General features: G+C 44.4%; 3 protein-coding genes, 1 long non-coding RNA gene and 1 pseudogene across 7 annotated transcripts; 3 read left to right on the plus strand and 2 right to left on the minus strand.

Moving 5' to 3' along the window:
- Positions 1–14,228: 14,228 nt before the first annotated feature.
- Positions 14,229–52,404, plus strand: EDDM13 (epididymal protein 13). Its single transcript, XM_025369111.1, has 15 exons — positions 14,229–14,379; positions 17,766–17,783; positions 23,717–23,722; positions 24,521–24,529; positions 26,571–26,579; positions 27,285–27,311; positions 31,006–31,059; positions 31,485–31,502; positions 32,334–32,339; positions 37,402–37,410; positions 37,778–37,804; positions 38,901–38,927; positions 44,009–44,136; positions 46,894–46,931; positions 51,689–52,404. The coding sequence occupies exons 1-15, from the start codon at positions 14,295–14,297 to the stop codon at positions 51,711–51,713; spliced, it is 486 nt and encodes a 161-aa protein (XP_025224896.1). The 5' UTR covers positions 14,229–14,294; the 3' UTR covers positions 51,714–52,404.
- A 4,074-nt stretch (positions 52,405–56,478) lies between these two features.
- Positions 56,479–58,449, plus strand: LOC112613521. The gene is made up of 2 exons (XR_003116957.1): positions 56,479–57,338; positions 57,423–58,449. It is a non-coding gene; the product is annotated as an uncharacterized LOC112613521 (long non-coding RNA).
- A 383-nt stretch (positions 58,450–58,832) lies between these two features.
- LOC112611950 (vomeronasal type-2 receptor 26-like) lies at positions 58,833–59,533 on the minus strand. Its single transcript, XM_025365906.1, is given in 2 exon segments — positions 58,833–59,335; positions 59,338–59,533. Coding segments are annotated over 2 exon segments (699 nt in total).
- A 1,838-nt stretch (positions 59,534–61,371) lies between these two features.
- Positions 61,372–63,820, minus strand: LOC112611951 (annotated as a pseudogene).
- Positions 63,821–92,863: 29,043 nt separating this feature from the next.
- On the plus strand, positions 92,864–103,090 carry LOC112613373 (zinc finger protein OZF-like). 4 transcript variants are annotated; one of them, XM_025368816.1, is made up of 6 exons: positions 92,864–93,179; positions 93,576–93,646; positions 98,061–98,187; positions 98,450–98,542; positions 99,608–99,676; positions 101,774–103,090. In XM_025368816.1, exons 2-6 carry the CDS (start codon positions 93,638–93,640, stop codon positions 102,871–102,873), a joined length of 1,398 nt encoding a protein of 465 aa, XP_025224601.1. In that variant the 5' UTR covers positions 92,864–93,179; positions 93,576–93,637; the 3' UTR covers positions 102,874–103,090. The 4 variants fall into 4 exon arrangements, with proteins under 4 accessions (XP_025224601.1, XP_025224603.1, XP_025224602.1 ...); XM_025368817.1 differs by having other exon boundaries at positions 92,870–92,943; positions 101,774–103,084; XM_025368818.1 differs by lacking the exon at positions 99,608–99,676 and having other exon boundaries at positions 101,774–103,084.
- The last annotated feature ends 803 nt before the right edge of the window (positions 103,091–103,893 follow it).

The following is a 103,893-nucleotide window of genomic DNA, read 5'->3' on the forward strand; positions in this document are numbered from 1 at the left end:
ATGCCTTCCAGTGTGGGGGTGACACGTGTTCCAGTGTGGGGGTGACAGACAGGCCTTCCAGTGTGGGGGTGACACGTGTTCCAGTGTGGGAGTGACAGACAGGCCTTCCAGTGTGGGGGTGACACACACAAACACACTTGCTGTGGTTTCTGAAGACGATCACAACAGTCTCCCACCTGATCTGTTCAAACGTGTCACGTCCTCATCAAGAGGTGGAGTTGGATTTCCGTCCCCTTGCATCTGGGCAGGGCTGTGACTCGCTTGTCTCCAACAGAAAGTGGCAGAAGGGACACTGCGTGACTCCTGAGGCTACATCAGAAAAGAAGATACAACCCACCCCTTATGTGCACGAAGGCCTCAGTTCCCCTCAGCTGTCCCATTGTCCAGAGGCGCCATGTTGTGAGGGTGCCCCACCTAGCCCACGACACATGCAGAGGGCCTGAGACAGCATGAAAAGAGAGAGGTGGCGGGTGGGCTCCAGCTGCTTCAGTCACCTGGAGGTCCAGCTCTAGTCAGCACAGAAGAGACCCTGAGCCGTAACCACCCAGCTGAGCCCACCACCAATTTCCTGACCCACAGAGATACTAAAAGCACTACTGTTGTTCTGAGTTTCTGACTCACTGAGTATTGTTGTGATGTGTTATACAGCCACAAATAACAGGAACAGCATTGTGTCTTCCCACTCTATACTTATTAGTGTTTTTTTAAATAGAGATGAGGTCTTACCATGTTGTCCAGGCTGGTCTGAGCAACACGGTAGAACCGTGAACTTCTGAGCTCAAGCAATCCACCAGCCTCGGCCTCCCAAAGTGCTGGGATTATCGGTGTGAGCCACCGCACCTGGCCCCACCCTGTAATTCTGATCCTACCCTCTTCCTACCTGGACCCTCGTACGATTTCCCTGGGATCTCAGTCTCTAGAATTCAATCAGCCTTTTCTTTGGGATTTGGTTCCTCTTCATGCCTCTGGTTTGCCCTTTCTGTCCTCTCTGCCCCTTTGGTTTGTGAGAGGCATTTGTGAAATCTACGGAGGTATGCTTGTGGTATGTGTACTCAAACTTCCAGTGGCAGAACATTCATGTGTTTGAGTAACTAAAAATGGATTTTAAGGGAGGATTTATGTGCATGCCAAGCAGCTTATCTGAATGTAAATGAAAAAGTTGGCCAGGCACGGTGGCCCACGCCTGTCATCCCAGCACTTTGGGAGGCCAAGGCAGGTGAACTGCTTGAGCTCGGGAGTTTAAGACTAGCCTGGGCAATGTAACAAAATCCCATCTCTACAAAAAATATAAAAATTAGCCGGGCATGGTGGTACATGACTGTGGTCCCAGCCACTCAGGAGGCTGAGGTGGAAGGCTAGCTGAAGCCAGGGAAGTCAAGGCTGCAAGTGAGCTGCGATCGTACCCTTGCTCGCCAGCCTGGGTGACAGAGCGAGACCTTGTTTTAAAAAAATAAAAATTAAAAAATTGTTAAATGCTGTAAAAGATGTTTTTGAAAAGAAAAAAGTTAATAACAATAACAATGAAACAATATTGACAAGGAGAGCACCACTAACTTCAGGTTTGAGCCTCAGCTCTCAATTAGCAAAACTTTTCTAAGTTCTGTAATATCCACCAACCACGGACATATTAGAGATAATTTTAGGCAATATATGTATTTTGTTTTAGTAATTACATATATTTTTAAATCTTTGGAATTTCTTCTTTTTTTTCCCTCTGGTGTTGAAACTAATATTATTACACATTTTAATGTGCAGTAAAATATCAGTAGGACAAAAATCTGCAATTTTATTGTATGTAGGTATTGCTTAGGATAAAGCTACAGTGATCATCCAAGTAAACAAGTTAATATGTTTGAGGAAAATCAGTCAATAAAAAGTAATACTAATAATACACATGGAATTGACAAAAAATTATGAGGTGGTACTTTCTTGAGAGAAGCTTGGGAAGCCCTGAGCTAGGAGATATTTTTCTTTTAATTTATAAACATTTGGAGAGCACTCTTTTTTTGTAAAAATTACCTCACTTAAACTCCACAACCAACTGCAAGAAACTGTTACACTCATTTTATAGAAATGGAAAATGTGGCCGGGTGTGGTGGCTCACGTCTGTAATCCCAGCACTTTGAGAGGCTGAGGTGGGTGGATCACCTGAGGTCAGGAGTTCAAGACCAGCCTGGCCAACATGGTGAAACCCCATCTCTACTAAAAATACAAAAATTAGCCAGCTGTGGTGGTGGGCACCTGTAGTCCCTGCTACTCAGGAGGCTGAGGCAGGAGAATTCCTTGAACTCGGGAGGCGGAGGTTGCAGTGAGCTGAGATTGTGCCACTGCACTCCAGCCTGGGTGACAGAACAAGACTCTGTCTCAAAAAAAAAAAAAAAAAAAAAAAAAGAGAAAATGTAGAGAGCTTAAGTGACAGAGACAGGAATGAAGTTCAAAGCCTGGCTGATGGCCAAGTCGATGTTGTCTACAGTAGACGGTACTGATCTCCCCCTGGTAGCTCAGGGGCTGTGACATTCCTAGAACAAGCGTCTAATCTGCCTCCATCAATCATGGAGGACTTCCTGAAGGAAGTGACATCAGAGCTGGGACCTTCCCTTAGCTCAGGCACATCCTTCTCCTAAGAATGGCCCCCACTGGTGAATGAAACCTAATTTTCTTTAGAGACAACCCTGTTATCTGTCCAGTATTCCCCAGAAGAGGCTGGATAAAGCACAGACAAGCTGTCTGACTTCAAAGTGTCTTTCAGGACTGGATCAGATCCACAAGCAAATTCAGAGAGAGAAAGAAACAGAGAGAGAGAGAATCAAAATAAAACTGAAAAGTGTCAGGGGAGAAAAAGAGATTATTTCTTCAGACTAATATCCTGTTTGGAAACACCAAAAACTGGTATTATTGAAAATTTCATATGTACAATAAAGAGCTTAAATAACAATTCAAGTCTTAAAGTTTGGCTATCACAATTTTTCTTTATTTTTGTTTGTTTATTGAGGTATAACTTACATATAATGAAGTGTACAATTCTTAAGGTTACAGTTTAATAAATTTTTACATATGGATAGACGGATAGATTCACATAACTATGACCCAGATAAGGTGACAGAATATTTCCAGTAACTCAGAAGTCTCCCTCTTGCCCCTCCAATCTGTGCCTACCTACAGGTAACCACATTTTTTTTTTTTTTTGAAATGGGAGTCTCACTCTGTTGCCCAGGCTGGAGTGCAATCTCAGCTCTCTGCAACCTGTGCCTCCCTCCCGGGTTCAAGTGATTCTCCTGACTCAGCCTCCTGAGTAGCTGGGGTTACCGGCGCCTGCCACCACACCCTGCTAATTTTTGGTATTTTTAGTAGAGACGGGGTTTCACTGTGTTGGTCAGGCTGGTCTTGAACTCCTGACCTCAAGTGATCCACCCGCCTCAGCCTCCCAAAGTGCTAGGATTACAGGCATAAGCCACCGTGCCTAGCCCACTTTTCTAACTTCTATCACCATAGATTAATTTTGCCTATTTTAGAGTTTCATAAAAGTGGTATGTTACAGTATGCAGTCTCGTTTCTAATTTTTTTTTCTTTTTTTTGAGACGGAGTTTTGCTCTTGTTGCCCAGGCTGGAGTGCAATGGCATGATCTTGGCTCACTGCAACCTCTGCCACCCGGGTTCAAGCAATTCTCCTGCCTCAGTCTGCCACCCTCTCAAGTAACTGGGATTACAGGCGCCCACCACCATGCCTGGCTAATTTTTTTTGTGTCTTTAGTAGAGACAGGGTTTCACCATTTTGGCCAGGCTGGTCTTGAACTCCTGACCTCAGGTAATCCACCCGCCTCAGCCTCCCGAAATGCTGAGATTACAGGCACGAGCCACTGCACCCGGCCCGATTTTCATTCAACATTATATTGATAAAAGTCATCCTTATTGTTGTATGTATGGATAGCTCATCCTTTTTATTGCTGTGCAATATCATTTATCCATTCCTTGATTTATTTATCCATTCGATTGTTGACGGACCCTTGGATTATTTCCAATGTTTATCTATATGCACAATTATGCTCTAAGTCTTTTTGCATATGTCTTTTGGTAGAAACAATATTTTTTTAAAAATAAATTTAGTAGATTATAAATTCCTTACTGATGGGCAAGGTAGGAGTATGTATTACTAAACACAGAGAAACTTGGTAGGGACTCCTCACATGCCCATCTGAATGATGCCTTGGGACTAGTCAGTGATCCTTTTCCCTTCTTAGGGCCAGGCATACCTCCAATGACTTGATAACAGCTTCAGTCCTTCTTCCAAGAAGAGTGCCCACACACTCAACATTTAGCATAGGGCCGCTGGAATGTGGTGACACCTAAGGCTGTTCCAGCTTTGGCCTTCATGAGACAGTGAGCTGGGTGAAGTGCATTTTAAGGGTAAGTGCTGAGCTCCTGCTTATGAGGGACAGCCCTTCAATGGGCCAGGAACATGTTACGTGCCCTCTGGAGCAAAGAATATTTCACTTTTCCGAAAGCCAGAGCTTTGGGATCCCAGATCTAGTAAGAATCATCTTATTCATCTTCCTTTCATCTCCAAGCCAGAAGGAGGCTCGCTGAATTCACAGGGATGGGGTTCCAAAGGGCACTATGGAATCCTGCATCTGTGCTCTCAGGACCTACCAGTCCCAAGTGGCTTTATTTGAGAGATAAAATGTTCTGAGAGCTTCCGCAGTGACTTAACCCAGAAAAATTGCAACTCTAGACCCTGGAAATTCTAAATAAGGCAACCAGAACATCTTCCCATGTTCTTTGGAAGAAACTCTTAACACTTTCCTCTTTCTACTTCTACCTAAAGCATCTGAAAGAAGGGAGGCGACAGAGAAATGCATTTAAACAAAGACCAGGAATAGCTAAAATCACCATTTTAAAATAAGTATAGATTTCACAAGAACCTCTGAGATGATAATGCATAAAATGTAATAATAATTATAATAGTACTATTACGCTTCTATGAGCCATATAAATATTATGTGCTACACACATTGCTAAGTGTTTTACAACCTTCACCTCATTTGTTTCCCCCTAAAAGCCTATGATTTTATGTAAGAGGAAAATGAAGCTCCATTTTCCTCTTACAAAAACTTTTTTTTTTTTTGGAGATGGAGTCTCATTCTGTCACCCACGCTGGAGTGCAACGGCACGATCTCGACTCACTGCAATCTCCGCCTCCCAGGTTCAAGCAGTTCTCCTGCCTCAGCCTTTTGAGTAGCTGGGATTGCAGGCACCTGACACCAGGTCCAGCTATTTTTTGTATTTTTAGTACAGAGGGGGTTTCACCACGTTGGCCAGGGTGGTCTCAAACTCCTGACCTCAAGTGATCCGCCTGCCTCGGCCTGCCAAAGTGCTGGGATTGCAGGCGAGAGACGCCATGCCTAGGCCAAGAAAGACTTTTTGGACAATATTTCAAGGCAAGTGAGTAGCAGGGTTGAGATTTAGACTTAGATCTGACTCTCAAGTTCACGCTCATTCCACTACAGAAAATGACTCGTTTGTTCAGGTCTTCCTATTAACTGAGATGTTCCACCTTCCAGGAATGATGCAGTACATTCCAAGAAAGACGTGTTATGGAAGTGACACCAGATCTGAATCCTGAAGTCAAAGTTTCATTTAGTAGAAAAACAAGGTAAGATGAGGACATGTTGGGAGACTGGACTAAAGAAGGACGAAGAGTCTGTAGCAGAGGTTGGCAAACCATAGTTCGCCATTTGTTTTTATGAATAAAGTTTTATTGCGACATAGCTAGCTCCCCTGGTTTATTTATTGTCTCTGGTAGCTTTCTCACTACAACGGCAAAGTTGAGTAACTGCAACAGGGACCATATGGCTAACAAAGACAAAAATAGTTACCATCTTGCTCTGGACAGTAAGTTTTCCTACCCTTGATCTAGGTCACACTAAAGCTTTTAGTTATAAATGCTATCCTAGGGCCGGGCGTGGTGGCTCATGCCTGTAGTCCCAGCACTTTGGGAGGCTGAGGCGGGCGGATCACTTGAGGTCAAGAGTTCAAGGCCAGCCTGGCCGACATGGTGAAACCCCATCTTTACTAAAAATATAAAAATTAGCCAGGTGTGGTGGTGGGCGCCTGTAATCCCAGCTACTCGGGAGGCTCAGGCAGGTGAATCACTTGAACCTGGGAGGCGGAGGTTGCAGTGAGCCGAGATCGCACCACTGCACTCCAGCCTGGGTGACAGAGTGAGACTCCATCTCAAAAATAAATAAATAAACTAAACAAATGCTTATCCTGTATGTGGTGTTGAGCCATGGAAGGATTAGGAGTAGGGGAGACATAGGGGTTTATTTCAGAATTACAAAAAAATCATTCTCAGATCCATCCTAGCAGAGGGCACTCCCACAATAAAGGCATCAACAACAAAATCCCAAACCATCTTCACTTCTCAATCTTTTACCTTGAATACCATTTCAACAGATATTAACTGAGCATCTAGTACGCATCTACACTCTATGTAAGTGGTTAAAGCAGTAAGCAAGCAGTAAGGCTTGAAACTTAAAGCTGGTGGAAAGTAAACTGAGGAAGCGAGCATTCTCTTTGAGAGATACAAAGCAAGGAAGACTATGTACAGAAGGACAGCAGCCAGAGGTTGCCTCAGAACACAAACGGAGCTGAACTTCTTGAATCAAGTGGGTTTTTTGGGGGGTTCCAGGGGCAGGAATGGACTTTGGCTAGCTTAAAAGAGAAATCACTGGAAGGAACTGGCAAAGGGGTGGAGTTCAGAGGATTCAAGTGAAGGCTGGAGAGTGGGTTTGGGACAGAGTGAAGCCTGGGAAACCAAGAGATTTCTGAATCATGAGCCACTCAACACTGTCACCTGAAAAGCATTTAATCTGCTTCTTCCACTCTTGCTTTCTTCAATTCAAGATTTAAAGTGCCAGGTAAGCAGTCTGATTAGGTTGGCTGAGGACACAAGTTGGTTGGCTTTAGTGTAAAAACAAGGATCTGGTGCAAGGAGCTTTGAGGGACCCTGCTTGCCTTTCGTTATAAGAAAATGGGCACGTGCATTAACTATCCCACCAGGACAATAGAGTAGAGGTAATTCTTCTTACCTCTACAATGGAGTAGAGGTAATTCTTCTTACCTCTACAATGGAGTAGAGGTAATTCTTCCAAAGGAAATCAGGATATAGAGACTTAGCAGCTAAACAAGTTCACAAATGTCAATCATACCTGTATAGATTCAAATCCTACCTCTTCCAATTATTGGCTTTGTTGACTTTGGGTGCAGTTATCTCACTTGCAAAGAGAAATTATAATACTACCCAACTCTTAAAATGATGAGTAATAGATATGAAGGGCTTAGGGCCGGGCGTGGTGGCTCAAGCCTGTAATCCCAGCACTTTGGGAGGCCAAGACGGGTGGATCACGAGGTCAGGAGATCGAGACCATCCTGGCTAACCCAGTGAAACCCTGTCTCTACTAAAAAATACAAAAAAAACCCCAAAAAAACAAAAAAACTAGCCAGGCGTGGTGGCGGGCGCCTGTAGTCCCAGCTACTCGGGAGGCTGAGGCAGGAGAATGGCATAAACCCAGGAGGCGGAGATTGCAGTGAGCTGAGATCCGGCCACTGCACTCCAGCCTGGGCGACAGAGCGAGACTCCGTCTCAAAAAAAAATTAAAAAAAAAAAAAAGATATGAAGAGCTTAGAACCATGTCTGGCACATCATAAGCACCTGATGAAGCTTACCTGCTGAGAGTATCATGATTATTACTGCCTGCTTGCTAAAAATAGCACCAAGTGGTAGAGCCATGGTGAGATCTAGGCCTTCATTCCAAAGCTCCCACTCTTTCTGCCAAGCCAAGCTGCCTTTGCAGACCCGACCTCAGTTAAATGAGATGATAATCTGTGTGAAGTTGTTGGGGCAGGTGCCCAAAGAGGATGCTCAATTCGTGTCAGGATTTTCTTCCTCTCTCCCCAAAGAAGTGAGTAGACTTTGCTTTCTGCTTGGGAGATGGCTTCTTTTTTTTTTTTTTTTTTTGAGACAGAGTCTCACTCTGTCACTGAGGCTGGAGAGCAGTGGCACGATCTTGGCTCATGGCAACCTCCGCCTCCCTGGTTCAAGCAATTCTCCTGCCTCAGCCTCCTGAGTAGCTGGGACTACAGGTGCCCGCCACCATGCCCGACTAATTTTTTGTAATTTTAGTAGAGATGGGGTTTTACCGTGTTAGCCAGGATGGTCTCGATCTCCTGACCTTGTGATCCGCCCACCTCGGCCTCCCAAAGTGCTGGGATTACAGGCATGAGCCACCGTGCCCGGCCGGAGATGCCCATATTTAATAGAGAACCAAGTGGGTGTAAGAGGGCCCAGGGAAAACAAAGAGGAATGTTCCTGGTTTGTGCTTACTACCACTCTCATGGCGGAGCTCTCTCAGGTTTGTTGACAGTCTGGCCCCTGCCCACCACTCCAACCTCTCCTCCCTCCACGTTCCCATGAGCTTACCCTGCTCCATCCACAATGACCTTCTGTCTGCCTGTCAAATTCCTTCTGCTTTCGTCTGCCTCAGGGTCTCTGCACAAGCTGTCCCCTCTGTCTAAGCTACTCTTACCCCAGATCCTCATTCAGATCTCAACTCAAGTGTGACCATCTCAGTGAGGTCTCTCCTGACAGCTCGAGCTATGGCAGCATCTCGACCCCACCACTCTCTAACACATGGTCCTATTTTAGTTTCTTTGCAGCAATGACCAGTACATAAAATTATATAGGTGTTTGTCAATATTGTTGCTTGTCTTCCTATACCAGACTATAAACCACACAGGGTCAGCTAAAGCGTTTCCCCAACACCAAGACTGCTTGGTTCATAGAGGGTGCTTTTACGTACACGGCTCTGTCAGAAGTGTCATGGCAACCCTGTTAGGTACATAGTCTGATAAGGCTGAGAGGGAGCTTAGTATCATGATTTAGAGCAGTGCTGTCCAGTATGGTAACCACCAGCCCATGCAGCTATGTCGATTTACATGCATTATAATTACATAAAATTAAAACTTCATTTCCTTAGTTGCATTCGCGTCACCTCAAGTGCTCAGCGCCACATGTGGCTAGTGGCTACCATTCTGGGTAGCCCGGATATAGTACATTCCTATCACTGCAGAAAGTTCTATTCGACAGGGCTGGTTTACAGCATGCACTGCAGATTCAAATACACAGCTTCGAATCCCAATCCTGCCAATTACTAGTGGTGTGATTTTGAGTTGACCTTATGCTTTTAGATCTCACTTTTTTCATCTATAAAATGAAGCTAGTAACAGTTGCCATCTCATAGTGTTGTAGGAGTTATTACAGGCAAAGGCCCTTAGAAGAGCACCTGGGATGTAGCCAATGCTAGGAAAAGTATCAGCTGTTGCTGTCACACCTCCATTTTTACTCCTTGAGAAATTAAAGTCCAAAGAAAAGAAATCCTTGTCCTAGTGCACAGAGCCCGGAGGTGGAGGGAGCTGAGCTTTGATCCCATACCTTTATGATTTCAGAGCCTGGCTAAATCTGATGACACTTTTCAGGTCCCTTCTGGGAAAATCCCTTACACTTCTGACCCATTGCTCCCTTATCTGTTCAGCGGGGGACAGAAGACTCCAAGGGGTCCTCTATCCAGGATAGACATGAAGGAGCTGACTGGAGAGCCAGCCAGAGCCCAGGACATGGGTTGTCTATTCTAGGGCCTAGCCAGTGGCTTGGGACTCCTTGGAGGTTGGGAAGCCAGGCTGCCTAGGACACAGAAGCATTGGCGTGGCTGAGCAGGTCATGCCAGCTGCAGCCGAGATCCCTTGTGTGGGCGCTACCTCGTGGGTGTAATGGCCACTGCGGCAGGGACAGAATGCTCATCCCTCCCACCTGATCGAGCTCTGGGATTGCCTCAGGAACTGCACAGAGGGGTTGAACTATTTCCATTAATTTCTTGGTAGAAGCCTCAGATGCTGCTGCTGCCGCTGGTTTAATTTTTAAATGTAGTTACTTTCAATATGCGCAGTCCCTATGCTTGTACTGTTTCGTTTTGTTTTGGTGACATGGGATTTTTTAAATTGCTATTTTTAGAGCTTTTAACACATTTTTCTACATTTAAAAATTTTTAAATTGAGGTAAAATTCCTATGATGTAAAATTAACCATTTCAAGTGTACAATTCAGGGGCCTTCAGTGCATTCTCAATGTTGTTCCACTGTCACCTATATCTAGTTCTAGAACATTTTCCTTACTCCTCACTCCATCTTAGTAAGCAGCCATTCCTCTTTCCCTCCCCATTCCTAGTCCCCGGCAACCACTATCTACTTTCTGTCTCTAAGGGTTTACCTGTTCTGGATATTACATATCAATGGAATCATAGACTAGGTGGTCTTTGTGTCTGGCTGCTTTTACTTAGCATAATGTTTTCAAGGTTCACCCATGTTCCAGCATGTATCAGTACTTGATTTCTTTTTACAGTTGAATAATATCCTATTATATGGCTATACCGCACTTCACCCATTAATCTGTTGATGGACATTCCAATCATTTCCATATTTTGACTCCAGTGGATAGCGTTGCTGTGAACATTCATGTGTAAACATTTGTTTAATTACCTGTTTTGAATCCTTTTGGGTACATTACCTAGGAGCGGACTTTCAGGGTTATACGGTAGCCTATACTTAACTTTTTGAGAAACTGCCAAACTATTTTCTACAGTGGCTATACCAATTTACATTTCTACTAGCGATGGATAAGAGCTCTAATTTCTCCACATCCTCTCAATATACTTTAAAAAATTCACAATGATACGGCATAATAATATAATCATTAACAAATGTTGCTGTCATTAATAGGAGGAGACCGAGGCTCAGGCATACAGTCCATTGAGCAAGTTCATGCATCTGTGTGGCGGGCAGAACAACTGTCCCTGAAGATACCCACATCTAACTTCTGGAACCTGGGAGTGTGTTACTCTCAGACGTGATAAAAATAAGATTGTTAATCAGCTGACCTTGTGGGGAGATGATCCTGGATTACTGGGGCAGGTCCAACGTAATCACAAAGGATCTTGTCAGTGAAAGAGGGAGGGAAATGGGTAACAGAGGGAGACAGAATGATGAAAGCGGGGAATCAGAGCAATGTACGGCGAGAAAGATTTGACCGACCATCGCTGGCCTGAAAATGGGAGAGGGCTGGACAGAGATTTGAAGATGCCGTGCTGTTGCTTTGGAAAACGAAAGAAGCGGACCAGGCGTCAGGAATGCGGGCAGCCTGTAGAAGCTGCAGAAGGCAGGGAAACAAATTCCTCCTAGAGCCTGCAGAAGGAACGTAGCTTTACCAACGCTTTGCGCTCGGTCCCCGCTTCAGACTTCTCAATGCCAGAGCTGTATGATAATAAATTTACGTCGTTTTAAGTCACAAAATTGATGGTAATTCATTATGGTAGCAAGAAGAAACTCACGCTGGCTACCGTGTGGTGGGGCAGGGATTGGCATCCACACTGGATTGACTCAGTGTCTGTGATTCCAACCGACTGACTGTCCGTGACTATAACGACCAGGTTTTTTGCCGTCTCCAGGTCCAGCACCACTTCCCACTCCACATAGACATAAGTGGATCTCACAGACATCACGTTGGGTTTAAAAAAAAAAAAAAAAAAAAAGACCCCAGCACTATGGGAGGCCGAAGTGGGCGGATCACGAGATCAGAAGTTCGAGACCAGCCTGGCCAACATGGTGAAACCCCGTCTCTACTAAAAATACAAAAATTAGCCGCGTGTGGTGGTGCGTGCCTGTAATCCCAGCTACTCGGGAGGCTGAGGCAGGAGAATCGTTTGAACCCGGGAGGTGGAGAGTTGTAGTGAGTTGAAATTGTGCCACTGCACTCCAGCCTGGGCAACAGGGCGAGACCCCTCTCAATACATAAATAAATAAATGGCAAGTTGTGCAAGAAAGATTCAGTGAAACACCAGTTAGAATGAACGTAAAAACACAAAAAATGGTATTACACAGGTGTATTGGAGCCAGCTTATCATGAGGGTCAATTGTTACGTTTTCAGTTTTCTACATTTAAAACATTTTTAGACTGAGGTAAAATTCCTCAGTTTAGCTGTTTGCCTAACATAGCCCAATACTCAAAACTAAATTGTATAAACTTGAACATAAATAAGTTATAATAAAAATAAAGTAAGGAGCACTAAAAGCTCATCACTTCCTACGTGTGGCTCCCAAAACATGGTGGTGGTGGTGGTTGGTGTGCGGTGGGTGGAGCAGGTGCTACTGTGTAATGGATAGGGACCAGAGATATTGCTAAATATCCCACAAAGTGTAAGACAGCCTCCACCACAGAAACGATCTGGTCCTATATGTCAGCTGTGCCAACATTGAGACATCCCGATCTTTCCTAAAGCATGAATTCCTCATGAGTGAGGCCAGTATCTGACTCATCTCTGTCCCCAAATCACAGTCTGGCAGAGAGGATATTGCTAAAGAACATTAATGATGCTCTGCATCCCAGGCATTTGTTGCACTTAAACCCTAGTGTTATGAGTTACGGACTATGATTATATTTGATAAAGGAAAGAAACAGCTGTGCTGGTAATGAGGCTGCTAAGGAAGGATGGAAAATCGAAACGTAGGACTAATCAGAAAAATCCAAATATGCTCCCCCAACCAATCATGATAGCCTCTAATTAGCCACTGCCAGCTTCCTTATGTCAACGGCCTCCAATCAGGCACTCCTGAAGCCTTCCCTTTCTTTCACTATAAGCTTTCCCACTACCCTGCCTGCCTTTGAGTCTGTGGCAAACACAAATGGTGTCAGTTGACTCCCTTATTATGGCAAGCTCTGAATTAACAGCCTTTGCTTGTTTTCATTGGGTGGTCTTTATTTCCACATAGCACAGGGTGTGAAAAGCCTTCTGCACGTTGCACGCCTTGTTTCTTCTCCTCGTTATAACAAATCCTGTGGTGTCACATTTTCCCAGTGATGAGTTGCCAGGACCATGCGCTCACAAAGGAGGGGAGCTGTGGAATATGGCAAATGGCCAACAAGAACTCTCCCCTGCAGCCTACTCTGAAGGATCGCTGAGGTGTCCCCTGATGTACATGAGATGGTCCAGCTCGTACTAGGGATTGAAACATAGATAGTACCAGAGATGGCAGCAGGACAGAGACCCCTGCAAGAGTGGACATCCCTCCACACCTGGAACTCTTTCCTTCCAGGAGACCACACACAATCCTCTGTTTCTATCAGGCTTGACGGAAGTACCATAGAAGCCTTCAGAGCTGAGACAGACCAGCAGTCTCTACACTCTACCTTTATCCCAGGAGTCCAGGGGGATTCTGGGTCAAGTTCACATCCCCGGCAACAGCCAAAGCTCTTGACCGTCCAAGCAATTTCTAAGAATTACCAGTGGAAACAGTTCCCTGTGGCTGCTACGAAAAATTATTACAAACTTAATGGCTACAACAATACAAATTTACTATCATACAGCCGTGATATGACAGTATCCCATGAGATTGGAAATACCATTATTCCAATTTTATAGATGAAGAAAATGAAGCACACAGTGGTTAAGTAACTTGCTTAGGGTACATAAGCTAGTAAGTACTAGAGATAAATATAAATGTAGACATCTTTGCAAAGGAATGTACACAAAAATGTAAAAACAATACTTAGGTCTGAGTAGAAATACGATAGATGTTGTTTGCTTGCCTTGTTGTTTTTCTGAAATTTACAGTGTGTCTAGGACTGCGGTCCACAAACCTTTTCTATAAAGGGCCAGACAGTAAATATTTTAGGCTTTTCGGCCCAGATGGTCTCTGTCACAACTACAAAACTCAGCCTTGTAGCCTGAAAGCAGCTGTAGACAATATATAGTGAAATGGCATGGTTGTGTTCCAATAACACTTTATTCGTGGACACTGGAATTCACATTCTATGTAATTTTCATGTCATGAAATATTTTCTTTCGTCTTTCCCCTCCAACCATTAAAAAATGTAACAATTACTCTTAGCTCATAGACCCTACAAAAACAGGAGGAAGGCAGATCTGGCCAGCAGATCATAGGATGACAAGCATCACACTCAGTACGAAACTGTTCTAAAATATTGCTTTAAGATGAAAAAGCAGATACAGTTCTTTGGTCAGCAGTTGGTGGCGTGGGCACAGGTCTGGAGACCTGCCAGCCTCCAGGCAGGCTAGAGGGCAGGTGTGGGCAGTTAGTTTTGTCCCTGGAGCCTGGGAAGACGGTGGGTGACCAGACAGTCCTGTCTATCCTGAGAGGAGAACATTCAGCTCAAATCCCAGCCCCACTATGCACAGATCAGAGCCATTTCTGAAAATGTCGCTGCTGATTCTGCTTTTCCTGGGATGGGCAGAAGCCTGTACTCCTCGTGAAGGTAATGCTTCCAGCCACGCCTTGTGTCCCCTGTGTACTTTCTTACAACTGGGGAGGTTCTCGTGGGCTGGATTCAGAGAGAAGCTCCTGAAGTCTAACGGACTTCTTGCTTCCCATTTAGACATTCACATTCCCCTTGATGGACACGGTGGGGTGACTGAGTCTAGGTTGCTAGCCCCTGCCCTTGGAGATACGCTTGTGTCTGCATCCTGGTTTCTATCACTGATTCTTTGTGCCTTTGGGGATACATTGCTTCTGCAAGCCTTGCTGTCCTCATCTGACCAACGGGGCTCACAAGAATCCCCAGTTCATGGGACAGTTGTATGTCATTGACGAGCTTATGTTGTGCAGTGCCTGGAAGTCAACATTACTGTAGTCAGATAATTCTAGTGAGACTCCAGACCTTTGCAACGTAAAGACACCAAAGAGTATACTGGGAAGAGGACTTGGGTCTTGCTACAACTCTGAAGACAGAAATAGTTCTGTCTTCATGGAATTCTCATGCTAAACAAACACATTCTAGTGTGGGGATTCAGAGATGGCCTCTCTGGAAGAGTCACATTTGAGGTAAGGAATAGGAGATGGCCAGCTGAAGAGTCAGGAGAGACTATTCCAGGCAGAGACCTGAATATGCAAAGGTCCTGGGGCAGAAGGCATGGAGTCCCTTCCTCAGAGAGAGGCCGGTGTGTCAGGAACTTGGTAGACAGAAGTAGCGGCTTGGCGGTGGGACTGTTAACAAGTAAGAAGAGAGAGGAGGCAGGAAACAGAATAGACAGGGGCAGGTGGGTCGCAGGAAAAATTCTGGAGAGTATCCTAGTGAAAAGGGAGCTGTTAAAGGGTTTTCAGCAAAGGAGCACCATATTTAGGAGTGTGTGTGTATGTGTATGTGTCTGTGTGTGTGTGTTTGAACAATCTGTCTTGCCCCTCAGGAAAGAATGGATTAGGCGGGAATCAGAGTAGGGGCAAACACACAAGTTAGAACATGTTTTGGTCATCAGGGTGAAGATGGGGATACGCAGAAGGTTATGAGACATTGAGGAAAGAGCTCACAGGATTGACTGATGGGTCAGATGCTGGTGGCCGGGGAAAGAGAAGCGTGCAGAAAGGCTCTTTTTACACATACATGTATTTGCAACTGGCTGCCCTTAACTGAGATGAGAAAACTCTGTAGAGGCCGGGCGCGGTGGCTCACACCTGTAATCCCAGCACTTTGGGAAGCCAAGGCGGCTGGATTATTTGAGATCAGAAGCTCAAGACCAGCCTGGCCAACATGGTGAAACCCTATCTCTGTTAAAAGTACAAAAATTAGCCGGGCATGGTAGTGGAAGCCTGTAATCCCAGCTACTCAGGAAGCTGAGGCAGGAGAATCGCTTGAACTCAGGAGGTGGAGGTTGCAGTGAGCTGAGATCCTGCCATTGTACTCCAGCCTGGGCAACAGAGCAATACTCTGTATGTTTCAAAAAGAAAAAAGAAGGCCGGGCGCGGTGGCTCAAGCCTGTAATCCCAGCACTTTGGGAGGCCGAGACGGGCGGATCACGAGGTCAGGAGATCGAGACCACCCTGGCTAACACGGTGAAACCCCGTCTCTACTAAAAAATACAAAAACTAGCCGGGCGAGGTGGCGGGCGCCTGTAGTCCCAGCTACTCGGGAGGCTGAGGCAGGAGAATGGCGTGAACCCGGGAGGCGGAGCTTGCAGTGAGCTGAGATCCGGCCACTGCACTCCAGCCTGGGCGACAGAGCCAGACTCAGTCTCAAAAAAAAAAAAAAAGAAAAAGAAAAAAAAAAGAAAAGTCTGTAGGGGAACACGTTTTAAAAAAAATTTATTTTGAAGTTATAGAAAAGTCACAAAAATTGAGTTTCTGAATATTCTTCACCCAGTTATCTCAGCTATTAACATCTTACCTAACCATAGCACAAGGATCAGAAGCAAGACCCAACACTAGAACAAAACTATTGAAGAAATTACAGAGCTCATTCAAATTTTACTAATTTTTCTACTAATAGAAAAACTATTCCATTTGAGGATCCAATCCAGGATCCCACCTCACATTTTACATTAAAAAAAAATTTTTTTTTTTGGCCTAAAATCTAGTTCGTGCTCAACCACGCTGCATTTCGTTATCCCATCTCCTTTAGTCTTGTGATTTGTCCTTAGAACAAATGTGATTGAACCTCCTCAATCTTTGTCTTTTCATGACCCCGAAACATTTGAAGAGCTCTGCTCACTTGTTTTGCAGAATGTCTCTCAATTTGGGTTCGTCTGAAGCTTTCTCATGACTGCATTGAGACTACGCCTTCGGGGCAGGAATTTGGCAGAAGTGGTCTCATACCCTTCCCAGAGAACTGTATCAGGGATCCCATGATGTTGACGTGCCTTATTACATGGTGTTAACTTTAGTCACTCGGCTAAGATGATGTCTGCCAGGTTTCTCCACTGTTAAGTTACTATTTTCCCCCTTTGTAATTAATAAATATGCTGGGGGAGAAATGTTAAGGCTGTGCAAATACCGTTTCTCCTCCAGTGTTTGCCCGTTAATTTTAGCCTCCATCTGTGGCTCTTGCTTGCAGAAATGACTGCTACGGTGTTTCTCCAATAGTGATTTTCTATTCCGCTTATTCCTTCTACATATATTCAATGGGATTTCCCTGTAAGGAAAAGCTGACTTTTCTTCCCTGTTTATTTATTCAAGTACTGTATTTATTTATATCAGTGTGAACGCAGAGAGATTGATCGTATTGGTTGGGTGCAGTGGCTCAAGCCTTTAATCCCAGCACTTTGGGAGGCCAAGGCAAGAGGATCACTTGAGGCCAGGAGTTTGAGACCAGCCTGGGCAACATAGTGAGACTCATCTCTACAAAAAAATAATAAGAATAACAAGTATTGCATTAGCAGATTATTTTTTGATGGATAGGAGTGTGATGACCACAGATTCTTTCCTGAACAGGCTAAGCCTGAAGTACCTGTAAGACGTTTGGGACATTCATAGATAGCAAGTTCTGTGAGAACAGAGTTTGGGATGTCTAGTGTACTCTTATATCAGAATTTCTCTTTCCAATCAGCCTTACAAACACCTACAGAGCAGGAGCTGAATCTGATTTATCTGTGTCTCCAGCACCAAAACATAGGCCAATGCCCAGATCATGTACCATGTAAACGTTGATTGGATGGATGATGAATGAATGGATGTATCGATGGATGGATGGGCTGACAGATAGGCCCCAGTAGCTTTATTGAGAGCAGTGAGTGGGTCAGCTGGTCTCCAGGGACACTTCTATCTCTGGTCTTCTTGGTTATTGCACTGATCTGAGTCTAATGCTGATTTCTCTCTCTGCTCCCTGCTCCCTGATCCTGTTGTGAACCGGCTGGCTGATGCTTTTGTCTCCAGTTGCAACTAAAGAAAAAAGTAAGAACTGTGGAACCCCCAAGTCTGTATTTTCATAGCTACCTCCCCTAAAATTCTTCTGGATCTTGCGACCTCTCTGGCAATTCTGGGGAAGGGTGGGACTTGGATCTGGTGCACGGACTCGCCGTGGGGTCTGGGAGTGACTCGGAAAAGCAAACCACCTTTCTGTTGTGGTCTTATGGTGATGCTCACAACTAAAAGAGCAGCCCTCCTTCACTGCTTTGTCTGGGGAAGAGAGGCTCGCTGGGAAAATGAAGAGCATTTATCAGGGAAGAGAGATGTCAGGCAGATCTCCAATAGAATAACACCTTGACTTATGTATAACACCAGCTGGTGGTTTGCAAACTTCACGGTCTTAGGGCCTCTGAACATGCTAAAAAAATTACTGAGGATCTAAAGAGTTCTTCCCCCCCCCCCCCCCCAGCGAGGGTTTTATTTATTTATTTATTTATTTATTTATTTACTTTTGAGACGAGCCTCGCTCTGTTGTCCAGGCTGGAGGGTAGTGGCGCGATCTGCGTTCACTGCAACCTCCACCTCCCGGGTTCCAGCGATTCTCCTCCCTCAGCCTCCTGAGTAGCTGGGACTACAGGCTGCGTGCCACCATGCCCGGCTAATTTTGTATTTTTAGTAGAGACAGGGTTTCACCATGTTGGTCAGGCTGGTCTTGAACTCCTAACCTCAGGTGATCTGCCTGCCTCAGCCTCCCAAAGTGCTGGGATTACATGCGTGAGCCACTGTGCCTGGCCAAAGGTGTCAGTAAAATATCTTTATTGATATTTACCTTATTATAAATTCAAGGATTTTTAACTTAAAATATTTATATTTACAAATACTATAAATATTTACAAATATTTATATTTACAAAAAATATTTGTATTCACAAATAAGCACATAAAAAGATGCTCAACCTTATTAGCCATTAGGAAAATGGAAGCCAAAGCCACAATGAGGTACCACTTCACACTAACTAGGGTAGAGAAATTAGATCCCTCATATGCTGCTGGTGGGAATGTGAAATGATACAGCTGCTTTGGAAAACAGTCTGGGTGTTCCTCAAAATGTTAAATGCTGAGTTACTCCGCAATTCTGCTCTAGGTATGTGCTCAAGATAAATGAAACGTAAGTCCACACAAAAACCTGTGCACAAATGTTCACAGCAGCACTATTCCTGAGAGCTAGCAAAGTGGAGGTAATCCTGACGTGCATCAATTAATGAATGGAGAAACAGAACGTGGTCTATGCATACAATGGAATGTTATTCACCCACAAAAAGAAACAAAGTTCTGATGCATTCAACAACGTGTGTGAGCCTTGAAAACATTATTCTCAGTGAAAGATGCCAGTGATAAAAGATCACATATTACCTGATTCTGTTTACTGCATATGAAATATTCAGGATAGGCAAATCCATAGAGATACAATCGACGTTAGTGACTTCCAGGGGGTGAGGGGTGGGGGAATTTAGGGACGATGACTAAGGGGTTCAGGGTTTATTTTGGGGTGATTAGAGGCTCTAAAATTGGTGTAGTGATGGTTGCACAAGTCTGAGTATCACACAAACCATTGAAATGGGTGAATTGCACGGTACGCGAATTATATCTCAGTAAAGCTATTATTAAAATATCTATTACTGCATTTAAAAATAAGGATAATAGACTCAGAAGGAAGGAGGGTGGCAGCGAGGTGAGGGATGAAAACTACCTATTGGGTACAACATACATTACACAGGTGCTGGTGCACTAAAATCCTAGACTTCACTACTACACAATTCATCCATGTCATCAAAAACCACTTGTACCCCTAAAGCTACTGAAATTAAAAATATTTTTAAAATAAGGATAATAAATACACATATTGACATAAATGTTTTAGTGAAATGGCTGTTTCCCAACCAAAAAAGTTTAGTGAGAAGAAAGGTATTATTTTACATTTTTGCAAATTTCTTTGACATCTAGTTTAATAGAAAACAGCTGAATTCTCATTTCTGCTTCAGTCTGTCACAATGTGCTATTTTTTTTTTTTTTAGTTTTATGTATTTATTTATTTTCGAGACATAGTTTTGCTCTGTTGCCCAGGGTGGAGTGCAGTGGCACAGTCTTGGCTCACTGCAACATCTGCCTCCCGGGTTCAAGCAATTATCTTGCCTCAGCCTCCCAAGTAGCTGGGATTACAGGTGCACGCCACTATGCCTGGCTAATTTTTGTATATTTAGGAGAGACAAGGTTTCACCATGTTGGCCAGGCTGGTTTTGAACTCCTGACTTCAGGTGATCTACCCAACTCGGCCTCCCAAAATGCTGGGACTACAAGTGTGAGCCGCCCTGCCCAGCCACAATGTGCTATTTTGGTTGAAGCAAATGAAAATCTAATCTCACACAGATAAGGAGTTGGAAAAGGGAGGATCACGCAGAGCAGTTTTAGGCAGAGTTCTCCAGAGAGACAGAACCATGAAGATATACATATAGATATAGATATAGAGATATATTGATAGAGATATTTGAGAATGAATTTGTTAGGGGAATTAGCTCACTCTGTTGTGGGGTCTGCAAGCTGGAGAACCAGGAGAGCCAGTAGTGTGGCTTAGTCCAAGTCTGAGGGCCTCAGAACCAAGGAAGTTGATGGATGGTTCTAACTAACTCTTAGTCTGAGGCCAATGGCCTGGGAGCTCAGAGGACTGCTGGTTCAAGTCCTAGAATCCCAAAAGCTGGAGTACCTGGAGTTCTGACATCCAAGGCCAGGAGAAGGGCGTCCCGGCTGCAGAAGGGAGAGCAAGAACTGACCCTTACTCCACCTCTTGGCTTCAGCTGGGCCTCCATCCAATTGGATGCTGCTCACCCACCATGAGGGTGGATCTTCCCCACCTAGTCTTCCAACTCACACACCAATATCCTCCAGAAACAGCTTCACAGACACACCTGGGGCAGCCCAAACATTCTAATCAAACGCCAAACCACTCAGGCTTCCCTTTCAGCAGAAGATGGATGGACTCAGTGCCTACCGAAGCAATGAGAATTAATATGTCTTATTGCTATATGGGTACCTCAGTCAAGCTGACACCCCAAGTCAACCATCACATCCCCTGAAAGGGTCTCAGGGACCACCTCCCACCCCCGCCAAGTGGTCTTTGGATGATACTTTGAGAATTTCTGCTCCAAGTCACACGGAAGGGAAAAAGATCTTTTTTTTTCCACCCCTACTAGAACGCAAGACTGTAAGTTCCTAGAGGGCAGGGACTGTACTTTACTCATCTGTTTATTCCTGTAGCCTAGCAAGATTCCTAGTGCTCAGTAGGACTAAATAAATGGAAAGAGGCCTGCAGAATGGAACGCACTGTGAAAACTTAAGTTAATGTTATTATTTCAGATTGAAAGGAGATAAAAGGAACCAATATTAATTAAGCATTTAGCATGTACTGAGAATTTAAAATATGTCATGCAATTTAATTTTCAAAAGAGGAAGTGTCCCATATGGGGTCTGAGATTTCCAAAGCTCTGGACCCTCACACTGGACCATCGTCACGAGAATCACGTGGGAAACTTGAAAAATATTTAGGCCGGGTGCGGTGGCTCAAGCCTGTAATCCCAGCACTTTGGGAGGCCGAGACGGGCGGATCACGAGGTCAGGAGATTGAGACCATCCTGGCTAACACGGTGAAACCCCGTCTCTACTAAAAATACAAAAAAACTAGCCGGGCGAGGTGGCGGGCGCCTGTAGTCCCAGCTACTCGGGAGGCTGAGGCAGGAGAATGGCATAAACCTGGGAGACAGAGCTTGCAGTGAGCTGAGATCCGGCCACTGTACTCCAGCCTGGGTGACAGAGCGAGACTCCGTCTCAAAAAAAAAAAAAAAAAAAAAAAAAAAAAGAAAAATATTTAATCCCCACACCAGACCCCGTGAGCTCAAATGCCTGTAGAGAAGATTTGGGGTTTTTTATACCTAAAAAGCTAGCCTATGCTGGTTCCTTCCTGTCTTCAAAAGCTGAACCTTCTAAGCCTAAACAAATGCAAACATATCATGATCCACAGTTTTTGTTTCAATTTAAAATATTATGCTGTTTTAATTAAAATGTATTGGTTTATGTTACTATTTTATTAACATTTCCATGAACAATTAAAATAGTATTTACATAAACTTTAATTACATTTAAATTACTAATTAAATATTCAATTTAAAACATCATGTTATTTTCATTTAAAACAAGATTTCCGGGGTTCAGACTTCAAGAAGTTCTCAAGGTTATACTAGAAAAAATTCCTTCCCAACCTTTTCACTCATTTCTCTTCCCCAGAAGAATCTGGTATTAACTATTTCTTCCAGATCCTTCCAGAGATATTTTATTCAAGTAGAAACAAATGTGTATTTATATATTCAGTCTTCTTGTTTCTATTTTTACAAAAAAGACAGCGTATTATACACACTGTTCTGTATGCACCTTACTTTTTTCAGCTAATAATACTTCCTGAAGATGACTCTGTGTCATTTTATAAGGAGCATCCTCAACCTCCTATTCATACGTTTTTGGCTGAATAATAGTCCTTGTATGGAAGTCCACAATTTGTTTGACCAGTCACATACTAATGGCCACTCAGGTTGTTTTCAGCAGTTTGCTCTTTTAAACAATGCTTCAAAGAAAAATTCAGCTTACATTAAATGAGACATATAGGATATATATCAGTGTAGATCTATATATTTATATCTGTAGGATTATACATGGAAATGTGTAGAATTATATCTACATACAGATATATATTTATCATCCAGATATAACTACTGTCTTAGTCTGTTTTGGGCTGCCATAACAGAATACCTGAGACTGGATAACTTATAATGAATAGAAATTTATTGGCTCATGTTTCTGGAGGCTGGGAAGTCCAAGATTGAGGGGTTGGCATCTTGTGAGAGCCTTCTTGTTGTGTCATCCTATGATGGAAGGACAGAGAGAGAGAGAGAGACAGAAACAGAGACAGAGAGCTTAAAGCTTCAAGCCCTTTTATAAACAGCATTAATCTATTCATGAAAGTTGAGCGCTTGTGACCTAAATACTTCCCAGTAGGCCCCACCTCTCAACACTGTTGCATTTGGGATTAAGTTTCCAACACATGCTATTTGGGGGACACTCAAACCTTTACACATGCACACTTGACCCTTGAACAAAGTGAGAGTTAGGGACACCAACCTCCAGTGCAGTTGAAAATTCACGTATCACTTTTGACTTCCCCAAAACTTAACTACAAATAGCCTACTTTTGACCAGACGACTTACCAACAACATAAAACAGTAGATTAACACATATTTTGTATGTTACATACATTACTATGCTGATTCTAGCATAGTATATATACTATGTTAGAAAAAAGAAAATGTTATTAGGAAAGAGAAAATATGTTTACCCTTCATTAAGGGGAAGTGGGTCACTGTCAAGGTCTTCATCCTTGTCATCTTCACAATGAGTAGGCTGAGCAGGAGGAGGAAGGGGAGGGGTTGGTCTTTCTGTCTCGGGTGGCAGAGGCAGAAGAAAATCCACATCTAAGTGGATAAGTGTAAGTGTAACTGTGTAGTTCAAACCTGTATTGTTCAAGGGTCCATGGTGTGTGTGCATACGTACACATACACATTTATGTGTTTATGTAAATATATATATATAAGATCAATTTCTGAAACTGCAAAGTTAAAGAAGGGTTTCCAACACTCGTGCCACTGCAATGCTACCGCTGTACTGATCTTTGTCAAATGGATGTGACAAACTACATAAAAATAGTGTCCCATATAAAGATCGCACTCCATATAACAACAGGCAAATAAATGTTCCATGAAGGAATAAAGAAATGCATGTAAAAATTAACAGAGATGGGTTATGTTAATATTAATTCTACTCTCTTCTTTGCATTTTCCATGTTGATTCACTGGCTCCTGGCTCTGCTGCCCCTTCCAGTCAACTGTAAGTCGTATCTCCTTCTCCCTACATAAATGGGGAGCCCTTCAACCTAGAGAAGGAAGCGAATGAAAGAGAGAGGCAAAACTGCTGACTATCACATTCAACCGGGGGCAGATCCAGAGGCCCTCAATTCAAACATGACCTCTTCACCCAGAACCTTCAGACTGCAGGGGGTAGGAAGGGTGCAACTGGATGGACTTCGAGGAAGCCGACAAGCCTCTATCATCGGGTCTAAAACTGGGTGTGCTGTCAGAGAGAAAGAGAAAGAGAACACCTGTGTGGTGTTCTGGGAAATAGCTTTGGTCCGATTTTCAGTAGGATCAATGGCCCACCATAATCTAGGAGCCTTTGCTCTAGAACGCACACCTGGGTTAGACTGTGTGTTATTCATTGGTGGGTTTTAGATGAGAAAAATATGGTGCGGGGTGGGTAAGACGTCTTCCTTTCCCAGAATTAACATCCAGTCTCCGGCTGAGAACTAGAGATTACACCTGGTTGTTATGGAGGCCCTCCTTATGCTAGAAATTCAGGTGGAGAAGGGAGGGTCTGGATCCCCCCAGGCCACTGGTAATCCTGAAGTTTCTGACTTCAGGGTAAATGTGCCTCCAAAGGGGTCCAATGCACTTAGAATGAATTGCAGCTCCCCACTCTGGTTCCCTAACCTATCTCAGGACCTATGGGGTGCAATGAGGTACCAAGGATGACTTAATTCCTTTCACATTCTCTCTGAACCTACATTGGCAACATGGTTCCCACGGGCTGCCATCGGTCCTGCCCTTCCTGCTGCTTGCATGTCAACAGTGCTGAAAGGTAAGCTTTTCGTTCCTTCTCTTTCCCTTTGGGTTCTGTTTGCCTTTGTCCAAAAGGGATCATTGCTGCTGAACTTCGACTGATGTTTCTTCTCTGGTCTGTTCACAGCTTAGCCTCTAATAGAGGAACTAGTGAAACCAAGTGTGGAATTCTCCTTTGATGAACAACAAAAAACCCTTTTACTACTCTCCCCGCCAAAGTCAGTTGCCCAGAAATTGAGCACTCTTTCATGGTCCAAGCTTCAGGAAGGTCCACACATGGCTCAAGGAAAGCTATTAGGTCTGAGAGCTCAATTCAGGTCTACCTGACGTCGATAATAATATTTGGTTAGACACAATGACTGACACTTTTGCTTTCTGAGGTCAGGTAGTAAAAGCCACCATCATTGCTGCCTATTTAATAATTCCTAGAGATAGCAATCTGGAACAAGTTAGGTGGAATGAGACCATGGCTTTGTCACTGAGTTTGCAAGATTCAGGGGCAGAAGGCTAGGTCAGGAAGTGAGACGATGACTTGCAGAAAGGGTACAAGGCCCACATTAGGCAGCTTTGCATTTGGAGCCTAATTCTGCTCCTTCTTAGGTGGGGCAATCTTAGAGAAGTCACTTCACCTCTCTGTGCCTACTTTGCAAGGTTAAATGAAGTTATGGTTGCAAAACATTTTCAACTCAAGAAATCCAGACTTCACCATCTCTTTCTGAGTCCCCGTCCCTGCCCCCACCACACATACACGTGCACACCCTTATGTATGAATCCAATGCTATTAGCATCATCATTATGATTACTTACCTCGTATTACTATTTCTAACTTTACTAAATGTTGCTTTGAGCCAGGAGCTAGGCTAAGTACTCAGTCTGCATTATCTTCCTTCTTTATTGACATAGCTGCGAACGGGAAATAATATCTCCTTTTTTTTTTAAATTTTATTTATTTATTTTTATTTTATTTTATTTTTTTTGAGGCAGAGTCTCACTCTGTCGCCCAGGCTGGAGTGCAGTGGCGTGATCTCAGCTCACTGCAAGCTCCGCCTCCCGGGTTCACGCCATTCTCCTGCCTCAGCCTCCCGAGTAGCTGGGACTACAGGCGCCCACCACCTCGCCCGGCTAGTTTTTTGTATTTTTTTAGTAGAGACGGGGTTTCACCGTGTTAGCCAGGATGGTCTCGATCTCCTGACCTCGTGATCCGCCCGTCTCGGCCTCCCAAAGTGCTGGGATTACAGGCTTGAGCCACCGCGCCCGGCCAATATCTCCATTTTAAAGAGCACAGAGAGTTCACTGATCATCCCACGGCCACCCACTTAGTAAAATGCATAGCCTGGATATCAACCATTCAATGCCCACATCAATACTCGCAACAACATTAGGCATTAACTACCAGATGAATTTCAGTGACACTGAGAAAGGTGTTGTGAGCTCCATAAATACAGCACTTTCCACTAGCAAACCTAGTGGGATTCTTCAATAGGTAGGAAGCCTCACCCCAGTTAACGTTCCCGTTTTGTAAATGGAGACTTCTAGAAGGAGTCAGAGAGATCTGAGTCTGAGTTCCTGCTTTTTCACTCGCCAGTTGCACAGGTCTCTGCAAATCACGTAATTCCTTGGAGGTTCACCTGTCCTCGCCAGCAACATGGGGACAATATCTGATCTCAGAGGGCTGGTGTGGGGTAAACAGAAGGACAGAGCTTGGCTCCTCTTTCTAGAGACAATAAAGGATCATCTTTTCTTCCGCTCCTAGCATGAATGAAGAATGGTTCATGATTGTTGTCCCAACCTCTTTCCCTACTTTGGACGTTCTTCCCTGCCTCAAATGCACGGGGGTCCTCAATAATCTCACAGCGTTCTGAGTCTTAGTCCCTGACTGCTCACCACGCATGATCCCTTGTGAATTCTACTTCCCAATCTGTTCCCAGCCCCCAGCATCTGACCTTGTTTTTGGTTTTCTGATTATGGCTTCATCTTTGTGACCTCTTGGGGACAACATTCTGGACCACGCACATAACCTTGGCCACCACACTGACTCTTCCTGGATGGGCTACCATCAGGGATCGTAGGTAAATACTTTGCCACTTCCCAATGCCCCTGGACTGCACTCTGGTGGGAAATTTTGAGCAAGGATTTCTGAGTATCTAGTCTGTGCCTGGACTCATGCTTGGGTGATGGGAGCCCAGAGGTGGATCTGATATGATCACTCTTTATAAACTCAGAGTCTGGTGGGAAACAGAGACAAGTAAACAGAAATTAGATTAGAGACGAGTGATGCTTGCTGTCTTTTTTTTTCTTTTGAGATGGAGTCTCACTCTGTCGCTCAGGCTGAAATGCAGTGGTGCAATCTTGAGTTACTGCAGCGCCTCTGCCTCCCGGGTTCACGCCATTCTCCCACCTCAGCCTCCCGAGTAGCTGGGCTTACTTACAGGCACCCGCCACCGTGCCTGGCTAATTTTTGTATTTTTAGTAGAGATGGGGTTTCGTCATGTTGGTCAGGATGGTCTTGAGCTCCTGACCTCAGGTGATCCACCCGCCTCAGCCCCCAAAGTGCTAGAATTACAGGCCTGAGCCACTGCGCCTGGCCTTGCTGTGACTGATAGAGGTAGGAATGGGGATTAAGTGGGAATAATGAGGCATCAGGACTGAGGTAGTATAGCCACACTTCCTGAAGAAGAGAGTTTGTTACATCTGTTGAACTCGGGGAAATCCATTAATGAGAAATATTCCTTTCGGTTGCATTTGCACATCATGCTCTATGTCTTTCTCCTCAGGTCTGATGAGCAGGCTGTCACCGGACGGTAAGTGTCGGGATTCTATCTTTTGAAGCTGGTCTTTCTTTTCTCTTGTCCGCAAGGTCACGCAGACTTATTGAGTCATTTACGCTTTTATGTAGAGTCTTAAAGAACCCTTCAGGTATTATCCAAGCCCGTGTTTTGTTTGAGCTTTGACGTAATGAAAATCTTTATTACTATATAAGGTTACAAGTAGAATTTTGCCTAATAATTGTGACGCTGTAGTGTTTTTTAAGTTTTAGAAACAGCATAGGCACATGGAAAATAGCGAGGGAACATAAAATGAGTGTCAAAATCATTCTTTTCACTACATTCCCAGCTCTTCTCTCTAAAAGCAAGCACCATGTCTAGTCTCATGTGTATTCTCCCAAGAAATAGTCATACACATGTACGTACATCCTTAACTCAAGTTAAAAGCATTATGTGTTTCAGTGATATAACTTTACCTCTTTCAAATACCTGAAAAATGCTTCATGTATACTCCCATAATTTAATGACCCTCTTGTTCATGGACATTTACTTTTTTCCTAATATATATGTTTTTAGTTTTTAGTTTCCTTTCACCCTGTTGACTGGGATTCCTAACATATTTTGATTCCAGTTTTGTTTTAATTTTTAAATTATTATTATTAGTAGTAGTATTGTAGTTTTAGTAGAGACAGGGTTTCACCGTGCCGGCCAGGCTGGTCTCGAACTCCTGACCTTGTGATCTGCCCGCCTCGGCCTCCCAAAGTGCTGGGATGACAGGCGTGAGCCACTGTGCCCGGCCCAGTTTTGTTTTATTTTGTTTTGATGTTATTATAAGCAGCGCTATAATGGAAATCCTTATCCAATCATTGCTTTTTTTATTTTTGCAAATTCCTATCTGTTAAGTTCCTAAAAGGGAAATGGCTGGGTCAAAGGGTATCTGCCTGTTAAATCTGGACAGATGTTCAACAAATTTGTACCCTCCTATACAACCTGTGGGGCTGCTTGTTTCCCCACACCTTCAGCAACATGGGATATTATCTAACTATTTACTTATTTATTTAGAGACGGAGCCTCGCTCTGCTGCCCAGGCTGGAGTGCAGCAGTGCAATCTCAGCTCACTGCAACCTCTGCCTCCTGGGTTCAAGCCATTCTCCTACCTCAGCCTCCTGAGTAGCTGGGACTACAAGCAACCGCCACCACAGCCGGCTAATTTTTGTATTATTAGTAAGGATGGGATCTCACCATGTTGGTCAGGCTGGTCTCGAACTCCTGACCTTGTGATCCACCTGCCTCGGCCTCCTAAAGTGCTGGGATTACAGGCGTGAGCCACCGCGCCCGGCCCTAACTTTTTATTTTCGATAATGTGGTGGCCAAAAAAAAAATTGCCCCCCACATATTTTTTTCACAGATGGACTGAACCCCAACAGGAGTTCTAGCTGCATCTATGCACTGCCAGAACCCGCACATCTATCATTCTTTAAATGGACGCAAAGCTTTTTCCTTAAGTAAATGAACTTGAAAAGGACCCTTGAGGCCGCTCCAGTGGTCAGCCAGTGTTACTACTTGTAAGGAGGAGACAACCGTGAAGATAAATATGGCGAAAACAAAACGTGATTAAATTATAACTAGACACTGTTTTTCTGCCAAGGCTCTTTGTGTGAAGGTTGTTCTCGCTGTTGGGTGGAAATAAAGACTAGCGGCCGGTGTGGGGGCTCACGCCTGTAATCCCAGCACTTCGGGAGGCCGAGGCGGGCGACGGGCGGATCACGAGGTCAGGAGATCGAGACCATCCTGGCTAACACGGTGAAACCCCGTCTCTACTAAAAATACTAAAAATTAGCCGGGCGAGGTGGCGGCGCCTGTAGTCCCAGCTCCTCAGGAGGCTGAGGCAGGAGAATGGCGTGAACCCGGGAGGTGGAGCTTACAGTGAGCTGAGATCCGGCCACTGCACTCCAGCCTGGGCGACAGAGCCAGACTCTGCCTCAAAATAAATAAATAAATAAATAAAAATTTAAAAAATATTTAAAAAAAAAAAAAAAGACTAGCAAGTGTTATGAGTTAAAGATGAGTTAGTGCCATTTTGAGAATTTCTCTCTGGTTGAAAGAGAATTAAAGGGAGAAAAACGTTCTCACCACGTGGTACCCAAGGAGTTCAAGCTGAGTTCCTGTGTCCGCCTGAGATCTGCTCGGCATTACCAAGCGCTCATCTCTCGCTGCTGGAGATGCCCGGCAGAGCGGATGCTAGCGGGGCTTCCCAATACATCCCTATCTGGAATTTCCACCTGGCTCCACTATTTACCAGCACACGCCACCCAGGACAAGTCTGTTTTCTTTCCGGTCCACCAGGATTCGCAGCCCGCACTGCACAGTGTGGTTGTGGGATGATGATAACGTGTCAGAAACACTCAGATATTAGGGAGCCGGCGAAAGTGGATTTGACTCCCTCCCACCCCCACCATTCCATGGATTCTGGAGCCCAAAGTCTTCCTTGTGGTGTCTGTTACTCCTGTGATGACGGTTTCTGGGTTCCGTCCCTCTTAGGTGGCTAAACCACCATGCACTTTCTCTGTTTTCCCATCAACCTGGAAGTAGAACTCTCCTCCATGGGTTCCCCCAAGAAACGTGCTGTGGGAAAAATCTTACGGAAACCTATAATGACTGGGTTTTGATGAAGATGACAGTGTCAGGAACAGTCCAGCCTCAAGCACATGGTTCCTCGCCTTACCAACTCTGCTCACCTCTCCTTTACTTCTCTTCCTGCCTCTCCTCCCTCCCACATCGCCTGTGGAGCTGCACAGTCTCCTTTTAACAAGCTCAGTAATTCAGTTCTCCCTCACTCCCGTCCCCCCAAATCCATCCACCCCATAAATATCAGCCCTCTGTGCACCAGAAGCTTCCTCCTTGGAATGCAGCCGGACCTTATAAAACACAAAATGTTCTTACTGCACATGCGAAGAGCCTGCCACGAAACCAAGCACCAATCGAATGTAGCCACTGACAGGTATAATGGCGGCGGGGAGTCGAGGCGGATGTGGCGGGAGTCACAGACTCGCGGGGCTGGAAATCATCTGAGTCACTAAACAGCTGGGGAAACTGAGGCCCAGAAGCAGGCAGAGCATCAGAAGCAAGGTGGCTCCTAACAGTAGATTCATTCAGCACCTTAAATCAGCCAATGACTTTCCAAGTATCGCTTTGCCTGGATTCTTTTCCTCCTTATAACCCCCTGAGAGATGTAAATGCCACAAAAGCGACCAGCTCATCCCAGGACACTTCCAGTGTTAGCTCTGAAACTCTCACATCCTGGGAACCCCTTCGGTTCTGGGCAAACCAGGAGGGTGAGTCTCTTATTTATGATTCCACTTTTCTGATGAGGAGACGGAGGCACAAGGAGATGGAGTGAGTTGCTGATGGTCACGAGGCTGGTGTGGCAGAGCCAAGATCGCAGCACGGGCCCAAATGGGTCCATGGTGTCTGCTGTTCTTAGGATGAAGGCTGAGGCCCTTCGGTTGACCCACAGGGCTCAGCGTTACTGAGCTCCAGATACCCTCCAGCCACGTCTCGTGCCATGATCACCTACCGTCATGCCCCTGAGGTGGGCTCCTTCAAGCCCCCTGCCACTGCAGGCTCCATCCCGCCCAGGAAGACGCCCACATTGTTCCCTCTGTCTGCGACGCTTTCCTCCCTCCTCTTCCACATTTCTTCACCCAGCTAACCCCTGCTCATCTTCCAGGTCTCAGACACAACATCACTTCCCTCAAGACGCCTTCCCTGGTGTCCCCGCAAGGTCAGCAAACATCGCCCGCTTAGAGGTTCCCACGGAACCCAGCAGGTCTACCCAGAACACTCGTCCCACCCAAACCCCACTTTTGATGCCTTTGCTCCTGCTTCTCTCTGACTAGTCTGTGAGCACCCTGAGCATCTGCCTTGCTTTCCACTGCACCCTCCATACCTTGCGTGATGCCCAGCACACAGGAGATGCCTCATAAACATTTGTTAGAAGGCGTGACTGAGTGCTTGAGTCTGTGTCTTCACCCGTAAAATGAGTGAGTTGGGTTACCCCGTCTCCAGTAGCATTTCCACCTCTGCCCTCCTCTGACTGGTCAGGGATGCTCAGTCTGGTCGCTGGTGTCTGGACCCGTGTCTTAATGCTGATTTCTCTCTGCTCTGCCCCTCCATTGCAACCTGGGCTGCCTACATTCTCGCCTCCAGACAGGACAGAAGAAGAAAGTAAGTACTGTGACAGTTTTTGTCTCTGAAATTAGATTCTCATAATCCCTGCTGGGCCTTCAAACTCCTTTAAGAAAATGCAGGGTGGCCGGGAGCCGTGGCTCACGCCTGTAATCCCAGCACTTTGGGAGCCTGAGGCGGGCGGATCACGAGGTCAGGAGATCGAGACGATCCTGGCTAACATGGTGAAACCCCGTCTCTACTAAAAAAATACAAAAAATTAGTCAGGCGTGGTGGCGGGCGCCTGTAGTCCCAGCTACTGGGGAGGCTGAGGCAGGAGAATGGCGTGAACCCGGGAGGCGGAGCTTGCAGTGAGCCGAGATCGCGCCACTGCACTCCAGCCTGGGCGGCAGAGAGAGACTATCTCAAAAAAAGAAAAAAAAAGAAAAAAGAAAATGCCGGGGAAGGGTAGGTCCAGGCCCCAGTGTTTAGTCATTGGCCTGGCATCAGGAGCATCATCAGAACAGATTCTGCCAAAGAATCTAAGCTATATTGTGCTGGTAAATGTCTAACAACTACCTCTGCAAGGGGAGAGTGGGAAAGGGGGCCGTTTGTAGCGACGGCCACTTCCCACCGTGTAAATACTCTGACCATGCCTGACTTCAGGAGGCTAAGGGTCTGACGGCTGCATTGTACAATTCCTAAACTTTAGTAATTGTCTCTTGTAAGCTAGCTTCCCTTCTCTATTAAATATAAATATGTAAACAGTTTAAAATAGTTTTACAATTTTGAATGGAGGAATAATTGAATGTCCTGTACTGCTGATTCTATTCTCTTGCTCACTCTCCTCCATCCTGACTCCCTGAATGCTGGTTCTGCTATTTCCTCCAGTGAAAAGTAAGTTATTTTTCCTTTCCTATGGGTCACTTGGAAGTTTTCAGATGCTGGGAAGAAGAGACAACAAGGAAAAGAAGGGAATCTTTGGATAGTTCTTCTCAAGGCAGAACACAAGTTGAGAGGGCCCCTCCATCTGCGCCCCCCTCTCTGAAGGGGTTTCGGGGTGGGCTGCAAGCCCCAGATGGTGTGGAGAGCCGTGCGGGTGTCCGGGGTGCGGTGGATCTGGGCTACATGCAGGACTGAGTATGTGAGCCCTTGGCATATCACGTCCCCAAGCTCACAGGACCACTGTCCCAGAAGACAAGAAAGCATTGAGTTGTACGTATTTGTTGGGAGGGCCATTGAGAAGAGAACCGAAGAGGGGCACCTTGCTCCTTCCTCAGACTCTCGCCCTCCTGACCCTTGTGGGGAGAAATGAGAGAGAACCCTAGAGGCTCAAAGGGATGCTCTAGTTTCTTCCTAATCTCTGGAAGACAAATCCCCATGGAAATGGAATACCTGGGGCTTCTGTCCACCTGGATTAATGCGTCTCTAAAGGAGTAAAGTCTCAAAGAAGCATCTCGAGTCACCCATCCTGGGCCCCAGCCTATCCCATTGAATCTGGAAGATACTTTATTTCTCTTTTTCGGGAAGGTCTGTTCTGAGAACCACAGGGTGGGAGGAGCTAGGAAGGAGGCATCATTAACTCCTTTCTTTTCCTCTCCTCTCGGTGCCTCCACTGCTGCCCAACACTGCCCACTGGATCTTCTGCTCCTGGCATCTCATCTCAACAGTACTGAAACGTAAGAGTCCTTGTTTCACATTTGACCCCTTCTGCTTTGCTCCTGCTCTCATCTCTGCCAAGGGAGGTCCACTCTTAGCCATGGATCATCTCTCAGCTTTTGACCATCTTTCTTTTTTTTTTTTTAAACTCAAGGACTGGGAAAAAATAGCTATATTACCATCACCTTCAAACAGATGAGGTGTCTCATGGCAACCAATCCCTCCTCAAATCAGGCATTCATGTAATGCCATGATGATGCTGGTGACAACAGTGAGGAAAATTTACAAAGAGCTTTCTAGGTGCCAGGTGCGAGGCACCAGAGCAGCACTTTTCAAAGTGTTATGTGTAGTTATTCCCCGCAACTTCTTCACAAGGCAAGTATTACTCATCTGCACATGACTGAGGGACAAATGTTAGGTAACTAGGTCAAGGCTGGGCAGCCCAGCAGTGACGGCGGGTTATGGATCCTGGGCTGCGTGACTCAGCAGCTTAACCACGGTGCTGTGCTGCCTCCCACTGCTGTGTGGCTCAGACTCAGTTTCCCCAAGAACATCTCTGACCATTTCATCACACTATTCCCTGAAAAAGGCACTGTTTGCCACATGTGGGTAACACACATTTTTAAAACAGTCTTGAAATAGTAGTAAAATACACAAAACATGAAATTTACCATTGTAATCTGTTTTCATTTTTTAGAGACAGGATCTCGCCCTGTTGTCCAGGTTGGAGTGCAGTGGTGCAGACCTCCTGGGCTCAAGCGATCCTTCTTCTTTAGCCTACTGAGGAGCTGGGACTACAGGTGTGCGTCACCACGCCTAGCTAATTGTTTTTGTTTTGTTTTTGTTTTTACTTTGTTTTACTTTTTTCTTTTTTTACTTTTTTGTTTTGCTTTGTTGCCCAGGCTGGTCTTCAACTCCTGGACTCAAGCAATCCTCCTACCTCAGCCTCCCAAAGCATTGGGATTACAAGCATGAGCCACTGCACCCACCTTAACCACTTTGAAGTGTGCGATTTGGTGGCACTTGGTGCACTCACAATGGTGCACAACCATCGCCACTGACTCCAGAACTTTATAATCACTGCCCCACCAAAATAAATACCCATTAAACAGTCACTCCCCATTCTCCCTCTGACCTCAGCCCTGGCAACCACCATTTCACTTTCTGTCCTTGCAAGTTTGAGGATTCTAGGTACCTCATTGAAGTGGACTCATACATGGTGTGGTCCTTGGTGTCTGGTTTCATCACTCAGCACAGTGTCCTCAAGGTTCAGCCACATGGTGGCCTGTGACAGTGCTTCATTCCCTTTCATGGCTGAGTAATACTCCATTGCATGGATAGACTGCATTTTTTAATCCAGTCATCCACTGATAGACTTTTGGGTTGATTCTACCTTTTGGCTGAGGACACACTCTTTTGGTCCACATTCAAAGCCATCTGAACCCCAGTTCTGAGACACCATCCTGTCCATGCCCTGCACCCACCTCCAAACCCCACTTCTACGCAGCTTGAGCCTCAATGAAACCCAAGACATCCTGATATGAAAAAACAAATTGAAAAATGGTATCCTGCAGCTCACGAGCACGTTCTGGGTACCAGGCATGGTTGTAAGTGCTTGACTCATGATAGTCTCCAAGTCATCGTCCTTGTTTTACAACTGAGAACACTGTGGTAAGAAAGGGGGAGTCGCTTGCTCATGGTCACACAGCCAGTCAGGCGCAGAGAATGACATAAGCCCAGTCTGGATCCCCAAACGGTGCTATTAAACAATGCAAACGCGAAAGTGTTGAAAACGGCTCAGACTAACGAGGTCCCTGCCTCATCCCTACACTGGAAGTATTATCATTATAATTGTATGGTGTATATATTGTAAGGAACATAAAATTATGCTAAGAAAGGGAAACAGGAACTGGCGGAGAGTGTGCACTGTGGGCGTCGGTCCTGACGGCACCACCTTCTAGTTCTGTGGGCTTCGGACCCTCACCCCGAGAGGCTTAGCCCTCCGGTCTGTACAATGCACATAATAGTTCCAGCCTCATACGGTTGTGAGGAGTAAACAGGATCGTGCACTTGGCAGGATGATTCCCAACTGGGGAGATTTTGCCCCTCAGGGGACACCTGGCAATGCCTAGAGATATTTTTGGTTGTCAGAACTCAGAGAGGTGGTGGGGAGGCTAATGGTATCTAACGGGGGGAGTCTCGAGATGTTGCTAAACATCCTACAATGCACAGGACGCCCCACCCCCACAACAAACAAACTACCCAGCCCCAAATGTCACTCGTCTGGAGGTTGAGAAACGCCCGCTGAATAGAATGTCTGGCACGGGATAAAAAACTCAGCAAGGGGCTGTGAGGACCACCTCATTTACATTTGTTCTGAACACTCCCATGTCTGCAGGAGGCCCCTCTGCCCTGCTCCTTTTGCCCCTTTTCCTGGGCCCTTCTCCAGCCTCCGTCCTCATGCTGCACTGACAGCACCTTGCAAACTGAAGGCAGACCCAGCCCTGCTCCAGGAACAAGCAAAACCCAAACCCAGCAAGAAAACCCCAAACACCTGCCTAAGGGCCCACCTGGTGCCAAGCTCTGTGCTGGGCGATTCACGTGGGTTCTTTCTCTCAGACCCTCACATTAACCTAGGATGCAAGTGGTTCAGTGGAGACAGCCTGAGTTTTAAGGCAAACAGGCCTGGGTGGGAACTCTCCTCCCATCACCTATAATGTAGGTGTAACTTACCCCAACTCCCTTAGATTCTGTCTTCCTACCTGATTGATGGAGATAAGATTTTTTGCTTGTTTGAGAATTCAGTGATATAAAGCAGGGATCAATCGGCAATTTTTTTTTCTTTTTTCTGTAAAGCACCAAATAGTAAATATCTTAGGCTCTGAGGGCCAGGTGGTCTCTGCTGCCACTCACTTACTCAATGCTGCCTTTGTGGCCTGAAAGTAGCCACAGACAACACACAGTGAATGGGCATGGCTGTGTTCCAATAAAACTTTATTTACAAAAGCAGTAGACAGCACATTGTGAATGGGCATGGCTCTGTTCCAATAAAACTTTATCTACAAAAGCAGGTGTCAGGATGTCCACCCACCCATGCATGGGTAAATAAAATGTATCTATTCATACAATGGAATGTTATTCAGCCACAAAGGAAGTGCTGACACAGGATACAACACAAATGAGCCTTGAAAACACAGTGCTCAGTGAAAGAAGCTAGACCCAAAGTACACAGGGTATGACTCTATCCCTACGAAATGTCCACAGCAGGCAAGTCCACAGACAGGGAAAGCAGTTTAGCGGTTGCCTAGGGCCACAGGAGAGTGGGGGATGAGCCCAGAGAGATGGAGAGTGACTGCTCAGGGGCACTGGGTTTGGAGGCAGTGGCCAACGGGCACACGGTTTCTTTTTTGGGTGATGAAAATGTTCTAAAATTGATTATGGTGATGGATGCACAGCTTTGTGAATGGACTAAGAAATACTATCTTGTACACTTGATGGGTGAATCGTAAGTTATGTAAATTATATGAATTTACATAAGTTGTTATTTAAAAAAAAGTTCAGAAAACAACAACGGGTGGCGGGATGGAATGTGCCACCCCCAGATAAGTATGTAGGTGCCTACATTAGAGCGACACAAAATATACGGAAAAAAGGCCCGGCGCGGTGGCTCACGCCTGTAATCCCAGCACTTTGGGAGGCCGAGGCAGGCGGATCACCTGAGGTCAGGAGTTCTAGACCAGCCTGGCCAACATGGTGAAACCTCCGTCTCTACTAAAAATACAAAAATTAGCTGGGTGTGGTTGCGGGCACCTGTGGTCCCAGCTACTCAGGAGGCTGAGGCAGGAGAATCGCCTGAACCCGGGAGGCGGAGCTTGCAGTGAGCTGAGATTGTGCCACTGCACTCCAGCCTGGGTGACAGAGTGAGACTCCGTCTGAAAAACAAAAAAAAAAAAAACAAAAAACAAAAACAAACGGAAGAGCTGGGAATGGCGGGGCGGCTTCCTTCCCAGCCTCACCTTGCTGCTGTGCAAATCCTGCAAATCACCGCACGCCCCTCCAACCTACACCATGCCGCCTCTGACTGTCTGCCCTGTTCACCGCTCCGTGTCCTGACTGCTCAGCACGACCCACCCAGGGCTCTGCTCTCCTGCGTTCCCATCGCTCTGTCTTCTGACGTTGTGATCTTTCCCTACATGTGGCCTCCTCTTCCATGGCTCCTTGGAACTCCACACTCTGGGCCTGTCTGCTCCCCTGACCTGTCTTGCCTTCTGGACCCCATCTCCTTCTGGATGGACATCAGAGATCCTAGGTAACACCTCACTCCATGCTTGCCTGGGACTCTGTGGGAAGCTGGTCTGGGAAGAATGCTTTTTAGGGCTGGGCAGGGTGGTGGAAAAGCTGAAAGATAGATCTGATGAGCTCATAGCCTCACATCAACTCACAGTCTAAGGGAGGTGGGGAGATGGACAAGTAACAGGCAGTGAAATTACAACAGGAATCCGTGTGGCACGGGAGGGCGGTGGCAGTGGGGACAGTGTGAAGGGGACCATGCGGGCAATCCAGCAGGGCTTCTCGGAGGAGGAGTGGCTTGGGGAGAGCCTGCTGCACCTGCTGCTCTGGAAGTGTTTATCACGCTGTCCCTTTTGACTCACGTTGTATGCCCCTATCTTTCTTAGGCTTGCTGAGCCTCCAAGTACTGCATGGTAAGTCTGGTGACTGTGCTATTTTATGTCCACTCCTGTGCACAGAAATATAGAGGTAGTGGCTTTTTCTATGGTGGCAGCGGGGGCAGGGGGGACTTAAATATCATCAGACTTTACACTCTTCATCCCCATCATCATCTGCATCATAAATGTTTAATCTGTTTTTATTTGTCCAACAGATATTAACCGATGTTAGCTCTCCTGTACAAAATCTTATTCTAGGTGTTAGAGATGCAGCAGACGATAAAACAGATAGAAGTCTGTGACCAAGTGGAACGTGTATTCCAATCAGAGGAGAAAAACAAAGAGCAGTAGTTACGGGTCTGCTGGATGCTATTGTGTCCTATGGAGACAATAAAGTAATGGAGATGGAAATGCAGTGGGGGAAAGTTAAGTTTTTTGGCCAGGCGCGGTGGCTCATGCCTGTAATCCCAGCAGTTTGGGAGGCCGAGGCGGGTGGATCACCTGAGGTCAGAAGTTTGAGACCAGCCTGGCCAACATGGTGAAACTCCATCTCTACTAAAATACAAACAATTATTTTGAAACGAATTTTGTAAAAATAGAAAAAATTAGCTGGGCATGGTGGTGTGCACCTGTAATCCCAGCTACTCAGGAGGTTGAGGCAGGAGAATCGCTTGAACCTGGGAAGCAGATGTTGCAGTGAGCTGAGACCGTGCCATTGCACTCTGGCCTGGGAGACAAGACCAAAATTCTGTCTCAGAAGAAAAAAAAAAAAAGTTTTAAAAGGGCGATCAGGGAACATGACATTTGAGCAAAGGCTTGAAGAAGAAGGGCAGGTGAGCCAGAGGTAACTGGAGGAAAGGCATTCCAGGAAGAGGGAACAGTATATGCAAAGGCCCTAAGGCAGGAGAGTCCCTGGGATCCAGGGACACAAGGAGACTAACTTTATTCTCTTCTCTCCTCATTTGAGGCACCTGGAAGCGCTATTTAGAGTTTGGTCTCCATCCACTTCATAATTCACCTGATGGTTTCTTTTCTTTTCCTTTCTTTTCTCCTCCTCTTTCTCTTCCTCCCTCCCTCCCTTTCTTCCTTTCCTCTTCCTCCTTCTTTTTCTCCTCCTCCTCTTCATTTTTAGAAGAAACAAGTGACTGCAAGGATGAAGGTAAGTGCATGGGGTCGTACAGTTCCTCATCTATAGGACAGTGTGTCCCTTCTGTCTGGGCTGTGATATGTGATAGAGCCTTAGAAGATTCCAGGTAATCAAGGCCAGGGGCTTTGGTACCTAAGAGGCTGCCTTCCTGAAGGGCATCTGAAGTCTGCCAGCCACCTGCCCCTTTTACGCTGCCCATGGGCATCAAGGAGACTCAACATACTGAGATGTGACTGGGAGATATTTTTATCCCAGCTACTGCTTCTGTGGACTGTGAGTCCTCTCTTCCCCCACCTGGAAATTACCAGGTTAAGTCCTGGGTGACAGGACTGAGGGCCGGAAAACCAAGGGAAGGAAAACCAGAAAATAGCGGCAAGCCACCAAGTGATCCAGATGGTGGAGATGAGCGCTTTAAAGTAGGTAGAGCTGGGCATGGTGGCAGCACCTGTGGTCCCAGCTACCTGGGAGGCTGAGGCGGGAGGATTATTTGAGCTGGGGAGGTGGAGGCTGCAGTGAGCCGTGATTGTGCCTCAAAAACAAAACAAAACAAAACAAAACAAAACAAAAAAACACGCCCGAACAACACTAATCCTCTAGCATTACTGATAAGAAAAAATAGAGGAGAAACAAACTGCCAATATTTGGAAGGAAGAAGAGAGCATCACAGCAAATCTTGCAGGTAACAAAATAACAATAAGGTGACCATTGGAGAAACTTTATGCCAATAAAATTGAAAATTTAGATAAAATGGACAAAATCCCCAAAAAACACAAACACAAGTTACCAAAAACAAATGAAATGATACAAAAAATCTGGGCTGGGCGCGGTGGCTCACGCCTGTAATCCCGGCACTTTGGGAGGCTGAGGCAGGCGGATCATGAGGTCAGGAGATCGAGACCATCCTGCCCAACATGGTGAAACCCTGTCTGGTGAAATCCTGTCTTTACTAAAAATATAAAAAAATTAGCCAGGCCTGGTGGCGGGCGCCTGTAGTCCCAGTTACTCAGGAGGCTGAGGCAGGAGAATCACTTGAACCTGGATGGCGGAGGTTGCAGGGAGCCGAGATCGTGCCACTGCACTCCAGACTGGCAACAGAGCAAGACTCCATCCCCCAAAAAAAACAACTGAATAATCCTCTATCTATTAAAGCAATGCCATCTGTAATTAAATAGCCTCACCATACACAAAAAAATCTTCCAGGATCAAGATAGCTTTAAGAGCAAATTAAAAGGAAGAAATCACACTGATTTTACAGGAAATTTTCCAGAAAATTAAAAACAGCCATGTCCCAACTCGTTTTTAGGACAGAATAACCTTGATAAAAGATCTGACAAATAGGAAAAAGGAAAATTTCAGGCCAGTCTTTCCCATAAATATAGATGCAAAATCCTAGACTAAATATTAGTAAGTCCAATTTGGCAATATGTTTTAAAGAATCATGACCAAATTCACTGCATTCCAACAACGCAACAATGGTTTAATAGGTAAAAACCAATATATGGCATTCCCATTCCCACCTTATTAACATAAAGGAAAACAAGCATGCTATCATTTCAGCAGATACAGAAAAAGAAGATGGTAAGATTTTACAGCTTACATGATGTTTTTTGAGACAGGGTCTAGCTTTGTGGCCTAGGCTGGAGTACAGTGGCATGATCACGGCTCACTACAACCCTAAACTCCTGGGCTCAAGTGATCCTCCCCTCTACAGTCTCTTGAGTAGCTGGGACCACAGGCACGCGACACTACCCCCAGCTTATTTATTAAATTTTCTGTAGAGTTGGCGTCTCCCTATGTTGCTCAGGCTGGTCTCAAATTCCTGGGCTCAAGTGAGCCTCCTGCCTCAGATTCCCAAAGTGCTGGAATTACAGACGTAAGCCACCATGCCCGGCCTTATTCATGATTAAAAAAAAAAAAAAAAAAAAAACTCAGCTAGCTACGAGTAGAAGGGAGCATCTTAAAATAATAAGGAATAGTCTCCAAAAACTTACAAGAACAACCCGTTTAAGGTAAAATACAGTTGTCCTTCAGTATCCTCAGGGGTTGGGTCCAGGACCTCCCCGCAGATAGCAAAATTCCTTGATGCTCAAGTCTGTGATATAAAATAGCAGAGCTCTTGCATTTAACCTATGCTCAGCCTCCTGCACACTTTAGATCATCTCTAGATTACTTGTAATACAATGTAAATGCTCCTTAAATAGTTATTATACTGTTATATTTTTGTATTGTTTTCATTGTTGTATTGCTTTTTTTTTTTTTTTTTTTTTTTTTTTTGAGGAGTCTTGCTCTATTGCCCAGGCTGGAGTGCAGTGGCACGATCTCGGCTCACTGCAAGCTCCGCCTCTTGGGTTCCCGCCATTCTCCTGCCTCAGCCTCCTGAGTAGCTGGGACCACAGGCGCCGCCACCACGCCCGGCTAATTTTTTGCATTTTTAGTAGAGACGGGATTTCACCGTGTTAGCCAGGATGACCTTGATCTCCTGACCTTGTGATCTGCCCGCCTCGGCCTCCCAAAGTGCTGGGATTACAGGCGTGAGCCACCGCGCCCGGCCTGCTGTATTGCTATTTTTATTGGGATTTTAAAAAGCATTTTTGACCAGTTGTTGGCTGGGTCCTCAGATGTGGAGTCCAGCGACACAGAGGGCTGAGGGTATAGAACACGTTCCCTCTGAGATCACAGATGAGACATTCTTGCTATCGCCACTTGCATTTCACACCGGACTGAATGTTCTATGCAGTGCAAGTCCTAGCCAGGCAAGAGAAACGAAATAATAGACCAAAGGATTGCGAAGAAAGAAAGGTGAGCCTCATTTTTGATAGATGTGATTGTGTACCTTTGATTGGGAGGGTATATCTGAGGGGCTTGGGATATGCTGGTGTTGGTGAAATATAATTAAAAACAAAATATCCTCCAAACCCAGAGATCTTCTCTACCCAGGTAGAAGAGAAAGAAAATAGTTTTATTAGCGGGTAAGCATTAAACCAGAACGTGATATGCGAAGAGACTACAAAGACAGAAAAAAAAAATCACCCTTTATACAGTCAAGCAGATACAACTTATACACCTGCTCTCAAGGTACACAACAGCCAGTTCTCAAGTAAGAGGACTTGATAACGCTATTTGCTGTACATGGTTCACCCTAAATTCACTTGGTTATTGGGATAGCCATCAGTGTTCACTGGCTTAATCTAAGGGAAAAATAAACTTCTTTTTCATTTTTATTTTTATTTTTTTTTGAGACGGAGTCTCACTCTGTCACCAGGCTGGAGTGCAGGGGCGCGATCTTGGCTCACTGCAAGCTCCGCCTCCCAGGTTCACACCATTCTCCTGCCTCAGCCTCCCGAGTAGCTGGGACTACAGGCGCCCGCCACTGCGCCCGGCTAATTTTTTTTGTATTTTTAGTAGAGATGGGGTTTCATCGTGTTAGCCAAGATGGTCTCGATCTCCTGGCCTCGTGATCTGCCTGCGTTGGCCTCCCAAAGTGCTGGGATTACAGGCATGAGCCACTGCGCCCGGCTAAACTTCTAAAATATCACAGGAGGTCGATTTGCTACTTGGAGTGAGGTGCCCACCAAAGTTAGGCTCCATCCCCTCCCAACAAGAAGCTGGGGAGAACTGGGTGCTATCTTCCTCGATGTTTACATTTCCAAGGGATGGTTTCCAGGTCCTTAAAAACACCTTCCTGGGTCATAATGCCGGCCGCAGGCTTCCTTAGCTTTGAAAAAGGTTAGCGTAAATGTTGCAGAGAGAGAGACTTGTGATGGCAAAAAGTTTTCTAAAGTAAACGCTCTAAGCAAGGGGGACAAGGAGGAATCGCTTCCTGAATTTTCAACAGGAAGAATTAGTTTTTTTCTTTCGATTTGTATTTGCCTGTACACTGGTAATTATTTTTTGATTGGAAACCTGTTTAGACAGACAGGTTTACCTGTAAAAAAAAAAAAATGAGATTTTCTGAATGTAATACTTTTAAAATAAAAATACAAAGGAAAAATGTTACACAGGCGAAAGAAACACTTGTGCACCACATGAGGTTTGAAGTAAGAAAGCGACACGGTCAGATCTGGTGCTAGAAAGATCCTGCGGGCACTCATGTGGGAGATGGATGAGAAAGAGAAAGGGTGGCGTCGGGGGCAGAGGCAGCCATCAAGAGCAGGGCCTGAAGCCTGGGGATGGGGGAGAGGTGGTGGTTTTGTCACTGGAAAGCGGTCCCGATCAAGACCCCCAGAGAGGGTTCTCGAACCTCGTGCAAGGAAGAATTTGAGGCAAGTCCATAAAGGGAAAGCAAGTTTATTAACAAAGCAAAGGACTAAAAGAATGGCTACTGCATAGGCAGAGGAGCAGCAAGGGCTGCTGGACCGAGTCTACTTACAGTTATTTCCTGATTATATGATAAACAAAGGGTGGATTATTTATGAGTTTTCCAGGGAAGGAGTGGAGACTTCCTGGAGCTGAGGGTGCTTCCCTTTCTTAGGCCATGTAGGGGAACTTCCTGATGTTGCCACGACATCTGTAAACCGCCACGGTGCTGGTGGACACGTCTCTTAGCCTGCTAATGCGTTATAATTAGTATATAATGAGCAGTGAGGACCCCCAGAGGTCACTTTAATCGCCGTCTTGGTTTCGGTGGGTTTTGGCACCTGCTTTACCGCAACCCGTTTTTATCAGCAGGGTCTTTGTGACCTGTATCTTGTGCCAACCTCCTATTGTCATCCTGTGACCGAGAATGCCTTAAACTCCCGGGAATGCAGCCCAGTAGGGCTCAGCCTCATTTTACCCAGCCCCTATTCAAGATGGAGTCACTCTGGTTCAAACCCCCGACAGTTGGGTGAGAAATCTGGGCAAGACGGGGTCAGATTTGGTGACGTCTTGGATGTGAGGTGCGAGAGCCAAAAGGCATTCCTGACTGCCTGGGATATGGTGGTAACGAAGAAGCGGGAAGCTGGCAGTGACGGTGGGTGTGGACCAAAATGTCAATTCAGGAGGCAGGCAGAGATGTGAGTTTGGAAATCAGAATGGAGAGACAGCAGTGGCAGGAAGCCCTAGGGCAGGAAGGCAAGGCCATCAGCATCAATCATCTCCATGGTTCTCTCCAGTTAAACCCTTCTCAGGCACCACCCCATCCAGGAAACCACTGCCCAAGAGGAAGAACACGTGGAACTTCCTGAAATGCGCCTACATGGTGATAACCTACCTCTTCGTATCCTACAACAAAGGGGACTGGGTAAGGAGGAGGCAGCACAGAGGGGAGGAGGGTGAGGAGAGGAAGCAAAGAGGAGGGAAGTAGGGGCACAGAGGAAGCGAAGGAGGGAGCCACGGAGGTGCCAAGCAGGAAGTGGTGGGAGAGCCCTTCTGTAAAACTCTCTCCTTCCTGCTCTTCCTCCCTCCCTCCATCTCTCACTTCATTATTCCTTACTCTCTCCTTCTTCCCTCTTCTTTCTTCCTCCCTCCCTCCCCTTCCTTCCTCCTTCCTTCTTTCTTCTCTTCCTTTTTTCTTCCCTCCCTTAATTCCTCCTTCTCTCTCCTCCCTCCCTATTCTTTCCTCCTTCTCCCTTCATCCCTCCCTTTCTCACTTCCTTTCTTTCTTCCTCCATCTGCTTCCTCCCTTCCTTCTTCCTTCTCTGCCCTTCTTTCCTTCCTTCCTCCCTCCCTTTTGTTCCTCCCCCTTTCCTCCCTCCTTCCCCCTCCTATCCTTTTCTTCCTCCCTCTTTGCTCTCTCCTTCCCCCTCCTATCCTTTTCTTCCTCCCCCTTCCTTCCTCCTTCCCCCTCTCTTCCTTTTCTTCCTCCCCCTCTTCCTTTTCTTCCTCCCCCTCTTCCTTTTCTTCCTCTCCCCCTTCCTTTTCTTCCTCTCCCCCTTCCTTTTCTTCCTCCCCCTCTTCCTTTTCTTCCTCTCCCCCTTCCTTTCCTTCCTCCTCCTCCTCCCTCCCTCCCTCCCCCCTTCCCTTTCTTTCACCCCTTCTTTCCTTCCTCCCTCCCTCATTCTCTCTCCCTCCTTCTCTTTCCTTCTTCCCTCCCTCCCACCTCTAGACTGGGATAAATGCTACTCCCTTCTGTACTAACAGTCCCAGGGGCTCCTCTGAAATACTGTCACTCATTCTGCCTCTCTCTCCGTTGCTGTCTCTTGCTTTTTCTAAGGGACGTTCATAAGGACCAAGCTTGTTGCTGGTTGCTGGGGACTTTGATGGTTGAGCTACCTTCAAGAAGGTCCTAAGTTTGTAAAGGAGGCAGGCACCCACAGAGAGAACCAGATCACCGAGTGGTAGCACTTCACGAGCAGGTGCTAGTGCGGGAGGCAGCGGCGCTTACCTCAGCCTAGGGGAAGCGTGGGCTCATGGAAGGCTTTCTGCAGGAGGTGACACCTCCACTGTGGGTTAAGGACGGGATGGAATTAGCCAATTGAGGAGGGGAAGCAGGGGAAGCATTCCAGAGGGAACACCATGTGCCAGACTCAGAGAGGTGAACATAAGGCAGAGTGCAAGAAACTACAGGCCAGGCTGGGCGTGGTAGCTCACGCCTGTAATCGCAGCACGTTGGGAGGCCGAGGCAGCTGGATCACTTGAGGCCAGGAGTTCAAGACCAGCCTGGTCAACATGGTGAAACCCCATCTCTACTAAAAATACAAAAAGTAGCCAGGCGTGGTGGTGCATGCCTGTAGTCCCAGCTACTCAGGAGGTTGAGGCAGGAGAATCACTTGAACCCAGGAGGCCGAGATCGCACCAGCCTGGGTGACAGAGTGAGACTCTGACTCAAAAAATTAAATAGGAAAAAAAAAGAAGGACAAGTCATCCTTCATTCATTGATTCAGTCAGTCTTCAAATATTCACGTGTGTAGAAGACCCATCCTAGATGCTGGGGACTCAGAGGAGAACAGAACCCGTAATGTCCTTGAGTCCCTGAAGCTCCCACGATTGGGACGGCAGGAGGACTGCAGAGAAACAAGCAACCAGCTCCAAAAAACATAAACTAAATCAGGGTGATATCACAGAGCGAGCAGGGCCACGGGCAGCCTTCCCCAGGCAGGTGCCGTCTGGACATAGAGATGAGACAGTGGAAGGATCTTGCCTTCAGAGCAGCTTGGGGGTAACCACTGTAAGCAAAGCAGGCCCAGCAGACCCCCAGGCAGGGACACGCTGAGTGCCTTCAAGGAACCAAAGGAGCATCTATGTGACCTGAGAGGAGCAGGGGGGTCCAGGTCATGTAAGGTTCTCATAGACCAGACGAGAAGGAAGCTTGTGTTCTAATCTGGTGGACAGCCATCAGCGAGATCCCTTCTGAGTTACGAAAGGATCCTTCTCGGTGCTGCCTGTGGAGAGTGGATCAGAATCAGGGCAAGAGTGGGAGCAGACAGACGGAGAGGAGGCCCTGGACCAGCCAGGGCAGGAGACGTGGCGGTGCTGGTGGAGATGAGAACCGTGCCGCAGTTCTACAGGAACTGCTTATGCGCTGGGTGTGAGGAATAAGGAAAATGGAGAGAACAGGGAGATGAGCCTGAGACAGAGACTTGAGTTATGCTAGTGGTTCTGAAACGGGGGTGACGTTGCCACCCAGGGGACACTCAACAGTGTCTGGACCACAGGATTGGTTGTGACAGCTGGAGGAGGGCGCTCGACTGGCATCTAGTGGGCAGAGGCCAGGATGGCCACTCAACATGCCACACGGCCCAGGACAGTGCACCACGACAGAAATAACCCGGGTCAAAACATCAGGAACCTGAGAGTGAGAAACCCCAGCTTAGGGGATTGTGCTGCTTACGGGGATGAGGAGGACTGGCTGGAAGATGGGGAAGAAGGTGGGAGTGGTGAGAGGCGGGCTGAATAGTGAAGCAAGACCACAGGATGTCACAACCAGAAGGAAAGAGCAGACGGGGAGGACAGGAAAGAAGGGAGAGGGGGATGGGGAGAAAGGGAGGGAAGGAAGGAATTCACTCGCCTCACCCCAGCTGTTTCTTTCTCTGTTCCCGGTTCACTTGTTCCTCCCAAGTGTTACTGCCACTACTGTAACTCGGAACTGGACATCAGGTAGGCTACGGTCGGGAATGGGCTTTTCACACCGCTGGGGTGGGGCTGGGGGAGGTTCATCCCAGCTGCCTGGCATGTGAGGTAAGGAACACAGGTGGATTTGGAAGCTGCAATCATAGACACCCAGAACTGCATGAGAAGTCCCAAGTCCATCACCCTTAATTGCAAGCCACTGCCTGACACGGGCAAGGAAACACATTGTAAATGACAGGGACGTGCCCGGCAGGAGGAACTCCCTTTATACATTCACTCGATCATTTTTTTCACAGCTCTTAGGACTTGTGGCCCAACACACACAACATACAGTTAACCGTTAGTGACTTCCAGTGCACTCACAATACTGTGCGGCCATCACCACTAATCTGTTTCCAGAATCTTCTCATCATCCTCAAAGGGAACTCTGTACCAATGACACCGTCTCTTCCCCCGGCTCCTGGCAACCACTAGTCTACTCTGTCTCTGAGAACTCCCCTATTCTGGTCATTTCATACCCATGGAATCATACACTACATAGCCCTTTGCATCCGGCTTTATTCATTTGGAGTAGTATTTCCAAGGTTCATCATGGTATACCTTGTATCAGGACTGTATTCGTTTCTGCTGGGTGATACTCTACTGCATGGATATAGCACGCTGTGTTTATCCATCATCAGGTAAAGTGCACTGGGTTGCTCCCACCTTTTGACTGTTGTGAGTCGCGGTGCTATGAATTTTTATAAACAAGTTTTGTTAGAATATCTATTTTAAAATCTTTCGGGGTACATGCCTAGGAGTGGAATTGCTGGGTCATATGATAATTCTGTGTTTACAACGACTCACTGATGCATCCTGGATGCAGTGGTGAACAGGGCAGACAAGATTCCTGTGCTCACAAGAAAACCATTAGATGATTACAGGTGATACTTAGAGCTACGGAGGAAGACCTCAGGATATGATGAAAAAGAGAACTAAAGAAGCTTGCCCTGGATAGTTGGGTGATGAAGGAAAGCCTCTTTGGGAAAGTGACATTGAATCAAAGGCCTGTAGAACCAGGGTTGTCAGATACACAGAGAACTCGTGAAAGAAGGAACTGGCTTGTACAAAGGCCCTGGGGTGGAAAGTGGCCTAGATGTGCCTGGAGTCAGAAAGAATAACGGGGGCAGGAGAAGGGGGAGGGAGTGGGAAGGCACTGTGGGAGGCGTGTGGGTGACGTGCTGAGCAGACCACCTCAGACCTGGAAGATTAGAGCAAGCACTTTAGACCCCATCCTAAGAGCCATGGGAAGCCACGGAAAGGCTGTCAGTGGGAAAGAGACACGTCCCAGTGACGTCAAGTGCAGAGGCCAGTTAAGAGGCTACTCAGTTTCCATGAGATGACGGTACACTGGTCAAGGCTAAGGTCCAGGGTAGAGAGAGAAAGTACTAAAGACAGATGGGAGATTTCTCTTCCCTCGATAGCTACAAAGAGGCTCCTCCCTAGCCTCTCCCACATCGCCTGCCTTTCATCCTCTCCCTGGCATCCCCAGTGCCCTTTTTACATTAAAAAACGTCAACTCGGGCCGGGCACGGTGGCTCAAGCCTGTAATCCCAGCACTTTGGGAGGCCGAGACGGGTGGATCACGAGGTCAGGAGATCGAGACCATCCTGGCTAACACGGTGAAACCCCGTCCCCACTAAAAAAAAAAAATACAAAAAACTAGCTGAGCGAGGTGGCGGGCGCCTGGAGTCCCAGCTACTCGGGAGGCTGAGGCAGGAGAATGGCGTAAACCCGGGAGGTGGAGTTTGCAGTGAGCTGAGATCCGGCCACTGCACTCCAGCCCGGGCGACAGAGCAAGACTCCGTCTCAAAAAAAAAAAAAAAAAAAAAGTCAACTCAATCATGTGATAAACCCGCACCCCCGCTGCACTCCCGCTTAAATCCACCAGTGGAAACTCATCAACTATGACGAGTGTCTTTCAAACTTAAAAAGAGAGAAAACCCAAAACACTTTCCTACTGAAATCTTACATGGAATCCCAATATATAAAAAATTCTAAGTTGCTTTTCATTACCAGAAGTACTTTTCCTAAGGTTAACTGTGTGACATTTACTTACTATGAAGTGAGGTGATGAGATTTGCAAGCACAGGGTACAGAAGGCCTTTGCTGTCTTACATTACTCTCTGTTACCCCGTGTCTTGCAGTGTTTCCTTTTAATTGTTCATATGGAGAAAAATCTGAATGCACAGAGATAAATCACTGCAAATAGTAACAGTTGTCTAACAGTTGGCCTTGTGAACTCTACATGCCCTTCAGGTAATAAAAAAATCTTTCCAAGGTCTGTTATGTAAAACATGCAACAGGTTGGTGTGGCTCTCCAGTGAATAAAAACTTCAGTCCATGTGCTCTATTTTGGGTACACACCCATTTTAAAAAATAGTTTGATTTTTGAAATGAAAAAGCAAACCTTTGTAGAATTCCTAAAAGATCCCAAGTTTTCAGGGAACCTGGCAGGAAGCCTCTGCCCCATTGATCAAGTTCAGCTCCCTGGCATGGTACCCGAGGGTTCTCAGGCTCCAAGCTTCTCCTGCTTCTCTAAACTTTTCTCCACTTCTCTTTATCCCCCCACCCACATTCCATCCCCTGTCTGTATTAAACCATGTCTTTTTTTTTTTTTTTTGTTAGAGGCTCACTCTGTCACCCAGGCTGGAGCACAGTGGCCCAGTCTCAGCTCACTGCAGCCTCTGCCTCCCAGGTTCAAACGATTCTCCTGCCTCAGCCTCCCTAGCAGCTGGGATTACAGACATGCACCACCACGCCTGGCTAATTTTTGTATTTTTAGTACAGATAGGGTTTTACCATGTTGGCCAAGCTGGTCTCGAACTCCTGACCTCAGGTGATCCAACCACCTCGGCCTCCCAAAGTGCTGGGATTACAGGCGTGAGCCGCCACGCCCACCCCATATTAAACCATTTCTGATTCCCCTGAAAACATCACTTTTTTTTCCTGCTCCATTACGCCATTACACACATTGATTCCTTGATCTTTGTCAACCTAGAAAAGTCCTCCTCAGTCCTCAAGATTCACCTAAGCAATGCTTTGGTTCAGGAACCAAGAGCAATCCTTCAGATTCCACTGGGGAGGACTGCTGAAGGAAAAGAATGGTGTTGAATGGTTTCTCAGGCTCTCCTCAACCACACATTAAAGCACTGGTCAAACCACATAGTTATTTTCATAGAAATGTGTGCTTTCAACCCATCAGGCAAGAGGTTGGCAAACTTTCTCTGGGAAGGGCCAAATAGTTAAGCGTTGGCTTTTCAGGCTGGATGGTCTGTTGCAACGACTCTGCTTTGCTGTTGGAGCTCAAAGCAACCATAGAGAATACACCGATGGTTGTGACTGTGCCCAACGACCGATGAATGGATAAACAAAACACGGTGCATTCATACAATGGATTATTATTCAGCCCTAAAAAAGGAGTGAGGTCCTGGCACATGCAACATGGCTGAACCTTGAAAACACGGTGCTGAGTGAAAGAAGCAGACACACTAGACTACACAGTAGATGATGCCATGTATATGAAACGGACAGATTTGGCAAATTCAAAGAGACAGAAGGCCAATTACTAGTTGCCAGAGGCTGAGGGGCAAAAGGAATAAGGGGAGTGGCTGCTTAACGCATTTCTTTTTTGGGTTGATGAAAATGTTCCACTCTTTTGTTTTTGTTTTTGTTTTTTTTTTTTTGAGACGGAGTCTCGCTCTGTCGCCCAGGCTGGAGTGCAGTGGCCGGATCTCAGCTCACTGCAAGCTCCGCCTCCCGGGTTCACGCCATTCTCCTGCCTCAGCCTCCCGAGTAGCTGCGACTACAGGCGCCCGCCACCTCGCCCGGCTAGTTTTTTGTATTTTTTTTTTCAGTAGAGACGGGGTTTCACTGTGTTAGCCAGGATGGTCTCGATCTCCTGACCTCGTGATCCGCCTGTCTCGGCCTCCCAAAGTGCTGGGATTACAGGCTTGAGCCACCGCGCCCGGGGAAAATGTTCCACTCTTAGAAGTGACAATTGCACAATACTGTGAATGTACCGAAAGTCCCTAAACTGTGCACTTTCAAAATGGTTAAAATGGTGAATTTTATGTTATGCATTATGGTTACACGTTACCTCAATTACAAAAAAAACTTGATGAAAAGGGATGCAGGCTGCAGTTGGCCCTGCCGAACACAGTTTGAGGGCCCCTGCTCACATAGACTGTGAGCCCCTCTGGGAGTAAGAAGTACCCCTGATCCATCCCTGGAACTCCAGTGCCCAGAAGCAAACCTTAAGGTTCTCTTCCTGCAACCTTGCCTGACTCCAGTACGCCAGGCTGGGGGTGCAGGGCAGCCAGGCCTGGGCAGCCCCCGCTCCTGTGGGGTGCGCCCTCTAGTGGCGAGGTAGGGGTGCGACACAAGCTCAGGCCTGGCATTGGGGGACAGTGAGGAACTGGAGGGGGGCGCTGCTTCCCGCTGGCTGGTTTCTAGAAGAGCCCTGCTCTGAGGAGGAGACACTTGCCCTGGTGACGGGGCCGAGCTAGGGTCCATGAGATCTGAGGGAAGCGTGTTCCAGCTGCTGGAACAGCCTGGTGGGCATAGGGACAAAGTTAGTGGAACCTAGTGAGTGCAGAGAATGGGCTAGGCTGGAGGGAGGAGGTGGGCTTGAGGCAGGTCACCAAGAGCCCTGTGGGGTGGAGGGACAGGGCACCAGGCAAGGAGTATGAGAATGCGTGAGGATGAAAATCAATGCACAGATACATTTCTCTCTCCTTTCTTAGGGATGATCCCTGCTGTTCTTTCTAGTGAGCCTGCTCCATCTCAGCTCAGCCTTCACAAGGCCTCCATCTCCCAGGCATTCTCACCTCTGAAGAAAGCTCTCTGTCCCCTGGACTGCCTGTGTGGAGGGTAATGAACTGGGTCCTTTAAGGAATGGCACCTGGGTGCCCAGAGGCATGGCCAGAAGGGGTCTGTGGGGGCCATGCCTTGGAAGGATGCACCCAGAACGGCTGAGAGGGCAACTGCAGGGGTTTCCCCTAAAATCTCTCCTCCAGATCGTTCTCAGACTCTCTCCACTACTTCCATAATAAAATGTATACTTGTTGAAATGGCTGAAAAGTTTGGGTTATTCCATTCCCCCACACTGAGAACTAACAGGTATGCTGGTGGTTTACCAAGAGTCATAAACCCTATCAGTTAACTGTGCACTTTACAGGTGAAGAAACTACAGCTCAGAGGGACTGATGGCTCTCCCAACATCACACTAAGCTACAGAGCTGAGATTTGACCCAGTTTGACTCATTTCAAAGTCCGTATTCTTTTATGTAAAGATTTGGGGCTCCCCGCTCTGTCCCGAGGAAATACAGGTGTGAGGATGTGGCTGTTCCAGGAGGAAGCCATGTCCAGCTCTCCAGCCTGCATGTTTCCTGCCTACTCTGGAGGTGGTTCCATTTCCTGGTTGAGAGCTTGGGCTCTGGAGAAAGGTTTCTTGGGTTCGAATCCCAGCTCCACCCTTAATGAATATGCAACCTTGGGGAGGGTATCGTCTCTTAATGCCTTATTTTATCGTCAAATGGGGATAGTAACAGTAGGGTAGAAGTTTTCTTACCATCATGATCAGAACCATCATTGCTTAGTTCATCAAATAAGTTGGTTCCAATAGGAAATTAAAAATACTTTTACCATTTTGTTTTAAAATGTAAAATTGTACACTCATTTGCCAATCTTTGGATATAAGACCGGGGGGGGGGGGGTGGTGTTCTATAGGTCTATGGACCTACAATTTCCACTTTGTACCTTAAAAGGGCAGTGCAGACACAGGCATGCTTGCAAAGCTATTTAAGCAAAATCCTCGCTGCATTAAAAAAAAAGAAAAAATCATCCCTATGGCCATCTTGCCCATTCCAACTTGACGTATATTTTGTTGTTGCTCTTACTAACAATCGACCTTTATCGCATCTTTCCCACTGAACTATTGTTTTGGTGGAAACAATTCTTTGCCGACGCACTCATATTTTCCTCATTTATGTTAAATGTGATTGCATTACATCATTGAAATAAAACCCATTAGAATGAAAAGGTTTCGAATAAATGCAACTCAACTAGCTCTTGGTAGTCACATAACTGAACCGATAGAGAAGAACGAAGGCATATTAGAAAGCACTGCACTAGCCAGGGGCATTCAGTGAGCCTGAAGCATCAGTTGGTATATTTCACAGACGGATGGAAACTTCTTTTACCCCAGGGATCATTTTAAAGTGGAGTTTAAGAAACAGTCTACTGAGCTTGCCTCATAGAGGTAAACTTTAAATGAGATAATACATATTTTTTTAATTTTTAAGTTCCAGGGTACATGTGCAGGCTGTGCCACTTTGTTACACAGGTAAACGTGTGCCATGGTGGTTTGCTGCCCCTATCAATCCATCACCTAGGTATTCAGCCCAGCAGGCCTTAGCTATTTTTCCCAGTGCTCTCCCTCCCCGCAACCCCATACCCCAACAGGCCCCAGTGCGTGTTGTTCCCCTCTCTGTGTTCATGTGTTCTAAATGAGACAATATTTCTAAAACACACTGCCTGGTACATAGTTCTCAATTAATGTATTGTCATTATCTAGGGCGGTGTTAGCCAATAAAAATCCGTGAGCCACACTTATTTCACACTTCCTATTAGCCCAGAACCCGGTAAAATCAATTTGAATAATATGTACGATTTAATTCAATATATCCAAGATACATTTCAATATGTAACCAACACAAACAATTATTAATGAAATCAGTTATATCCTTCATTTTGTATGAAGTCTTTGAAATCCATTGTGTATTTTTCACATATGGTGCATCTCAATTTGAATGCTAAAATTGATCTGCAATTACATTTTCTAACATTTATAGTTAAAAAGTAGATCCACATATCCAAGTTGTTCCAAACAGGGTTAAAGGTTGTCTGATAACTGAACCAAGTATCAATGTTAAATTTTTCATTAAAATTTTTTAAAAAGTTTAAAAGTCAGTTCCTGCCCATAATCCAAGTCTAATCATAAGCAAGCATCAGACAATTCCAAATGGAGGGACACTGTACAGAACACCCGGTCCGCACACCTCACAACTGTCAAGGTCACCAAAAACAAGGAGAGTCAGAGTCACCGCTGCAGATCAGAGGAGGGCAGGAAGACCTGGCAACTAAATGTCATGTGGTGTCCCACATGTGACCCCAGAACAGGAAAAGGACGTTAGAGAAAAAACTGGGGAAATGTGAATAAAGTCTGGCGTTAAGAGTACTGTAGCAATGTTACGGTTCTGACACATCTACTAGGCTTATGTAAGATGTCAACAGCAGGGGAAGTGGGGAAGGGGTACGTGAGAAAGCTCTGGACTATATCATTGCAACTTTTCTGTAAATACAAAATTATCCCAGAATTAAAAATGTAAAACAAAAAATACTCCACTCTTCAGCTGCACTTATCTTACGTGTTTGTGTCCCCATGTCCTCCTCTGTTAAATGGGGATATAGACTGTATCTATTTCATACAGTCATCGTGAGAATTAAAGATGGTGTTTCCACAGAAATCCTGCAACCATAGTTCAGGCATTGTCAGCACACCATGCTTGTTAGTGCCAGGTACTGTTACTGCTGCTGCTGTGATTATGATTGTTTATTTGTAAGTGCAGAGGTCTGGGCTCCCATCTCCAGACATTCTGACTGAGTTGATATGGCTGTGTTTGCATAACAGCTCCTAGGAAGCTCTCGTCTTTTCTTACAGCAATTCATGTGCAAACAGGGCTGATCCTTTAAAATGTAATAAAGAAACTGCTAAAAGCCACGGAAACCACCCAGTAAGTTGATGACAGACAGATGGAAGATATATTAGTCTGTTTTCACGCTGCTGATAAAGACATATCCAAGACTGGGCAATTTACAAAAGAAAGGTTTAATGGACTTACAGTTTCACGTGGCTGGGGAGGCCTCACAATCATGGCAGAAGGTCAAAGGCACGTCTCACATGGCGGCAGACAAGAGAAGAGAGCTTGAGCAGGGAACCTCCCCTTTATAAAAAACCATCAGATCTCGTGAGACTTATTCACTATCACAAGAACAGCATGGGAAAGACCTGCCCCCATGATTCAATTACCTCCCACGGGGTCCCTCCCACATGTGGGAACTCAAGATGAGATTTGGGTGGGGACACAGGCAAACCACATCAGAAGAGAATGCCAATCCCTCCATAGACAACTTACGCAAAAATGATATATTTTATTTTGGGGGAACCCAGTAGTAACTAATTTTTAAACTAACTTTATAAACCCATTTATCATTAGAAGGTTTCATATGCTAACCAGATGATTATATGCCCAGGTGCTTGATGTTAGTTTTTTGTAACTTCTCCTGGATACCATTAATGGCCTTTGTACATTTAATCATCCCTTCCCTTTGATGAGGGGAGTGCTCTTAAATTTTATGTAAAATGAAGTTAATGTGTCAGATCATGTCCATTCATATCAGAGTTCAATCACCTGGTGAGAGTTTCCTGGGTGACCAAGTTATGGGAAGGTATAGAAGAGTGTTGGAAAACTTCTAGGGCGGCAGTTCTCAGTAGGTTGACTTCAGCCCCCAGGGGACATTTGGCAATGTCTGGAGACATTTTTGGTTGTCACAACCAGGAGTTGGGGGCTGGAGAGGATTTTTCCTGGCATCCCGTGGGTGAGGTGAGGGAAGATCCTCAACATCCTACAACGCACAGGGCAGCCCCCGAGAACAAAGCAATGTCTGCCCCCAATGTCAATAACCCTGGTATTGAGAAACTCGGTAAGGTCTGAGGCCATTCAGCTGTTGAGCTCACTGCTGTCTCCTTGGCCACTAGTACTTATTCGGCTCTCACTGAATGAATGAATGCACAGCACGAACCTGTAATCAAGGACCAAGCGAACTGCGGGAGGCAGGGTTGCTACTGAGAGCAAACAGTGACCTAGTTAACCTGGCGACAGGCGAGAAAGGAAGTCTGAGTTTCCAATCAAAAATCGGGAGGGAAGGAAAAAAAGAGTGAATCAATTCTTGCGAAAAGTCTCTGCGCACTTACTAGAAAGCACGCGGCCAGGAATCATGCAGGGCGCCTGCACGCATATTATTATTTAAATAAAGCTGCCCCTCAGCACAAACAGCCCGCAAGGTCACGGAAACTCCTCCAGTCCCATCCCCGGGTGCCGTCCTCCCACGAATCTCTCCCTCCTCCCTCAGCCTCGCCCCACGCGCATGCGCACTCCCGCTCCCCAACCCACCCCAGTCCGGCCTCCGCCAGTGACGTCACCGCAAGGGCGGAAGGGAAGCTAAAGTCGTTACCATGGTGACCGCGACACAATCAGAAACGTCTACTAGTGACGGTCAAGCCCCCTACAACCGGTCCCAAAGCCGCAACCGAGTCAGGCATCGTGGTAGGACCTGGCGAGCTGGGCCGGGGAGAGCGGGGCGCCTGGACCAGGGACTTGTCGCATTCACATTGGCTGCTAGGAGGCCTCGGCGACCACTTCCGGATCCGGGGCGAAGGTCGCAGCTCCCAGCCCTTGCTCAGTGCGCTGAACTAGAATTCCCAGAAGCCTCTGCGGCCGCCTTCCTTCTCCTTACCTCCTGCTTCCCCCACAAATAACAGTGGATGAAATCATCTTAACAAGCGTTTCCAACCCGCCGAATCATCACTGGTATAGAAATTTTTCTTCTAAGCTGCTTTTTACTAAAACGTGCTCCTCCTATCGCTCTGCATCTTTGGGACTACAATATCCAGAAGTCTCTGGGAGTTGCCGAGCCCTCTAGTTTAGGGTTGTTTTGCAGCCGGCGAGACGCCGGAAGTCTGGGAATAAGGCGGGACCAAGGAAAAAGCAGGATTCCGATTGGTGGAGAGGCCACACGGCCTTCTTTAAAGGACGGTGTAGAGTTGCACACGCGCATTGAGGCGTCTCTGTCCTCGTTCTGCGTGCGTGAAGTGTGGGGATTCCCGAGCCTCGATCACCCGGTCGGTGTCGCATGTCGCCTGCGGGGAGGTTGGGGCTGCTCGCGCGGAGGCGCTCTGGGCCTCATTTCCGAGGCCGAAAATGCTGGCTCCAAAGTGGTGCCCTGGGAGATGAGGGCGACTCCCAGTTTCCACCCTGTTTCTGAATGGGCTTCCAGTCTCCATGGTAACGGCCCCTCCCAGTTCCCCTGTGACTTAATAGCTGCCTACGGGAGGGGAGAAAGCTGATTTGAAGGGGCCGTGGGTTCTGAGCCAACCTCTCTGTCTTTGAGGCCACCTACCCTATACCACTCGTCCTTGAGAGGGTGAGCCGGTGACCTTTCACCCTCTCTGGGCCTCGGTTTCCCTTTTTGTGAAATAATGTCTGGTGCCCCTGCTGTGCTATTTCAGGGCCTCAGGCAAGAGACACCCTCTGTGTCTCAGTTTCCCCGTAGGTGAAGTGAGGATGGTGCCCTCTGTGTCTCAGTTTTTGCATAGGTGAAGTGAGGATGATGCCCTGTGTCTCAGTTTCCCCATAGGTGAAGTGAGGATGATGTTAGAATTTGATGTTAAAATGTAGGGAGTTGTGAGAATTAAGGGAACCTCAGAGCAATGGCCGGCACACAATGACCCTTCAAGTGCCAGCGGCTTTGATGATCACCATTCTTGCCTTTTCTTTGGAGACTGGGAGAAATTACCGCCCCACCTTCCTCCAGGGTCTTTGTGTGTTGATCTGCAAGTTGGATGTATTGGATTTTATGACCACTAAACTGTCTTCTGAGCACACAAGAGCAGTGGTTTTGATCTCTGAGAAGTACTACAGGGCTTGGTGTTAAGACACTGGAATTCCGGAAACCCGTCCCTGTCATACCAGTTGCTGTGCGACCTCCGTCAATCGTGGTTCTTTACCGAGCCCTGAGATTCCGCAAGTGAAAATGGATGGGGATGAACTTCCCGTCCAGGCACTGCCACTGACTTCGCTTGGGGACCTGGGGTAAGCTCTGTGACCCAGCATTGCACCATCTGTAACATAACCAAAGGGTGAGCAATTGAACTTTGAGGTTGATTTCGGTGCTAAAATCCCAGTCAGTAGTTCTAGCGTCTTCACAGACCTCACCCTTCCCAATGCCCTCACTTTGTGCTCCATATCCCAATCAACACTTAGTGATTCCAGATTTGTAATTTTTGCCATTGTGCTGAGAAGTAATTAACTATTTTATGTTTTTTTAAATTTGAATTTTTGACTATCAGGCTTAGCATCTTTTTTTTTTTTTTTTCTTCGTTAAAGACTAGTCAAGTGCATTAGGAGGGGGGAAAGAGTAGAACAAGGAATTTGGTCTGTAATGACTGTGGACAATAAACTGGTAGAAGTCACTACCTTTGAGCCAGCCAGAATATTTTTATTATTCACTGGATATTCAGATTTTGCCTCTGTAAATTTCCTATCTTTCATTGCCATTTTTTAAAAATTGTTCATTCAATCTTTGCTAATTTTCAGGTGTGCTTTCCACAATTAGGTTACAAATTCTCTGCCACTAATGATCATTACAGTTCCTTTTCTCAGCCTGTTTATTGTTTCGTCTGTTTATGGTTTCTCAGGCTTTTTGTTTATTTATTTAGACAGAGTCATGCTCTGTTTCCCAGGCTAGAGTGCAGTGGTGTGATCTTAGCTCACTGTAACCTTGACCTCTGAGGCTTAAGCAATCCTCCCACCTCCGGTCTCCTGAGTAGCTGGGACTACAGATGCATACTACCACCCACAGCTAGTTTCTGTATATTTTGTAGAGATAGGGTTTCACCACATTGCCCAGGCTGCTCTCAAACTGCTGGGCTCAAGCGATCCAGCTGCCTTGGCCTTCAAAGTGTGGGATCACAGGCGTGAGCCACCATGCCTGGACTAGGCTTCTTCTTTAAACATTGAAGAATGTTCCTTTCTAGATGAAGGAGGATCACATAGCACTTGGGAGCAAAGATGCAGCCAAGTAACCCAGCGCTGGAGCCCACGATGGAGAAGATCTCACGGCCACTCTGGCCTTGCCCTGGGTGCTGTAGTAACTTGGGAGGAAGGACACCCAGACACCACAGGACACCAGCATGCTGAAGGTGAGGAACTTGGCTTCATTGAAGGCATCAGGCAGGTTCCTTGCCAGAAAGACTACAGCAAGGGTCCCCAAAACCAAGAAGCCCAGATAGCCCAAGACAGAGTGGAAGGCAGTGACAGAGCCCTCATTACACTGGATAATGATGTAGCCAGGCACGGACTGAGGGTCGTTGTCTACGAAGGGAGGCTCTGTCCCCAGCCAGATTCCACAGAGGGTCCCTTGGATACAGGAGCAAAGGAAGACAACAGAATGTGTTTTTTGGGGACCCATCCACTTTCGGATCCTGCTTGCTGGCCTTGTAGCCTGGAAGGCCCTGCAGAAGACACAGCCACTGTGAACGTAGCTGCAAAGTGGTCCATCAGAGGAGGCAGGTGGCAGGGCTGGGGCGGCTGATGAAGAGCAAGGAAGAGAGAAAGCAGAGCGTGAGGGAGACAACACGGGGGTAGCTCAGAGTCAGGTTGCTGGTCCTGACCATGGGAGTGTTTCGGTGCCACACAAGCTCCACAAGGATCAGAACAGAGAGGGCAGAGTAGAACAAGGCTGTGCATCCCAGAGCCAGGCCCAAAGTTTCATCATAGGCCAGGAAGGCCCCCTATTTGGGAACGCATGTTCCCTTTTCTTGTTTGGATGATGATCTTCAGGACAGAGCCTGCATTGTTTTATATCTGAAATAAACAAAAAGAGTGTCACTGTCTCCAGAGCACTGCACGTTTGGTAAGATGCCATTGCCCAGAGCTCTCCCCACCACAGCCCCATTTAGATAGATCGTTTGGCTGGTGTGTGTGTGGGAGTTGTGTGTGTGTGCACACAAGGGCGCGAATGTGTGTTCTGCATGTGTTTTAAAGAAAAAAACACTTCAGCTTTTTTTTTTTTTTGACCATTTTAATCAGTTTTATTGATTCATGCTTCTGGTTCTTATTCAGTTAAAAACAAAGCACATTAAATACATCGTCTTATTGCTTTATAAATGCACAGAGCTCATTCTCTATATCAAAAGTAATAAATAATGGCCATAAAACACCAAGACAGTGACAAAAATGACAACCCAGCCTCGAACATAGTATTTTACAGTCCGATCTAGAACAATAACCCAACACACTACATAAAAGTGCCACATATGAAAACATGCATTGTGTGTAGTCACTCTAGTACTGAGCTTACACTTGCTATTCTTTAAAAACATCGTAGGACTTTTTCACTCCTTAAAAAAGATGGACATGATGCAAACATTGCGAGTTATACCATCACTGACTTTAATATTACATTTATATGCCAAAAATCTTTACAGATACATAAGAAAGAGAAAACAAAACCAATGATAACACAGTATATTTAAGAAAAGTGAAAATGAGTTTGTTGTTGTACCAAAGAGAAAGCTACATATTTTGAAACAGACAAAGCAAAGCCAGAAACTGAAGCAGAAGAGGGATCATGCATTTAGTAGCAGAAATCCTAAAGTTACCCTCGGTATACATTGATGGAAAGCAGGAATATTGCAAACAGCATGATGGATATGAGGCAGACAACCCTGGCTTAACAAATAATCCAGCATTATCATCATTGTTATGACTCTGGTGTGGCTATTGAAAGGAGTATCCAACTCTCCAGCACAGATGGGGGTTCCTTCACCTGAAACCCCTTAAAGTCGCTTGAAATAAATCACTTGATAATAAAAGGCAATCCCTGCATACCCATGCCAACCCCAACAGAATCAACTAAGGTGAAGTTTACATGCAAAGGGAAAAATTTTCCTTTTGTGCTTGGAATGAATTTCGAAGAAGTTCATTCCCCCCTATTTCTTGTCTTCCTTTCTTAAATCAGATAAGGAAGCTTTACAGGTTTAATTCAGAATTTATGGCTGGGTGTGGTGGCTCACGACTGTAATCCCAGCACTTTGGGAGGCCGACGTGGGTGGATCACGAGGTCAGGAGTTCACGATCAGCCTGGCCAACATGGTGAAACCCCATCTCTACTAAAAATACAAAAATTAGCCGGATGTGGTGGCAGACGCCTGTAATCCTAACTACTCGGGAGGCTGAGGCAAGAGAATTGCTTGAACCTGGGAGGTGGAGGTTGCAGTGAGCCAAGATTGCACTACTGCATTCCAACCTGGGTGACAGACTGAGGCTCCATCTTGAAAAAAAAAAGAACTTACACAAAATGCTGGGGTACTTTATTCATAGTAATGGCTTGGAATCAGTTCCAAACGAGTCTCTGGGATTGGTGAAGGACTGTGTGTTTTAGCATTTAGCAGATTTTAAGTAAAAGCAGATATGCTCAAAAGAAGAAAAGTGTGCTTTTCTTTATCTTTAAAGGAACTTCATTCATAGCAAAATATACACAAGACCTGTTTAACAAACACAGATCTGCCCGGGCCAGTCACGTCCTAAGCCCGGTCCCTCCTGTAACTATGATCCACTGGAATTGGAACTCTTCTGTTGAGGTTCTCTTCTGCAGTTTTCATTAGTATAGCAAGCTGGCTTCCAGACACCCTTCCTTTTTGAATAGCACTCATCAGCTGCAAAAATTCATTGAGTTCAGCCTGTCATTTTTATTCAAATCGACTTCATTTAGAATTTCATGGAGTGTATTTTCATTCATTTGAACATTAATACTCTCTAATACATGCAGAACATCAACAATGGTAATAAAGCCTTTCTGGTCTGCATCAAACTTATGAAATCTCTTCGTATACCTGTCAGTGTCTGAAGGCAGTAGGCTAATTTCAGAGCCGTCTGTTAACTGTTCTGATCAAGATTTATAGTCTGTTTCATAATATAGAAACTTCCTGGCTGTTACACATTGTTCCTGTTTCTTATAATCATCTCAATTCTGTTCTCTGCCCATCAGTTCCACAGTCCTGGGTAGGGCTTCCTCTGCTGCCCGGACATTTAGAAAGGCCAGGTGAGGCCGAGGCAGGAGGATCACCTGAGGTCAGGAGTTTGAGACCAGCCTGACCAACATGGAGAAACCCTATCTCTACTAAAACTACAAAATTAGCCAGGCATGGTGATGCATGCCTGTAACTCCAGGTACTCAGGAGGCTGAGGCAGGAGAATCACTTGAACCTGGGAGGCAGTGATTGCAGTGAGCCGAGATCGTGCCATTGTACTCCAGCCTGGGTGACAAGAATGAAACTCTGTCTCAAAAAAAAAAAAAAAAAAAAAAAAACCAGGCAAGTACGATGTGAAATCATATCCACAGTGGTGCAGGAATCCTCCTTAATCCCATAGTTCACCTCTGCTTCAATATATGGAAATTCTAACACAAGATGTACTCTAACAATAGGCCACCTTTTGCTAGTCACACTTGCCATTGTGGCTACCTCAAAAGCCTTATCACCATAGGGGGCGGCAAGATGCTGTGGCCCCTCGCTTTCAAGTCCATAATCCTGGACGAGCCTCATGTAGAGTGTGGGGTTCCAGTCTTTACCCCCTTGAAGGAAAAGCCCAGCTGTTCTACTTGGTCCCGCTTTCAAATTATGGGTTTTGATAGCATTTAGGGTATCTTCTGCCATAGACCGGTAAGTTGTCCCCTTTCCACCTGCCGTAGTAATAAGGCCTCTCTCACTGACATCGACAACATGATTTCAGGACATAGACTGAGAATCTGCAGATTTGGGATCTGTAACAAGGGGATGGATACCGCTCCATGTGGCCAGGATGTCCCCCCTCTTCTCACTTCAACATCACAGCTCAGGTAATTACGCGCTTCATTCAAAATGAAGTTAATATCTTCTTCTGAAGGAAGTGGATGGTGTGTAATACCAGTTGGAGTATCAGTAGTGCCAGCAGTCATCATCTTTTGCCAGGGTAAGAAGAAAATAACTCGCCCATCACTGTTCAAGAAGTCCCATGCTCTCTGGGCTGCAATAAGCAGGCATCACAATATGGACACCAGCACTTGGCTGGCAGATAGCTGCAGCGTCCTTATCATCCATTTTGCACACAGAGTCTGTGAAATGTCCCGTGGCATTGATAACACATTTGGCTCTCATGTCACATTCCTGCCCTTTGAGAACATCCTTGCACCATGCACCACTCACATGCAGTTTCCCTGTCTTGGTGTCTGTCTGCTTGAGCAAGCTCACTACCTCCCTGTCATTGACTGTGGCATCCCCATATCTGTCAGCAGTCAGCTCAATGGCAAGATTCATTCATGCATCGTTATGTCGCCCATCATAGTAGACAATTCCTCCTACCAGTTTGTCCTTCTGGAGCATTGGGCAATGTTCAAGGGCTCTTGATTTGCTGAGGACATACTGCTTTTCAGGCAATTACTTCCTGCAACAAAATCATACAGCTCGATTCCTACCCAGTAGTAAGGTAACTGCCACCACTTGTAAACTGGAAGCATAATAGACAATGGAGCTGATAAAAGGGGAGCAATTTCTGGCAGGTTGGCAGGCTCATCAAGGGCTTCTGTTACCATCCTATACTGCTCAATATCCAATTTCATCATGGCCTTCTGAACATATCTCACACCACCATGGATCAATTTAGTGCTTCTGCTGCTGGTCACTGATGGGAAACCATCTCTTTCTACAAGGCTGTTTTTAATCCTCTGGTGACGGCATCTAGTACACAGCCACTTCCTGTTGCTTCTCCTTCCATAACAAGGATATCAACTTCAGATATATTTTTGCAAAGTCAGTAGCTGAGCGTCTCTGGAAGGAGGCTCCCTGTTAACGGGTTCTGAAATGCAGTCTGCTGCTTCAACATAGACCAGGCTCATTTGTTTCCTTCTGTGATAAGCAAACTGAGAAAGGCCTAAACAGTTGCAAGAGCACCTCTTCCAACAAGAATTGTCGCTTTCACTGCCTTTTGAAATGCCATTTCTTAGCTTGAGGACTTCTCCTTGTCGGCCCCCAGGTCTGGCTTTTCCTATTTCACACCTCCTGGCCGGTAGGCTTCCCTGGCCTACAAATGTGTCCAGGAGGCGGGCGACCCTGCGACCCTGCCGTGAGAGCCCACAGCTCTCGCTTGGCTCCACACTTCACCAGCTTTTTCAGTAATACTGGGGGCAAAATATCCTGGAAAAACTTCCACTACAGTGTATTTAATAATTGTGGATCTTATCTCTCTGTTCTCTGTCTCTAACTCATGTAAAGGCGTCCCCCCAACAATCTGTCTCTTGCGACCTTGATATCTATAGATATAGACATGCAGTTGCCTCTCAGTATGTCTGTAGGGATTAGTTCTGGGACCATCTCAGGCACCAAAATCTCAGGCTGCCCAAGTCCTCTGCATAAAATGAAGTACTATTTATATATAACCTAGTGCTTACTCCTGAATACTTTAAATCATCTCTAGATTACATATAATACCTAATACAATGTAAATGCTATGTAAATAGTTGTTAGACTATCTTGGTTTTTAAATTAGTATTATTTTTATTGGTTTCATACAAATATTTTTTGGAGACAGGGTTCTTGCTCTGTCACTCAGAGCGCAGTGGCACAATCACAGCTCACTGCAGCCTCCACCTCCCAGGCTCAAGTGATCCTCCCACCTCAGCCTCCTGAATAGCTGGGACTAGGTGCATAGTTTATTTTTTGTAGAGACAGGGTCTCACTATGTTGTCCAGGCTGATCTCAAACTCCTGGATTCAAGTGATCCTCCTTCCTTGGCCTGCCAAAGTGCTGGGATTACAGGTGTGAGCTACTGTGCCTGGCAAAAAAAAAAAAAAAAAATTTGATCCCAGGTTTGTTGAATTTATGGATACAGAACCCTGAGGCAGATTTTTTTTTTTTTTTTTGAGATGGAGTTTCACTCTTACTGCCCAGTCTGGAGTGCAATGGTGCGATATCTCGGCTGACCACAACCTCTACCTCCCAGGTTCAAGCGATTCTCCTGCCTCAGCCTCCCAAGTAGCTGGGATTATAGGCATGTGCCACTGCACCCGGCTAATTTTGTATTTTTAGTAGAGATGGGGTTTCACCATGTTGGTTAGACTGGTCTCGAACTCCTGACCTGAGGTGATCCACCCACCTCGGCCTCCCAAAGTGCTGGGATTACAGGCGTGAGCCACCGAGCCCAGCCGCAGAACTTTTTTTGTAGATACAAAATAGTTATATATATTGTGGGGTCATGTGGTATTTTGATGCATGCATAGAATGTCTAATGATAAACCAGGGCAACTGGGTCTCCATCTCCCCAAACCTGCACCCTTTCTTTATGTTGGAAACATTTCAATTACTCCCCTCCAGCAACTTTAAATCATACGACAAATTATTGTTAACTGTAGTTGCCTTGCTGTACTACTGAATACTAGATCTTATTCATTCTATCCAACTGCATTTTTGTGCCCACAAAACAACCTCTCTCCTTTCCCCCTCCATTCATAGCCTCCGGTAACCACCAATCAACTCTCTACTTTCATGAGATCCATGTTTTTAGCTCCCACATATGAATGAGAAGACGTGATATTTGTCCATCTGTTCCTGGCTTATTTCACTTAACATAATGTCCTCCAATTCCATCCATGTTGCAGCAAATAACATAATTTTAATTTTATTCTTTTTATGGCTGAATAATACTCCATTGTGTATATGTATCATATTTTGTTCATCAGTTGGTCAAGAGGTACATGAAACACTGTTCAACATCACCACATGAGGGAAATGCAAACCAAAACCACAATGAGAAATTATCTCACTCCAGTTAAAATGGCTTTTATCAGAAAGCCGAAAAATAATGGATGCTGGTGAGGATGCAGAGTAAGGGGAACCCTTGTACAATGTTGGTGGGAAAGTATATTAGTACAGCCACTATAGAAAACAGTGTGGCAATTCATCAAACAACTAAAAATAGAATTCCCATGTGACTGGCATTCCCACTGCTGTGCACTTTCAAAAAAAAAAAAGGAAGCTAGTATGTCAAAAAGATATCTGCCCTCCCACATTTACTGACACAAATTTCTGAGGGCCTGTGGAGGAAAAGTTAAATATTAAATTTGAACTCAATTGAACACGGAGACAAACAATGGTCACCAAGTCCTGGAACAGGTTGTGTGAGCCCCTTGAGGCGTTCATCCAGCGCTGTTTCGGAGAAATCTCTATTTCAATCTATTCCTATTCATTAGTTATTGAAAAACAACAGACAACCGCAAAAACAAGTTGACCTTTTGTGTTCCTTGAACCCAGTCGTGAAGGGCCCTCGTGGCTGGGCCTCATGCCAAACAACTCCTTACAAAAAGAGCCAGGGTCCCAGACTGTGCTGAAGCTTCATGAGACCTCTCCTGGTCTGTGCATGGACGAGTGGCCGACTCTGGAGCCCAGGCTGTTGCTTCCCGGTGTGGTGGTGAATCCTCCATAGTCTGGTGAGTGTAAATAGATGTATATCTTTTCCCTTCTGCCCTCCCCATTGCAATTTGCTTATTATATCCATTTGCTTATTGTATCATTTGCTTATTCTATCTGCATTGCCATTTACGTGGGACAAAGGTTGTTTACTGTTAAAGGTATCGTGTGTGGGTCTTTTCTTCTCCCCTAGCATGTTTCCCACACAGAACGGGGCCCCTCCCCAGAAGCTGTCTTCCTTCCTAATGTCCTGCTTTATGGGAGCTCAATTCAAGATGAGATTTGGGTGGGGACACAGCCAAACCATATCAATGACTGCTTTGTTTGGCCCAGAGGCCAGTTCCAGTTGTATCTACTGGGAGAGGAATTATCCCCTGAAAGGGAACAGGGAGGTCATGGGGCTTGGCTTGCTAGGTTCCCTTCTTGTGTGAATTTCACTCTTGCATGACCTCTTATCAGTGCCTGAAAACTGTTGCCAGATAGAATGCATCCAGGTTTGTAGTTTTCTGTATCAGGAAGTTCAGTCTACCACCAGTCACTCTGTCATCACCAGAAGTGGACGCTTTAAAAAAAATAGTGTTTGCAGGTGTTAATGAAGGAGAATTCATTAGATTAGTGAGGCAGGTATACTGGTTGTTATCTGTTGTTGTTGTTGTTGTTGCTGTTTTCAGGATTTCAGGGCCTAGATTTTATGATAAGATATATTTTAAGAGGATTAGAGTGTGGCGTTAAAGAATTAAGGAAACAATATATATTGAGTGCCTTTTTCCAGCTTTGAGTTATGATTAACAAAAAAATTACATATATTTAGAGTGTACAATATGATGTCTTGATGTATGTATATATTGTAAAATGTCTGAAACAAGATAATTAATATATACACATCTTACAGTTACCATTGTGTGTGGGGGGTGTGTGTGTGTGTCTTTGTGTGTGTGGTGAGAACATTTGAGATAACTCTTGGAAAATTTCAAGTACATATTAGGATTCACTATGTTCACCATGCTATACATTAGGTCTCTAACAGTTTTTCCTCTTATAGCTGAAAGTTTCTGCCCTTTGACAAGTATCTCCCCAGTCCCCCCACCCTCCACCCTCCACCCCTGGTAACTGCCATTCTACTCTCTGTTACTACTCTCTGAGTTTGACCTTTCTAATATTCCACATGTAAGTGGGAATCACGCAGTATGTGGCTCTCTGTGCATGGCTTATTTCACTTCCCATAGTGTGCTATTGGGTGCCTTTCAGTACTGGGCGAGTAACTGCAAATGACACCCCCACCCACCCATGGTCTCACGTAAATGTGCTGCATCTCTCCCTCCACTTCACTAATGATACAAATCCCACTAGATCTCGAGTCTCCTCTGCTTTGATTTCCATCATGAGCCCTGATATGCAACATATTGATCCGCTGCTCATAATCAGTCATGCCAAGTCTTCTTCATGCCTGTGGCTTCCTCTTCAACACATAAAGAAACCAGCCTTGAGCAGAACATAGCAGCTGAAAGACACTCCTTACACTTTGCTCTGTACCCATCCTTCACTCATGCAGCAAACGTTCACTCAGTGCCATATGCTGACCCACCTGCAATGCCCTTCACAAGTTGAGGTTATGCTTAACCTCAAAATAGCCATGTGACACTTACATGAATGTAGAAAGGCTACAGTGATTTTTTGTTGTTGTTGTTAGAGTCTAATTTCAGGTGTCTATTAGGATTTACTACATTCATCATGCTATACGTACATTAGGTCTCTAATGTCACCCAGGCTGGAGTGCAGTGACACGATCATGGCTCACTCCAGCCTCAACCTCCTGGGCTCAAGCAATATTCCCGCCTCAGCCTCCCAAGTAGCTAGGACTAAAGGTGCCTCCCACCACACCTGGCTATGTTTTTTATTTTTTATAGAGATGGGGTCTTGCTGTGTTTCTCAGGCTGGTCTCGAACCCCTGGCCTCAAGCAATTCTCCCATCTCGCCTCCCAAAGTGGTGGATTACAAGTGTGAGCCATAGCACCTGGCCAACTGCAGTGATTTTAATTATAAATATATATATTTATTAATAATACATTTACTATGTTTACATATATGTTTTATAATGTACATGTTAAGTAATTATATATACCATACAAATCATACACATTGAATATAAATACACGAATTATATTAAATGACATTAAATATATGCAAATATCTTATATGTATGATATATATAATTTTACATCCCAAAATACATATTTTACAATATAAGTGCATGTATATCTCATACTATCTAGGTATAAATGTATCTTATGTATTCTATACAAATACTATACATAAATTTATGTACATATTCAATATTTTACACATCTACTAATATATGTATTTTGTTTTTACATGTATATTTACACACACGTGATATGTATGCACTGTAGTTCATGCATTACATATGTATAGTTGTGTGTTATATATAGTATTACATAAGTATCCATATGTGTATATATTTCACATGTAAATGAATATGTATAGTATAATCTTTTATAGTACAGAAAAAAGATTCTTTATCCAATCCACCAATAATGGGCAGCTATGTTGATTTCATGTCTTTGCTTTTGTGAATAGTGCTGCAATGAACATATGGGTGCATGTGACTTTTTGGTACAAAAATTTATTTTCTTTTGGATATAAAACCAGTAATGAATTTCTGGGTCAAAGGAGAGTTCTGTCTTAAGTTCTTTGAAAAATCTCCAAACTGCTTTTCATAGTGGCTGAACTAATTTACATTCCTGCCACAGTGTATAAGCATTCCCTTTTCTCGGTAGCCTTGCCAGCATCTGTTTTTTTTGTTTGTTTGTTTGTTTTGTTTTTTTACTTTTTAATAATAGTCATTTTGACTGGTGTAAGATGGTATCTCATTATCTCATTATCATGGTTTTGACTTTCATTTCTCTGACCACTAGTAAAGTTAAGCATTTATTCATGTTTGTTGGCTGCTTGCTTTCTTTTGACAAATGTCTGTTTACATCTTTTTCCTATTTTTAAGGGGGTTACTTTGTTTTTACTTGTTTAGTTGTTTACTTTTTGAGTCTAAATATTAGACCTTTTCTGATGCAGTTTTTGAATATTTTCTGCCATTCTATAGGTTGTCTGTTACTCTGTTACTAGTTTCGTTTGCTGTGCAGAAGCTCTTTAGTTTAATTAGATCCAATTAGTCATTTTTTTGTTGCAATTGCTTTTGAGAACTTAGTCATAAATTTTTTCCCAAAGCCAATGTTCAGAATGGTGTTTCCTAGGTTTTCTTCTAGGCGTCTCATAGATTGAGGTCTTACATTTAAATCTTTAATCCATCTTGAGTTAATTTTTGTATATGATGAATGTAGGGGTCCAGTTGCATTCTTCTGCATATACCTAGCCAGCAATCTCAGCATCATTTATTGAATAGGGAGTTCTTCACCATTGGTTTTTTGTTGTTGACTTTGTCTAAGGTCAGATGGCTGTATGTGTGTGGCTTAATTCTGGGTTCTGTTTTTTGTTCCATTGATCTATGTGTCTGTTTTTGTACCAGTATCATGCTGTTTTGCTTACTGTAGTTTTGTAGTACAGTTTGAAGTCAAGTAATGTGATGCCTCCAGCTTTGTTTTTGTTGTTGTTGTTTAGAATTGCTTTGACAATTCAGGCTATTCTTTGATTTCAGATGAAGTTTAGAGTAGTTTTTTTCTAGTTCTGTGAAAAAAAGATGTTAGCAGCTTGATCGGATTGGCGTTGAATATGTAGATTGCTTTGAGCAGTATGGCCATTTTAACAATATTGATTCTTACAATTCATGAGCATAAAATGCTTTTCCATTAACTTTTGTCGTCTATTATTTTTTTCAGCAGTGTTTTGTAGTTCCCCTGGTAGATATGTTTCACCTTCTTGGTTATATATAGTCTAGGTTTTTTGTTGGTTTGTTTTGTTTTTCCTTCAACTATTATAAATGGAATTGATTTTTTTTTTTTTTTTTTGGCGACAGAGTCTTACTCTGTTACCCAGGCTGGAGGGTAGTGGCATGATCTTGGCTCACTGCAACCTCTGCCTCCTGGGTTCAAGCAATTCTCCCACCTCAGCCTCCTGAGTAGCTGGGATTACAGGCACCCACCAACATGCCCGGCTAATTTTTCCATTTTGGTAGAGACAGGGTTTCACCAGTTGGCCAGGCTGGTCTTGAACTCCTGACCTCAGGTCGTCCACCTGCCTCGGCCTCCTAAAGTCCTGAGATTATAGGAATGAGCCAAAGCGCCCAGCCTAGTATTTCAAATAATTTTTTAAATTTCTGCCTTAATTTCATTGTTTACCTAAAAGTCATTCAGGAACAAGTTATTTAATTTCCATGTTATTATGTGGTTTTGAGAGATCTTCTTGGTATTGATTTCTATTTTTATTACACTGTGGTCCAAGAGTATGGCTGGCATGATTTCTGTTTTTTTGTTGTTGTTGTTGTTTTTGTTTTTAAATTGATTGAAACTTGCTTTAGGCTGAGCATGTTGTCCACCTTGGGGTATGTTCCATGTGCAGATGAGAAGAATTTGTATTCTGTAGTTATGGTATCCGTATTCTGTAAATGTCTATTAGGGCCAATTGGTCAAATGTCAAATTTAAGTCCAGGTTTCTTTGTTAGTTTTCTGCTCTGATGATCTGTCTAATGCTGTCAGTGGGGTGTTGAAGTCCCCTACTATTATTGTGTGGATGAGTCTTTTCTATTTTTTTTTTTTTTTTGGAGGCGGAGTCTCGCTCTGTCGCCCAGGCTGGAGTGCAGTGGCCAGATCTCAGCTCACTGCAAGCTCCGCCTCCCGGGTTTACGCCATTCTCCTGCCTCAGCCTCCCGAGTAGCCGGGACTACAGGCGCCTGCCACCTCGCCTGGCTAGTTTTTTGTATTTTTTAGTAGAGACGGGGTTTCACCGTGTTAGCCAGGATGGTCTCGATCTCCTGACCTCGTGATCCGCCCATCTCGGCCTCCCAAAGTGCTGGGATTACAGGCTTGAGCCACCGCGCCCGGCCAGGATGAGTCTTTTCATAGGTCTAGAACTATAGCTTCATGAAGCTGGGTGCTCCAATGTGGGGTACATATGTGTTTAGATAGTTAAGTCTTCTTATTAAATTGAGGCCTTTATCATTATGAAATGCTTTTCTTTGTACTTTTTACTTTTGTTGGTTTAAAGTCTGTTTTATCTGATCTAAGAATATCTACCTCTGCTCTTTTTTGTTTTCTGTTTGCATGATAGATTTTTTCCAGCCTTTTACTTTGAGCCTATGGGTGTTGTTACATGTGAGATGCATCTCTTGATGACAGCAGACAAATGAGTCTTTCTTTTTAAAATCAAACTTGCCACTCTATGCCTTTTGAGTAAGGCATTTAGACCATTTATATTCTAGGTTAATAGTGATATGTGAGGTTTTCATCCTTTCATGAAGTTGTTACCTGGTTGCTTTGTAGGTTTTATTGTGTGGTTGCTTTATAGGATCTGAGGACCATATACTTAAGTGTATTTTTGTGGTAGCAGGTATTGTTCCTTTGTTTCCATGTTTAGAACTCCCTTAAGGATCTCTTGTAAGGCTGGTCTAGTGGTAACAAATTCCCTATTGCTTGCTTATCTGTAAAATATTTTATTTCTTTGCTTATGAAGCCTGGTTTGGTGGGATATAAAATTCTTTGTTGGAATTTATTTTTTTCAGAATGCTGAAAATAGGCCCTCAATCCCTTCCAGCTTGCAAGGTTTCTGCTGAGAAGTCTGCTGTTGGCCTGATGGAATTCGCTTTGTACATAATCTAATATTTTTCTGTAGCTGTCTTTAAGATTTTTTTCTTTACTATTGATGGTGGACAGTGTGGTGACTGTATGTCTTGTCGATGCTTATTTTGTATAGTATCTCACAGGTGTTCTCTGGATTTTTTCTATCTGATGTCTACCTTTCCAGCAATATTAGGGAGGTTTTCTTAAATTATTCTCTCAAATATGTTTTCCAGGTCATTTACTTTTTCTCCTTCTCTCAGAAATGTCATTAATTCATAAGTTTGGTCACTTTATATAATCCCATTTTCTCAAAGACTTTATTATTAAAAAAAAATTTTTTTTTGTCTGACCAAGTTTGTTTAAAAGACCATACTTCAGCTTCTGAAATTCGTTCTTCTGCTTGCTCCAGTCTATTGATAAAGCTTTTAATTGTAGTTTGGAATTTCTTTTTTTTTTTTTTTTTTTTTTTTTTTTTTTTTTTTGAGACGGAGTCTCACTGTGTCTCCCAGGCTGGAGTGCAGTGGCCGGATCTCGGCTCACTGCAAGCTCCGCCCCCCGGGTTCACGCCATTCTCCCGCCTCAGCCTCCCGAGTAGCTGGGACTACAGGCGCCCGCTACCGCGCCCGGCTAGGTTTTTGTATTTTTAGTAGAGACGGGGTTTCACCATGTTAGCCAGGATGGTCTCGATCTCCTGACCTCGTGATCCGCCCGCCTCGGCCTCCCAAAGTGCTGGGATTACAGGCTTGAGCCACCGCGCCCGGCCTTAAGTGAGCTTTTCAATACCAGAAGTTCTGACTGATTTCTTTTTGACATGTTTATCTCTTCCTTCATTTACTGGATTGCTGTAGAAATATATTTGTGTTGATTTTGAAGCTTTTTTTGGATGTTGCTGAGCTTCCTTGCAGTGCATGCTTTGCATTTATTAAGCCCTTCTCTTAGTAAACAATAATAAAGTATATATCTAGTGACATCGGCCACAGCCATCTCTTATTCATGCATGCCATCTGCTGGCTAGTAGGCCAAACTACACAATAGCTCAATGTAAAGCCAGCCATGAGAAGTCCATAGGGCTATAAAAGCAAAGCCAAAAGATGGTACCAAACATACTCCATGCTCACACATTCTAGGGAGACAGGGAAAATGAAAGAAAAAATATATATATAGAAAAAAGAATCTTGTCTGCATGAAAATAATTACAAAAATTAGGAATGCCAACATCTCCAGATGGGAAGCCATTGTAAGAATTCCGGCATCATGAAAAATCTGAATGTGGTGACACCACTGAAAGATTACACTAGCTCTTCAGCAGTGACCCCTAACCAAAATGGAAAACAAGAGATTACATATTAAAAAATTCGAAGCATGCATTCCAAGATGGACGAGGCTGGAATGGACAGGCCCATGTACAGGCTTCCTGATAGCAGGCACAAGCACCAGTGTCAACCATGTACCCAGAGGTGTGACTAGCCATGAAGATCAGATGGGAAACCTCCTTGGCTCCAAGTTCTCTGCATAGAGTGGGGTGTTCTAGATGCCTGGAGGTCTGCCTGGGCTTGGACTATAGAGGACCCCACTGCACCACAATCTCTGCACAGAAAGGGTGCGGTGGCTCACAGACTGCCTGTTTTATCACATGCCATTTGGTGATGATCTGATCTTGCACAAATTATTTTATTATTATTTTTAAATTTTTTATTTTGTTCACTTTTCCAACGTGATGTATCAGTTATATTGACATAACCATTTATTTTTATTTTTATTTTTGTTTTTGTGGGTGCATAGTAGGTGTATATGTTTATGGGTTACATGAAATATTTTGATATGGGCATGCAATGCATAATAATCACATCAGGATAAATGTGGTATCCATTACCCCCAAGAATTTATTTTTTGTGTTACAAACACAAAAATAGAGCTCCCAGAGGAATGGGCAGAATTCCATCTTTGCTGTTTTTCAGCCTTCACTGGTGATACCTCCAGGTACTGGAAAATTTGAGATGACTAGGGACTGGAGAGGACTCCCAGCAAACCACAGCAGCCCTATAGAAAAGTGGCCAAATTGTTAAAAGAAAAAAATACTCATCCAAAGGTCAGCAACTTCAAATATTAAAGGTAGATAAACCCACAAAGATGAGAAAAAATCAGCACAAGAATGGTGAAAACACAAAAAGTCAGAGTGCCCTCTTTTCTCCAAATGACCACATCACCTCTCCAGCAAGGGGTTGAAACTGGACTGAGATGGCTGAAATGACAGAAGCAGAATTCAGAATACGGATAAAAACAAACTTCACTGAGCTAAAGGATTGTATTTTAACCCAATGCAAGGAAACTAAAAGGTCATGATAAAGCATTGCATGAGCTGACAGACAAAATAGCCAGTGTAGAGAAGAATATAACCAGCCTGATAGAACTGAAAAACACAATACAAGAATTTTAAAATACAACCACAAGTATTAATAGCAGAATAGACCAAGCGGAGGAAAGAATCTCAGAGCTTGAAGACTGCCTTTCTGAAGTAAGATAAGTAGACAAGAATAGAAAAAAAAGAATGAAAAGGAATGAACAAACCTCCAAGAAATATGGGATTGTGTAAAGAGAACAAATCTATGACTGGCTGGTGTACCCAAAAGAGATGGGGATAATGGAACCAATTTGGAAAACATATTTTAGGTTATCATCCATGAGAAACCCCCCTGCCCCCAACCTAGCTATCCAGGCCAACATTCAAATTCAGGAAATGCAGAGAACCCCAGTAAGATACTCCATAAGAAGATCACCTCCAAGACATACAACCATCAGATTCTTCAAGGTCAAAATGAATGAAAAAAATGTCAAGGGCAGTTAGAGAGAAAGGCCAGGTTACCTACAAAGGGAAGCCCATCAGACGAACAGTCCACTTCTCAGCAGAAATTCTACAAGCCAGAAGAGATTGGAGGCCAATGTTGAACATTCTTAAAGAAAAATTCCAACCTAGAATTTCATATTTGGCCAAAATAAGCTTCATATGCAAAGGAAAAATAAGATTCTTTTAAGACAAACGTAAAGGGAAATTATTACCCCTGGATCTGCCTTACAAGAACTCCTGAAGGAAGCACTAAATATGAAAAGGAAAGACTTTTACCAGTCACTACAAAAACAATGAGGTACATAGACCAGTGACACTGTAAAGCAACCATATAAATAAGTCTGCAAAATAACCAGCTAATATGATGACAGGATCAAATCCATACATATCAATACTAACCTTAATTGTAAATGGGCTGAATGCCCCAATTAAAAAATACAGTGTGGCAAGCTGGATAAAGAACCAAGACCCATTGTTGTGCTGTCTTCAAGAGACTCATCTCACATGGAGTCACACACATAGGCTCAAAATAAAGGGATGGAGGGAAATCTACCAAGCAAATGGAAAGCAGAAAAAAACAGGGGTTGCAATCCTAGTTTCTGACAGAACAGACTTTAAACCAACAAAGATCAAAAAAGACAAGGGCATTATGTAATGGTAAAGGGTTCAACAAGAAGATCTAGTCATTCTAAGTATATATGTGCCCAACATGGGAGCACCCAGATTCATAAAACAAGTTATTAGAGACCTTAAAAGAGACTTAGACTCCCACACAATAATAGTGGGAGACTTTAACACCCCACTGTCAATATTAGAAAGATTTGAGACAGAAGATTAACAAAGATATTCAGGACCTGAACTCAGCTCTAGAACAAATGGACCTGATGGATATCTACAGATATCTCCACCCAAAAACAACAGACTATACATTCTTTTCATTGCCACATGGCACTTATTCTAAAATTGATCACATAATCAGAACTAAAACACTCCTCAGCAAATTCAGAAGAGTTGAAATAATAGCAAACAGTGTCTTGGACCACAGCACAATCAAATTAGATCTCAAGACTGAGAAATTCACTCAGTACAGTTACATGGAGATTGAATAACCTGCTCCTGAATGACTTTTGGGTAAATAACAAAATAAAGGCAGAAATCAAGAAGTTCTTTGAAACTAATGGGAACAAAGGTACAACATGCCAGAATCTCTGGGACACAACTAAGGTGTGTTAAGAGAAAACTATATAACACAAACTGCCCACATCAAAAAGTTAGAAGGGTCTAATTGAACAACTCAACATCACAACTAAAATAACTAGAGAACCAAAAGCAAACAAATCCCGAGGCTAGCAGAAGACAATAACAAAATCAGAGCTGAACTGAAAGAGATTGAGACATGAAAAACTATTCAAAAGATCAATGAATCCAAAAGCTGGTTCTTTTTAAAAAAAATTAATAAAATTGATAGGCTACTAGATAGACTAATAAAGAAGAAAAAGAAGATTCAAATAGACACAATCAGAAATAATAAGCGGGATATTACCACTGACCCCACAGAAATATCAACAATCATCAGAAAATATTATGAATACCCCTATGCACATAAACTAGAAAATCTAGAAGAAATGAATAAATTCCTGGACACATACACCCTCCCAAGGCTGAACCAGGAAGAAATTGAAACCCTGAACAGACCAAGAATGAACTCTGAAATTGAGTCAGTATAAAAACCCTATCAACCAAGGAAAAAAAAAAAAAAAAAAAAAGCCCAGATGAACTCACAGCTGAATTCTACCAGATGTATGAAAAAGAGCTGATATAATTCCTGCTGAAACTATATCAAAAAATTCAGAAGGGACTCCCTAGTTTATTCTATGAGGCCAACATCATCTTGATACTGAAACCTGGCAGAGATACAAAACAAAAACAAAAACAAAACAAAAGGAAACTTCAGGCCAATATCCTTGATGAGCATTGATGCAGAAATCCTCAACAAAATACTGGCAAACTGAATCCAGTAGCACATCAAACAGTTTATTCACCGTGGGCTGGGCATGGTGGCTCATGCCTGTAATCCCAGCACTTTGGGAGGCCTAGGTGGGCGGATCACAAGGTCAAGAGATCGAGACTATCCTGGCCAACATGGTGAAACCCCTTCTCTACTAAAAATACAAAACTTAGCTGGGCGTGGTGGTGTGTGCCTGTAGTCCCAGCTACTTGGGAGGCTGAGGCAGAAGAATTGCTTGAACCCGGGAGGCGGAGGTTGCAGTGAAGTGAGATCACGCCACTGCACTACAGCCTGGTGACAAAGCAAGACTCCATCTTAAAAAAAAAAAAAATTTATCCACTATGATCAAATAGTCTTCATCCCTAGGATGCAAAGTTGGTTCAACATACACAAATCAATAAATGTGATTCATCGTGTAAACAGAATGAAAGACAAAAATCACATGATTATCTCAATAGATGTAGAAAAGGTTTTCAATAAAATTCAACATCCTTTCATGTTAAAAATCTCAATAAACTACGTATTGAAGGAACATACTTCAAAATAATAAGAGCCATCTGAAACCCACAGCCAACACCATACTGAATGGGCAAAAGCTGGAACCATTTTTCTTCAAAACTAGCACAAGACAAGGATGCCCTCTCTTACCACTTCTATTCAGCATAGTATTGGAAGTTCTGGCCAGGGCAATCAGGCAAGAGAAAGAAATAAAGGACATTCAAATAGGAAGAGAGGACTCAGCATGGTGGCTCATCCCAGCACTTTTCTATCTTGAGGTACAGACTTGTTGCCAGCCTGAATGTACCTGTAGAAAGTGACTGTTGGGAGGTCTCACCCAGTCAAGAGGTACAGAATCCAAGACCTGCTTAAAGAAGCAGACTGGCCTTACTTTTGTAGAGCAGCTGTGCTGTGCTGGGGTACTGCTTCTGCTCCCAGTTGGACTGGACTCTTTAAAGCCTGGAGGCTGGAATAGTTAAGTCATCCAAATAGCAATTATGGCAGCCCACTCTTCCTTCTGGGAGCTCTGTCCCAGGACATTTTCAGATCTGTTGGCCGAGATCACTGGCAGGGATGGCTGGAGGCTCCAGTTGGGAGGTCCTGCCCAGTAAGGAGGAACAGATCAGGGACCTGCTTAAAGAAGTAGCCAGGTCACATTTTGGCAGAACAGCTGTGCTGTCCTGGGGGATCCCTTCCGCCCCTGGTCAGTTTGGACTCTCCAAAGCCTACAGACTAGTATGGTTGAGCCACCCAAAAAGCAAGATGGTGGCCCACCCTTACCAGGGAACTCTGTCCCAGGGAGAATTCAAATTTCTGTTGGCCAGAGAACACCAGTGGGGATGACTGGAGGCCCTGGTTGGGAGGTCTCACCCAGTGAGAAGGAATGGGATCAGGGACCCAGTTAAAGAAGCAGTCTGGCCATGCTTTTGTGGAGCTGCTGTGCTGTGCTGGGGTACTGCTTCTGACCTGGCTGGCTTGGGCTTTCCAAAGCTCACAGGCTGAAGCATCTACTAAATCACCCAAACAGCAGAGACGGTCGCCACCCCTCTCTCTGATAACTTTTTCCCAGGAAGAATTCAAATCTCTGTCAACCAGAGAACACCAGCAGGGGTGGCTGGAGTCCCTGGTTGAAAGGCCCTGCACATTAAGGAGAAAACAGATTAGAAACCTGCTTAAAGAAGCAGGCCATGTTTTGGTGGAGCAGCCATGCTGTTCTGGGGAATCCCTTCTGCCTCTAGTCTGTTTGGACTCTCCAAAGCATGCAGGCTGGAATGGTTGAGTCATCCAAAAGCAAAGACAGTGGCTCACCTTTCTCCCTAGGAACTCCCGGCCAAGGAGAATTCAAATCTCTGTCAGCCAGAGGACACTAGCGGGGGTGGCTGGAAGCCCTAGTTGGGAGGTCCTGCCCAGTGAGGAGGAATGGATAAGGGACCTGCCTAAAGAAGTAGTCTGGCCATGTTTTGGCCACAGTCACGTTTGGCTGTGTTGGGGCATCCCTTCTGCCCTCAACTGGTGAATCCGTTTGGATTCACCAAGGCCCTCAGGCTGGAACGGCTGAGTCATCCAAACAGCAAAAATAGTGGCCTGGCCCTTTCCCTGGGAATTTCATCCCAGGTAGGGATGAAACTGTTGCTGGTGGTTGCATGGAATTCCAAGCCAGTGGGTCTTTTCCTGTGAGGCACAAAGTGGGGCCTGCAGACCATTGCTACTTGGCCCCCTGGCTTCAGCCCCCTGCCTAGAATTACATATGGAGGTCCAGCCTCCCATCTGCTGGAGGTGCAATACTTTTGCTGGGAAGCCCAGAGCTAGAGTATATAAAGCTCCTGGGCCCCTGCGTATGCCTGAGCGACTGCTCTGCTGAGACTGTATGCAGATCTGTATGTCAGACTGAAGGCCCTAGTGGAGGTGGTTCACAAGGGGGTCTCCTGACCTGAAGGTTGCAAAGATCCATGGAGAAGCATGATCTCCCCAGGTCGCAAATTCACTCACTGCTTCTCTCTGTGGGGGAGGTTCTCTGTGTTGCTCCCTGGTGGGCCATCCTCCTTTCTTTTTTCTTTTTTTTTTTTTTTGAGACAGAGTCTCCCTCTGTTGCCCAGGCTGGAGCACCGTGGCATGATCTCAGCTCACTGCAACCCCTGCCTCCCAGGTTCAAGTGATTCTCGTGCCTCAGCCTCTTGAGTAGCTGGAACTACAGGCGTGCACCGCCATGCCTGGCTAATTTTTGTATTTTCAGTAGTCACAGGGGTTTTCCATGTTGTCAAGCCTGGTCTCGAACTCCTTACCTCAAGTGATCTGCTTGCCTAACCCTCCCATAGTGTTGGGATTACACATGTGAACCACCATGCCAGTTCCTTTTTCTTCTCTTTTGATGTAGGCACTTATAGCTACAGTATTCCTTCTTAGAACTGCTTTGTCTGTATCCCATAGGTTTTGGTACGTTGTGTTTCCATTATCATTTGTTTCAAGACATTTTTCAATTTCCTTCTTAATTTCTTCATTGACCCACTCATTCAGGAGCATATTGTTTAATATCCATGTATTTGTATATTTCCCAACATTTCTCTTTTTAATGATTTCTAGTTTTATTTCACTGTGATCAGAGAAGACGCTTGATATTATTTTAATTGTTTGAATGTTTTAAGATTTGTTTTGTTACCTAACATATTGTCTATCCTTAAGAATGATCCGTATGCTGAGGAAAAGAATGTGTAATTTTGTATCTGTTGGATGAAATGTTCTGTAAATATCTGTTAGGTCCATTTGGTCTATAGTGCAGATTAAATTTGATGTTTCTTTTTTTTTTTTTTTCTTTTTTTGAGACGGAGTCTCGCTCTGTCGCCCAGGCTGGAGTGCAGTGGCCGGATCTCAGCTCACTGCAAGCTCCGCCTCCTGGGTTGACGCCATTCTCCTGCCTCAGCCTCCCAAGTAGCTGGGACTACAGGCACCTGCCACCACGCCTGGCTAGTTTTTTTTGTATTTTTTTAGTAGAGACGGGGTTTCACCGTGTTAGCCAGGATGGTCTCGATCTCCTGACCTCGTGATCTGCCCGTCTTGGCCTCCCAAAGTGCTGGGATTACAGGCTTGAGCCACCGCACCCAGCCTTAAATTTGATGTTTCTTTACTGATATTCTGTCCAAGAGATCTGACCCATGCTACAAGCGAGGTGTTGAGCTCCGCAGCTATTACCATATTGGGGTCTATCTCTCTCTTTAGCTCTAGGAATATTTGCGTTTTATATCTGGGTGCTCCAGTTTTGCTGCATATATGTTTAAAATTGTTATATCTTCTTGATGAATTGACCCCCTTATCATTATATAGTGACCTTCTTTGTTCCTTCTTACAGTTTTTGTTTTGAAATCTATTTTGTGTGATATAGCTACTCCTGCTCTTTCTTGGTTTCCACTGGTATGGAATATCTTTTCCATCCTTTTATTTTCTGTATATGTGTCTTGTTTCATAGATGAATTGTGTTTCTTGTAGACAATAGATCTTGGGTCTTATGTATTTCTTCACTCAGCCAGTCTATGTCTTTCAATGGGAGAGTTTAGTCTACTTACATTCAGTGTTATTATTGATTGGTAAGGACTTACTCCTGCTATTTTATTTATTTTCTGGTGGTTTTGTTATCTTTTCTTCCTTCTTTCCTTCCTTCATGTCTTCCTTCATGTCCTAAGCCAAAAGAACAAAGCTGGAGGCATCACACTACCTGACTTCAAACTATACTACAAGGCTACGATCACCAAAACAGCATGGTACTGGTACCAAAACAGAGATATAGACCAATGGAACAGAACAGAGCCCTCAGAAATAATATGACACATCTACAACCATCTGATCTTTGACAAACCTGACAAAAACAAGAAATGGGGAAAGGATTCCCTGTTTAATAAATGGTGCTGGGAAAACTGGCTAGCCCTAAGTAGAAAGCTGAAACTGGATCCTTTCCTTACTCCTTATACGAAAATTAATTCAAGAAGGATTAGAGACTTAAATGTTAGACCTAAAACCATAAAAACCCTAGAAGAAAACCTAGGGAATACCATTCAGGACATAGGCATGGGCAAGGACTTCATGTCTAAAACACCAAAAGCAATGGAAACAAAAGCCAAAATTGACAAATGGGATATAATTAAACTAAAGAGCTTCTGCACAGCAAAAGAAACTACCATCAGAGTGAACAGGCAACCTACAGAATGGGAGAAAATTTTTGCAATCTACTCATCTGACAAAGGGCTAATATCCAGAACCTATAAAGAACTCAATCAAATTTACAAGAAAAAACCAAACAACCCCATCAAAAAGTGGGCAAAGGATATGAATAGACACTTCTCAAAAGACGACATTCATACAGCCAACAGACACATGAAAAAATGCTCATCATCACTCGCCATCAGAGAAATGCAAATCAAAACCACAATGAGATACCATCTCATACCAGTTAGAATGGCAATCATTAAAAAATCAGGAAACAACAGGTGCTGGAGAGGATATGGAGAAATAGGAACACTTTTACACTGTTGGTGGGACTGTAAACTAGTTCAACCATTGTGGAAAACAGTGTGGCGAGTTTCCTCAAGGATCTAGAACTAGAAATACCATTTGACCCAGCCATCCCATTACTGGGGATATACCGAAAGGATTATAAGTCATGCTGCTATAAAGACACATGCATATGTATGTTTATTGCGGCACTATTCACAATAGCAAAGACTTGGAATCAACCCAAATGTCCATCAGTGACAGACTGGATTAAGAAAATGTGGCACATATACACCATGGAATACTATGCAGCCATAAAAAAGGATGAGTTCATGTCCTTTGTAGGGACATGGATGCAGCTGGAAACCATCATTCTCAGCAAACTTCGCAAGAACAGAAAACCAAATACTGCATGTTCTCACTCATAGGTGGGAATTGAACAATGAGATCACTTGGACACAGGAAGGGGAGCATTACACACAGGGTCCTATTGTGGGGAGGGGGTAGGGGGGAGGGATAGCTTTAGGAGATATACGTAATGTAAATGATGAGTTAATGGGTACAGCATACCAACATGGCACATATATATATATGTAACAAACCTGCATGTTGTACCCTAGAACTTAAAGTATAATAATAATTTAAAAAAAGGTCTTAAGCTGAAAATCATAAAAGATAACTGAATTAGGGCTACGCATCTTACTCAGTCCCACTCCTACCTCATCAAATACTTTTTATTACTTCTAAACTTTCCTCTCAGAGTTCACCGCTAAATATTAGAACTTCTTTTTAATGCATATTTGCAGAGAGATTTAATTATTCATAGAATCGCATTTGTAACTTTGTAAATTCTCAAATGCACATGTTATATCTTGGCAAGTAAAGTTTTAAATGAAAATTATTTACTACACCACTCTTGAAAATTGTTCTAGTCAAGCTACTATTTGCAACAGAGCTATACACTGTGGCACCCACAATGTGGAATTCTGGTTGTAAAATTCTAACTGCTGTAATAGTTTGCCTGATTATCATCCTTATAACAGGGTTAATAATTGCAGGAAAAATTTAGTCAAGGTTGTGTTGCTTATAGCAGGACTGATAGTTATGGATAAGAAGTAAGCATGAAAGTTATACTATCATTAAGTTTGATAAGACTTTTTACTAAAAGTTGGTAATATGATGCACTCTATGAAAAGGTTATAAAGGAAGAGATTTTACATAAGGAAGGATTTTGTATGGTCAATTCTTGTACTAAAGGGAAATAACTGGTTGTTTAAAGAAAGGATGTTTAGGACAAATCAAAAAGTTTAAATATGTTGTAAAAAGGCGTATAAAAGTCATAAAAGAATTTAATAAAGGAAAGGACCTGTCAAAATTAACGCTAAAGTTATTTTAGCCACCCAATAATGTATTCCTCCCAGTCATACTGCAAGTTGTGAAAATGGCCTAGGCCTAAAGTTATTCTCTAATGGTACGTTAAGGGGGAAATGTATGCTTTTCTCTAGGAAAAAGTCACTTCTATGTTAACGTTTCTGGTAATGTACACCGACATCTAGTGGAGGCAAACCAGTATTGCAATCCATTGGTGTAAAAGGTCTCAAACTCTACTGTCGGTTATGGTCTATAGGGCCCCCCACTAACGGTGGTAATCTTTTTTTTTTTTTTTTTTTTTTTTTTTTTTTTGAGACGGAGTCTCGCTGTGTCTCCCAGGCTGGAGTGCAGTGGCATGATCTCGGCTCACTGCAAGCTCCGCCTCCCGGGTTCACGCCATTCTCCCGCCTCAGCCTCCCAAGTAGCTGAGACTACAGGCGCCCGCCACCACGCCCGGCTAGTTTTTTGTATTTTTAGTAGAGACGGGGTTTCACCATGTTAGCCAGGATAGTCTCGATCTCCTGACCTCGTGATCCACCCGCCTCGGCCTCCCAAAGTGCTGGGATTACAGGCTTGAGCCACCGCGCCCGGCCTAACGGTGGTAATCTTAATACTTGTATCCTGACACCTACATCTTAAACTTTCTTGTAAAATTTATCCCTTTTCACCTAGAAGCAATTAAACTTTAAATAGTGCTGCAAGCAGAACCACACATAGATGTGCCATTCTTCCGAGAACCTTAGATCAACCACAGGAGAAGGCCCAACTGCTGTTCCCCACCCCACACACCCCTTTTCAGCAGGCAGTAGCCAGAAAAAATCATCATCTAACACCCCCTAACAGCAGTTAGGTTTACTTCTCTTTGAGGGGGGGGATATCACAGGAGTTATTAAGAAATCATTTTAGGCATACAGTAAGGGAAAAGGTGGAGATTTTCCTGTAATAAGAAATAACCCCCAGACAATCTCTCTTCTGACCAAAAAGGCGGCTTCAAGGGCGGGACTGACAAGCTTTGATATGCAAATGCTGGCCACTAGAAACTGGATCCACTCAGTATGGTGTTTCCCACCGTCTTCTCCTAGTTACCACCTGTGCAAAGTGTGATGGCCATCTCCAAATAACACCATGTGTTCAAACCATCATGGCGACCCACATTTGCATATTAAAGGGCGAAGGTGGGAGGGCCTGGTTTTTCTCAGGCTACATGAATAACACACCTGGTCAAACCAATCCTTTGGGCCCTATGCAAACCAGACACCACCTCCTCCAGCCTCCCGATATAAGGGACTGCCTTTCTGCTGCGCACAGGGTCTGTCTTTGTTCCTGTCCCTTGTCTCAGCACGGGGGAGATGTTCTCGTCTTTCTTCCTTCTTTCTTGCCTATTACACTTTTCACTCCTTAAAACCACTCTACATGTGTCCATGTCATTAATCCTATCAGCACCAGACCAAAAAGCCTGGGGATCCTCCAGTTATCGAAGCTGTATCAAAATGAACTTTGGCCTGCTCTGTCCCAATCTCTCTATCCTTTGCATCTTATCCAGTCACAGAACAAGTGGTGCCTCTAAGATTGCACAGGTACAATGACTACGAACCTGGAAAGGCTGTGGTGTTTCTTTAGATGGCTGGTGAATCTATCTGAATTGAAGGGATTCCTTTTCCCAGCAATAATTTTACAGACCTGAGACATTTGCAAGATGAAGTTGTGTTGAGGGATGAAGATGTCATTACACTTTCTTACCCAAAGTCAGGTAAGGAAGTGGGACCTGAAACTGAAGAAGGGATAGGGTGAAGAGACTGATGGAGTGCCTTCTTTATGCCCTGCGTTTGGGTATGCTTTGGTGGATAGCGTGGGGGTTTTTTGTTTGTTTGTTTTTGAGACGGAGTCTCGCTCTGTCACCCAGGCTGGAGTGCAGTGGCACGATCTCACTTGCAAGCTCCGCCTCCCGGATTCACGCTATTCTCCTGCCTCAGCCTCCCAAGTAACTGGGACCACAGGTGCCCATAGTGTGGTGTTTTAACAAAGCTTCTACTCAGAGAGACGGATTAAGCCAGACAAACATAATGCAAATGAATGTGATTACTGCGGCATTGTAGAGACAGAGAGAGACATGAGATCCCATAGAAGCTAAGGCAGATTTAAGTGATCATGCAGGATGGTTGAAAGAATTTCGGTGAAAAAATAAACATTTATCCTTAGATGCTGAGCGTGAATGTGAGATTGTTAGATGTAAAAGAAAAAATATTCTGACACTTGTGTCAACGGTGAGGAAGAATATTCACGACAATTGCAACAGGGGAGAGAGACCAAACTCAACTCTGAAGATAGCAATGATAGTCGGGTTTTTGTAGCCAATTATCAGAGTAAGGTGGTCAGTGGGTGGGAAATTACAAAGAGCAACTTGATTAGATATCAAGAGTAGAATCCTTGCTAAAGGCAGGCCAAAGACTTAGACATTAACAGCAGAAGATGAGAAACCTGATCAGGTATCAAGGATGGGGGGATCCTCATTACGCGTGTTGAAACTGGGTGCAGCAAGGATGGACACAGATGTCCAAAGTCCAGGCCTAGTCAGGAAGAGGGCTCAGGGAAGCCTAAGTCAAGTCTGATCGAGGAGAGGGTCTTTGCCAGATGGCAGTGTTTTGATCTATTACAGGATGGACATTGTAGGCCACATAATACATTTTCAGAGGGAAGAGGGCTGTCCTGTGCATTGTAGGAAGCTTAGCATCATCCCTGGGCCCTGCCCACTGGAGTCAGTAGCATACTCAAGTGTGACAACTCAAAATGTCTGCAGTCACTGTTAATTTCTCCTTGAGGTGGGCACAGTTTACCCCAGCTGAGAACCATTGTATTAGGCATGGATGAGGAAGAAGGCACATACATATGCCTGAGGTTTCAGGCAAAGAATAGTAGGCATGTGTTGGTGTCATGCATTGAGGCAGAGAGAGCTGGTGGAGAAGCATATACAGGTAAGCTGGGATTATGAAGTGTAACGGATACTACGGTGTAACTGGAGGAAGAATATGAGAGGTGAGAAAATGAGAGTGAAAATATTGTAATATTTAGCAAGTGCCTGCGTGCAGTGGTTCAATGGTCTCTTCTGTGTATTAAGACTATTTGGTACCACTGTTTTACTGGGCTGGGCTTCTTTCACTTAATTTCTTCCAGTTTCCCCCAAGTTGGCTGCACATGACAGTTTTGCTGTTTTAAAAATGATATTGAGCAGTGGGAGCAAGAGTATTAGGGCATCCAACAGCCCAAAGGTGGAAGCTGCCCAAGTGTCCATTGATGAACAGATAAACAGAATGTGCTCTCTACATACAATGGAATATTAATCACTCTTATAAGAGAGGAAGTTCTAATACATGGTACCACATGGATGGACCTTGAGGGTACTATACTAAGCAAAAGTCAGGCATGAAAGGATAAATATTGTATGATCCAGTCATAGGAGGTACCCGGTGTAGAAATATTTATAGAGAGGGAAAGTAGTGTGGTGGTTGCAAGAGAATAGGAAGAGTTGCGTTTTAATGTTTACAGAGTTTCAATTTTGCAAAGAGAAAAACATTCTGGAGATGGATGGTGGTGATGGTTGCACAATAACCTGCCTATTTATTGAACCGAACACTTACAAATGGTTAAGCCAATTTGTTTGTATTTTACCACAATTTAACATTTTAAAAGTTGGTTTTTTTAAAGAGTACTGTGACAAAACAAGGTAAAGATGGCCACGTAAAAGTGAAAGGAACAGAGTCTCTAGAATAAAGCATCAGTTGAATGCACTTAAGACAAACGAAGTAAGATGAGGAATGAAAACACCAGTTGCATTGATGGACAGGGGCATTATTGCTGGAATAACACAGTGTCTTTAAGATGTAGTGGTGGGGTCCATGTCACATTGAAATGGGTGACACCCTCTTCTTTTTTATTCAGGAACCGTTTGGATGGTGGAGATCATCAGTCTGATCCACTCCAAGGGAGATCCTAGTTAGGTCCAATCTGTTGTTCCCTGGGATCGTTCCCCATGGATAGATGTTAAACATGAGAAAGCAGGTTTAGAGAGTCAGAAGAGCCCACACCTCTACACCTCTACACCTCCCACCTTCCCATTCAGTTCTTCCCCAAGTCATTCTTCAATTCCAAGGCCAAGGTGAGTTAATAATGGCATGTTAGTGTGGACCACCTTATTGACTTCCCTGAAAGACCGTGTTTTAGGGACAGAGTTAAAATGTGATTCCCTAAACTATGCATATTAGAAAATCTTGTTCCAATCTACTGTGTCATACAAGACAATGTTTCCGGTATTTCCCCGGGAAATCCTCAGCCTTCAGTTAAGTAAATCCTGGCTACATCCCCAAAACTGAGGCCCCCAACATTAATATGCTCATGTAGAAAGCACCTTAGTTGTAAACCAGCACCTGTATTTCGGAGGAAATGTGGGTGTGACACTCATATTTGAAACCCAACGTGGTTTTTCTATTCAGGATAGTAATCATGACGTGGGGCATTTCGTTCCCGATTGACAGCTCCACGGGTCTCCCATACATAATTTCAGAAGGTCCACATGAAGCCTCTAGCATTGAGTAACCCTGGGTAATAAATGTGAACTTTTTCTCATTATAGATTATTGCTTAAATCAAAACTTACCAAAACTATCAAAATTGTATAAAAGTGCCTCCAAATGTCTTAGGTGATGTGGTAGTAACAGTATTATCAAAATGTTCTAACATTACAGTGTCACACGCTATATTTCTATTTGCTTATTTACTGTCAGGTTCATTTATTTTACTGTATACACCATGATTTTGAAGATCATGTCAATTTTTTTTCCCCAATTTTTACTGTTTTATGCTGACTTGGCTGATGCTTAAAACATTGTAGAGATACAAGAAAATACTGGAAAAAATAAATTAAAAAATAAAGTAACAAAAATAGCCCAAGACCAAGCTCTGTAAAACAATTATGACTGTAAAATAATTATGATAAAACAATTTATAACAGAAAATTCCAACTTGAACTTTGGGTCCAGACTGTGTTTATTGGCAAATAGTGCAGGATGTTTGAAGCGCAGTTTGTGTGTGTTTAAACTGGCAGTACTGATCCTTCCATGTATTTGTTCCTGATTATTTATTAACTTAGAATGTGCATCCATTCTTTATTCCTTCATATGTTTAGGTATGAAGCACCTATTATGGGTCAAGGTTTGAATCAGGATTGGGAAGAAGGTAATGATTATGATGACCTCAAGCCACAACCTAAATAAATTTACAGATTAGTATTTGGGAAAAGACAAAGAATAGACGTACATTTATTTTCTGTGGTGCCAATATTATTTACTGACAGCCTCATTAATACCAGACACCAGTGTGTACTTGGTGAAACACATCTACTTTAAGATATGCAATAAATACATGAAAGGATGAGACAGGGAGAAAAATATAGGGGAAGTACCAAATTGTCCCAGAAGGTAAATGCAGGGTCTGCTGATGGAGTTACGCAGATGGAGGATTTGATAACTGTCTTGTAGCGGGACAATCAGAGCTGGGAGAGACCTAACAGAGTTCAGGAGAGCCTTTATTAAGGTGATTACCTGGCCCAGTAGGACTAGCATCCAGGAAAGTCCGAGCCCCGAACAAAGACAGCAGCCACCTTTTAAACAGTCAGTGGTGGGAATTACGTGATGCAGGAAGCGTATTTACAGAAGCGAGAAGAAAGGCAGTTGTTACCCCATGTCTTACCTCCCCGGAAATACATGGTTCTGTAACATATACTTATCAATCTTATGACTTTGCAGCTGTGCTGGGAGGTAAGCAAGAATTCGCAGAGCTCTAAGGAATGTGAAACTGGGGAGTATAGATAAGGCTCACTGAGCACAGAAGGAGCACAGGCTGTTAATATTAGGGTGGGGGGAGTGGGGAGAGGGTGGCGGGGTGCTACATTATACTAAGCCCTGAGGGGAAAGTTAATTTTCTGGCTTCATATATTGTAAAATTCATTTATTTCCTCTTCAGTCTCAGTGAGGAGAAAACCAAGAGTGTATAACTGATTCTATTTACCCCATATCCTTCTTCGTGCAATTCTTGTAATTTTTACTTTTGCCTACAGTATAAAAGCTGCCTATGGGGTTATTGTCCTTTCAAGAGTCTGTAGTGTTTTACAGCAATTCCATCAGGAAAGAAAATGTTGTCTTTTATATATACTCCTTTACTGTTTCTCAGGTTCATCCCTGGACCTGCACTATGATTCCTGCACAGACTGAAGGAGTTCCTTTAGAACCGGTGGTCATGTAGGTTGTGGGCAATAAAAATTCTCATAGCTTTGCATGTTTCTAAGATTACCTTGATTTTCATCCTCATCTTTGAAGGATACTTTCATAGGATATAGCATGAAGTGTTTTTTTTTTCTTCAGCACTTTACAGACAATTTTCCATTCGTGTTAGGCCTTCGTTTTTTTGGATGAGAAGTCAGGGGGTCTTTTTTCTCTTTTTTTCTCCACTGTCCGTGATGTGTCTGTTTTTGTCTGGCTACGTTCAACGACTGAGCTGGATGCCAAGGGTGTTAAGGGACTGTTCATAGTCACTGCTGTGTGTTAATAAGTTTGGAGAGTGAGGAATAATAAAACATAGTCACTGCTATTTGGCAAATGTCTGGTGATCTTGCCTCATGCATGCAAAGCCCAGCTCTCAGCTGTAAGTATACAGAGGCCCCGACACAGACTTTATCATTACACAATACTTATACATATTTTGGGGGTACATGCAGTATTTTGATACATGCATACAATGTATAACAATAAACGAGGACAATTGGGACTTCATCACCCCAAACCTTCACCCATGTTGGGAACATTCCAATTCCTCTCCTCCAGCAATTTTGAATTATACCACAAAATATTGCTAGCTATAGTTGTTCTATTGTACTGTCAAACACTAGATCTTATCCCCTCTGTCCAGTTGTATTTTTGTACCTGGGAACAAACCTCTCTTCTTCCCCTGTCCCTTCCCAGCCTCTGGAAGCCACCAGTCAACTCTCTACCTCCATGAGATCCACAGTTTTAGTTCCCACATATGAATGAGAACATGTAATATGTGTCTTTCAGTCCCTGGCTTATTTCACTTAATATAATGCCCCCAGTTTGGAATTATTTTTGTTCATTACAACTGGTTGTGGGGGCTGGAGAGTGTTAGCAGGTTTGCACCTAGCATCTAGTGGCTGGAGATCAGGGATGCTGCTCAATATCCTACAATTGAGAAGCAGGAATCCCTCCTATGGGCCTCCCAAGAATGGCACTTCTTTTATTTAAGGATGCTGAATATAGTCCCCCAGTCTCCCCTGGCTTATATGGTTTCTATCTTTACACTTTCGTGAGTTTCATCTCCAAGAACTCTAGCAGGTTCTCACAGTGAAGATCTGAGAAAAGTCCCCAGCTGGTTCTGGCAGGGGAAGAGGAAGAGTAGCCATTTTGAAATATACCAGAGCATTCTGTTCAATGCTCTGGAGAGAAACCATTTTACCAGAGCCTACCATCTTGGCATTTTATCAGTGTCCAAATGACTTAGAAGAAGGAAAATAAACTCTGGTCCCCTCTTGCCATCCTGTCCCACTTAAGGGGAAGGAGGGTTTTACTGAGAAGCACTTGTGAAATTCATAGTCCCTGGGCACAGGATAAGAGACTGAAACCTTTGGGAGGCTGAGGCGGGCGGATCATGAGGTCAGGAGATCAAGACCATCCTGGCTAACGTGGTGAAACCCCATCTTTACTAAAAATACAAAAAATTAGCTGGGCATGGTGGTGGGTGCCTGTCGGCCCAGCTACTCGGGAGGCTGAGGCAGGCGAATGGCATGAACCCGGGAGGCAGAGCTTGCAGTGAGCCAAGATTGCACCATTGCACTCCAGCCTGGGTGACAGAGCGAGACGCAGTCTCAAAAAAACAAAAAACAAAACAAAACAAAAGACTGAAACCTTACCATTAAGGTTTCTTAAACTATTAATTGGGAGGTCATTAGGCTGAGATGGCTCCAGTATCCTGAATTCTTAACCTAAGCAAACCCAAACCCAACTCAGTGTAACTGGCCTTAACCAATCAGAAACCACCAATTAACCTCCTACTATTGGCTTTCCACTGGAATGAGCCAAATAAGGCTCTACACTAACCAAGTATTTTCTTTGTCTTGCTTCTGAGTTCAGCCTGTAAAAGCCTTTCCCTCATGCCTCTTCAGAGGGGCCCTAAGCTGCATGTGGTCTGGCAATGCCCAATTCATGAACTGCTGTCTGCTTAAAGAAACTCTTTAAAATTTTAATGTGCCTAAGTTTATATGTTTTTTGCAGACTATAGAACACTTCCCCTCTCACAACCAAATCTTATCACCATGTTACTAAAGACCTATCATGCAGCTTATTTTACCAAGTACATCACATTCAGCTATCAGGAAAAAATCACAAGGCACTCTAATAGGCGAAAAACACAGCTTGAAGATTTTACTTAACTCATTAATGAGAAAAACTGGTGACATGAACTAACTCATAAGAGAACACTTCCTCCAGCCGAAAAAAACATCACATTTATAGATCAAGAATATTAAAGTGGCTGGCTGCAGTGGCTCATGCCTGTAATCGCAGCACTTTGGTAGGTCAATGTGGGAGGATCACTTGAGGCCAGGAGTTTGAGACCAGCCTGGGTAACATAGTGAGATCTCACCTATACTTAAAAAATTAGCCGGGCATGGTGGTGCGCACCTGTAGTTCCAGCTACTCAGGAGGCTGAGGCAGGAAGATAGTTTCAATCCAGGATGTCAAGAGGTTGTGGCTGCAGTGAGCTATGATGGTGCCACTGCACTTCAGTGTTGGCAATAGAGTGAGACGCTGTTTAACAACAACAAAAAAAAAATTTAATTAAAATGATGTGCAGCAGCAAAAGAGGCAAAAACTGGCCTCCTCCCAAATGGAGATGGAGGAGGGAAGTAAACTGAGCCTTCTCCAATTTACTTTTGTATAAACAAGAAGTAATTTGAACTGCCATCAGCGATCCGCAATGTGAGTTGATAAATAGCTCAAAACAATGACAAAGTAGAATCAAATGACCCGGAAGCCCGTAATCTAAATAATGCACTGAAGCACAATTTCTCCATTCATTGCTTATTTTGTGGCAGGCACATTTATGAACACTTAATCCTCACAACACCATTAGCTGAGAAATATTGTTCCATTGCCACAAGAGCAATTGAAGCTCATAAAGATTAAACAATAAAAAGTCACACAGCAGACACACTCTACAGCTCAAGTGTCAACAAAACACCCACAGAGATGCACATAGGGTCACACATCAAATCACACAACCTCACGGAGAATGGGCCTAACCTCACAGAGAATGGGGCCTATCAGATACACCAAAGCAGACGCCCGGCGGTCCCACTCACCTCTAATAACAAACATTTTCCCAAACTTAAGACGCACATGTCCACGCCAATATATTATCATAGGCCTTTCCCCACCTCTTAAAGCCTCCCACGATTCATCCCTCAGAAGGCAACCGCTTGGTTCTCTGTGCGCAGGCGCAGCGTTCTCTCAACGCCTCCAACGGGCACAAAGCCACGCCCCCAACGCCGAGCTCACGCACGCGTACTCAATCACCAGCGGAACCGCCTCCACCGCGCTCGGCGTCGAGGTCCTACGGGACGACAGTACGCATGCGTACTTTGTGCCCCAGGTAGCTTGTCCCTTAGCCAAGGATGCCTCTATAGTCTGGTCTCTGGGAGCGGGGGGCGTGAGGCTGCACATGCGCACTGCGAGTCCTCGCCTACTCCCAGAAACCACTCGGCACACGCGGTGCGGCAGCTGCTTCAGGTTGGCGGGCTCCAAGGACACCTGAGTGGGCAGCGTCGCCGTTTCTCTTTTGTTGGACGGTATTTTCCCAGCGCCACGCGGAGCCTGGGCCATTATGAGGTTTGTGTTGCGTCGGGGCGGTCTGTCTCAGAGGCACTCCGGGGAGGAGTGGCCGGCGAATGGCTGGAGGCCCAGGGATCCGTGCAGGCGACCCAGCCTGAGTGTGGAGGAGGCGGGTGCCTGACAACAATGCGCGCGTGATCTGTGTGTTGGCGTTTGTGTACACGGAGGGCATTATTAAAATGACTCGTTGTGTGAATGGTTCTATCCCAGAGTAGGCGACTGGAGCATTGAAAAAGGCCCAGTTACAGTTTTAGAAACCAGAGCTGCACGCTAAACAGTGTTTTCTTTTGACCGTGAAATCTTTCGTTCTTGGAGTTTGTTAGGAACGTGGTTGAAAATGGGTGGCAGTGGGTTCGAGAATCTGGTCACTGAAGTTTTCTTCCTTCTCCTTAGCTCTGCATTTCCAGGACCCGGTCACTGTTCGGGACACTGTTCCAGCGCAGTGGCCATTAGCCATGTCTCAGGTAAGTTTTTGTTTTATCTTCTTTTCGTGCAACATCATAGGTTTTAAGTCCTGGGCACATCTACTTTTGCTTACTTGGATGGTAAAGACTGACACCGAGACAAGGTTCAGGTCTTTTCATTCAGCAACACATGGGACTATCGGGACCTCTCAGAGTCCATGTCCTGTACTTCAGTGTTCCTTTATTCACTGAATGAATTAATCTGAATCTCCACTGTCACCAGTCTTCTTTTAAGCACTATGTGGTGGGTCAAAGATACTTTCCCTGGAGAAGACGAGAGCCTTTATCCGGGGACTGTCATCTTCTTGAAGTAGAGGTGAATACTCCGTCATCTTTGACTTTCTTTACTGCTCCAGACTGAGAGGACGCAGCATAGAAAATGCTAGTGAGTGGTTTAGGCTCAGTTATGGTAATCTGCCTTTGGAAATTTGGAGGAATGGGAATGTGATTGATGTCTCGAGCATGAAGTCCAGGTTAACAAAGTCAGGCCATTTATTAGGACATTAGTCAAAGATAGTGTTTTGGATCAAAGGTTCCAGTTTGAAGTTGGGCAGCTTAAAATAAAGTCACAGGCTTCATCTGTGGAATTCTGGGAAAAACCTATTGGCTTTCTGTAAATGAGGAACAAGAAGTCTGCTGCAAGGGACAAGATGGATGAGCTGGCTATATTTCCCAAAATAGAGTTCTCTTCAGGGTGTTTGCATGGTCTCTGAAATTTTGTGCAAATACAACCAGATTTGATTCTTAGCCTGCTAAGTGTAGACACCAAGACATTTTGTTTGAGAAATAGATTTTCTTCTCAAAGGGGAAACTTATATTTTCTTTCTTTTCTTTTTTTTGAGACGGTGTCTCCTGTCGCCCAGGCTAGAGTGCAGTGGCACAATCTCGGCTCACTGCAAACTCCGCTTCCCAGGTTCAGGCCATTCTCCTGCCTCAGCCTCCTGAGTAGCTGGGACTACAGGCGCCCGCCACCAGGCCCGGCTAATTTTTTTTTTTTTTTTTTGTATTTTTAGTAGAGACAGGGTTTCACCGTGTTAGCCAGGATGGTCTCGATCTCCTGACCTCATGATCTGCCCGTCTCGGCCGCCCAAAGTGCTGGGATTGCAGGCGTGAGCCACCGCGCCCGGCCTGTATTTTCTTTCTTTTAGGAAAACAGGCAGTATTTTCCTTACTCCTTGTGTTTTGGATTTTGAAGCATTTCAGATTAGGGATATTCAACCTGTATCTTTTGGTGATCTTTTAGAAGATGTAGTTGTAGAAAAAATACTGGCATCTGGGCACCCCTGTAGTCCCAGCCACTTGGGAAGCTGAGGCAGGAGGATCACTTCAGCCCAGCATTTGAGCACCGCAGCGCGGTGTGGCCACACCTGTGAAAAGCCACTGCGGTCCAGCCGAGGCAGCACAACAAGACCCCTCTCTCTTAAAAGAAAAAGAAAATGCCGGCATCTGAAGAAGATCAAGAAAAAATATTCATTAAAAATACTGTAGTCGGCCGGGCGCGGTGGCTCAAGCCTGTAATCCCAGCACTTTGGGAGGCCCAGACGGGCGGATCACGAGGTCAGGAGTTCGAGACCATCCTGGCGAACCCGGTGAAACCCCGTCTCTACTAAAAAATACAAAAAACTAGCCGGGCGAGGTGGCGGGCGCCTGTAGTCCCAGCTACTCGGGAGGCTGAGGCAGGAGAATGGCGTGAACCCGGGAGGCGGAGCTTGCAGTGAGCTGAGATCCGGCCACTGCACTCCAGCCTGGGTGACAGAGCGAGACCCCGTCTCAAAAAAAAAACAAAAAAAAAAAAAATACTGTAGTCTGCCTCATTTATGGTGACAGAATTCAGGATAGCAAGAGGTATGTCTTGAAGCAATCTTGGGGAATCTTGGAGGTGCTGGTAATACTCAGTTTCTTGATCAGGGATCTGCTGATGGGTGGATTGTTTGTGTAAACTGATCATATTGGACATGAATTCATCATATTGATCATGGCTTACTGCAGCCTCAACCTCCTAGGTTCAAGCAGTCCTCCTGCCTCAGCCTCCTGAGTAGCTGGGACTACAGGTGTGAGCCACCGTGCCTGGCTAATTTTTAAATTTTTTTGTAGAGACGAAGTCTTGCTGTGTTGCCCAGGCTTGTCTTGAACTTCTGGGCTCAAGCAGTCCTCCTGCCTTGGCCTCCCAAAGTGCTGGTGCGGCAGGCCACGTCTCGCCAAACACAGGTCTCCGTAACAGCTGTTTCAGTACTGACAGACAGGTTAAATATTAAAAGCCAGTACCCTTATACAGCGGCTGGAATGTAACAAAAGCCCACCAAGAGTTTTGCCTTGGCCTTTCCTGGGCCTTAAAGCATGACAAAATAATGAAGGGATTCTTAATTGGACCCATTTAGGATGAAACAAGTTTTACTGGGGGGGGGTCTGAAGAAACTCCCTGCGCCTCCACAAATAAGTTTATTGGAGGTCTGAAGGAACTCCCCAAACCACCGTGGTTTAGCAGGAGACAAGATAAGGGTAATCACTCCAGCACCCTACACCCATTTAGATTAAGTAAATTTGCTGAGGCTCCAGAGGAAGGTCTTCAAGACTCAGTCTTTGGTTATAGATTAAAAGAAGTTAATCACTTGTCTTTAGATGAATGCATACCTACACGTAGATATATAGTTTAGAAGGTATATAAGCTCTGGAAAACTTTGTAATTTTGAGTTGGTCTGGCAGTAATTTCCAGGTCTTCTCCCTGTAACTGGCTACAGAAATAAAAACTCCCTTCCTCCCCAGTTCATCTGCATCTCGTTATTGGGCCTCAATAAATAGCAGCCTGACCCTCAGCTTAGTCCAGCAACACTGGGATTATAGGTGTGAGCCACTGCACCCAGCGATACTGATTTCTTAAACCCCACATTCAAGTGAGAAAAGAGGAACCTTCTCTGCCTCATGTTTAGTATGATAAAGTTTCAATAGCTTTTGACCTTTGTACTGTTGTTACAGATGGTGCAGGGGTGTATCTGGAAAGGACGACACAGGGCAACTGTATATGATTGGAGTAATTGGGAATCATAGTTGTATTATGAGTTGATGAAGTCCCAGGATATTGGAAAGGAAAACTAACCATAGGCTGGGCATCCTCAGTTCTTCCCAGCTTCTTCAAAAGTAGCTGAGGATGAAACCTTCTTCCTTGCTTCTGTTGCACACCTGATGGAAGCAAATAAGGTGAAATAATAACACATCTGCTGCAGTTTTCGGACCATTACATCTACTACCCTAAAATGTAGCTGCAAGAGCAAGGACTACTTTATTTCGTATGATTCTATGGGTGAGGAATCCACACTGAACTCGACAGGGTGGGAATGATTAATCTCTGATCCTATGATGCCTGCCGGGGCCTGAATCCCCAGGATGACTTCTTCGTTCATATATTTTATATTTAGCTAGAATAGCTGGAGTCCTATATCTGGGCCACTGTTCTTTGCTGCTAGCTGAGTTCCTCAGCTTTATTTGATGTAGTCTCAGAATCCCTCACTCGCCATTGGCAATGTCTCATTGGCTTTTCTTATGTGTGATGAGCCCCTATGAGGGCAAAACAGAAGATGCCAAGCCTTCCTAAAGCTTTCACCTGGAACTAGTTAGTGTTACTTCTGTCACATTCTGTTGATTAAAGCAAATTGTAGGTCCAATCCAGATTTTTTTTTTTTTTTTTTTTGAGACGGAGTCTCGCTGTGTCGCCCAGGCTGGAGTGCAGTGGCGTGATCTCGGCTCACTGCAAGCTCCGCCTCCCGGGTTCACGCCATTCTCCCGCCTCAGCCTCCCAAGTAGCTGAGACTACAGGCGCACGCCACCACGCCCGGCTAGTTTTTTGTATTTTTAGTAGAGACGGGGTTTCGCCATGTTAGCCAGGATAGTCTCGATCTCCTGACCTCGTGATCCACCCGCCTCGGCCTCCCAAAGTGCTGGGATTACAGGCTTGAGCCACCGCGCCCGGCCCCAATCCAGATTTAAAGAAAGGACAGTATATTTTGTTTCAGCGAAAAAGTAATTTGTAAGTTATTCTGATGCCCACACTAAAGATCCATGACAGAATTGATCATGACTGGCTTTCGACAAAGTCAATGTGTGGTCATACTATGAATATGTAAGATTATGAAATCAACTGTGATAGTTCCTTTACAGATTGGTTTTGAATACATGGATACACAATCTCTGGGCAATACATTTCTTAAATTATTCAATGTTTTTTGAATCACCCTGTTCATCTTGAATGTTTCCCTTATTAAGTATTTTTCTATACCCAAATTTTAACAGACACTATTTCACAGTATTGTTCTTCAGCAACTTAAATAAACTGCTCTTACAAGACACAGAGTCCTTATCAGCTCCTCCCCACTTCCAGTTATTTACCTGGACTCTTCTAAGAAAGTGTTTGTCATTTCAGGGATCAGTGACATTCCAAGATGTGGCCATTGACTTCTCCAAGGAAGAGTGGGGATTCCTGAACCCTGCTCAGAGAGATTTGTACACAACTGTGATGTTGGAGAATTATCAGAACCTGGTCTGGCTGGGTAAGTGCTTAAAGCCCTTAATTCAGCATGTCTTGAGCGTGTCTTTTTTTTTTTTTTTTTTTTTTTAAATACTGGGAGTCTTTGGTGAGATTCAGAATTTACATGAGATGTGGAAATTGAAGTGAGCAGCTTTCTTTATCCTATCTGCCAGATATTCTGATTTTTTTGTTTTTATAATGGCTTGTGTTTTGATTACAGTGTTGATCTGTCAGAATACCTGAGTAACCAGAGCATAGCCAATTCTTTCTATTTATTTTCACAGGACTTTCCATTTCTAAATCTGTGATTTCACTGTTGGAGAAAAGGAAACTGCCTTGGATAATGGGAAAAGAAGAGATAAGAGTCCCATTGCCAGGTGAGTATGAAGAACCAACCAGCAGGGGTAAGCCATGTATATTAAAGGCATACCAGTTCTAGAGGGCAAAGCACCTTTAAGATGTGAAGGATGCTGTCTTCCACTGTTCCACACACATGTAGACATTGAGGCTTCTTGAGTTTGAGTTCCTAAAAGGATACTGATCACCCACCGTTTATATCTACTTTTATAAATGCCTGTGGGCTCAGAAATTACAGGTGTGTCTTCCCTCTTTGTCTATGGTAAGCTTCTTTTTAAACTCAGTATCCTGTTTTTCCAACTTTTTTTTTATTTGATTTTTTGATACTGTTGTTTTCTTTACTGTAAAATGACTTATATAGTGGTCTGATTGTTTGAATGGGTATATTCATTGGTCATTTATTCATTAACATTCATTCCTTTTTTAAAACTAATCAACTGTTGAGAGTCCCCAAGACCACCTCCAGGTTCAAGGACTTACTAGGAGTAGTCACAGGAGTCATGATATCGTTGTATTCATGCCTGCAAAGTTAGTAAATAGTCTAGAAGAACACCATCATTCTGATGCCAGCTGAAAAGTATGGGGATCCCCAAGACCACCCTGAATTCTGACATGAATTGCAAATCCAAAGGTCCCCAAGATAATTAGGTTTGATAATTCACGAGGACTCACAGAACTTACTGAACTCACTGAAAGCTGTTATACTCATGGTTACAGTTTATTACCATGAAAGGATACACGTTAAAATCAGCCAAGGAAAAAGACATGGGCAGAGTCTAGGAGGACTTCCATTTATGCCCCTACAGTGGAGTCATGGACAGTGTTAACTCCTCCCAACAATGATGTGTGGCAATATGCACAGTGTTTGACCAACCAAGGAAGCCTACCTGACCCTTGGTATCCAGACTCCTCATTAGGGCACCATCATGTAGACATGGCTGACTGCTCATGTCTCACCTCAGGCTCTAGCCCTTCTGGAGGTCGCCCTAATATCATGTGACCTGGAGCCCTACATAAATCACATAATTTGACTCTCTGGTGTGGTCCAACGCCCATAGGCAAATAGAGACACTTTTATCATGCAGGATATTTCAAGGTGTCAGAGATTACCTCCCAGGAGCCAAGGGCAAAGACTAGACCTCTCTTTGGAAAAGGTTAAATTCTTGACTGCACAATGGCTAAGTTTTATTTTAGCAAAAGATATAAAGCAAAATCAGCAAAGGTAAGCTCATAAGGCAAGGTCTGGAGGAAATCAGGAATGTGCTTCTGAGATTCCTCTCCCAGTGGAGTCACAAAGGAGGTACTTAATTCCTCTAGCAGCAACTTGTGTGGTATGTGTGAGATGATAGCAGCTAGATAACATTAGACTTAGTGCCAAGGAATTTTACTTAGGGAAGCCATAAAGGTACCCTCTGCCTAGTGTATGCTGAAAATCCAGACTCTCAAAACGAAAGTAGGTGTTCTGCATAAACCACATCATCTGCACAAATAGTTTAGGTGTGGTAAGTCACTTCTACCAGTTCCGGGAATGGTAGACACCCTCCTGAAACCCAAGTTCCTTAGAGGTCAATCGGGCCAACCTTGTAAGCACACCTTTCTTAGGAGAACAGTCTCAAAGCCTGCTGTGTTCTTTTCTGAGTTTGTTTAAAAGCATAGAAACTTGCAGTGAGTTTACATTTGAGTGAGGGGATTAAGACTTGCTTCCACAAACCTTGTGCAAAGTAGAAACTAATTAACTGGTAGAAACTGATTAAAACGGGTTATTTTGGTGTGTGGGAGTTAGTAGAGTTTTAGCTTCAAAACTTGGTGATATTTAAAGTTACAGAAAGTGAGGAAATGAAGTACATTTCTGCTATATTTATTTAGGGAATTGTTAGAATTAAGGTATGTCTTGAACTGTACATTAGAAATATGTAACTGGATCTCAATAGTAATTCAGAATTGGAGATGAACGTGTTTTCTATATGTTTTGTGGTGATGGACCCTTAGGAATGGAAGAAGTGACTTGCCTATGGATAGCAGAGAAGGACTGATTGATTGGTAGCAGGAGAAACAGGAAACATCCTGTGTTAGAATTCCAGGGCCTCACTATTCATGAAGAAAAGGTAACCAAAGTAAGACCAAGACATTAGAGTAAGACAACATTGAAAGGTAGTTGGTATCTGACTAATTATGGTTCTTGCTAAAATGGGTATTTCTGTGGTGCAAAGGATGTAGAACAATGAGCTTGAATCGTCACATTTGGTAATAATCTTTCATTTGAGTTCATTTTAAAAATCATTAGGCCTTGTGGTGGAGGTCCCCTGTAAAACCAGCTCCTCTTGCACCCTTCATGAGGTTAGCCCTCTCCACTGTCTACATACACAGTTCAATCTGGAAAAAACTGGGATTCCCACATGTTTAGTGCATGAAGAACAGGCCAAACTCAGTCATTTGTAATTGACCACGGTTCTGTTCTTAACTTTTACATCAAGCACAGCCAGCATCTCTGCCCTTTAGCTCCTAAACAGTAAAAATAACTACAGGTTAGAAGGGTATTATGTTCGTCTTTGTCGCAAATCCTATTGCCTTTCTTTAATTTTTGATCATGTTGATCAGCCTTCCTGTAATGCCATTTTGGCTTCTGCAGTTCCCCACAGTACATGTTTTCTTAAGCTCTAAATCTGTTTCCTTGCAGCCTGCACTTGACCCTCTTATTTTTCCTGTTTGCTTAGTGATCTCTTCAATCTCAAAATGTCTGTATCAACGAGAATTGATGCCCTGTCTGCCCCTGATTGTATGATTGATTTTATTGTTTCTATATTATGTCAAATTGTTTTCTGCAGTAAACTAACTGGAGGTGCCTTCTATCTGGACACATTAATTCCTCTGGTTAATGCGTACATATACATACAGAAACTGTCGTTTACCTTTTTGTGTTTTGAAACTTGTGGTATAACTTAGCACATAAGTCAGCATCTTGTTCTTTTCACTGAATACATTATCCTGCAGGTCAGAAAACAGCTGAAGTTCAGTCTTTTTAGTAGCTGAGTAGTACTACAGATAGAGATATACCATGGTTAATGATGAGGGACACCTAGTTTGTTTCCAATGTAAAGCCTATTTCAATAAGCATTCTTATCAATATAACCTTAAAAACTGGTAGCTTAATTTCTTGAGTAGGTGCCTAAAGTGGGTTTGAAAAGATAAAAGGCGGGCGTGTTACATTAGTTTAACTTGCTTCTGTTCATTAATTTTTTTTCCCCGTTCAGATGTACCAGGTGCAGAGATTAAGGAGTTATCTGCAAAGAGGGCTATTAATGAAGTATTATCTCAGTTTGACACAGTGATAAAATGTACAAGAAACGTATGTAAGGAATGTGGAAATGTATACTGCCACAATACGCAGCTTACTCTCCGTAAGAGAAATCACACACGAAAGAAATGCAATCAGTGTTTAGATTGTGGGAAACACTTCACTCGTCGGTCAACTCTCATTCAACATCAAAGAATCCACACGGGAGAGAGACCCTATAAATGTAACGAATGTAGTAAAACCTTCAACCAGAGGGCACACCTTACCCAGCATGAGAGAATTCACACGGGTGAGAAACCTTACAAATGTAAGGAATGTAGGAAAACCTTCAGCCAGATGACTCATCTCACACAGCATCAGAGTACACATACGAGAGAAAAGTTCCATGAATGCAGTGAATGTGGAAAGGCCTTCAGCCGTTCCTCAGCCCTTATGGATCACCAGCGAATTCATAGTGGAGAAAAGCCATATGAATGTAAGGAGTGCGGCAGAGCCTTCACTCAAAGTGCCCAGCTCATTAGACATCAGAAAACTCATTCTGGAGAAAAACCCTATGAGTGTAGTAAGTGTAAGAAATCTTTTGTGCGCCTGTCTTCCCTGATTGAACATTGGAGAACTCACACTGGAGAAAAACCGTATCAATGTAAGGACTGCAAAAAGACCTTTTGTCGTGTCATGCAGCTCACTCTGCACAGGAGAGTTCATACTGGTGAGAAACCCTATGAATGCAAGCAATGTGGAAAGGCCTTCAGCGCCCATTCTTCCCTTGTTACTCATAAGAGAACACACAGTGGAGAGAAACCGTATAAATGCAAGGAATGTGGAAAAGCCTTCAGTGCGCACTCTTCCCTTGTTACTCATAAGAGAACACACAGTGGAGAGAAACCTTATAAATGCCATGCCTGTGGGAGGGCCTTTAATACTTCCTCCACACTTTGTCAACATAATAGAATTCATACTGGTGAAAAACCCTTTCAGTGCAGTCAGTGCGGGAAGTCCTTTAGATGCAGCTCTCACCTTACTCGACACTGTAGAATGTGTAATGGAAAATGTTAGCAAATAACCAGAACTCAAAATGTTAATTCTGATTATTCCATATCATCACCAGTACTTTGTACTCTGAGTCTTTTAAAATATGCTATCTTTGTATGGAATGATACTTCATTGTACTTTTGATTTAACTTAAAAATGCTTTCCCTTGACTACTGATATATATTTTTTGTGAAGTGTGTGTTGAAGTCTTGCTGATTATTTTTTAAATTAGAGGTTTTTCTTCATGTCCAGTTATGAGAGTTCACCAGATTTTGGAAATATTTTCTATTCTGTAACCTACCTTTTCATTTACATAATGGTGATAAAACAAAAGCTTTAAGTTTGATCACATCTAATTAATCACATTTTTTAATGGTTATGCTTTTATTTATTTTTCAGACAGGGTCTCACTCTGTCACCCAGGCTACAGTGCAGTGGCATAATCATGACTCACTGCAGTCTCTGCCTCCCGGGCTCAAGCGATCCTCCCACCTCAGCCTCCCAAGTAGCTGGGACTACAGGCATATGCCACCACACCTAACTGATTTTTATATTTTTTGTAGAGACTAGGTTTCGCCATGTTGTCCAGGCTTGTCTCGACCCCCTGAGCTCAAGCAGTCCATCTGCCTCAGCCTCCCAAAGTGCTGGGACAACAGACGTGAGCCACCGTGCCTGACCTACTTATGCTTTTTATCTTCTAAGAAGTATTATTTATTCTATGCTGAGCTTATGTAGAATTTCTTACATGTTTTCTGTAGCTATTTTGCATTTTTACCCTTTACAGTTAGATCTATTTCATGTTTTTATTATAGATGATGGAGGAGGTAAATGTTGAAGTTTATTTTCCCCTGTATTATTGACCCACAGTGACACCAGTTTTGGGAGATGTCTTTCATTTTCCTCCTTATGTTGTTATTGGCACCTTTTGCAAAAGTCAATTATCATGGGTACACTTCTGAAATAATCTGTTTCATCAATCTCTGTCTTCTCAGCAGTTCCACATTGTCTTAATTATAGCTTTAGAGGAAGTCTTGAAATTTGGTA

This window comes from Theropithecus gelada, chromosome 19 (genome assembly GCF_003255815.1).
Source record: "Theropithecus gelada isolate Dixy chromosome 19, Tgel_1.0, whole genome shotgun sequence".
Lineage (NCBI taxonomy): Eukaryota > Metazoa > Chordata > Mammalia > Primates > Cercopithecidae > Theropithecus > Theropithecus gelada.

Coding starts and splice junctions, on each gene's coding strand:
- LOC112613373 (XM_025368816.1), top strand. Junction 98,188..98,449: donor TCAGAACCTGGTCTGGCTGG/GTAAGTGCTTAA, acceptor TTATTTTCACAG/GACTTTCCATTTCTAAATCT. Junction 99,677..101,773: donor TAGACCTCTCTTTGGAAAAG/GTTAAATTCTTG, acceptor TTCCCCGTTCAG/ATGTACCAGGTGCAGAGATT.
- EDDM13 (XM_025369111.1), top strand. CDS start 14,295: ATGCACAGATCAGAGCCATTTCTGAAAATGTCGCTGCTGATTCTGCTT. Junction 38,928..44,008: donor AAGTGACTGCAAGGATGAAG/GTAAGTGCATGG, acceptor GGTTCTCTCCAG/TTAAACCCTTCTCAGGCACC. Junction 44,137..46,893: donor CCTACAACAAAGGGGACTGG/GTAAGGAGGAGG, acceptor GTTCCTCCCAAG/TGTTACTGCCACTACTGTAA.